Source organism: Bufo bufo, chromosome 2 (assembly GCF_905171765.1).
Source record: "Bufo bufo chromosome 2, aBufBuf1.1, whole genome shotgun sequence".
In the NCBI taxonomy this organism is placed as follows: Eukaryota; Metazoa; Chordata; class Amphibia; order Anura; family Bufonidae; genus Bufo; species Bufo bufo.
Genome location: NC_053390.1, coordinates 681,207,866 through 681,352,044, shown reverse-complemented (window position 1 = coordinate 681,352,044; position 144,179 = coordinate 681,207,866). Strand labels below are relative to the sequence as shown.

The following is a 144,179-nucleotide window of genomic DNA, read 5'->3' as shown; positions in this document are numbered from 1 at the left end:
TTTTATACGTATCGTCCTATCTCCACCCCTTCTGGACAAATGCACTTGCTCAAGTACTCTAAATTTCAAATCACGCTCACAGTGTCCTGCCTCCTTAAAATGTTTGGCCACAGGTAAATCCAGCCTCTGTTTTCTTATAGTGTACCTATGTTGGTTTAGGCGTGTTTTAACATCCCAAGTTGTTTCCCCAACATACCACAGGTTACACGGACATGATAATAAATAGATCGCATATGCAGAATCACACGTGAGATATTGTTGAATTCTAATTATTTTACCAGAGGCTGGATTTACAAAAGAATCACCTCTAATCATATAGGGGCAGTTAACACAATTGCAGCACGGATAGCACCCCTTACGTGTAGAGCCAAAATACGTGCTGCAATCAATTCTAGAGGACCCAACATCAGCCCTGACTAATTTGTCGCCTAAGTTACGACTCCTAAGAAAGGAGCACAATGGGGGGACCCTGAACTCCTCTATATTGTCAAAACCACTGGCCAAAACCGACCAGTGTTTCCTGACAATAGAAGAAACCTGAGGACTGTTGATGCTATAATCAGTGACAAATGGAATCCTAGGCATCACAGTCTTAGACCTCCTTGGATCTCCATTCTTCATTCTAGTTTTAGTTTTACAGATACTGTCAGAGATGAGACTCTTTGGATAGCCTCTAGTCTGAAACTTAGTAGCCATCTCAGATAATCTAAGGTCCCTGACAGGGCCCTCATCGACTATCCTAGCTACCCGTAACATTTGGCTAAAAGGAAGAGACTTGATCATCGGTCGTGGGTGATGACTTTCAAACCTAACAAGGGTATTTTTGTCAGTGGGCTTCACATAAAGATCAGTGGCCAACTCGTGTCCCCTAATCGAAACCTCGATGTCAAGAAACTGTAGCTTGTCATGGGAGTGTACCAAAGTGAATTTGACACTCGGGTCAATGTCATTCAAAAAAGAGTGGAAAGCCATGAGGTCCTCTGTGGCACCCACCCATACCAAAAAAGTGTCATCATCTATATAGCGCCACCACCCCAGCACTTGGCTGAAGTGGTGGCACCCATAGTTATAAGACTCCTCAAGATGAGTCATATATATGTTTGCATAGGTGGGCGCCACATTGGACCCCATCGCAGCCCCCCTCAGCTGGACATAATACTCATCTTGGAATAGAAAATAATTCCTAGATAAAATAAATCTCAGCAATGTAAGTAGAAATTCCTTGCATTACTCTGTGTAATCAGTAGGCTGTAGGCATTGTTGAACCACCAGGAGGCCCAACTCATGTTCAATTGACGTGTATAAACTACACACGTCAAAAGAAGCCAGAATGGTGCCCCCGGGTACCCTCAAATCCTTGATTTCCAGGACGTCCTCCATGACAGCACCCATGGAGGACGTCCTTATTGGCTTCTGTAGGGATAGGAAGAGAGACAGTTTGAAAGGCCTCTCTCCAGTGTTCTTCCTGTCCCTACTGGGATAGGGGGAGTGAGACAAACTCTCTCCTAGCAAGTTAGGTAGGGAACGGGGCGAGTCTGGTCGGGGGGTGCTTACCTCTCCTCTTCAGACTCCTGCAGCCCCTTAACCAGCACCCCTCTGGGAAGAGGTCCCCTGGTTTAGTCCCCGATACCTTTCTGAAGCTTGGCTGCAAGGATCGGGGACGCCAAAGCCGCTTCTCCCTTCCGGAGCTCTGGGCTCTGCAGCGGCTCCTGCGCGCGCTAGGCCTGGATTGCCGAGCGCTCTCACGTGACCGGAAGCCAGCATGCATCACCGGAAGTGTCATGGCGGCGCGCATCGGCATGCTGTAGACCTTCCGAATCAGGAGGTCTCGCATGTCTAGGGGGTTGACTCTTCATTGGAATGAGTCCCCCCGTAAAGAGCAGGAGGAGGCGGAGCCAGGCGGCGACGGGCGGACCGGTAAGTAAAGACCTATTTAAATGTCTGATGGCAACCTGGTGAGGTTGCATCATGGAGGTCCAGGCGTCTAACAAGCAGGAGACTTGCTCAGACTCCCCCGTCCAGGCCCCTGTAAGTAGCAGCTTTTATGGCTTAGACAGGTTTTTTTTTATGGGAATCTTTGACTCTAAATGTAGTCTTTTATATGTTTTCCCTTAGACTACAAAAGAGTCACGGCACAAATCACATGGAGACCCTAAAAAGAAGGGAAGAAAGTGTGCGAACTGCCAAACAAGGCTTCTGGAGCCATATAAAAAACAATTATGCCCAGAATGCCTTTCCAAAATTCTTAAGGACGAGCGGTCATCTCTACTCTCGGATTTAAGAGCTATCGTAAGAGAAAATTCCTGGGAGTCTGGGGCGGCTGCAATTGACACTAACATTGCTGCCACTTCAGCTTCCAGAGCCTTAGTCCTATGGATAAATCAACTAGATAATCACCTCAGGGCTAAGACATCCAGGGAAGAGATCCTAGAGCCACTCCCTTTGCTAAAAATGGCCTCAAGTTTCCTGGCTGACGCTTCAGCGGAATCTATTAGATTTGCAGCTAAATCACAGTCTCAGACTAACGCTGCTAGACGTGCCCTCTGGCTCAAGTCCTGGTCCGGGGATGTAGCGTCTAAAGACAGACTCTGCTCCATACCATTCTCTGGTTCTTTCATGTTCTGCCCAGTCTTGGACTCTATCCTCCAAAACGCGGCTGATAACAAAGAAGGGTTTCCTGAAGAAAGACCTAAAAAACAGCAGCCCTTTCGTAGAGCCTCTGGCCAGAGTCAGGCCAAGTCTTATAGAGGGAAAGGTAAATCAGGCCGTTGGAGCTACCCCAAAGGGGGCAGGGGAAGGGGCTTCCTCTTCAACCCCAATACCAACACAGGGAAACCATGACGCCAGACCGGTAGGTGGGAGACTTCGTCACTTTTGGGAAAGTTGGAAGCGAGTCACCCACAATCAGTGGATCCTGGACTCCATCAGGGACGGCTGCAGGATAGATTTCAGAAATCCTCCTCAACAAACCTTCCAGCTGACTTACTTCGAGTCTCCTCTCCTTCAGCAACAGCTGCTGTCAGATGTACAAAGGCTTCTGGTTCTGGGAGCCATCACCCAGGTCCCTCCTCCCCAGCATTTCACAGGACACTATTCAAGACTATTTTTTGTGAAGAAGCCAGACGGGTCGGTAAGGACGATCATCAATTTAAAATTTCTAAACAGTTGGGTGACCTACTACAGGTTCAAGATGGAATCAATAAGGTCCACTACTCCTTTGATCCCACCAGGTGCTCACCTTTGCACATTGGACCTCAAGGATGCGTACTACCACATCCCCATACATCTTCAACATCAACAGTATCTAAGGTTTGCGGTCAAGTACAAGAAGGAGATTCTTCACTACCAATTTCAGTGCCTGCCGTTTGGGATTTCATCTGCCCCCCCGTCTCTTCACAAAGATAGTATCGGAAATTATGGCCTACCTTTGCCAGAGTTCGATTACAATTGTGCCCTACTTGGACGATTTTCTGCTCATAGCAGATTCAGTACAAAAGCTGGAGGGGGACATCCATCAGACTTTAGCCCTATTCAAAGATCTGGGGTGGATTGTGAACTATTAAAAATCGGACCTAGAACCAGACACGAGGAAAGAATTCCTGGGCACTCTCCTGGACACGAGGACACAGCACTCCTTTCTGCCGGATAGGAAACAAATCAATATAAGAGAAAAGATGGAGTCGTTCAAAAGAAAGAGAACCCACTCAATCACAGAAGCTATGCAGATCCTGGGACTGATGACCTCCTGTATTTCAATTATACCTTGGGCCCAGTTCCACTCCAGGACCCTCCAGGAGGCAGTATTGACAGCCTGGGACAGAGACCACCGCTCTCTGAACTCCAGGATAAAATTGCCAGACAGAGTTTTGAAATCCCTGTCCTGGTGGATAGAACCCGAGAATTTGGAGAAGGGGGTGCCGTGGAATATGACTCCAGCCATAACAGTTACCACGGACGCAAGAGGCATGTGTACCAACATCTCTTCCAAGGTTCTTGGGTGCTTCGGGACAGAATAAGGTCCTCAAATTACCGGGAACTGAAAGCAGTGCTGAAGACGCTGAGAGCAGCCAAGCACCTTCTCCAAGGTCAACATGTCAGGATATTATCAGACAATATAACGACAGTGTGACAAACTCCCCTCTTTTGAGGTTGCCACGAGTGCTTGGAGAGGACTACTTGCCAGCCTCTTACCATGTGATTATGGTCCCATGTTGAATGCACCGGTTTTGTGCAGAAAAGCCATGAGTACAGCCAGGCCAAAGAGACTTGTACTAACTTTTGAATTCCTGGTCTAATTCGTGCCATTTTGGGTTGTGTTAAATGTCTGTGTATTGTAAAGGGTGGGACATTGTATGTTTGAGTAAGTGATGTCTGTTCCATTGTCTCTCTGTGTGTATTGGCGATTGTCCTCTGTCCTGGAGACAACCGAGTTGTAATTCGATTGTACCGGGAAAAGGGGAACACAAACCCCTCTACACGGGCGCAGATGAGACCGCGGGCTCTGTGCCAGTCCTACAGGGATGCTGGACAGTCGGTCCAGATCCCCAGCCATCTCCGCAGGGATACCAGGAGGAGGAGGTAAGCGAGCCCTCCCCTTCCCAGCTACTTCCCAACCGAGTTCTGGGGGCAGGGGATGAGCCTGCAATACCCACTGATCCCTTCCCATCAGAAGAGCTGGCATCCGGGCAGAGCGCTGCTAGCCTCTGCTCCACCGACCCCCTTGTTACAGGGCTGGCTTGCACCCCCCTCACCCCAGCAGAAGAGCTGGCATCCGGGCAGAGCGCCGCTAGCCTCTGCTCCACCGACCCCCTTGTTACAGGGCTGGCTTGCACCCCCCTCACCCCAGCAGAAGAGCTGGCATCAGGGCAGAGCGCCGCTAGCCTCTGCTCCACCGACCCCCTTGTTACAGGACTGGCTTGCACCCCCCTCGCCCCAGCAGAAGTGCTGGCATCAGTGCAGAACACCGCTGGCCGCTGTTCCCCAAGTAGCCCCAGCGGTTTGCCTAGCTGCACCAGGGAGACTGAGGATGCGGAACTGTTTCACCACAACCTGGGACCTACAGACCAGTACAGTCCCTGGTGGGTGAGCTACCCTGTTAACTATTTACCGTGGGTGGGCAACTCTGCTAATGTATCTTTGTGGGTGGGCTTCCCGACTAATCTAGGTACTGACCGACAGGAGGTCAGATACCTGTTTAGTCTTAATCCCAAAGGGAAGATATGTGACAAACTCCCCTCTTTTGAGGTTGCCACGAGTGCTTGGAGAGGACTACTTGCCAGCCTCTTACCATGTGATTATGGTCCCATGTTGAATGCACCGGTTTTGTGCAGAAAAGCCATGAGTACAGCCAGGCCAAAGAGACTTGTACAAACTTTTGAATTCCTGGTCTAATTCGTGCCATTTTGGGTTGTGTTAAATGTCTATGTGTATTGTAAAGGGTGGGACATTGTATGTTTGAGTAAGTGATGTCTGTTCCATTATCTCTCTGTGTGTATTGGCGATTGTCCCCTGTCCTGGAGACAACCGAGTTGTAATTCGATTGTCTCTCAGGACAGAGGGCAATGTGTATTCTCCTGCCTGTGTTGATTATGTTAACCATGGTGTACCATGATTATATCACAAGCAGAGGGGAGGAGTCTATGTGGGTTGTAACCTTTGTGTTATGGGTTAATGTATGTTTGTTGTGGGTGTCTCCCTTGCATGGGAGCAGGGGATAAAAGCAATTGTATTTTTTCAATGTGAGGCCTTCTAGTAAAGTATTTCTAGCATTCAGCTTGGGCTAATGTATAGACTTATTTGGCGATACCGGCGATACCAGCGATACTAGCTATTTATTGCTCTGTGGATTACTTGGCGGTGCTATTTCAAGGGGAGAAGGGAATACTAGACGGTGACACGGATGATACAGTCACAACTGGTGGCAGCAGTGGGATATCGCAGGGAGAGGAGACAACCGGTCTCTCTCCCCAGCGGCAACCTGAGTTCCAGGGGGAGGAGATGCTGGGTCCCTCTGCCCTACAGCAACCAGAGTCCTGGGGAGGAGAGGCAATCGGCCTCACCTTCCAACAGCAGCCGGAGATACCGGGAAAAGGGGAACACAAACCCCTCTACACGGGCGCAGATGAGACCGTGGGCTCTGTGCCAGTCCTACAGGGATGCTGGACGGTCGGTCCAGATCCCCAGCCATCTCTGCAGGGATACCAGGAGGAGGAGGTAAGCGAGCCCTCCCCTTCCCAGCTACTTCCCAACCGAGTTCTGGGGGCAGGGGATGAGCCTGCGATACCCACTGATCCCTTCCCATCAGAAGAGCTGGCATCCGGGCAGAGCGCCGCTAGCCTCTGCTCCACCGACCCCCTTGTTACAGGGCTGGCTTGCACCCCCCTCACCCCAGCAGAAGAGCTGGCATCAGGGCAGAGCGCCGCTAGCCTCTGCTCCACCGACCCCCTTGTTACAGGGCTGGCTTGCACCCCCCTCACCCCAGCAGAAGAGCTGGCATCCGGGCAGAGCGCCGCTAGCCTCTGCTCCACCGACCCCCTTGTTACAAGGCTGGCTTGCACCCCCCTTTGTGTTATGGGTTAATGTATGTTTGTTGTGGGTGTCTCCCTTGCATGGGAGCAGGGGATAAAAGCAATTGTATTTTTTCAATGTGAGGCCTTCTAGTAAAGTATTTCTAGCATTCAGCTTGGGCTAATGTATAGACTTATTTGGCGATACCAGCGATTTATTGCTCTGTGGATTACTTAGCGGTGCTATTTCAAGGGGAGAAGGGAATACTAGACGGTGACACGGATGATACTGTCACAGACAGTATGTTATCTGAAGAGGCAGGGAGGGAAGTTCTGTCCATTTCAGCAACCCATTTAAAAGGGTCTCAGAACTTGAGATCAGACTTCCTAAGCCGTCACAGGATCGACGCGGGGGAATGGAGCCTGAACAAGCAAGTTTTCAAACAGATCTGCCAGGTATGGGGCCAACCAGAGATAGATATCTTCGCATTCAGGGAAAATTCACAGCTGGACTGTTTCTACTCTCTAAACCCCAGTGGAAATCCAGTGGCAGTAGACACCCTAGCCCAAAGATGGGACATGAAACTGGCATACGCCTTTCCTCCTTTGCTGAAACGAGTGAGCTGAAACGTTGCTGTTACCACATGGGTGATTAAAATACCCATTTTTTCACGGATATTTGAGTGCTGCCTTGGCCTTTTTTTCACACATATCTAATAGGACCGGGTCCGTGGTCTGCTTCAAGGAATTGCACCAGTTTGGATTTGTGTGCTGCTCTTCAACTTTTTTCTACATATTGTCTGGACCTGAGGAGCTTTGCACCACCATCATGGACACAATATTAGATGCTGCTAACCCTGATGTGTTTTCTTATACGAGAGAGGATGAGGAGAGAATTTTTAGAAACACGGTGAGAGATGTTTCTTTTTTATCCACCCCCTCTATTGTGGACACTAAAAAAAAGTTTGAAAATGAATCAAAATGCTCCATAAATCTGGAATTACATCTGCAAACGTTGAGTAAACATATCTAATAGGACCAGGTCCATAGTCTGCTTCAAGGAATTGCACCAGTTTGGATTTGTGTGCTGCTCTTTAACTTTTTTCTACATATAGAGAGAGAGATTTTATTTTTGGATCCAAAAATAGACAACACCCACACCTTGAATGATCATGATTATTTTCAGGAAAAAAGTAATCGTAACTGCCCTGGAAACCCATTTGACTATTGGCTGTTGTGTGCCCATTTGGGGATGTATTTTTCTAAAACTCTTTCTGCATTTCCCACATCTAGGACATCAAAGCCTTTGTCCAGGCTTTTAGCAAAGTATGTACTGTGCTTCTTAATTCCTTCTACTTTATCAAAGTCTCTACTTAGTCCCAACTTATGTATTAGTAGAGTACCATGCAGATGGCATAACCAATCTGAGATGCCTTTCACTTTGCTACTGACTAAGGGTTTCCTTGCACCCTTTTTTTTTCTCTTAACCACTTTTCTACTGCATAGTACTGGCTATTCTGTATTCAACTCATCTGTACTTGGTTTTGACACCAGGTAGTTTGTTTTTCCACTGTGGATATGATAATAACGATTCTCTTGGACCAATCGCTTGTCAGTAGTGTGATCACATGATTTTCATGGTACCAGCTTAGCTTCCTTGGAACTTCCTCAGATGTAATGCCAAAATGGTACCAGGTACTATCTGCAACTTTGGTTTAGTTCAAAAACTGAAAACCAGTGTAGAGTTAGTACAGTCAAGGCGGTACCATGTATCGGAAAAGGGGCTCTTTCTTTTTAAAGGGAAACTCTTTACAGAAACTTTTTTTGAGACCCCTGAAATGCCTCCCCATACGCCCGGGCCCCTCACAATGTACTTATATAACTCCCCGGCACCCACGTCGCTCGTGGTCCCCGCACGGTCTCCACTGCTTTTCCCCATGCACGTATGAAAACATCCAGTTTCGGATTGGGGGGGCAAGCCAATGGCAGATGAGGGTGAGCCTCCCTAGCACTGCCTGCTATTGGCTTCCTACCCCCCTCCCCCGACACTGAATGTTTTGATTCGCGCACGGGGAGAAGCAGAGGCAGCCGTGCGGGGACCGTGAGCAACATCAGTACTGGAAAGTGGGCTAAGCAGTGATGGCCAGTTCGCCGTGTTCGCCCGCGAACACATGCGGGCTGCCATCTTAAATCACAAGTCCGGCGAGGCACAGGTAAGTCCTTACCTGTGCCTGCGCCGCGAGCCGGTCTGAAACAAATGCGGTCACCGGGAGCAGGTAGTTCCGAGAACAGCCCGATGAAGGCCCCCGGCATATACGGGGACCCAGGCATATACAGGGCATTTCAGTAAATTAAGCATGCTAAACATTATTGGAATCTGGTTATATCCTCATTAGCTTGCTCTAATGTATAAACGGGAACTCGGTCTATGCCCTGTGCCTGACTTCCTGTAATCTACAGGATGACATCACCAATCAAATCCTTCCTAGCAGCTCTCATGGCTCTCCCCTCCTTCCATGTATATCTCTGTATTCTGTTGAATATATAATGCCTCCCCATCTAAAGGACCAGGACTGCAGATATACATTAGGTAAGGTATACAGTTATTAGCTGCAGTTATATAAACCTCCTGACTCACACTGCCTTTACTATCTGTGTGTACTGACTCGCCAGTGCAGTTCTATGAAATGTAGGTTCATACTGGTCTCCCTGCCTCCTGCATGTAAAATCTGACAGGGGATAGAGATGGCAAGGCAGAGGGGTAGATGGGTTCAAACTGCATCACACACGGGACCCCGCAGTGTGAAGGGACAGCAGTTCTGTGTCATTGCTGCCCTTACACAGCACTCAGTGCAGTGTGGTGAGAATCCAGCCACTTTGTCTTTGCAAAGCCAGGTATGTTGGGAAATGTAGGATTCATCAGAAAAACCTTATCTGAAAGAAAGAAGGAATCAAGGTGGCTGACAATCCACAAATTGCACATCAAATGAAACAGGCATACATCAGAGCCTCTATCTCATTCCTCAATAATGGCCTATCCTGCACTATATAGCCAAAGAAAATAAATCCTGGAGTGCTTCTTTAAACCAGATTGTGGAATATGAAATAAGATTCAGCACAAAGATCAGTAGTGGTCCAAGGGGGCCTCAGGCTAGCTGTAACTGAACCCAGCATTTGGCAGCGTGGTTTTGACCTTAAGGGGGCTTTTACTATTTTCTTTGGAATATTGTCCAGCGCTGATGCGGTGAGACCTACAACTAAGACTCATTCCCCAATAATAATGCTTACAAAAATGTAACAGAAGCAGTCACTGTCTGGTGAAATAGAGGAACCTGGTATGTATTTTCATCCCATTTTTGTGGGAATATTGAAGGAAAACATTGCTTAACCTCAGTATATATGGTCAATGGTGATTTATAATATGATAATACTCTTTAAAGGTCAAAATTATGTGTCAGATTACTGTAAACATTTTGCCTCTTAGCACAGCTAAAGCTTACAAAGGATAATTGTTTTATTTATAAGTGGTGACATTTTAGGACTGTTTCTATCAAGAATTGTATTGTTGTAGAGTATGTAAAGCATTATGTGTAGCTTTCTCTTGTTTCATTTTTGCTCACAGAACTTAAATTGGGAATAAAAGGCACAAATATTCCATGGAGAGAGCACGCAGCACATAATCAGTAATAACTTTCTAAAAATAAATATAGATTTTGAACCATAAACTCCATATTTTCAACAGCTTAACACAACCTGAACACAAGATGTACTAATATTTTACATTATTGCAAGAATGTATGAAAAAATGCAAAATGATCTTTGGCAAGCTACCTAACTCATTGCTAGAAGTGGTTAAAAGGGTTGTCCCATGGCTTTTGCCCCCCATTTTTATGGAGCAACATTAAAACATGGAGCCCCTGTTCATTTGACTAGCGGAAGCTCCAGTGGTCAGACCCCCGCAGATCAGATACTTATCTCCTATCCTGTGGATAAGTTGTCTTAATGGGACAACCCCTTTTTTTTTTTTTTTTTTATATATATATATATATATATATATAAAAATCTTTATTATTTTTTTACTTCATACAAACAAGTTATAACGATCTTTTTAATTACATATCATTGTATTTACTCTTTCTCGCTCTTCCTTGGGGGACACAGGAAACCTTGGGTATAGCTCATCTCCATAGGAGGCGTGACACTAAGTGAAAGACTGTTAAGCCTCTCCTCCAGCAGCTATACCCTCAGCCTGGAGCGAGAGACTACCAGTTATGTGCCCAAGTAGTTAAAACAAAGGCAAGGATCAATCAAATTAACACCAACAAATCAAAAAACACCCGTCAGGGCAACCAAAACAATGGGTGGATGCTGTGTCCCCCAAGGAAGAGCGAGAAAGAGATTTTACTGGTAAGTTATACAAAAATCTCGTTTTCTCGCCCAATTCCTTGGGGGGACACAGGAAACCTTGGGACGTTCAAAAGCAGTCCACAAATAGGGAGGGACCACAACCCAAGATGAATTAAAGCACCATAGGCATTAAGGCACCGCCGCCTGCAAGACCAGGCGGCCCAAAGCAGCATCCGCCGATGCATAAGTGTTCACCTTGTAGAACTTGGTGAAAGTGTGCAAAGAAGACCAGGTGGCCGCCTTACACAATTGTTCAGCCGAAGCTCGATTTCGCTGAGCCCAGGAAGCCCCGACCGCTCTGGTAGAATGAGCGGTAACACCAAAGGGCGGTTCCCTGCCCTTAGCACGGTAAGCCTCAGCAATAGCCATCTTGATGAAGCGGGCAATAACCACTTTAGATGCCGCCAGCCCCCTGTGCGGACCCTCCGGAACCACAAATGGAGAATTCGAGCGCCGAAAGGGTCTAGTTACATCCAAGTAGATCCTCAGAGCCCTAACAACATCCAGACGGTGAAGATCCCGTTCCCGAGGATGAGACTGGGACGGGCACAGAGAAGGAAGGACAATATCTTCATTCAGGTGAAAAGCGGACACCACCTTCGGAAGGAAATCCGGAACCGGGCGGAGAACCACCTTATCTTGGTGAAAAACCAAGAGGGGTTCTACGCAAGAAAGTGCCGCCAATTCAGACACACGCCGAAGAGACGTGATGGCAACGAGGAAAAAAACTTTGCAAGACAACAAGCGAAGGGAAACCCTGCGCAGAGGCTCGAAAGGAGAATATTGGAGAGCCGTCAGCACAACATTAAGATCCCAAGATGGAACGGAAGCGTGATACGGGGGAGCATAGTGAGCAACCCCCTGAAGAAAAGTCTTAACTGGACTGAGCGGAGCCAGAGGTCGCTGAAAGAGGATCGAAAGCGCTGAGATCTGACCCTTTAGGGTACTGAGACCCAAACCCAAGTCCAGACCAGACTGCAAGAAGAATAAAATCGTGGGGAGAGAAAACCGAAGGGGATGAACATCTAAGGTCTCGCAGAAAATCAAATAGGCCCGCCAGGTTCGGTAATAAATCCTGGACGATGCCGGTTTACGAGCACGAATCATGGTACGGACCACGTCAGCAGAAAACCCCCGCCGCGTTAGGACCGCGGTTTCAATAACCACGCCGCTAAACGTAGCGACCCTAAATGCTGGTGGAAGATCGGCCCTTGAGAGAGGAGGTCTTCTCTTAGAGGCAGAGGCAAGGGAGCGTCTGCCAGGAGCAACATAAGGTCGGCGTACCAAGGACGACGAGGCCAATCCGGGGCTATTAGGATCGCAGGCGTGCCTTCCGCCGCGATCTTCCGAAGGACTCGTGGAAGAAGAGGCAGGGGCGGAAAAACGTAGAGGAGAGAGAACTCCGTCCAGGGAAGGACGTCCGCGCCATAAGCGTCCGGATCCTTGGTTCTGGCCATGAAGGTGGGAAGCTTGTGGTTGAATCTGGAGGCCATGAGATCCACGTCCGGACGACCCCAACGGAGGCAAAGAGACTCGAAGACGTCGGGGTGCAGAGACCACTCGCCTGGGTCGATCGTCGTCCGGCTGAGGAAATCCGCCGCCCAATTGTCCACCCCGGGGATGTAAATGGCCGAAATGGCTGGAACATGAACTTCCGCCCAGCGAAGGATTAGAGACACCTCCCTCATCGCCGCCGCGCTGCGAGTGCCCCCCTGATGATTTATGTATGCCACAGCCGTGGCATTGTCCGATTGGACACGAACAGGGTGACCCTGAAGCAGCGAAGTCCAATGCCGGAGTGAGAGGAGAACCGCCCTCAGCTCCAGAACGTTGATCGGCAGTTTGGACTCCGATGGAGACCAAGTGCCTTGTACGGACCGAGGAGGAAACACCCCCCCCCAACCCCGCAGACTGGCATCGGTGGTAATCACCAACCAAGTTATCGGCAGGAAGGACTTCCCTTGGAGAGGGGTCCGTAACCACCAGAGGAGAGAGGAGCGAACCTGGGGGGGGAGGGGAAAGTGCCGATCCAGACTCTCCTGGGACTTGTCCCATGCGGACAGAATGGCAGTCTGAAAGGTGCGGGAGTGATACTGCGCGTAGGGGATTGCTTCGAAACAGGACACCATCTGTCCCAAGACCCGCATGCTGAACCGGAAGGAAGGATGGCGGTGGCTCAGAAGGCTCCGAACCGACCGATGAAGGAGCTGGCGCTTCTCTGACGGAAGCCGAACCTCCGCTGCATCTGTATCCAGCAGCATCCCCAGAAAGATCAGTTGCCTGGATGGAACAAGAGAGGATTTGGGAAGATTGATAATCCAACCGAACCGGCGTAAGGTTTGTAGCGAGAGGTCCACACTGGCGGATGTCAGTGACAGAGAGGGTGCCTTGATAAGGAGATCGTCCAAATATGGAAGAAGAAAAACTCCCCTGGAACGAAGTAAGGCGAGGACAGGGGCAAGGACCTTTGTTAAAACGCGAGGGGCCGTCGCCTGCCCGAAGGGGAGAGCAACGAACTGGTAGTGGTCGGACCCCACTGCAAAGCGCAGAAAGCACTGATGACACCGAGCGATTGGAATATGAAGGTAGGCGTCCTGGATGTCGATAGAGGCCAGGAACTCCCCTTTTTCCAGAGAGGCCACCACCGACCTGAGAGACTCCATCCGGAATCGCTGAAGACGAAGGAAACGGTTTAACCGTTTTAGATCCAGAATGGGACGAACCGAGCCTTCTTTTTTGGGGACCACAAAAAGGTTCGAATAGAACCCCTTGAATCTTTCTTCCATGGGAACCGAAGCGATGACCCCTTTGTCCAGAAGGGTGCGAGTGGCAGTAAAGAAATCGGCCGCTCCTTGGGGATCCCGGGGAACCCGGGAGCGAAAGAACCGAACTGGGGGGAGGGACGCAAACTCGAGTTTGTACCCGGAAGACACAACTTCGAGAGCCCAGGCGTCGGAGACGTGCGCCTGCCAGAAGTCCCTGAACAGGAGGAGACATCCCCCCACCCGGGTGGGTGGGGGCGCACCTTCAGGTAGTGTTCTGCTTGGTCGCGGGAGGGCGAGCAGGCTGTGACTTGCGCCAGGAGGGCTGGGTCCGAAAAAAAGGTTTCTTACGTCTGTCCTGGACAGAGTTAGGGGATGGACCTGAAGAGGTGCGAGGTGCGGGAGCCCTGCGGGAAGACCTGAAGCGAGAAAAGGTGGGACGGCCTCGAGTGGTGCTCCTAGTCCTAGATTGAGGAAGATGCGTACTCTTCCCCCCCGTGGCTTCGGATATGATTTCATCCAAGCGGGTCCCGAACAATCGAGAACCAGTAAAGGGAAGGCCAGTAAGAGACCGCTTTGACGTGGAGTCCGCCGTCCAAACCTTTAACCAAAGCTCCCTCCTAGCCGAAACGGCCAGGGCAGACGAACGGGCTATGAGAGCTCTCGCATCCAGGGATGCCTCACAGACGAATTTGCCGGCTTGAACGATAAGTTGGGCTAGAGCACGGAGGTCCTGAATAGGGACGTCGGATTCAAGCTCCTGATCCAGCTGAGAAGCCCACTCTGAAACCGCTTTTCCAGCCCAAGCGGAAGCAAAGACCGGCCGGAGGGCGGAACCGGAGGCTGCAAAGATACCTTTGGTAATGGCCTCTATACGGCGATCCTCAGTGGATTGTAAGGAAGAGCCATCAGCAACGGGAATAGCCGTGCTTTTGGCCAAACGGGCCACCGGGGGGTCGACTTTGGGTGGTGACGCCCAGTTTGTAATGCAATCCGCCGGAAATGGATAACAGATATCCAACTTCTTAGGCGGGGTAAAACGGGCATCAGGACGGGCCCAGGCCTTGGAAACCACCGACGAGAAGTCAGCGTGGAGGGGAAAAACCGCAGACGTCTGTTTTTGGAGAAAAAAGGAAACACTGTTTTTTCAGAATTAGGAGGATCATCGTGAATCTTAAAGGTATCACGAATATTGTTAATAAGATGGCCCACAGCAGAAGCCAGTTTTGAAGGCAAGGCCGAGTCCATATCACAATCTGAATCAACTAGTTCCCCTTCAGAGGGCATATCCTGTATTGAGGAAGGGCCCGACTGAGAGCGCACCCTTGGGGGTGATACTGAAGCATCCAAGGATGATAGACGCTCCGCTCTGGACCGCTTCTGGGGTTGACGGGCTCTGGAGGTGTCGCCTGGAGAGAGGGACTCAGACGGGTCAGCTAAGATAGCGGACCCGGAGGGCCCAGCAGGGGAAATATCCGGCTGCGATAAGGGCAATACCTCTGCAAGGCGGCCTACAACGTTAGAGAGACTGACCACAGCCTGGGAAAGGGATCTAGCCCAGTCAGGGGGATCCAATAGGCCAGGGGGTGACACAACAGATGGCGGACCCTGTAATGGGGCTTTGCAAGCCGAGCAATGCGGGTCAGGCTGCCCTTGAGGAAGGGGCGCCTTACATGCGGTGCAGGTATGATACCAAGGACCAGCCGGCGCTGAGGGGTCAGACATGTTGGCTGAAGTAAATAAAAATGCGTCCAGGCCAGAGGGCTGCAGTGCTAGAAGGGGTCAACAGTCCTACCAGGTCACAGTGGGAGCGGACGGCAACAGCAGCGACAACAGCAGCGGCAACAGCAGCGGCAACACCTGAGGTAAAAACGATCCTCTTCCCCCTTCCTGAGAGCAGGCTGGCACGAAGAAGAGGCGGGGCCAGCGAAGAGCGGGAAGAAAGACGTCCGCCCCCCGACTGAAGCCTAACATGCACTGGAGAAGCGGAACGAAGCTCCGCCCCCCGCTGGAACTTTCGCGCACGATTCAAACAAATATGCCGCCGAAGAGAATATTTGCCCCCCGTCCACCTCCATATAAACCGGAGGCGAACGACACACCGGTAGCCGGCAAGAGAAGTCAGCCGGCAGCTGAACATAGCGGCAGCACTGGCCGAGATAACAAAAGGCGGCCCCACATGGCCGCCGCACCTGAGGTAAATCTTGCGCAGTAAACCCTCCCCCACGAGCACCGCTCCGCTCTGCTCCACACACAAAGGGGGGAAGCCGACAGGAAGCCTTGTAAAGGTGACAAGGCTAGGCAGAGGGGACAGCAGAAGTTAGAGCCCTAACAAGGGGGGGGGGGGGGAACGGCTGCATAGCCACCTCACCAGTCGACGTTTTCACCCTCAGTCCATCCAGCAGGGACGCCCCTTCAGCCACTGGCACCGAAGTGGCAGGAAGCTGGAGAGGGGCTTGCAGGCGGGCGACCCTTGTGCTGGCGGGATGCAGGGGAGCTGGGCTGCCCTGGTCCTCCTTTTCTTCTGTGGGGGAGGCAGCAGTGCGGATAGCCGGCACTGGCGCAGCTCAACCCCGGGAAAACAGAGAGGTCTTTGCGACTCTGTTGTCCCTGTTGAAAAAAGGAAAAAAATTGAAAATAATAAAAAGAGAAAAAATAAAATCTTTAGCAAAGACAGCTCTGCAGTGCAGAGAGTGTCTTGCCTCCTTGACACTAAGCAAAAAACTGGTAGTCTCTCGCTCCAGGCTGAGGGTATAGCTGCTGGAGGAGGGGCTTAACAGTCTTTCACTTAGTGTCACGCCTCCTATGGAGATGAGCTATACCCAAGGTTTCCTGTGTCCCCCAAGGAATTGGGCGAGAAAAGGAGTTTGGCAGCAATTTCGCGATGTACTGAATTTTCCATTTTATCCATTACCCCCAGAATACATCTCAAATTGGCCGGGGACTTTAAAGCGATGGTATTGCTCTATTCTATCATTGACCTTATCCCAGAACTCTTGAATCTTTATACATGTCCAGAGTATATGAACATCGTCCACCCCTTCCTCCCCACATTTTAAACAGCTAAAAACTTTAGTCTTATAACATTTCATTAATATCTTCGGGGAGTAGTAAAGGCGGTATAGTATATTGAATTGAGTAATTCTTTGGGAAAAGTTTCTAGAAACCCTATTTTTTTCTTTTATGGCCAATTCCCAAAACTCTTCTTGTTGGGGGTTTATAGCATCTCTCCATTTATACATTAAGCTATTGACTGCTTTCTTGGTTTTTTGATGTACCAGACATTCATATATTTTAGAAATTAATTTCCCCCCTGCTTTTGCCTTGGAGATGTTCATTAATGGCTGCAGGAGGGTATCAATTTGTGTGCCTTTTCCTAACGACGTTCTCAGGACTTGTTTTAATTGCAAGTAAAGAGCCTTAGCTCTATATTGCCCAGGGCATACTCCTTTTTTAGATCTTTGTATACTATTATATCCCCCTGTCTCCATACCTGGCCCAGTTTGTAAATGCCCTGTTTCCACCAGATTTTCTGCTTAATTGACTTTAATTCTGCAAGGTGGGTATTATCCTACAGTAAGGTGTCGGCATGGGGTTCAGGCCGGGTCCACAACGCTCTAGCTTTCTTCCAAGCCCTATCCATCAGTTCAATTAGCGATATCTTACTACTTCCCTGTTGTGCCAATATCCCTGCTTCTATTAATTGGAAGATAGTACAGTTGTCTAACCTGTAATTTATCCCTGCAATCATGGACTTGTATCTTTGCGTATTACTCCACATTATCATATTTTTTATACGGCCAGCAATAAAATAAAGTTCCAGATCTGGGACGGATAATCCTCCCTCCCTCTCTTGGATATACAGTATTTGTGCTTTTATCCTTGGTTTTTTCCCTTGCCATATCAAATCCATTAAGAGGCTAGCTATTATTTTAAATGTTTTTTTGGGGATTATTACCGGATAATTCCAAAGTATATAATTCAGGGGGGGCAGTAGACACATTTTAACCAAGGGACAACCCCTTTAACCGCCTGTTTTTCTGGAGTCCAGCTTGGGGGAATGGGGGGCCTGCTTTAGCTGATGATATCTCCTGATTGGTAGTAGCTAGAGAAATCGAGTTCTTATCGAATAAATGCAGTAAAACCTGCTTTTACCTTCACTTTCGGCTACATCCAATGCATCCTGATATCTAACGGTGATCTCTTCCCATGTACTGAAGATAATGCTGTGATTCTGGTATTGTTTGAAAGGTTGGAATACCATATCTCTATCTGCTACCTATCCAAAGATATTAAAGCAGCTGCGCTCCCCCCATTCAGTCTGAAGGAGGAGAGGGAGCAGTTGTAGAGCTGACAGCCTGCAGGAAGAGAGAAAAAACTATAAAAATGTATAGAAATTTGTCATTAACATCATTGTAGTGACCAACAAAATAAAGTTATGTTATTTATACCACACCATAAATTATGTCCACAAAATAATGTAAAAATTGCAGGGTTTTTTTTATCTTTCCCCCTAAAAATAAATTAATAAAAGTTATTTATTACACTATATAAACACCAAAATGGATTCTAAAAAAAAAACTAAATCTAATACCGCAAAATAAAAATAAAAAATTCAAAAGTTATGACTGCTGGAACATGAAGGGGGAAAATGTTACTGGTCCTTAGGGCTAAAATTAATTATATCACTAAGGGGTTTACTTTAGTCACATATTAAAAATCTACAATAAAAAAAAGTTACATTTTTGGGAGGGTTTTTCCAATTTCAATGTGACTGTTAGGAGGTTAAAGTATTTTCCCACAAAAATGTTTGTTTACTGGAGTCCTCACTGTTGGGATCCCCACAGATTACTAGAATCCCGAGTCCCTCGTTTCTCACCTGCACAACCACAGTGAAGAGTTTGCTTGTTGGTCAGGCATATAGCTGCACTCACCTGTAAAGAGTTTCTGTTGGGCAGAAGCATGCATACAGAGAAGGACTGTGGAATGCCGACCATACACAGTAGCTGACTCTTCACAGGTGTGAGTATGACTAGTATAAAATGTAGAATAGACATTATGGATAGTCCCTACATATGTTTATGAGGGCACAGTAAGTGGTCAGTGTGTAAGGTTTAGAAGGAAAAAGATGAGAGTTGTGGTCCCTATATGGATATGAACCAAATGCACAGCCTTCCTGCACATACTACACATCAGCACCATCTACTGTACTTCCTCGTGTACAATGTGATACATATAATATATATAGATTTATACATGCCCACATCATGTTTAACATGAATATACATACACTTGGACAAAGTTATTGGTACCTTTCCGTTAATGAAAAATCCACAATGGTCAACTTGAAACTGACAAAAGTAATAATCGACCAATTGAAATCAGACATTGCATTTAAATTGTGGTTCAACAGAACAATAAAAAATAAAAAATAAATGAAACTGGCCTGGACAAAAGTAATGGTACCCCTAGAAAAGATTGAACATAATTTGACCACAGGGACATGTTAAGTAAGGTGTCTCCTGTAGTTATCATTACAGGTGTCTTCAAACTTGTAATCAGTCAGTTTGCCTATTTAATGGGTAAAAAGTAGTCACCGTGCTGCTGGTATCATGGTGGGTACCACACTGAATATGGACTAAAGAAAGCTAAGAGTTGTTTTAGGAGATTAGAAAGAAAATGATAGATAAACATGTTAAAGGTAAAGGCTATAAGACCATCTCCAAACAGCTTGATGTTCCTGTTACTACAGTTGCACATATTATTCAACAGTTCTACGTTCCTCCCTGGACATGGCCACAAGAGGAAAATTGATGACCACACGAATGGTAACTAGAGATGAGCGAATTTCCGGTTATGAAATTCGTTCACGCTTCGTTTGGTGGTAAAAGGTGAATTGTGTTATGGATTCCGTTACCACGGACCACAACGCAATTCTATGACGGAATGTATAAACTTCATAATAGAAGTCTATGGGCTGCAAAACGGATCCGTCTCGTTTCCGTTATGCAGGGGAGTCCTCTCCTGCATAACGGAAACGGAACGGATCCGTTATGCAGCCCATAGACTTCTATTATGATAGAATGAATAACGGAACGCCTCTAAAGGCATCCTGTCATAGAATTGCGTTATGGTCTGTGGTATGGGAATCCATAACGCAATTCACCTTTTACTAGTGAACGAATTTCATAACCAGAAATTTGCTCATCTCTAACGGTAACCAAAGAGCCCAGAACAACTTCCAAAAACATAATATGTGAACTCCAAGGTCAAGGTACATCAGTATCAGATCGCACCATCTGTCGTTGTCTTAGGCTACATTCACACTCGCGTTTGGTGCTGATCCGTCATGGATCTGCACAGACTGATCCGTTCACATAATACAACCGTTTGCATCTGTTAAGAACGGATCCGTTTGTATTATCTTTAACATAGCCAAGACGTCTTAAACACCATTGAAAGTCAATGGAGAACGGATCAGTTTTCTATTGTGTCCCAGAAAACGGATCCGCCCCTGTTGACTTACATTGTGTGTCAGAACGCTCAGTTTCGTCAGACGGACACCAAAACGCTGCACTCCCTGTATTTGGCAAGGGGTACCACCTTTATGTGGACAATTTCTACACAAATTGCCCCTCTTCAGGCATTTGTTTCTAGAACAGATTGGCTGCTGTGGCACCGCGCGACCTAGTCACCGGGGCTTCCCCCAACGGCTCAGTACCACCCGTCTTGCAAGGGGAGAGAGGGCTGCCTTGTGTAACGAAGAACTGCTCGCGGTGAAATGGAGAGACAAGCGTGACGTTTACATGCTCTCCTCCATTCACACAGACACGACAATCCAAATTGAACGAGCAACTGGAGTCATTGAAAAGCCCCTCTGTGTCCACAACTATAATTTGCTCATGGGAGGGGTGGACTTCAATGACCAGATGTTGGCTCCTTATTTACTCTCCCGCAGGACCAGACGCTGGTATAAGAAGGTGTCTGTATATTTAATTCAATTGGCTGTATATAATAGTTTTGTTCTCTACAGTAAGGCTGGGAGAACAAGATCCTTCCTCAAATTTCAGGAAGAGATCATCGAGAACCTCCTGTATCCAGGAGGTTCCGTGGCCCCATCCACCAGTGTAGTGAGCCGTCTACACGAGCGACATTTCCCCAATGTCGTTGCTGGTACCTCAAACCAAGTGCCACCCCAAAAAAGATGTTGTGTCTGTAGCAGGAGTGGAATAAGGCGTGACACCCGCTATTTCTGTCCTGACTGCCCTGACCACCCTGCCCTATGCTTAGGGGAGTGTTTCCGGAAGTACCACACACAGGTACACTTAGTATAGGGATTGCGTGACATAGGACAGGCACACAGGGGTCTTAGGGCCCTTTCAAACAGAGCTGCTGCAAACCTCTCCTTTCACCTGGGACAAAGTGCATAATGTACTTCACCACATCTCTGGGCGATCTGCGCTTTGCACATTGTCCCATGGGGAAGGAGAGGTTTGTCCTATAAAGGTAAAAAAAATTTAAAAAAAATCACAGGTAAGCAAAAAGGTTAATGTTCCAAAAGTTCAATAAAGTTTATAAAAGTTAATGTTCTGTTTCAAATGTTATATAAAGTTAATGTTAATAAATTGATTGCGTTGCGGCCTTTTTTTTTTTTTTGGTTTTGTTTTTTACCTTCTAGGTGGACCAACCGATGAACCAGCTGCAGCACTGATGTGCATTCTGATAGAAGCATTGCGCTGCTGTCAGATTACACAAAAGTCGATGTATGCGGCGCTGCAAGACGAGATTTCTCCTTGGTGTTCATATGCTTTGGCAAACACTTTGTATATAAAAAAAAAAAAAAAGAAATTCCGGCAATGATTTATTCATCCACATCGATTGATGTGAATGGAGAAATCGGGTTTGCCAGGGCATACGGGCTGAGTGGGTTTGGCTGTTGGGCGGAGCTCCTATGTCCTGGCAGACGCCTTTCCCCTCCTTTTTTTTTTTTTGCAAATTTTTTGGCAGAGATTTTTTCATCCACATTGATCGATGCGAATGAAGAAATCTGTGCCGTTCATTTTTTCTTTCAGCCCAGAGAACGAAAAAAAAATATCTCATTACCCATATGCTCAATATAAGGCCTATTGCACACGACCGTATGGCTTTTTCAGTGTTTTGGGGTCCGTTTTTCATGGATCCGTTGTTCCGTTTTTTGTTTCCGTTGTGTTTCCGTTTCTGTTCCGTTTTTCCGTTCCGTTTTTCCGTTTGGCATATACAGTATACAGTAATTACATAGATAAAATTGGGCTGGGCATAACATTTTCAATAGATGGTTCAGCAAAAAACGGAACGGAAACGGAAGACATACGGATGCATTTCCGTATGTGTTCCGATTTTTTTGCGGACCCATTGACTTGAATGGAGCCACGGAACGTGATTTGCGGGCAATAATAGGACATGTTCTATGTTAAAACGGAACGGAAATACGGAAACGGAATGCATACGGAGTACATTCCGTTTTTTTTAAAAGAATGGTTCCGTATACGGACCGTATACGGAACGCAAAAAACGGCCAGTAAACGGGGGAAAAAAACGGCCGTGTGCAGGAGGCCTAAGGAGAATAGCAGAAACTCCTAATGCTGGCCATACATGTAATGATTGTGGAGACCCTCAAATGCCAGGGCAGTACAAACACCCCACAAATGACGCCATTTTGGAAAGAAGACACCCCAAGGTATTTCGTGAGGGGCATGGCGAGTTCATGTAAAATTTTATTTTTTGTCACAAGTTAGTGGAATATGAGACTTTGTAAGAAAGAAAAAAAAAATAATAATGATAATAATTTTCCGCTAACTTGTGCCAAAAAAAAAAAAATACTCTAGGAACTCGCCATGCCCCTCACGGAATACCTTGGGGTGTCTTCTTTCCAAAATGGGGTCACGTGGGGTATTTATACTGCCCTGGCATTTTAGGGGCCCTAAAGCGTGAGAAGAAGTCTAGAATCCAAATGTCTAAAAATGCCCTCCTAAAAGGTACTCATTGGAATTTGGGCCCCTTTGCGCACCTAGGCTGCAAAAAAGTGTCACACATGTGGTATCGCCGTACTCAGGAGAAGTAGGGCAATGCGTTTTGGGGTGTATTTTTACATATACCCATGCTGGGTGAGAGAAATATCTCTGTAAAATGACAACTTTGTATAAAAAAATGGGAAAAGTTGTCTTTTAGGCCTCATGCACACGACCGTTGTGGGTGTCTGTTGTTCCGTTTTCCGTGATTTTCTGCGGACCCATTGACTTTCAATGGGTCCGTTGAAAACTCGGAACGTGCACCGTTGTTCATCGGCGTCCGTGATCCGTGTTTCCTGTCCGTCAAAAAAATAGGACCTGTCCTATTTTTTTAACGGACAGCGGTTCACGGACCCATTCAAGTCAATGGGTCAGTGAAAAAACACGGATGCACACAAGATTGTCATCCGCGTCCATGATCCGTGTCCGTATGCTACTTTCACACATACGGATCCGCAGATCCGTCTGCATAAAAGCTTTTTCAGATCTGAGTTTTCACTTCATGAAAACTCAGATCCGACAGTATATTCTAACACAGAGGCGTTCCCATAGTGATGGGGACGCTTCAAGTTAGAATATACTACGAACTGTGTACATGGTGCCGCACCTGAGGGGTTAACTGTGTGTATCATAGCCACCTGTAAGAGATCAGGTGCTGCCAGACAGGAGGGGGCAGACCCCCCTCCCTCCCTTGTATTACATTCATTGGTGGCCAGTGCGGCTCCCCCTCCCTCCCCTGTATTAAATTCATTGGTGGCCAGTGCGGCCCCCCTCCCCTGTATTACATTCATTGGTGGCCAGTGCGGCCCCCCTCCCTCCCTCCCCTGACATTCATTGGTGGCCAGTGCGGCCTCCCCCCCCCCCCTCCTAATTAAAATCCCCCCCACCCATCATTGGTGAGGGGTTAATTGTGCTGATCACAGCCCCCTGTAAGAGATCGGTGCTGCCAGGCAGCAGTCATGTACACAGTTCTTAGTATATTCCAACTTGAAGCGTCCCCATCACTATGGGAACGCCTCTGTGTTAGAATATACTGTCGGATCTGAGTTTTCACGATATAACTCAAATCCGATGGTATATTTTAACCACCTCAGGACCGCCGAACGCAGGATTGCGTCCTGGTGGCGGCAAGGTTATTCCTCCTGGACGCACCGATGCGTCCTCTCGCGAGACGCGAGATTTCGAGCATAGCCGGCCCGCACATGCGCAGTGCGGGCCGGGAAAAGGCGCAGGAGAAGTTCGTCACCAGCCTGCCAGCCAATGATCATCGCTGGCAGGTTGGTGACTTTTAACAAATCAAATCAGAAGCCATTTAACACATTATATTTATAAATATAATGTGTTAAATGGCTTCTGTGCTCTCTGCTGGTTCCTTTTCGTCGGTTGGTCCCAGCAGAGAGCACACATCACTGTGAGTACACCAAACACTATACATTTAGCCCCAGATCACCCCCCCCCCATCACCCCAATTAACCCCTTGATCACCCCTGTCAATCTTTAGTGAAAGGGGAAAAAGTGATCAGTGTAAACTGTCACTTTTTTTTTTTCACCAGTATTGACTGTTAGGTTTTAGGTTAGTTTAGGCCCCTTTGGTAGGTAGTTAGCGTCGGTTAGCGCCCAGCCCACCGCACCGCAGTCACTGATTAGCGTATCGCTAATCAGCATTGGTACTTTTATAGTATCTGTAAGTGATCAGAACTGATCACAGTCAGATCTATAATAGTATTAGTGTCACCTTAGCTCGCACTCCACCAAAAACGCAGTGTTTGCCCGATCAGGCCTGATCAGTCGCCCACCTGCATTCACCCACGCCCGCCCTGCTGCAGTGACAAAAATTATTATTTTTTTTTTATCACTGCACAATCACTTCACAAGCGCTGCGGCGATAAAAAAATCTGCTTTGATATGGGCTGGCGCTGTCGGATTAGGTGGTGAGGCATACACCAGCAGCGCAGCCCATCCTGGACCTAGTACCAGCACTGCCGTAGAACATGGTGAAGTGGCGAGCACCAGAAGGGCAGTTGAAGCTGGTACGGTGGCTCGTGCATTAGTTCCCCCGTCGCAGCCACCGCACAGACAGGCCCGTAGAGCCCCTAGAGTCCCTGAGGTGCTGGCAAACCGTGATTGGCAGCCCCCAACTTCAGCCGCACCAGTAGTTCCCCCTTTCACCGCCCAGTCTGGAGTTCGGGTTGAGACAGCTCAGATCGGATCGGCACTGGGGTTTTTTGAGTTGTTCTTGACTGCGGAGCTCTTGGACTTAGTCGTGGCAGAAACAAATCCGTATGCCACTCAATTTGGGTCCATGAACCCAATTCATCACATGCCCATGTTCTCTGCTGCCATGTCCAGGACACGATTTGAGACCATCCTGCGTTTCCTGCACTTTAGTGACAACAGCACCTCTCGTCCCAGAGGCCACCCAGCTTTTGACCGGCTCCACAAAATTCGGCCCCTCATAGACCACTTTAACACCAAATTTGCAGATTTGTATACCCCTGAGCAAAACATCTGCATAGACGAGTCCCTGATACATTTTACCGGGCGCCTTGGCTTCAATCAATACATCCCAAGCAAGCGCGCCCGGTATGGGGTCAAATTGTATAAGCTCTGTGAAAGGGCCACAGGCTATACGCACAAATTTCGAGTCTATGAGGGTAAAGATCAGACCCTGGAGCCGGTCGGTTGCCCTGACTACCTGAGGAGCAGTGGGAAGACAGTCTGGGATTTGGTGTCACCCTTATTTGGCAAGGGGTACCATGTTTATGTGGACAATTTCTACACAAGTGTGCCCCTCTTCAGGCATTTGTTTCTAGAACAGATTGGCTGCTGTGGCACCGCGCGACCTAGTCGCCGGGGCTTCCCCCAATGGCTCGTCACCACCTGTCTTGCAAGGGGGGAGAGGGCTGCCTTGTGTAAGGAAGAACTGCTCGCGGTGAAATGGAGAGACAAGCGTGACGTTTACATGCTCTCCTCCATTCACGCAGACACGACAATCGAAATTGAACGAGCAACTGGAGTCATTGAAAAGCCCCTCTGTGTCCACAACTATAATTCGCTCATGGGAGGGGTGGACTTCAATGACCAGATATTGGCTCCTTATTTACTTTCCCGCAGGACCAGACGCTGGTATAAGAAGGTGTCTGTATACCTAATTCAATTGGCTATGTACAATAGTTTTGTTCTCTACAGTAAGGCTGGGAGAACAAGATCCTTCCTCAAATTTCAGGAAGAGATCATCGAGAACCTCCTGTATCCAGGAGGTTCCGTGGCCCCAACCACCAGTGTAGTGAGCCGTCTACACGAGCGACATTTCCCCAATGTCGTTGCTGGTACCTCAACCCAAGCGCCACACCGAAAAAAATGTTGTATCTGTAGCAGGAGTGGAATAAGGCGTGACACCCGCTATTTCTATCCTGACTGCCCTGACCAGCCTGCCCTATGCATAGGGGAGTGTTTCCGGAAGTACCACACACAGGTACACTATTAGTATAGGGATTGTGTGACACAGGACAGGCACACAGGGGTCTTAGGGCATTTTCACTCACAGCTGCTGCAAACCTCTCCTTTCACCTGGGACAAAGTGCATAATGTACTTCGCCACATCTCTGGGCGATTTGCACTTTGCACATTGTCCCATGGGACAGGAGAGGTTTGTCTTATAAAAAGGTAAAAAAAAAAAAAATCACAGGTAAGCAAAAAAGTTAATGTTCCAAAAGTTCAATAAAGTTTATAAAAGTTAATGTTCTGTTTCAAATGTTATATAAAGTTAATGTTAATAAATTGATTGCGTTGCGGCCTGTTTTTTTTTCTCTGTTTTGTTTTTTTACCTTCTAGGTGGACCAACCGATCGACTAGCTGGAGCACTGATGTGCATTCTGACAGAAGCATTGCGCTGCTGTCAGATTACACAAAAGTCGGTGTATGCGGCGCTGCAAGACGAGATTTCTCCTCTGCAGTAAAAAAGATACGTTTGCCGATGCTTATGAGCTGAGGGGCGGTGTTCATTTGCTTTGGCAAACACTGTGTATATAAAAAATATAATAAAAATTCCGGCAATGATTTATTCATCCACATCGATTGATGTGAATGGAGAAATCGGGTTTGCCAGGGCATACGGGCTGAGTGGGTTTGGATGTTGGGCGGAGCTCCTATGTCCTGGCAGAAGCCTTTCCCCTCCTTTTTTTTAGCAGAGATTTTTTCATCCACATTGATCAATTTGAATGAAGAAATCTGTGCCGTTCATTTTTTCTTTCAGCCCAGAGGCTGAACGAAAAAAAAAAATCTCATTACCCGTATGCTCAATATAAGGCCTCATGCACACGACCGTTTTTTTTTTAAGGTACACAAAAACGGGGTCCATAGGTCCGTGATCCGTGTCCTTTTTTTATTCCGTGGGTCTTCCTTGATTTTTGGAGGATCCACGGACATGAAGAAAAAGTTGTTTTGGTGTCCGCCTGGACGTGCGGAGCCAAACGGATCGGTCCTGACTTACAATGCAAGTCAATGGGGACGGATCAGTTTGACGTTGACACAATATGGTGCAATTGCAAACGGATCCGTCCCCCATTGACTTTCAATGTAAAGTCAGGAGTCCCCATTATACCATCGGATCGGAGTTTTCTCCAATCCGATGGTATATTTTAACTTGAAGCGTCCCCATCACAATGGGAACGCCTCTATGTTAGAATATACCATTGGATTTGAGTTAGATCGTGAAAACTCATATCCGACAGTATATTCTAACACAGAGGCGTTCCCATAGTGATTGGGACGCTTCAAGTTAGAATATACTATGAACTGTGTACATGACTGCCCCCTGCTGCCTGGCAGCACCCGATCTCTTACAGGGGGCTGTGATCCGCACAATTAACCCCTCAGGTGCCGCACCTGAGGGGTTAATTGTGCGTATCATAGCCCCCTGTAAGAGATCAGGTGCTGCCAGGCAGGAGGGGGCACACCCCCCTCCCTCCCCAGTTTTAAATTCATTGGTGGCCAGTGTGCCCCCCCTCCCTCCCTCCCCTGTATTACTGTACATTCATTGGTGGCCAGTGCGGCCCCCCCTCCCTCCCCTGTATTACTGTACCTACATTGGTGGCCAGTGGGCCTCCCCTGTATTACTGTACATTCATTGGTGGCCAGTGCCGCCCCCCTCCCTGCCCTGTATTACTGTACCTTCATTGGCGGCCAGTGGGCCCCCCCTCCCTCCCCTGTATTACTGTACATTGGTGGCCAGTGCAGCCCCCCCCTCCCTCCCCTGTATTATTGTACATTGGTGGCCAGTGCACCCCTCCCTCCCTCCCCTGTATTACTGTACCTTCATTGGTGGCCAGTGGGCCCCCCCTCCCTCCCCTGTATTACTGTACATTCATTGGTGGCCAGTGGCCCCCCCCCTCCCTCCCCCTCCTAATTAAAATCCCCCCCATCATTGGTGGCAGCGGAGAGTTCCGATCGGAGTCCCAGTTTAATCGCTGGGACTCCGATCGGTAACAATGGCAACCAGGACGCTACTGCAGTCCTGGTTGCCATGGTTACTTAGCAATTTTAGAAGCATTATACTTACCTTCGCTGTCTGTGACCAGCCGGGCGCTCCTCCTACTGGTAAGTGAAAGGTCTGTGCGGCGCATTGCTTATAGCACAGACCTGTCACTTACCAGTAGGAGGAGCGCCCGGCCGGTCACAGACATCGCAGGTAAGTAAAATTTTTCTAAAAATTGCTAAGTAATCATGGCAACCAGGACTGCAGTAGCGTCCTGGTTGCCATGGCTACCGATCGGAGCCCCAGCGATTAAACTGGGACTCCGATCGGAACTCTCCGCTGCCACCAATGATAGGGGGGGATTTTAATTAGGAGGGGGAGGGAGGGGGGGCCGCACTGGCCACCAATGAATGTACAGTAATACAGGGGAGGGAGGGGGGCCCACTGGCCACCAATGAATGTACAGTAATACAGGGGAGGGAGGGGGGCCGCACTGGCCACCAATAAATGTAATACAGGGGAGGGGGGGCACACTGGCCACTAATTAATTTAAAACTGGAGAGGGAGGGGGGTGTGCCCCCTCCTGCCTGGCAGCACCTGATCTCTTACAGGGGGCTATGATACGCACAAATAACCCCTTAGGTGCGGCACCTGAGGGGTTAATTGTGCGGATCACATCCCCCTGTAAGAGATCGGGTGCTGCCAGGCAGCAGGGGGCAGTCATGTACACAGTTCTTAGGATATTCTAACTTGAAGCGTCCCCATCACTATGGGAACGCCTCTGTGTTAGAATAAACTGTCGGATCTGAGTTTTCACGAATGGAAAACTCAGCTCTGAAAAAGCTTTTATGCAGACGGATCTGTGATCCGTCTGTGTGAACGTAGCCTACGGCCACGGATCACGGACGCGGATGCCAATCTTGTGTGCATCCGTGTTTTTTCACTGACCCATTGACTTGAATGGGTCCGTGAACCGTTGTCCATCAAAAAAATAGGACAGGTCCTATTTTTTTGACGGACAGGAAACACGGCCGCGGATGAACAACGGTGCATTTCCCGAGTTTTCAACGCAGAAAATCACGGAAAACGGAACAACGGCCACGGATGCAACACAACGGTCGTGTGCATGAGGCCTAAGGAGAATAGCAGAAACTCCTAATGCTGGCCATACATGTAATGATTGCGGAGACCCTCAAATGCCAGGGCAGTACAAACACCCCACAAATGACCCCATTTTGGAAAGAAGACACCCCAAGGCATTCGCTGAGGGGCATATTAAGTCCATGAAAGATTGAACTTTTTGTCCCAAGTTAGCGGAAAGGGAGACTTTGTGAGAAAAAAAAAATATATCAATTTCCGCTAACTTGTGCCAAAAAAAAAATCTTCTATGAACTCGCCATGCCCCTCACGGAATACCTTGGGGTGTCTTCTTTCCAAAATGGGGTCACATGTGGGGTATTTATACTGCCCTGGCATTTTAGGGGCCCTAAAGCGTGAAAAGAAGTCTGGAATCCAAATGCCTAAAAATGCCCTCCTAAAAGATACTCATTGGAATTTGGGCCCCTTTGCACACCTAGGCTGCAAAAAAGTGTCACACATGTGGTATCGCCGTACTCAGGAGAAGTTGGCCAATGTGTTTTGGGGTGTCTTTTTACATATACCCATGCTGGGTGAGAGAAATATCTCTCTAAAATAACAACTTTGTATAAAAAAATTGGAAAAGTTGACTTTTACAGAGATGTTTCTCTCACCCACTTTTTTGCAGCCTAGTTGCGCAAAGGGGCCCAAATTCCAATGAGTATCTTTCCGATTTCACAGGGCATTTTTTACGCATTGGATTCCAAACTACTTCTCACGCTTTAGGTCCCCTAAAATGCCAGGGCAGTATAAAAACCCCACAAGTGACCCCATTTTGAAAAGAAGACACCCCAAGGTATTTCGTGAGGGGTATGGCGAGTTCATGTAAAATTTTATTTTTTGTCACAAGTTAGTGGAATATAAGACTTTGTAAGAAAAAAAAAAATAATAATAATAATAAAATAATCATTTTCCGCTAAATTGTGACAAAAAATAAAAACTTCCATGAATTCACTATGCCCATCACCGAATACCTTAGGGTGTCTACTTTCCGAAATTGGGTCATTTGTGGGGTGTTTCTACTGTCTGGGCATTGTAGAACCTCAGGAAACATGACCGGTGCTCAGAAAGTCAGAGCTGCTTCAAAATGCGGAAATTCACATTTTTGTACCATAGTTTGTAAACGCTATAACTTTTGCGCAAACCAATAAATATACACTTATTGCATTTTTTTTATCAAAGACATGTAGAACAATACATTTAGAGAAAAAAATATATAGAAATGTAGTTATATTTGAAAAATTTTACAACAGAAAGTGAAAAATTTCATTTTTTGGCAAAAATTTTGGTAAATTTTGATTAATATCAAAAAAAGTTAAAATGTCAGCAGCAATAAAATACCACCAAATGAAAGCTCTATTAGTGAGAAGAAAAGGAGGTAAAATTCATTTGGGTGGTAAGTTGTATGACCGAGCAATAAACCGTGAAAGTAGTGTAGTGCAGAAGTGTAAAAAGTGGTCTGGTCATTAAGGGGGTTTAAAGGGAATCTGTCACCTGCTTTTAGCATTTTAAAGGAAACCTGTCACCATGATTTTGCGCATAGAGCTGGGGACATGGGCTGCTAGATGGCCACTAGCTCATCTGCAGTACCCAGGTCCCATAGCTCTCTGCGCTTTTATTGTGTAAAAAAACGTTTTGAGTGATATGCAAATTACCTGATATGAGTCCTGTAGCCGGAGATGAGTCAAGCGGAAAGGAGCCCAGCACCGCCCCGCGTCCTCCGAATCTCCTCCTTGCCGGCTGACGTCACAGAGCTGGAGCGCCGAAATCTCGCGATGCGCGAGCTAGCGCATGCGTAGTTCGTTCCCTGTGCTGATGCCAGCACAGGGAATGAACATGATGCCGACACTGCGCATGCGCTAGCTCGCGCATCGCGAGATTTCGGCGCTCCAGCTCTGTGACGTCCGCCGGCAAGGAGGAGATTCGGAGGACGCGGGGCGGTGCTGGGCTCCTTTCCGCTTGACTCATCTCCGGCTACAGGACTCATATCAGGTAATTTGTATATCACTCAAAACGGTTTTTTAACACAATAAAAGCGCAGAGAGCTATGGGACCTGGGTACTGCAGATGAGCTAGTGGCCATCTAGCAGCCCATGTCCCCAGCTCTATGCGCAAAATCATGGTGACAGGTTTCCTTTAAGCTGTCACCATCGCTATGTTCACTAAAGTACCTTATTTCCAGCAGTCTTCTTTTTACTTTATTTCATTTTGTCCTTTTGATATAAAAGCGCTTTTTATGATATGCTAATGAGGGTCCAAGGTGCCCAGAGGGGCGTTTTTTTCCCTCCCCGGTGCCCACTGACGCCCCCCTGCAGTGCCCAAGAACGCCTCCTGATCCTGAAATAACCTCCCACAGCCCGGCAAATGGTTCCGCCCCCTCCCCACGTCATAGTCTACCTTCTAGAAATGCCCCGTCCTTCTTCCTGTCGGCGGCCAGAAAACTCGCGCAGGCGCAGTACCGCCTGCGGCCTGAGCGATCATCAACCTCCTGAGGGCAACAGCGCTCAGGTTACATCACTGGGCTCGGCGCATGCCCAGTGAGACTTTTGAGGCTGTTGCCCTCAGGAGGTTGATGATCGCGCAGGCCGCCCCCCCCCCCCAGCCTCCACTAATAGGAGAATAATGAGCAACAAACCTCTTTGTGGGGGGATTCCTTAGAACCCCCCCCCCCCCCCCAGGTATAGCTTAGGCTACCACATACCACAGCAAGCAGTAAAGTAAATATTCCTAAAGGCTCAGTCAGCATGTCCAGCCTCAGTCAGCAGTAAGTCTGTCATTACTGATAACTTATCTGCTGACTGAGGCTGGACAAGTGGACATGCTGACTGAACCTTTTGGAATATTTGCTTTACTGCTTGCTGTGCATTTCTTTTCCTCATCCACATGTATGTACATAGTATGTGGTTGCCTGAGGTATACTGGGGAGGAAAGGGGGTCTGAATTGCCCCACAAAGAGGTTTGTATTCTGTTGCTCATTATTCTCCTATTAGTGGGATGGAGGCTGGGGGGATCCCTCCCCAAAAACACCACACCATACATTAGTCAGTAGCCGCGGGGCCGCCCCCTCATAGTACTGGCACCTGTCTAATCTCCTGGTTTCTTCTTCGGCTCGGCTGCTATGCTGTGCTGTCTTCTGCAGCTGCACTGCTGATCAGCTCCGCTCCGCCCCTGCTGTGATCCGTGACCGCGGTACTCCAGTCCTCCTCCAATCTGTCTCGCAGGCCTGGAGATCCTGTGAGATGGCAGCAGTGCAGCAGCAGTAAAGTATGTCAAAATGTTTGGGACCGCGGAAACGAGTGGTCCCCCTAAGGAATAGTCGGCCCGGGTTTGCCAGGTGCTGACGCCGGCCCTGCTCATTAGCATATCATAAAAAGCGCTTTTATATCAAAAAGGACAAAACGAAATAAAGTAAAAAGAAGACTGCTGGAAATAAGGTACTTTAGTGAACATAGCAATGGTGACAGCTTAAAATGCTAAAAGCAGGTGACAGACTCCCTTTAACCACCTCAGCCCCTATAGCTTAAACACCCTTAATGACCAGGCCACTTTTTACACTTCTGACCTACCCTACTTTCACCGTTTATTGCTCGGTCATGCAACTTACCACCCAAATGAATTTTACCTCCTTTTCTTCTCACTAATAGAGCTTTCATTTGGTGGTATTTCATTGCTGCTGACATTTTTACTTTTTTTGTTATTAATCGAAATTTAACGATTTTTTTGCAAAAAAATGAAATTTTTCAATTTCAGTTGTAAAATTTTGCAAAAAAAACGACATCCATATATAAATTTTTCTCTAAATGTATTGTTCTACATTTCTTTGATAAAAAAAAAATGTTTGGGTAAAAAAAAAATGGTTTGGGTAAAAGTTATAGCGCTTACAAACTATGGTACAAAAATGTGAATTTCCGCTTTTTGAAGCAGCTCTGACTTTCTGAGCACCTGTCATGTTTCCTGAGGTTCTACAATGCCCAGACAGTAGAAACACCCCACAAATGACCCCATTTCGGAAAGTAGACACCCTAAGGTATTCGCTGATGGGCATAGTGAGTTCATGGAACTTTTTATTTTTTGTCACAAGTTTTGTTTTTTTCTTACAAAGTCTCATATTCCACTAACTTGTGACAAAAAATAAAAACTTCTATGAACTCACTATGCCCATCAGCGAATACCTTGGGGTGTCTTCTTTCCAAAATGGGGTCACTTGTGGGGTAGTTATACTGCCCTGGCATTCTAGGGGCCCAAATGTGTGGTAAGTAGTTTGAAATCAAAATGTGTAAAAAATGACCGGTGAAATCCGAAAGGTGCTCTTTGGAATGTGGGCCCCTTTGCCCACCTAGGCTGCAAAAAAGTGTCACACATGTGGTATCTCCGTACTCAGGAGAAGTTGGGCAATGTGTTTTGGGGTGTCCTTTTACATATACCCATGCTGGGTGAGATAAATATCTTGGTCAAATGCCAACTTTGTATAAAAAAATGGGAAAAGTTGTCTTTTGCCAAGATATTTCTCTCACCCAGCATGGGTATATGTAAAATGACACCCCAAAACACATTGCCCAACTTCTCCTGAGTACGGAGATACCAGATGTGTGACACTTTTTTGCAGCCTAGGTGGGCAAAGGGGCCCACATTCCAAAGAGCACCTTTCGGATTTCACCGGCCATTTTTTACACATTTTGATTTCAAACTACTTACCACACATTTGGGCCCCTAGAATGCCAGGGCAGTATAACTACCCCACAAGTGACCCCATTTTGGAAAGAAGACACCCCAAGGTATTCCGTGAGGGGCATGGAGAGTTCCTAGAATTTTATATTTTTAGTCACAAGTTAGCGGAAAATTATGTTGTTTTTTTTATTTCTTACAAAGTCTCATATTCCACTAACTTGTGACAAAAAATAAAAACTTCCATGAACTCACTATGCCCATCAGCGAATACCTTGGGGTGTCTTCTTTCCAAAATGGGGTCACTTGTGGGGTAGTTATACTGCCGTGGCATTCTAGGGGCCCAAATGTGTGGTAAGTAGTTTGAAATCAAAATCTGTAAAAAATGCCCGGTGGAATCCGAAAGGTGCTCTTTGGAATGTGGGCCCCTTTGCCCACCTAGGCTGCAAAAAAGTGTCACACATGTGGTATCGCTGTACTCAGGAGAAGTTGGGCAATGTGTTTTGGGGTGTCATTTTACATATACCCATGCTGGGTGAGATAAATATCTTGGCAAAAGACAACTTTTCCCATTTTTTTATACAAAGTTGGCATTTGACCAAGATATTTATCTCACCCAGCATGGGTATATGTAAAATGACACCCCAAAACACATTGCCCAACTTCTCCTGAGTACGGAGATACCACATGTGTGACACTTTTTTGCAGCCTAGGTGGGCAAAGGGGCCCACATTCCAAAGAGCACCTTTCGGATTTCACCGGCAATTTTTTTCAGATTTTGATTTCAAACTACTTACCACACATTTGGGCCCCTAGAATGCCAGGGCAGTATAACTACCCCACAAGTGACCCCATTTCGGAAAGAAGACACCCCAAGGTATTCGCTGATAGGCATAGTGAGTTCATAGAAGTTTTTATTTTTTGTCACAAGTTAGTGGAATATGAGACTTTGTAAGAAAAATAAAAAATAAAAAAATCATCATTTTCCGCTAACTTGTGACAAAAAATATAAAATTCTAGGAACTCTCCATGCCCCTCACGGAATACCTTGGGGTGTCTTCTTTCCAAAATGGGGTCACTTGTGGGGTAGTTATACTGCCCTGGCATTTTCCAGGGGCCCTAATGTGTGGTAAGTAGGTAAATGACCTGTGAAATCCTAAAGGTGCTCTTTGGAATGTGGGCCCCTTTGCCCACCTAGGCTGCAAAAAAGTGTCAGACATGTGGTATCGCCGTATTCAGGAGAAGTTGGGCAATGTGTTTTGGGGTGTCTTTTTACATATACTCATGCTGGGTGAGAGAAATATCTCGGCAAAAGACAACTTTTCCCATTTTTTATACAAAGTTGGCATTTGACCAAGATATTTATCTCACCCAGCATGGGTATATGAAAAATGACACCCCAAAACACATTGCCCAACTTCTCCTGAGTACGGCGATACCAGATGTGTGACACTTTTTTGCAGCCTAGATGTGCAAAGGGGCCCACATTCCTTTTATGAGGGCATTTTTAAACATTTGGATCCCAGACAAAATTTTTAGACATTTATATTCCAGACTTCTTCTCACGCTTTAGGGCCCCTAAAATGCCAGGGCAGTATAAATACCCCACATGTGACCCCATTTTGGAAAGAAGACACCCCAAGGTATTCAATGAGGGGCATGGCGAGTTCATCGAAATTTTTTTTTTTTGGCACAAGCGGAAATTGATTTTTATTTTTTTTTCTCACAAAGTCTCCCTTTCCGCTAACTTGGGACAAAAATTTCAATCTTTCATGGACTCAATATGCCCCTCACGGAATACCTGGGGGTGTCTTCTTTCCGAAATGGGGTCACATGTGGGGTATTTATACTGCCCTGGCATTCTAGGGGCCCTAAAGCGTGAGAAGAAGTCTGGAGTGATCAATGACGGGGGTGATCAGGGAGTCTATATGGTGTGATCACCCCAGTCATTGATCACCCCCCTGTAAGGCTCCATTCAGACGTCCGCATGATTTTTACGGATCCGATCCATGTATCAGTGGATCCGTAAAAATCATGCGGACGTCTGAATGGAGCCTTACAGGGGAGTGATCAATGGCAGGGGGGTGATCAATGACAGGGGGGTGATCAGGGAGTCTATATGGGGTGATCACCCCCGTCATTGATCACCCCCCTGTGAGGCTCCATTCAGACGTCCGCATGATTTTTACGGATCCGATCCATGTATCAGTGGATCCGTAAAAATCATGCGGACGTCTGAATGGAGCCTTACAGGGGAGTGATCAATGACGGGGGTGATCAGGGAGTCTATATGGGGTGATCACCCCCGTCATTGATCACCCCCCTGTAAGGCTCCATTCAGACGTCCGCATGATTTTTACGGATCCGATCCATGTATCAGTGGATCCGTAAAAATCATGCGGACATCTGAATGGAGCCTTACAGGGGAGTGATCAATGAAAGGGGGTGATCAGGGAGTCTCTATGGGGTGATCACCCCCGTCATTGATCACCCCTCTGTAAGGCTCCATTCAGACGTCCGCATGATTTTTACGGATCCGATCCATGTATCAGTGGATCCGTAAAAATCATGCGGACGTCTGAATGGAGCCTTACAGGGGAGTGATCAATGACAGGGGGGTGATCAGGGAGTCTACAGTATATGGGGTGATCACCCCCGTCATTGATCACCCCCCTGTAAGGCTCCATTCAGACGATCGCATGATTTTTACGGATCCGATCCATGTATCAGTGGATCCGTAAAAATCATGAGGACGTCTGAATGGAGCCTTACAGGGGAGTGATCAATGACGGGGGTGATCAGGGAGTCTATATGGTGTGATCACCCCCGTCATTGATCACCCCCCTGTAAGGCTCCATTCAGACGTCCGCATGATTTTTACGGATCCGATCCATGTATCAGTGGATCCGTAAAAATCATGCGGACGTCTGAATGGAGCCTTACAGGGGAGTGATCAATGACAGGGGGGTGATCAATGACAGGGGGGTGATCAGGGAGTCTATATGGGGTGATCACCCCCGTCATTGATCACCCCCCTGTAAGGCTCCATTCAGACGTCCGCATGATTTTTACGGATCCGATCCATGTATCAGTGGATCCGTAAAAATCATGCGGACGTCTGAATGGAGCCTTACAGGGGAGTGATCAATGGCAGGGGGGTGATCAGGGAGTCTATATGGGGTGATCAGGGGTGATCAGTGGTTCATAAGGGGTTAATAAGTGACAGGGGGGGTGTAGTGTAGTGTAGTGGTGTTTGGTGCTACTTTACTGAGCTACCTGTGTCCTCTGGTGGTCGATCCAAGCAAAAGGGACCACCAGAGGACCAGGTAGCAGGTATATTAGACGCTGTTATCAAAACAGCGTCTAATATACCTGTTAGGGGTTAAAAAAATCGCATCTCCAGCCTGCCAGCGAACGATCGCCACTGGCAGGCTGGAGATCCACTCTCTTACCTTCCGATCCTGTGAACGCGCGCGCCTGTGTGCGCGCGTTCACAGGAAATCTCGCGTCTCGCGAGATGACGCATATATGCGTGACTCTGCGCCAGGCTGCCGGAGGCGGTTAAAGGATAACTGTCACATTTAGACCCTAATTTCAATTTTCATATATGTAGTTACTAATAAGATGATATTCAAGAATCAGTTACTATTAGACTGACTTACCCCATATTTAATAAGATTCAGCCCTTAGCAACCAGTCTGCATAAAACTGCAATCTCTCTATTCAGTTAAGATGGCCGCCACTGCCCTCACCCTGAGGCTAATCCCGCCTGCCCTCACTAGCCAGTAACAATAGCCCCCCAAAAGTGTCAGTACCAGAGCCCTCCCCTCTAAAGGGTTAATCTCCTGCAGCACGAAGGGGTCCTCTTACCGCATGTTGCTTTCATTTATACACCGAGCAGACGGCAGATCTCCCTAGTCCCTTCCCTGGTCTGCGCTGCTTCGACTCTGCATTGTCCCAGTCTGCTGAGTGAGGGAGCGTCTGCCAAGCGCAGGGACAGGGAGAAGTGCACACAGCCCAGGCACTGTTATCAGCTGCTGGGGAGGGCCTGGCTTTAATCATTTAGCTACAGTCCCTGGCTGTCAGTAATCTGACCTTGCACAGTCCTCTGTCCTTCAACAGATAGACGGAACATACCAAAGTACTAGGCAGTACAGGAAACAAAACTGTGGAATTAAGGGGTAATTGAATAGACAGTGAAAAGTTGAAATAGGGCCACCAAGGAGATATTAATCACCACAATCCAATACTCCAAAAAATATATATATGACAGTTATACTTTAAGCTAGGGGAGCTGAGGTGGTTAACCTCCCCCTGCCTTTCTCCTCCCTCTCCCTTTCTCCTCCCCCTGCAAACCCAGTGGCCATTTTGGATCCCCAAGTTCAGCAACAGGTATGGACATGAAACTTCTGTCTCTCTGTTTCTCTATTTTTCTTTCTTTAAATTTTCTTATAATCTTTCTATCTATCATGGGGGCATATAATGGCACTTGCATGGGCATGTTTTAGCAGACGTCAGCGGAGTGGTGTGGCTGCAATGGCATGTCGGATGGTTTTGTTCATTGAGCATGGGTCTGAGAGATGTCAGGGGTCATATTCTAGAGCAGTGTTGCAGATGATGGGCTGGTTTTTTGTGTGTGTGTGGTTATTTTAGAAATTTAGCAGCGGTCATGTATAGGTGTCAGAATGTCACATGGCGAGGGGGATGTTTGGTCAGATGGTTCAGCGGTATTGATGAGGCAAATTCTGTGCGTGAAGTTATACGCACGTGGGTTTGGTCATTCTATAGGGGCGTTATTAATGAAAGTGTCTTGTGTAGCAAATATCGCAGTGCTAGTGGGCCTACAGACTACAGCTGTTGACGAGCGCATGAGTGTGATCAATTTTTCAATTATTGGAACGGCTGATGATTATTGCAAGTTTATGGAGTGTGGGGTCGTCTAGAGATATCTGGGATTTATGGTTGATGGAAAATGTGGGTGTGACCAAAGTACTTTGCCTATGGCATAGGTTGCAGATTATTGCATGTGTGTGGTGTGTCAAATCTCGCACAGAATGGTTGCAGATTGTATAGGTGGATGTAGATGGCAATGCAGGTGGGCAGACGTCACAGATTTTAAATATCAAAAATTTTATGTATATAATAGAATTTTTTTTTTTTTTTTTTTAGCAACTCCAATAATTTCTAAAAATATATCTGGGATATTGCAAATAAAAAAAAGTAAGTTAAAAGAATTTGGAATATATATGTCAATTATGTTATTTCACATTAATACAAATATTTGCAATATTTCTCTACAGATGTCTGAATCGCAAAAAGGGGCAAGAGCTCGCCCGCCAAGAAGGCGCCGGAGAATTGAAGAAGTGGTAAGTACATGCTAGTGTACCAGCGTGACAGCATGCAGTATCAATTTTTCTTTATAATGTAATCTATATAGTATAATGTCACCATGTGGGCCCCATGCCGTATAATGTCACCATGTGGGCCCCATGCCGTATAATGTCACCATCTTTTTGACCCTAGTCTTTTATAACTTCAAAATTTACATTTTTAACTATATATATTCTTATCGTGATAAATTTTCTAATATCGTTATCATCGATATTGGACAACCATACATAGTATACTCAGCAACTTGTATTTTCAAAGAACATTTATTATATATATAATATAATATATATATTTTTTTTTTTATTATTATTTTTTTTATATAGTCTTCATCATCGACAAGCTCAGCTGCTACAACCCCTAGGCCCTCACCAGCGAGGACCCCTTCTTCAGGGAATTCCCATTCTTCCAGGGGAGGTGGAGATGTTATGGACCTGGACCGGCATCAAGTAAGAATATTTCAATATATCTATATTAATTCCAAAATTTCATCTTTTAACCCAATATTTTTTTATGTTAAAGGGACCTTCAACACGATCCGCCAGACAGGATTCCCCAGTCCCCTCCAGAGGCCGTTTCAAGAGAGAATATAATATGGAAGTTCAGGCCCCCAAGCCCTACGCTCATAATGCAGCCCTGGTGTTCCTTCGTCCCACGCTGGGCCTTCGAAGGTAAATTATTATTATTTTTAGTTTATTATTTTAAAATGATTTGTCTTTATTGACCTCTTTTTAATAAAAGGTTTGTTTGAGACAAAGGATTCTCACACCTTTATCTCATTCAACATCGTCCAGTCAAAAGGGACAATAGACCTTGACTTCTGTCTGTAATAAGATTAGTGAGACAAAGGATTCAATGACAACTTTATCTCACTTGTCCCTATTATGGTCAAAAGTTACAATAGATCCAGAATTCTGTCTTGACAAGGTTGTGTGAGACAAATCAATCTCTGATTCAGTTATCTCATTTTTCCAGAAAAGGTCACAAGGGACAATAGATCAGGTCTGGCCAACCTGTGGATCTCCAGCTGGTGAAAAATTCCACATTGCGCTGCTGTATGATGGTAGCTTCAAGGAATGTATCAGCATGGTTTGAGATATAGTTCAGTGCTCCAGACTAAAAAAAATACCTAGTAGCCATTGGCTCCTGAACTGAAATTTTTAGTCTCCAAATCAAAACCGAATCAAAATTTTGGTATCGTGACAACGCTACGCCGATCAGATTGGCGTAGGGTTGTTTCGATACCAAAGTTTTGATTTGCTTTCGTCACCATAAAAAAGTATTGCGATACTCAATACCGTGCAAAAAAAAAAAAAAAACACCAAAAAAAGCAGCGTGCATTTCGCATTTTATGAAACGTTCGGCCCATAATAGAACAGTCCTATCCTATTTTTTGGAGTGACAAGGTGACTTAAAATGGCGAATGCTCACCGCATAGGAGAAATTTTTTAAAAATGTAATAGTTTGGACTTTTCGGACACAGCGCTATGTAATATGTTTATTTATTGTTTAGATATTTTATATGTAAAATTGGGAAAGGGGGGCTTTAAACTTAATATTTTAGGGTACTTTCACACTAGCATTTTTCATTTCCGGCATAGAGTTCCGTCACAGGGGCTCTATACCGTAAAAGATGTCTTCAGGTCAGTCTTTTTGACTGATCAGGCAAAAGATAAAACCGCAGCATTCTACGGTTTTATCTCTGGCAAAAAAAACTGAAGATTTGCCTGAATGCCGGATTCTGCATTTTTCCCCATAGGAATGTATTAGTGCCGTATCCGGCATTCAAAATGCCGGATCCATCCTTCCGGTTGAACTGTGCAATTTTTCACGCATGGTTGCTAGGGTGAAAGTCTATTCACTGTATTACTTTCCCTTATAACAACATGGTTATAAGGGAAAATAATAGCATTCTTTAATGCAGAATGCGTAGTAGAAGGTCAATATAATAAACATTGGTGGCGCAGTGCGCCCCCCCCCCCCAACACCCCAGTATAATAAACATTGGTGGCGCAGTGCGCCCCCCCCCCCCCAACACCCCAGTATAATAAACATATAAACATTGGTGGGAAGTGCCAATGAGGGTTAAAAAAATAAATAAAAATTAACTCACCTCCAATTGTAGCAGCCGATCTCCTGTTCTTTCTTCAGGACCTGTCAAAGGACCTGTGGTGACATCACTGTGCTCATCACATGATCCATCACCATGGTAATGGAGCTCAGTGACGTCACCACAGGTCCTGAAGAAAGAACAGGAGACCGGCAGCTGCGTGATCAATTGGAGAAGGTGAGTTAATTATTATATTTTTTTTAACCCTCATTGGCACTTCCCACTGCGCCACCAATGTTTATTATACTGGGGGGGCCGCACTCAATGTTTATTATACTGGGGGGGGGCGCACTCAATGTTTATTATACTGGGGGGGGGGGGGGCACTGCGCCACCAATGAAGATAATTGACCTGTTAATACAAATACAGGAGGCGGGTGACTGAATCAAATAGCCGGCACCCGACCTCTATGACAGGGAGCTGCGATCAGCGGCAGTTAACCCCTCAGGTGCCGCTCCCTGTCATAGAGGTCGGGTGCCACTATTTGATTCTGGCACCCGCCTCCTGTATTTGTATTAACAGGTCAGTTATCTTGGTGGCGCAGTGGCCACAGCCCCTCCCCCTGTCCCTCTTCTTATTGGCCGCGGCGGCAGCAGCATCGGGGGGAGAGATTCTTCCACTGTGCTGCTGATAAGAACATGATAGTTCAGCTTCTGTGCGCGCCGCTGTATTCAGAGCTGCGGCGCGGCTCTAGTCGCAAATGGCGACAAGACTAAAAAGTCTTGTCGCCATTTGTAAATTCTAAGTCGCATTGGCGACCATTTTGGTCGGCATCTGGAGCCCTGTAGTTTTGCATCAGCTGAAGAGCCACATGTTTGCCATCCTAGTATAGATCAGGAATTCCTTCTTTATAAAACGATTATTTCTAAAAATGAAGCAAGCTCTGACCTATAGTAGCATAGAATGTATTTGCCCTACCAAAATTTTTGGACCCATCTAGTCTGCCCAATATTCAGAATACTATGAATAGCCCCTGGCCCTATCTTATATGAAGGATGGCCTTATGCCTATCCCATGCATGCTTAAACTCCTTCACTGTATTTGCAGCTACCACTTCTGCAGGGAGGCTATTCCATGCATCCACTACTCTCTAAAAATTTTAATATTATATTTAAATATTTGTCTCTCATTTTAAACTATGTCCTCTTATAGCAGTTTATGTAAAATGTTCTCTCCTTTTCATTCTTTATTCCATTAATGTATTTTAAAGCTTCCATCATATCCCCTCTGTCTCGTCTTTTCTTCCAAAGTATACGTGTTGAGCTAGTTTATCATTTTTTAGTAATTATTTAATGAACTAGTTTAGTGGCTCTTCTCGGAACTATCTCCTAAGTATATGGACCTTTCTCTCAAGCAGCCATCTACATTATGAAGTAGACAATGTTATTAGATACTGTATTATTTACTAAAAGGCCTTATTTTATTTTATTTTCTCTGCAGAACTGCCAGCAGCACTCGGGAGCCTGAACCCTCTCTTGAAGCGGACCCCAAACCGGCCGCCACCACCAGCCCTCCTGTCCCTCATTCACCTGTTCAGGTCAATCCTGGTCCCCTACCGGGTCCCTCTTTTCAGCGTACGCTCTCTACATGGCGACAAAATGTGAGAGCTACGCTGAATAGCAGGAGATCTAGTAGGAGCCATCGGGAAGACTATGGGGACCTTGTAGAGATAGTTTCCGATGCTCTGGAAGGTTTTGCAGAAGAGATGCGTCGAGTTTTGGAAGACTTGGCACGCCGAGTGGAGGGGGCGGAGTCGGCACGTCAACTCTCTGAAAATGAGCATTCCCTGCTAACCTTGGTCTCCCGAATGGACCAAATGAATCCCGAACAGGTGCATGAGTTCCGAAATTTGATGGAGAACGAGTCGTGGGAAATCATGCACCGCCCCCCACCCACTACCTACCCCCCACCAACAACCTACCCCCCAACCCAAGCTTATCAACATGGGCAGCATCAACAACCTTCCCATTTCCAACATCCTTCCCTTTCCCAACCCCCCGAGCATGGGTACAATCTTCCATCTTTTTCTTTAACTCCCTCTCCTCCTCACTATCACGCTCCTACTTCTTTCCCTACTCATTCTTCGTCCCATGCTCGGGAACAAACAACTCCCGACCCTTCCACTCTCCACACCCCAAGAAGTAATCCTGCATCCTTTCCTACGGCCCGGCATTTTTAGTCCTCAACTGAAGACAGGGGGGCTACTGCTGCCGGTCCAGGAGTGTCCACACCGCAATGCTCCACCTCCTCTCATCGTTATTCAAATTTATAATTATTTTTTTTCTGTTCATAAATTATTTTATTTATTATTAATAAGTTAAAATTTATTATAAAATCATTATTTTTCTGAACAAACTTTGTTGGTTTTTATTGTATCTCATACACTATGTTCACTACAGCTGTGGGTAAACTAAAATTCTTAAATACAAAAATAAAATTAAAAAAATTGTTGTTAGAAAATTTATTTTGCCCACACCTGTATTACTAAAAGTATTAAATAAATTGAGAGAGTACAATCAATAACAGGCTTTCTAAAAGCTGTTTATTGATCATATTCTAGCTGATTGGCTCATGAAAAAGCTATGTTCATCAGCCAATCTTGTTCTAATCCACATGAACCCTTGTGGAACTCACGATACAAGTGAATCAGCATCAACCACTGTAGAATTTACTAGAGAGCAAAAATTATTTCATTTTGCTCTTTAGCAAAGATGATGCGGTCAAATAAATTATCATCATTACCACAAGGGACAGGAAATGAACATAATGTTGTCAGTCTTTGACCGGGTTCAGAGCCGATTAGTGAACTGCGCCCAGCCGAAGACATCAGCACTTTATGCTGGAATGCTCAACCTTGACATGCGTTTGTTCACGCATAGAAAGGGATGACCAAAACACACTGCATGGCTGAAAATTCAACTGTGTGTTTAAAATTGACTATTTATATATGCCATCATTAAAGGGCAATATATAGAGAAAAAATATACCGAGACATTTTTTTTTGTATTTTATTCATACAAATTTTCCACTATAATTATTATACTGATGGTCTATGGTGTCCCAATGCGACATGCGCAACAGTTGTTTAAAAATCCATCACAAATGGATTTTTTAAACAATGTTCCGTACCAGTTGAAGCATGTAGCAGTGCAACACCGTAGACTATCATAATAAAAATAGTTTAGCAAAATTGCTGTAACTATATGTCACGCGACAAATGTAGTCCACACATAGACAAATAGACTGTGGACGCCTAGCTGTAGCCATGCCATAACTATTTGAACTGCTATAGCAGGCACAATAGTGATGAAATGGACGTATGGTAGCAGTAAGGATGAACACAATATGTCTTAATCCATAATGACTAGACCTCTCTAGGTAAAGTAAATAAAAGATAACACCGGTTGTGATAAATTAAATTTTTATTTTTAGAAAAATGAAACATTAAAAACATTTACAATACATTATTTTGCCAAGCCACTCTACCTGCTTCAGAGACAAAGTAATCGGCAAAACCGTCCCTCATTCTAGCAATGGCGACGGTAGAGCGATATGACACATTTTGCATCCTAGTCGGTGTACAATCTACATCTTGCGGCTCTAGACGCAGTGGTTCCTCCGATAATAGATAATTATGTAGCACCACACAAGCCTTAACAACATCGTCAATAGTTTCTACTTTGAGGTTAATGGCTTTGTTTAGAATACGCCATTTTGCAACCAGAATCCCAAAGGCGCACTCCACCAGTCGTCTAGCTCTTGTGAGTCTATAATTAAAAATCTGTTTTGTTGAATTTAAGTCACAGCTGGAGTATAGCTTTATGAGGTTTTCACACATTTGGATCGCCTCGTCCCCTACTACAACAAATGGCATGGGAGGTCCATCTGTCCCTGGCAACGGTCTTGGAGGCGGTAATCCAAATTGCTTGGAATACAGGAGGCGTCCCATTTTTTGAAAGCCATGGAGTCATTTGTCTGTCCATATGCTCCAATATCCACAGCAACAAAACGATATTCTGCATCAGCAATCGCCATTAAAATAATGGAGAAATATTTTTTAAATTAAAAAAATTCAGATCCACTTCCTGACAGCTTAACAATCCTTATATGTTTGCCATCCACTGCTCCTACACAATTCGGGAATTGGCAGGTTTGCATAAACTTGTCTGCTATTTGAAGCCATCGTTCAGTTGTTGGATGCGGGATATAGTCTTCATGCAATAATGCCCACAATGCACGACAAGTATCCTTTACTATTCCACAGAGTGTCGAAATTCCAATACGATATTGGTAATGTAATGACGTAAGGCTTTCTCCAGTAGCAAGAAACCTTATAAACAAGAAAATAATAATTATAAAAAAAATAATTATATAACATATACAACAATATCAAAATTTAAATTAATTTTTACCTTATTGTCACCATTAGCCTCTCTGATGGTGAAATGGGCCTTCTTATTCGGGTATCCTGCCTTTCAATGGTTGAAGCAATGCGCTGCAGAAGCTGGTCATAACTCTCAACCGTCATGCGCATATAATTGTAAAATTTTTCAGGATTTGAACGCAACTCCAAATAAAGAACAGAAAAAACACCTCTGGTCATCCTTTTTGAACTTATAGGGTGTATCCAATACCGACGTCGTCTTCTTTCCAGGTCTTGTCTCATCCATCTAGCTTTCAGAATTTGAAACCTCAGTCGGAGACGCAAGTGTGCAGGCAACATGCTTCCAATATACAATGAGTCTGAATAGAGGTGTACCTGGTTGTAATACATTTTTAAAGTGGGAGGACTTTGTGAGGCACACCTACAATGAGCCTGAATAGAGATGTACCTGGTTGTAATACATTTCAAAGTAGGAGTACTTTGTGAGGCACACCTACAATGACCCTGAATAGAGGTGTACCTGCTTTTTTAATAAATTTTAAAAGTGGGAGGACCTTGTGAGGCACACCTTTACACCTTTAACCACCTCAGCCCCCCTAGCTTAAACACACTTAATGACCAGACCACTTTTTACAATTCTGCACTACACTACTTTCACAGTTTATTGCTCGGTCATGCAACTTACCACCCAAATGAATTTTACCTCCTTTTCTTCTCACTAATAGAGCTTTCATTTGGTGGTATTTCATTGCTGCTGACATTTTTACTTTTTTTATTAATCGAAATTTAACGATTTTTTTTGCAAAAAAATGACATTTTTCACTTTCAGTTGTAAATTTTTTTTAAAAAAATGACATTTCTATATAAATTTTTCTCAAAATTTATTGTTCTACATGTCTTTGATAAAAAAAATGTTTGGGTAAAAGTTATAGTGTTTATAAACTATGGTACAAAAATGTGAATTTCCGCATTTTGAAGCAACTCTGACTTTCTGAGCACCTGTCATGTTTCCTGAGGTTCTACAATGGCCAGACAGTACAAACACCCCACAAATGACCCCATTTCGGAAAGTAGACACCCTAAGGTATTCACTGATGGGCATAGTGAGTTCATAGAACTTTTTATTTTTTGTCACAAGTAAGCGGAAAATTATGATTTTTTTTTTTATTAATTTATTTCCTTACAAAGTCTCATATTCCACTAACTTGTGACAAAAAATAAAAACTTCCATGAACTCACTACGCCCATCACGAAATACCTTGGGGTGTCTTCTTTCCAAAATGGGGTCACTTGTGGGGTAGTTATACTGCCCTAGCATTTTAGGGGCCCTAATGCGTGAGAAGAAGTCTGGAATCCAAATGTGTAAAAAATGCCCTGTAAAATCCTAAAAGTACTCATTGGAATTTGAGCCCCTTTGCCCACCTAGGCTGCAAAAAAGTGTCACACATGTGGTATCGCCGTACTCAGAAGAAGTAGGGCAATGTGTTTTGGGGTGTATTTTTACATATACCCATGCTGGGTGAGAGAAATATCTCTCTAAAAGTCAACTTTTCCCATTATTTTATACAAAGTTGTCATTATAGAGAGATATTTCTCTCACCCAGCATGGGTATATGAAAAAAGACACCCCAAAACACATTGCCCAACCTCTCCTGAGTACAGCGATACCACATGTGTGACACTTTTTTGCAGCCTAGGTGCTCAAAGGGGCCCAAATTCCAATAAGTATCTTTTAGGAGGGCATTTGGATTCCAGACTTCTTCTCACGCTTTAGGGCCCCTAAAATGCCAGGGCAGTATAAATACCCCAAATGTGACCCCATTATGGAAAGAAGACACCCCAAGGTATTCCGGGAGGGGCATGGCGAGTTCATCGAAGTTTTTTTTTTTTTGGCACAAGTTAGCGGAAATTGATTGTTTTTTCTCACAAAGTCTCCCTTTCCGCTAACTTGTGACAAAAAATAAAATTTTACATGAACTCGCCATGCCCCTCACAAAATACCTTGAGGTGTCTTCTTTCCAAAATGGGGTCACATGTGGGGTATTTAAACTGCCCTGGCATTTTAGGGGCCCTAAAGCGTGAGAAGAAGTCTGGAATATAAATGTCTAAAATTTTTACGCATTTGGATTCCGTGAGGAGTATGGTGAGTTCATGTGAGATTTTATTTTTTGTCACAAGTTAGTGGAATATGAGACTTTGTAAGAAAAAACAAACAAAAAAATAAAAAAATATCAATTTCCGCTAACTTGTGCCAAGAAAATGTCTGAATGGAGCCTTACAGGGGGGTGATCAATGACAGGGGCGTGATCAGGGAGTCTATATGGGGTGATCACCACCCTGTCATTGATCACCCCCCTGTAAGGCTCCATTCAGAGGTCCGTATGTGTTTTGCGGATCCACGGATCGGATCCGCAAAACACATACGGACCTCTGAATGGAGCCTTACAGGGGGGTGATCAATGACAGGGGGGTGATCAGGGAGTCTATATGGGGTGATCACCCCCCTGTCATTGATCACCCCCCTGTAAGGCTCCATTCAGACGTCTGTATGTGTTTTGAGGATCCGATCCATGGATCTGTGGATCCACAAAACACATATGGACCTCTAAATGGAGCCAGCCTTACAAGGGGGTGGTCAATGACAGGGGGTGATCAGGGAGTCTATATGGGGTGATCACCTCCCTGTAAGGCTCCATTCAGACGTCCGTATGTGTTTTGCGGATCCGATCCATGGATCTGCAAAACACATACGGACGTCTGAATGGAGCCTTACAGGGGGGTGATCAATGACATAGCCCATATAGACTCCCTGATCACCCCCCTGTCATTGATCACCCCCCTGTAAGGCTGGCTCCATTAAGAGGTTCGTATGTGTTTTGCGGATCCACGGATCGGATCCGCAAAACACATACGGACGTCTGAATGGAGCCTTACAGGGGGGTGATCAATGACATATAGCCCATATAGACTCCCTGATCACCCCCGGTCATTGATCACCCCCTTGTAAGGCTGGCTCCATTCAGAGGTCCATATGTGTTTTGCGGATCCATGGATCGGATCCGCAAAACACATACGGACCTCTGAATGGAGCCTTACAGGGGGGTGATCAATGACAGGGGGGTGATCAGGGAGTCTATATGGGGTGATCACCCCCCTGTCATTGATCACCCCCCTGTAAGGCTCCATTCAGACGTCCTTATGTGTTTTGCGGATCTGATCCATGGATCCGCAAAACACATATGGACCTCTGAATGGAGCCAGCCTTACAAGGGGGTGATCAATGACAGGGGGTGATCAGGGAGTCTATATGGGGTGATCACCCCCCTGTAAGGCTCCATTCAGACGTCCGTATGTGTTTTGCGGATCCGATCCATGGATCCGCAAAACACATACGGACGTCTGAATGGAGCCTTACAGGGGGGTGATCAATGACATATAGCCCATATAGACTCCCTGATCATTGATCACCCCCCTGTAAGGCTGGCTACATTCAGAGGTCTGTATGTGTTTTGCGGATCCATGGATCGGGTCCGCAAAACACATACGGACGTCTAAATGGAGCCTTACAGGGGGGTGATCACCCCATATAGACTCCCTGATCACCCCCTTGTAAGGCTGGCTCCATTCAGAGGTCCATATGTGTTTTGCGGATCCATGGATCGGATCCGCAAAACACATACGGACCTCTGAATGGAGCCTTACAGGGGGGTGATCAGGGAGTCTATATGGGGTGATCACCCCCCTGTCATTGATTACCCCCCTTGTAAGGCTCCATTCAGACGTCCGTATGTGTTTTGCGGATCCGATCCATGGATCCGCAAAACACATATGGACCTCTGAATGGAGCCAGCCTTACAAGGGGGTGATCAATGACAGGGGGTGATCAGTGAGTCTATATGGGCTATATGTCATTGATCACCCCCCTGTAAGGCTCCATTCAGACGTCCGTATGTGTTTTGCGGATCCACGGATCGGATCCGCAAAACACATGCGGACGTCTGAATGGAGCCTTACAGGGGGGTGATCAGGGGTTAATAAGTGACAGGGGGGGTGTAGTGTAGTGGTGTTTGGTGCTACTTATTACAGAGCTGCCTGTGTCCTCTGGTGGTCGATCCAAGAGCAAAGGGACCACCAGAGGACCAGGTAGCAGGTATATTAGACGCTGTTATCAAAACAGCGTCTAATATACCTTTAAGGGGTTAGAAAAATCGCATCTACAGCCTGCCAGCGAACGATCGCCACTGGCAGGCTGCAGATCCACTCGTTTACCTTTGGTTCCTGTGTGCGCGCGTTCACAGGAAATCTCGCCTCTCGCGAGATGACGCGTCGGCGCGTCCAGGAGGAATGAATCGACCGCCTCCGGAACGCAATCCTGCGTTAGGCGGTCCGGAGGCGGTTAATAGAAAAACTGATCTGCTGAGCGGATGCAAAAACTGATGCAGACGCTACGAACGGATCAGTTTTACAAGCGGATACGTTCGAAGGGATCCGCATAAAAGATCAACGTTTGCAACCGTCTATCAAATCCTTCTAACGGATCCGTTTTAAACGCAAGTGTGAAAGTAGCCTTACATCCCCAAAAAATAAAATATAATTCCCAAAATGATCCAAACATGAAGTAGACATATGGGGAATTTAAAGTAATAACTATTTTTGGAGGTAATACTATGTATTATAGAAGTAGAGAAATTGAAACTTGGAAATTTGCAATTTTTTCAAGATTTTTTGTAAATTTGGTATTTTTTTTTATAAATAAATTTTTTTTTTTTTTTACTTCATTTTACCAGTGCCATAGTACAATATGACGAAAAAACAGAATGGCCTGGATAAGTCAAAGCGTTTTAAAGTTATCACCACTTAAAGTGACACTGGTCAGATTTGCAAAAAATGGCCTGGTCCTTAAGGTGAAATAAGGCTGTGTCCTTAAGCAGTTAAAAATGAACTGCCGCCAGAACCGCTAAATGCAGGGGAGGACTGGCCATAGAACCTACCGGGAAATTTGCCCTGGGGGCAACCAAAGGTCTCCTCATGGCTGCCAGCCAGGTCCATAAAGATCTGATGCTCTCAGTATTAATTCATTAGCATCAGGCACTTCTACACCAGGTCAGCAGCCGCAGGTGTCGTCCTAAATTCAACTGTATTTTCGTCCTTAGGACGATGACACCGTTTCATACAATGGCGCGGGTAACAGTATTTTGTTCTCCACTGTGATATCTGGTTCTGCTGAGGCAGTATATTGTGCTGCACTGTGGTATTTGGTTCTGCTGGGGCAGTATATTGTGCTGCACTGTGGTTTTCGGTGCTGCTAGGGCAGTATATTGTGCTGCACTGTGGTATTTGGTGCTTCTGGGGCAGTATATTGTGCTGCACTGTGGTATTTGGTTCTGTTGGGGCAGTATATTGTGCGGCACTGTGGTATTTGCTTCTGCTCAGGCAGTATATTGTTCTGCACTGTGGTATTTGTGCTGCTGGGGCAGTATATTGTGCGGCACTGTGGTATTTGGTTCTGCTGGGGCAGTATATTGTGCTGCACTGTGGTATTTGGTTCTGCTGGGGCAGTATATTGTGCTGCACTGTGGTTTTCGGTGCTGCTAGGGCAGTATATTGTGCTGCACTGTGGTATTTGGTGCTTCTGGGGCAGTATATTGTGCTGCACTGTGGTATTTGGTTCTGTTGGGGCAGTATATTGTGCGGCACTGTGGTATTTGCTTCTGCTCAGGCAGTATATTGTTCTGCACTGTGGTATTTGTGCTGCTGGGGCAGTATATTGTGCGGCACTGTGGTATTTGGTTCTGCTGGGGCAGTATATTGTGCTGCACTGTGGTATTTGGTTCTGTTGGGGCAGTATATTGTTCTACACTGAGGTAGTTGCTTCTGCCGAGGCAGTATATCATGCTGCACTATAGTATTTGTGCTGCTGGGGCAGTATATTGTGCTGCACTGTAATATTCGTGCTGCTGGGGCAGTATATTGTGCTGCACTGTAATATTCGTGCTGCTGGGGCAGTATATTGTGATGCACTGTGGTATTCATGCTGCTGGGGCAATATATTGTGCTGCACTGTGGTATTCGTGCTGCTGAGGCAGTATATTGTGATACACTGTGATGTTTGGTTGTATTGGGGCAGTAAAGTGTTCTGCATTGTGGTATTTGCTTCTGCTGAGCCAGTATATTGTTCTGCACTGTGGTATTTGGTTCTGTTGGGGCAGTATATTGTTCTGCACTGTGGTATTTGGTGCTGCTGAGGCAGTATATTGTTCTGCACTGTGGTATTTGGTTCTGCTGGGGCAGTATATTGTGCTGCACTGTGGTATTCGTGCTGATGGGGCAGTATATTGTGCTACACTGTGGTGTTTGGTTGTATTGGGGCAGTAAAGTGTTCTGCACTGTGGTATTTGCTTCTGCTGAGCCAGTATATTGTTCTGCACTGTGGTATTCGGTTCTGCTGGGGCAATAAATTGTGCTGCACTGTGGTATTCGTGCTGATGGGGCAGTATATTGTGATACACTGTGGTGTTTGGTTGTATTGGGGCAGTAAAGTGTTCTGCACTGTGGTATTTGCTTCTGCTGAGCCAGTATATTGTTCTGCGCTGTGGTATTTGATGCTTCTGGGGCAGTATATTGTGCTGCACTGTGGTATTTGGTTCTGTTGGGGCAGTATATTGTGCGGCACTGTGGTATATGACAATTACCTTCTTTGGTGTTGGAAGGGTTAATTCCTTTCCTTGTATTTCTGTGTGGGTGTGGCTACTTGGGCTATTTAGCCTCTGCTGGAAGCCTGTAGCTGAGGGGTACTCCAGGCATGTTATGCTGGAGTCATCCTCCTGGTATCCTGATGCCATCTATCCAGTGAGGGCCACCCTTGTGGTCATAAAACTAATGTATTGATGTTATGCTTATGTTTGTGTGGAGTCTCACCTTATTGCAGTTATGGATCTGGTTTCCTGTGTGAGTTATGTTGTGTGCTGTGTCCTTTTGTGTTTTGTGTGGATAACAGCTATTGAGCACGGGTTCCAGTCAGTGTGTCTGTGGCAGGTAGGTGTGGAAGTGGTTTCACTCGCCTGCCATATCCATATGCTGTTGATGTTCCCCTTTCCTTGCAGCTTGGCCAGGGAGACTCCTGTTCCTCCGTGTCTAGGAGGAACAGGCCGTCTTACCCTGCTCCTAGTCCAGGGATCTCTTGAGGGCTAGTAGGGACTCGAGGTTCCTGAGTATGAGCCCTCCTACCATCTGGGTTGGCCCATACAGTTAGGAGTCAGGGTCAGAGTTAGGGACGCTTTAGGAGGTTACCTGCTCCCTAATTCTGTTGTCCAGGCCTAGCAGCTTCCTTAACATCACACGGATGAGGGTTTCCCCCACTCTGGTCCGTGACAGCCGGAGTATTGAACGCCGTCTTCCATTCGTCTCCCTCCTTGATTCGGATTAGATTATATGCCCCTTTCAGGTCAATCTTAGAAAACCAGGTTGCCCCCAGAACCTGGTTAAATAAATCCGGAATCAATGGGAGTATCTATTCTGGATAGTGATCTTATTCAATTTCCGGTAATCGATACAAGGCCTAAGACCACCATCCTTCTTCTTAACGAAGAAAACCCCCGCTCCCATAGGAGAGACAAAAGGTCTAATGTGCCCCTTACCGAGGCTTTCCTTAATATAATCCTCCATGACCTTGCGTTCAGGCTTAAAGAGATTATAAATACGCCCCTTAGGAAACCTGGCACCTTCTACTAACTCTATGGCACAATCATAAGGTCTATAGGGTGGTAGAACCTCCAGGGTAGGTGATGAGAACACATCAGAATATTCCCTTATGACCGCGGGTAATATATCAGATTCTACTGAGACCCCAGCTTGTACCACAGACAAGCACGAGTCACACTTAGGTCCCCATTTCACCAACTCCCCCCTGGACCAATCGTTAGTGGGGTTGTGTAATCGGAGCCAAGGCAACCCTAGTACCACCTCAACCTAAAGCTGGCCGCTGAACCAGAGTCAATAAAGGCCTTACCCAGCCATTTATTAACCCCCAGAGATATTGTTCTAGGTACCAAAAGCTTACATTTCGTAATATCAGGGTGTACCTGGTCTTTAGGTTGCCTTGCCTTAGGAGACTTAACGGAGAGGGCTTTCTTAGGACACTGGATGATCCAATGGTCAGGATCTCCGCAGTAAAAACACACTCCACGTCTGCGGCGCAGATTCCCTTGAGTCATGCCAACCTGCATGGGTTCTTCGGTAGAGACCTCAGCGTTGTTTCTGGGATAGACCTCAGGCTGGACCACCATCTGAGAAGAGAACTGTCGTTCCTGTCGTCTCTCTCTAACCCGTCGGTCAAGTCGGACTACAAGGGTCATCATCTTCTCTAGAGTCTCTAGAAGCTGATAACTCACTAGAAAATCATTTAAGTTATCAGACAGACCTGACCTGAACTGACTCTTAAGTGCTGGTTCATTCGATCCTGAGGGAACACACCACCTTCTGAATTGGGTGCAATACTCCTCCGCAGGTAGTTCGCCCTGAACCAAAACCTTTAGAGCAGTCTCGGCTACCAGTGTCCTGTCTGGTTCATCATACAGGGTACCCAGGGCCTGAAAAAAAAACTCCACTGATGTTAAACAACTGGCGTCAGCAGGTAAAGAAAATGCCCAGTCCTGGGGATCACCCTGTAACCGGGAAATTACAATGCCCACGCGTTGACTCTCGGGGCCAGAGGATACGGGGCGCAAACGGAAAAAAAGTTTACAATTTTCTTTAAAGGAAAGAAACTTCTTCCGATCTCCAGAAAAGGGCTCAGGAAGCTTAATCTGGGGCTCTAAATGTGGACTGGAGGCCTGAGGGATGGAAGTACCTTGTCCTGCACCATCTGCGTCAGGTTAGAGACATGGTCAGTCAGGGTCACCAGAGGATTCATGATACAGTGGTTAGGTTACGGCCTGTTAATCTGTGATGGCCCTGCCTACTTGCCTCGCAAGTCCTAATGACAGGGGACAACTAGACGGCAGTCCCTAATTTCGGATACGAGCTGGGAAGACAGACAAGACAAATAACGAAATGTGAACGGACCGGGTTAGAACCAAGAGAGCTACGCAGTACAAAGGGTTAAGTAAAGAATGGTCAGGAGAAGCCGGGGTCAAATACCAGGAGAGTAGAGAAGTACCAGAGGAGTCCGCAAAGAGTAGTCAGGTGGGAGCCGAGGTCACAATACCAGGAGGGATGCGCAGTACAGGAGGAGCAGGCAAAGGATCGTCAGGGAACAGGATGAGGTGCGTAATCAGTAGTCCAACAAATAGAATTCCTAGAATTAACAGGCAACCTGTGGCCAGCAGGCTGCCTGTATTTATAGTGGGGTCTGAGGGTCATGTGACGTGGCCAGCGTCACATGACCGACAGACAGACAAGTCGAGCACCGAGTGATCAGCTCGGCGCTCAAGGCAGACCTAGGAGCAGGGAGCCTCCCAGCTAGCAAAGCCGCCCTGGGAACGAGGCCAAACAGATCCTCGCTCCCAAAGCTAAGCAGCAGGTCTGTGGCTGATGGGAGACCGAGTGCGCCTTTGGCGCCCCGTGATAGCTGCATTGTGGTATTTGGTTCTGTTGGGGCAGTATATTGTGCGGCACTGTGGTATTTGATTCTGTTGGGGCAGTATATTGTTCTGTATTGTGGTATTTGCTTCTGCTGGGGCAGTATATTGTGCCGCACTGTGGTATTTGGTTCTGCTGGGGCATTATATTGTGCTGCACTTTGGTGTTTGGTGTTGCTGGGGCAGTATATTGTGCTGCAAGGTGGTATTTGCTTCTGCTGGGGCAGTATATTGTTCTGCACTGTGGTATTTGGTTCTGTTGGGGCAGTATATTGTGCTGCACTGTGGTATTTGCTTTTGCTGAGGCAGTATATTGTGCTGCACTGTGGTATTTGCTTCTGCTGGGGCAGTATATTGTGCTGCACTGTGGTATTCGGTTCTGTTGGGGCAGTATATTGTGCTGCACGGTGGTATTCATTGCTACTGGGGCAGTACATTGGCTGCACTGTGGTATTTGGTTCTGTTGGGGCAGAATATTGTGCTGCACTGTGGTATTTGGTGCTGCTGCGGCAGTATATTGTTCTGCACTGTGGTATTTGGTTGTATTGGGGCAGTATATTGTGCAGCACTGTGGTATTTGCTTCTGCTGAGCCAGTATATTGTTCTGCACTGTGGTATTTGGTTCTGTTTGGGCAGTATATTGTTCTGCACTGTGGTATTCGGTGCTGCTGGGGCAGTACATTGGCTGCACTGTGGTATTTGGTTCTGTTGGGGCAGAATATTGTGCTGCACTGTGGTATTCGTGCTGTTGGGGTACTATATTGTGCTGCACTGTGGTATTTGGTGCTGCTGCGGCAGTATATTGTTCTGCACTGTGGTATTTGCTTCTGCTGAGGCAGTATATTGTGCTGCACTGTGGTGTTGCTGGGGCAGTATATTGTGCTGCACTGTGGTATTTGAATCTGCTGGGGCAGTATATTGTGCTGCACTGTGGTATTTGAATCTGCTGGGGCAGTATATTGTGGTGCTGCTAGGGCAGTATATTGTGCTGCACTGTGGTGTTTGGTGTTGCTGGGGCAGTATATTGTGCTGCACAGTGGTATTTGAATCTGCTGGGGCAGTATATTGTGCTGCACTGTGGTATTTGAATCTGCTGGGGCAGTATATTGTGGTGCTGCTAGGGCAGTATATTGTTCTGCATTGTGGTATTTGGTTCTGTTGGGGCAGTATATTGTGCTGCACTGTGGTGTTTTGTGCTGCTGGGGCAGTATATTGTGGTGCTGCTAGGGCAGTATATTGTTCTGCATTGTGGTATTTGGTTCTGTTGGGGCAGTATATTGTGCTGCACTGTGGTATTTGGTGCTGCTGGGGCATCATATTGTGCTGCACCCACATAGTAGTGTCCCTCACATTGCCATCCCTCCCATAATTTGCCCCCCACTGTGCCACACAGTATCCCACCATATCCCCCCCCACGTCCTCCTGTGTGCACCCCCCTTATGTCACCCGAAGTTGTCACATTATAAAATAAAATAATAATTTGCCCCCACACGTCCTCTGTGCACCCCGGCCCCCTCATGTCCCCCAAAGTTGGCACATAAAAGAAAAAGAAAACTAAAAGCTAAATACTTACCTGCGCTTGCTCGCAGAGTCCCAGCACTGTGCTGCTGAGTCCCGGCACAGGCGCGCGCGATGACGTCATCCCACGCGCCTGCGCCAGGATTTCACTACCGCATAGGCTTCAGGCCTACTAGGCCTGAAGCCTATGGCGGTGGGGCAGGGAACTATGCTCTCCGCTCCCTGCCCCGCCGCAGTATGCGGGACTGGGTCACGGGTGTCAGCGCTTCAGCAATCAGCCCTTTCATTTGTATTGATGGAAGCGCTCATTGCTTCTGGGCCTGCTGGCACCCCGGGCGCACTGCCCCCCCCCCCCCCCCTGGTCCACCCTACTTGTGTATTGCTACGCTGTCAGTTTGGACCCACCTACAGCATGGGGCCACTGTTAGGTATTTTTCCGGGGCCACTTTAAGTGCCTTGTCCCATCCTGTTTGACCGGCAGTGTGAACAGAGCCGAACACTGACACCATCACATGAGCAGAATAATAAATCCTAGCCCTCTGCTCCTCTGCGACATAACACACAATGTGCCGCTCACACCGTCCTGCACCCCCGGACATATGAGCGCTGCGCACGGCCGCAGTACGTTACCACAGGTACGCAGCTAGAACTGCGAAGTCACCAAGCGCCGCTATCAGTCATCAGCGCATGCGCCTTCACTCTCACTCTGCAGTGTATGCGCTTACAGATGAGATGGGCGTGGCCCGAGTAAGTGGGCGCGGAATTCTAACCGTGGGCGGGATTGCTACTCCAAAGACCATCCCTTGTAAATATGAGCGGCGTCAGAGAGCGCTGTGAGTGAAGCGCAGGCTTTTTCTAGGTTGTGTTTGTTTTTTTTAAATAGGCGGGGCTAATTAGAAACGTCCTTATGATTGGTGGTTTGCTGAATAGGCGTGACAAAGACTAGATGCTCATTGGTCAACAGTGGACGTTGTATTGCAAAGTCTTGGTGGGCGTTTAGATTGTAAAAATAAAGGCGTGGTATGCGGGTAATGGGCGTGTTTAGTGTCTTTTGTGGGCGGGTCGTAGTGTCAGCAGCTGTGGAGGCGGTGCAGTGTTCTGAGCGGAACGCAGCGTTGAAGCCGGGAGCTGAAGCTGAGAGCGGAGCCCGGCACAGTCACAGGTGAGGAGGGGACCCGCCGTCTGTCTGAGTCCGGTGACGGTCCCTCTACTTCTGGCAGCAGTTGTCGCTCTTATCTGTAATGATGGCATTTACTGCCCTGCTTATCTGGCGTGTCACCTCTAGGTGTTCTTATCTGTCCTCCCTGAGATAGGACTGTGGAGCCGTGCACATGATGTGGGATCCCCTGTCAGTCTGGAGGAGAGAGATCTCCTCCAGAAATGGAGACTTGTGGGGTGACCTCTACAAGGTATTGCTCCACGGAGGGGCTACCTGTATAATTCACCTTGGAGCTTGACCATCAAGAAAGTTTTTTCCTTGAAAATCGGAAAAGTGGTGCAAATCTTAAGAAATGCGGTGCACATGTCTGTAGCGCGCTTCACTTCATGCCTTTGCCCCATTGTGTGCATGGGACTTGACGTGTGTGATGGCCACTGTCATGTGACGTGCCTGTAAAGGGTTAAACCATTCACCGTCTGGAAATCCGAAGCTGTATGTGAGCCCTGTCAGTCATCTTATAGCTTTAGTGGCACTTACCTGAGGGTCACTTACTGTACCTGTACTCTGTACTTACTGTTTTATCAGGTTGTCTTATTATAGCTAAAGATATTCTGTCCGATTCGGTGCCAGGGTGGTGGATTGTGGCGACCCGCTGTCTTAATGGCTGCCCACATCACGTTTTACTTGTATGATGGGTAAAAAGGATGTAAAAGCATAGTACTGTAGCTTTTCCATCGAGTCCAGCAAAAAAAAAGTATATGTAATCGGATATGGGTTTTTATTTGATAGTAGAACCCTATGGTGATGGATGCCGCTGTATGGCGTCCCTCTGAGCCATCCGTTTAACGTATGTCATGGGCATTCCTTAGATATGGGACAACAATGTTCTTCATACATCCTGTATTGAGTTCTATGGATAGACACAGCGATAGATCCCCGAGACCTGAGGACTTGTAATAAGGAACCTGTCAGGAGCCTCAGTTCGCATAGTCTGAATATGAGCAGAGAGCTGGGCAGTCACATGGGTGTCCCACCGCCTTCTGCGCCTGGCTCAGTTTGATTGACAGATCCCGCTATATACAGAGAGAAGCCAGGGATAATCTGATGGGGAGCAGCCCGTGACTCTTCTCCCCGTGCCCCATTTGGTTTTAAACTGGGGTATTTGCAAAGCTAAAAGCTCCAGAATTCTGGCTCAACAAGAGCCCCCCAATAAACAGCGTATATGCTTTGCACCCCATTTATTATGTGCTTAGGTCATCAATATGAGATTGGCAGGGGTCCAACACCCAGCACCCCCACCAATAGCTGTTTGAGGAGGCTGTGGCACTCACCGCAGCTCCAGTGAGCGCAGCGGCCTCCTTGTGGCTTACCAAGCGTGGCACAGTGGATAGCGGATGTGCTTGGTGTGGGACTAAGCTATGTCTAGGTCATTTGACCAATGAACATGATGTGACATAGCATAGGAAGAGACCTAGGCGCTCACAGACGACCGCGACCTCTTCATACAGCTGATTAGCAGGGGTCCAAGGAGTCAGACCCCACCAATCTGCTATTGATGAGATATCCAAATCCCAGAGATCCCCTTTAAAGGGAATCTGTCACCAGCACCCTCCTTATGAAACTGTTTGCATAGACACATAGCTGAGGTTCATATGACTAAAACGCTGTTTTTCTTTAGTTGATCTGCGGCTCTGTTCCAGAGTTCTGACTCTTAATATGCAAATTAAGCCTTTGGTGCAATGAGGGTGTCCCCATTGCTCTTCTTGCACCTAAACTCCACTCATTTCTGCAGCGAGCCCATCCCTTACTGCTTTGCCACTGCCTAAGCCTGTCAATCAAAGCAGCGAGATAGGGTGCGGCCACAGAAATGAGAGGAGTTTGGGTGCAACAAGAACGATGGTGACGCCCTAATTGCACCAAAGACCTAATTTGTGTATTAAGAAAAGGTGTCATAACTTGGGAACGGAGCCTTGGATCAACAAAAGAAAAACGGCTTATTAACCAGATGAACCACAGCTATGTGTCTACAGCTGGATAGGGAGGTTGCTGGTGACAGATTCCTTTTAAGTTAGGGCTCATGCACACGAACGTATTTTCTTTCCGTGTCCGTTCCGTTTTTTTGTGGACCATATACGGAACCATTAATTTCAATGGGTCCACCACAAAAACCGAAGTTACTCTATGTGTATTCCGTATCCGTATTTCCATTTCGCAAAAAAATTAAATAGCACCCCTTCCGATCATCTTTTTGATGAGACCACAACACTCCAGTGATCACCGCAGCACAGTGCCGTCAATTGGATAGCGGGTGTCCTTGGAATCGCAGCTCAGCTCTATGCACTTGAATGGGACTAAGCTGCACCCCGGCCATGCTCCGAAAACCCCTTCAATAAATGAATATAACCCATTTAATCCTAATATATAAGTTATCTAATAATCATTTGTTCATGTATATGACAGTAACATTTCATATTATGAACAGTGCTTGCTTGTTGTACTTCACTGAAATAAGATAGACTAGAGGACGCGTGTTTTACTTGGCACCATCTTGTACCTTCTGCCTTGGCACCGGCCTGCATTTTCTACCTTGGCACCGGCCTGCATTTTCTACCTTGGCACCGGCCTGCATTTTCTACCTTGGCACCGGCCTGCATTTTCTACCTTGGCACCTGCCTGCATTTTCTACCTTGGCACCGGCCTGCATTTTCTACCTTGGCACCGGCCTGCATTTTCTACCTTGGCACCGGCCTGCATTTTCTACCTTGGCACGCTCGTTTACTTTGGCACCTTTCTGTACCTTCTATCTTGGCGCCCTCCTGTACCTTCTATCTTGGCGCCCTCCTGTACCTTCTACCTTGGCACCAGCCTGCACTTTCTACCTTGGCCCGGTCCTTTAATTTCTATCTTTGCACCCTCATTTACCTTGGCACCGTCCTGTACCTTCTACCTTGGCGCCCTCCTGTACCTTCTACCTTGGCGCCCTCCTGTACCTTCTACCTTGGCGCCCTCCTGTACCTCCTACCTTGGCACCGGCCTGTACCTCCTACCTTGGCACCGGCCTGTACCTCCTACCTTGGCACCGGCCTGTACCTCCTACCTTGGCACCGGCCTGTACCTCCTACCTTGGCACCCTCCTTTACCTTGGCACCGTCCAGTACCTTCTACCTTGACGACATTGTGTACCTTCTACCTTGGCACCGTTCTGTACTTCTCATGCTGCACTCTATAATACAGGACCTGGCTGAGGTTGTTTTCCTGTAGGACTCTCCTTGTCTGGTTGTCATGTAGCACTGACATGATGGGACTTGTGGCACCACCTTCTTTACTAAGCTTTTGATTTTTATTTTTTTTTCCCCAGGAAGTGTTTGGGTCTTATATTCACTATTCTCTATAAGTACATTCAAAGATTGTGGGAACTTATTATATGTGTGTGTAAATAATGTTTAGTAAAACAAGTAGAGTGGGTGTCTAGTGTGTGTACTATATCTGAAGGAGTCCTGTGGACACTCGTTAAAAATGAGTGCTGTCCCAGTAGCTGTAATTAGTCAGACTGGCTCAGTGCATCCTGTTTTACAGATTTTTTTAAAAAAACTTTATTATTTGAACAAACAGTTACACTATAGGTGACCACTCAAATTACTACTTCATGTATTTGTAAAGCAAATGCGTCTCCTGGAAACATCACTTTGTTGTTCAGGGAATGTTTACATTTTTAATGACTATCATTTGCCATGCAGATAGGGGAGCGGCAGTGCACCGGTGACACAAGAAAGGGCTCGGTCACATCTGTGTTCAGGGCTCTGGTCAGGCCTCCTTTGCAGATTCTGTCAAAAAGAGCAACAAAAAAGCAGACTCCCGAATAGAAACCAAACCCCCCCCCTTCCTCCCCATTATAGTCCATGTGCAGCTCTGCTTAATCTGGCACTTATTTTTTATTAGTTTTTGTTCTGTCCTCTTAATGACTAGCACTGGTGTGAACATGCCCTGGTACGGGGTTTAGTAGTCTTAGGTAGAGAAGACACTCTGGTTTACATAAATCTGTGGCCCACCTGGTTTCTTCCTACTGACTGATGCTGATTCCTGGACCCCTCTTGTCTCACCTAAGATTACCACCAGCTTCCCACACTACTGTCTGCAGGGGGGTTTACACAGCGCAGATTATCGAGGAAGAACGTTCCTACCAACACTCGTTTCCAATAATCTGGCAGTGTAAAGGTGCTCGTTAATTGGGTGAAACAGTCGTTCATGTGGACGCCTAAATTATTGTTTGTGGGCAGCAGATTGTGCGGTGTAAACAGCGATTTGCTGCCTAGAAAAATGCGGCTGTATGAGGACGAGAATTAGCAGTAGTGATCGCTCGTCCCCATACAGTGGAAGAGATCGCTGCCTGTAAATCCACTGACGAGCAGGCAATTATCTGAAAGGAGCACTTCTTTCCTGATAATTGTGTGCTTGATCGCTGCATGTAATTAAAGCATTAAGGCTGTATTACACTGGCCGATAATCGCTAACAAGCATAATTATCTTACAGTGTAATACTGCCACCGATTGCCCGATGAGCGAGAAAATCATTGGGCAATGTTTAAAAAAAAATCAGCGCTTGTGTCTAATGGCGATCTGCCACCAGCAAACCACGAGACAGTATGGGGATGAGTGATGGCTTAGCGATTGTTCCTCCGCATACTGCGCAGGAGATCGCTGCATGTAATAACTAGCAAGCAATTTCCTGGAGGGACTGTCTAACACCGGCTTTAGTCTCAGTACTTATCAGTGCCGGTACAGGGGAGTGTATAAAACAACCGCTGTACATTGTCCATAGGGTAGTCTGAGAAGAGGGGATCGGTGTGACAGTAACCCAGAAGGAGGAAACCAGGTACATTTACTGTGCAATCCTCAGCAAATGTCACATTCTTGTGTCAAAGGAGCGTCGCAGTAATACAGTAGGCACCACGTTTTTTAAGGGCGAAGCCTGAATTGGAAAAGACAGCTACACCTTCTCTAGTACGTCTGTCTACTATTTATATCACACCGCCTGACATGCGGCGGTGTGACCAGTTAGGTAGCCTCATCTTTGGTGCAACATTATTCATAGTGACCCCCAACCATCTAAGGTCCATGCATGCAGGCAAATGCTATTCTGTGGTCATAGGCAACAGTCGGCAGCAACTTCCACCACCCTCTGCATGCTCCAATCAAGTTCAGAGAAAGTGTGCATGCTGGGAGTTGTAGTTTATAAAGCTGGAGTGCTGACCCCTGGTTTGGGACATGCTAGCATGGCATCCTCTTCCCCCCGTAAGCCTCTGAAATGATATTTTGGTTATCAGACCCTGAAGCAGGCAGTGCACTTGTACCTGTTACCATTAGTTGCTGGATTGCTTTTCTAGCTGCTCTGCAGGCAGTATTGTGTTTGCACAAGTCTGGTGTCAGGACATTCCCTGGCATGCGTTCCTGGAGCTGTAACAAACTGCCTCGAAGTGTTTTATGGCGGAGAGCAATGCTCACGGTGCCACAGGTGTACTATATGTATAATGCAGCAGAGGCTGGGGTTATGGCGATTGGTCCATGTCAGCTACATGCTCAGTTAATGCTTTTAATGTATGTGTATTTCTCTTCTTGTTCCAATCATGTTTAGTAACAGGATCCTTCGTCTTGTAAGGAGATGAGTGTTCTGTAAGCTCCTTCTGTCACTTACACAAAGCATACTAACCCCATGTTGGATCTCAGCCAGAGGCATGCAGAAAATGTTCAGTGTGAAAAACCAGCCCTCTCATGGTAACCTCCAAACTGGACAACTTGCAATAGGAACAATGTGCATCAGATCTACCCCCCCTTAAAACCCCAACTGCAGACCAGTGCCTATCTTCATGGGCCTTTAAAGGGGTTATCCCATGATTTATGTAATAAGACCTCATATAGTACATGATCATATTCTAACAAAGCTAGACGCAGCCATGTACCTTGCTTGGATCCAGACCCCCCGCCAGTTATAGATCCAGCTGTTTTGCTAGATTTTCGTCAAGCTGGCAGCTTGGGATGGCGCTTTCTGCTACAGCTCTCCCTATCACATCTCAGGTAGGGTTTACTTTCTGCAGCAGCTCTCCCTATCACATCTCAGGTAGGGTTTACTTTCTGCAGCAGCTCTCCCTAGCATGTCCTTTCTGCAGCAGCTCTCCCTATCACATCTCGGGTAGGGTTTACTTTCTGCAGCAGCTCTCCCTATCACATCTCAGGTAGGGTTTACTTTCTGCAGCAGCTCTCCCTATCACATCTCAGGTAGGGTTTACTTTCTGCAGCAGCTCTCCCTAGCATGTCCTTTCTGCAGCAGCTCTCCCTATCACATCTCGGGTAGGGTTTACTTTCTGCAGCAGCTCTCCCTATCACATCTCAGGTAGGGTTTACTTTCTGCAGCAGCTCTCCCTAGCATGTCCTTTCTGCAGCAGCTCTCCCTATCACATCTCAGGTAGGGTTTACTTTCTGCAGCAGCTCTCCCTAGCATGTCCTTTCTGCAGCAGCTCTCCCTATCACATCTCAGGTAGGGTTTACTTTCTGCAGCAGCTCTCCCTAGCATGTCCTTTCTGCAGCAGCTCTCTCCTGTAACTGACACAGCTTAGGCTACTTTCACACTGGCGTTTTGGCTTTCCGTTTGTGAGATCAGTTCAGGGCTCTGACAAGCGGTCCAAAACGGATCAGTTTTGCCCTAATGCATTCTGAATGGAAAAGGATCTGCTCAGAATGCATCAGTTTGCCTCCGATCAGACTGCATTCTGCTTTGGAGCGTTTTGGTGTCCGTCTGACGAAACTGAGCCAAACGGATCCGTTCTGACACACAATGTAAGTCAATGGGAACGGATCCGTTTTCTATGACACAATCTGGCACGATAGAAAACTGATCTATCCTCTGTTTAATGGTGTTCAAGACGGATCCGTCGTGGCTATGTTAAAGATAATACAAACAGATCCATTCTGAATGGATGCAGACTGTTGTATTATCTGAACGGATCCGTCTGTGCAGATCCATGACGGATCCACACCAAACGCAAGTGTGAAAGTAGCCTTATAATAGCAGGTACACCTAGTGGTAGTTGAAAGATGGAACAGAGCATATGCAACCATGCTCACATATTCACATTACAATACAGTTTAAAGGGGTTATCCAAACCTGAAAATCCCACCCACACGTGACGCAAGGGTGAACAGTTCAGCCATGTGGCCTGCTATTGGCTATTATCTTTTCAAGCTGAACTGCATTGAAGAGGACCTTTCACAGGTCCTGACAATACAATATTAGTACCCGGCAGTATAGGGCATTACTAGTAGATGTCAGAGCCCTTTTTCTTTTTTTTTTTTCAGAATGGCTGCTCCGTTCCCCCACTGGTGCCCCCTGTTCACTTTTGCTGCCCTGTATGTTAATTAGCGGCATCGGTACAGGGAGGAGGAGATGGTCATGTTTCTCAAGGGCTGCCCAATCACAGCAGAGAGCATCACAGCATGTGACGACATGGTCATCAGTTTGACTTAAATGTACACTCACCTAAAGAATTATTAGGAACACCATACTAATACGGTGTTGGACCCCCTTTTGCCTTCAGAACTGCCTTAATTCTACGTGGCATTGATTCCACAAGGTGCTGATAGCATTCTTTAGAAATGTTGGCCCATATTGATAGGATAGCATCTTGCAGTTGATGGAGATTTGAGGGATGCACATCCAGGGCACGAAGCTCCCGTTCCACCACATCCCAAAGATGCTCTATTGGGTTGAGATCTGGTGACTGTGGGGGCCATTTTAGTACAGTGAACTCATTGTCATGTTCAAGAAACCATTTTTCCCCTCACCGATGACGGCACCCCATGCGACCAGGGACCTCCCATCCGGGACAGGAAACCTGAGAAGATAAAAGGTTCACAACCCCACCAAGCACCAGTTCAGGTTTCCTGTCCTCCGGATAGGAAGTCCCTGGGAAGCTCACGTTGGTCCTCACCTACAGCCGGGGGGAGGCCCAGGTTCTTATCCGGTGGGTGGCCTCCCCCAGGTGGCGTCATGCTCTCCGGGGCTGCTGCCTACAGTCTGGGCTTCTTCCCCCACATTCCGGTGCTGGCCTGAGGGAGCCGCTGTGGCCGTGTTCAGGCGGCTTCCCTCCTTGCTCCCGGGTTGCCCGTCTTCCTGTCGGCGTCGGTAGGGGCGTCTGCGCATGCGCGCGCCCCGACGCGGGGGGGGCGGGGCTTGACCCGGAAGTCGGGTTGAGCGCCGATGTGTGCCCTGGCGCGTCTTTTAAAATATAAATGGGGCAGAGGGGGGGAACCCAGCCGGCTGATGTGGCACACAGTGTGGTGCTGAAGAGGCTCTTTGTGGCAGCAAGATGTCAGAGCCGGCAGACGGACGCGCCGAACCCCTGGAACCCTCAAGGCCCGCGAGTCCGGTACCAGTCCTGAGGAGTGGGGGCTAAAAAAGGTGGTGAGATATATCCTTTTTTTATTAATGGGGTGTTATCTGCTTGATTTGTGTAGGTGGCAAAGCCCCCCAAAAAAGCGGCCTCAAAGACGAAGCATAAGGAGTATGCAGGATGTAAGGTCCCCCTAGCTTCCTCCTACTCTAAGCCGTTATGCTCCCCATGTATTGATAAATTGGTGGCGGAGGAGTCACGGAGCCTTTCCAGGAATATGCGATCTTTAATAAGATCTGAAGTGAAAACCTCCTTAAAGCGGTCAGAGCGACGATGCAGTTAGAAGAGGTAAAACAGGCTAAGTCGACAGCAGATGTTGCCTTTCAGGGGTTAGGTCCCAGAAGGCAGAGAGTTTTTTTTCCATTCATGAGAATGTGCAGGCATTAATTAAAAAGGAATGGAAGAATCCTGATAGGAAGATTTTTGTTCCAAGCTCTGTCAAAAGGAAATATCCCTTTGATGAGAAGGTAGCAGCCTGTTGGGACAAGGCCCCTATTGTTGATGCTCCGGTGGCGAAGATTGCCAAGAAGTCTGCTCTACCGTTCGATGACCTTGGTAACCTATCTGATCCTCTGGATAAAAAAGCGGATTTTTATTTGAAGAAGGCCTGGGAATCATCCTCTACCTGCTTGAGGCCGGCGGTTGCAGAGTCATGGGTCTCTAGGTCACTACATATCTGGCTGGAACAGTTAGAGCAGCATCTCAGTGAGAAGAAACCAAGAGAAGAAGTTTTGGCTTCTCTTCCCACCTTTTTTAAGGCTGTTGATTTTTTAGCCGATGCCTCCACAGATGTTGTTAGGTTCTCAGCCAGATCATCCGCCTTATCCAATGCAGCTAGAAGAGCTATTTGGCTAAGGTCCTGGAAGGCGGATCAGGGTTCTAAGGCTAAGTTATGCTCTATCCCCTGTGAGGGTGACAGGCTCTTTGGATCTTCCCTAGATTATATACTTGAAAAGGCCTCAGATAAGAAGAAGGGTTTTCCAGCTCCTCAACGCCCTCCCTTTTTTCGTAGATACCAAGGCAAAAGGGTAGGCAGTATGATAAAAGAGAAAAGGATAGATTTCCTAAGAAATCCGGAGGTTTCCTCTTTAAACCCCAAGATCAAAGGCCCAAAGATAAGCAATGACGCCGAATCCCAGGTAGGGGGAAGATTATCTCTCTTCCTCCCAGCCTGGAAGAACATAACCAAGAACGGCTGGATCCTGGGTGGGGTTGGAGAAGGGTTCCGGCTGGAGCTTCTGACCCGTCCCCAGGACTCGTTCAGGCTGACAGATTACCCCAAGGATCTAGTCAAGAGACAGGCCTTAGAATCAGAGGTCCTGCTGCTTCTGCGGAAAGGGGTGGTTGTCCCGGTTCCGCAGGCAGAGAGGGGCTTGGGTTTTTACTCTCCTCTTTTTTTAGTAAAAAAACCCAATGGCTCCTTCCGGGTAATCCTAAACCTGAAGAAATTAAACAGATTCCTCAGCTACAAAAAATTTCGCATGGAGACCATAAGGTCGGCCATAGATCTCCTATCAAAGAACTGCTGGATGGCGACTCTGGACTTAGAGGACGCGTACTACCACGTGCCAATTCATGTGTCCTCCCAAAAATATTTGAGGACTGCAGTCTGGGTTCAGGGGGAATGGCTACACCTGCAATACAGAGCCCTTCCCTTTGGGGTTTCTCAAGCCCCCAGAATCTTTACCAAGGTGATTGCGGAAGTAGCATCCTTCCTAAGGTTGTCAGGGGTTCCGTTGCTGCCATACTTGGACGACTTCCTGTTTGTTTCCCAGACCAAGGAAGGCTTGATTCAAAACATCGAGGTTTCCTGCGCCCTGTTAAAGAGCCTGGGCTGGAAAATAAATTGGAAAGTCTTGCCTAACACCATCCCAGAGTTGTGTATTTTTAGGCATCCTTTTAGACTCCCTAGTAGAAAAGTCCTTTCTCCCGCCCGCCAAGATATTTTCCATCAGGGAGCATGTTTTGGATCTTTTCAGATCCTACCTCTGCTCGTTCAGGAGGGCAATGGCAGTGCTAGGCCACCTGACAGCAACCTTTCCAGCGGTCCTATATGCACAGGCTCATACAAGGAAGCTACAGTCATGCATCCTGCGCCAATGGGACGGCTGCAAGCAGTCGTTGGACCGACCCTTCCACTTATCCGCAGAGGCGAGAGTGTCTCTTCTTTGGTGGACTGTGACAGAGAATCTCTCAGGAGGAGTACCATGGGCCTTTCGGGATCCGATGGTAATTACAACAGACGCCAGCCCGTGGGGTTGGGGGGCCCACTCGGAGAACAAGGGTTGGCAAGGGAGGTGGGATTTGAATACCAGGAAAGCCACCTCGAACTTCAAAGAACTGAAAGCAGTAGAGATGGCCTTAAAAGCGATAGCTCCAGACGTATCCTTCAGGAACATAGTCCTATACTCAGACAACTTGACTACAGTGGCATACATCAACCATCAAGGCGGAACAAGAGTACCTTCTCTGGCGATACTCTGTCACCAGATCTTTCAGCTAGCAGAGCAGAAACATCTATCCCTGTCGGCAGTCCACATAAAGGGGAAGGAGAACATAGTAGCCGATTTTCTGAGTCGCACCCAGCTAAAGCAGGGCGACTGGTGCCTAAACTCAGAGGTCTTCTCCCAGTTAACGCAGAAATTCGGCCTCCCTACGGTCGACCTATTTGCCTCCAGAAAAAACAGGAAAGTGGAAAGGTTCTTCTCCCTAAGTCGTCTGGACGATCCAACAGCCTTAGACGGACTAGCACAGAACTGGACTCAGGAGGAGGGTTATGCCTTCCCTCCGTTTTCCCTAATTCCGCGGGTCCTGAAAAAAGTCCAGAGGGAGAAAGCAACGATTACCCTAGTGGCCCCAGTGTGGCCGAAAAGGTCCTGGTACTCCTGCCTCCTAGACCTAGCAATAGCCCCCCCTTGGATTCTGCCCCCTCGGGAGGATCTATTATATCAGGGCCCGATCCTGCATCCCAATCCAGGAATTTTGCATCTGGCAGCATGGAGGCTGAGAGGGAGATTTGGTTAGTTCGGGGTTTGTCCCAATCTGTAGTTTCCACCATTTTGGGAAGTAGGAAAGCCACCACGGCCAGAAAATATAATAAAATCTGGGAAGTCTTTTCCTCCTTTTTAGGGATCAATCCTGACCCCTTCTCTCCTCCAAATGTCTCTAGGGTCCTAGATTTTTTACAAGCTGGCTTGGATAAGGGGCTTAGGGCTTCCACCGTAAGAGTACATGTGGCAGCCTTGAGTTACTTCTTCGATTCCCAGCTGGCCCTGCATCCTTGGGTTAAAAGGTTTCTGTCGGCAGCCTCCAGGATCCGCCCTTCGATAAGACCCTTGTCCCCTCCTTGGGACCTTAACACGGTCTTGACGGCTCTGTCACAGAAACCTTTTGAGCCCTTGTCAGACATACCCATAGATATGCTCTCTTTCAAGATGTCCTTTTTACTGGCCATTACTTCAGCTAGGAGGATCTCAGAAATTCAGGCCTTCTCGGCTTTTCCTCCTTATACTCAGGTCTTGGACGACAAAGTTATTATTAGGCCTCTCCCGTCCTTCCAGCCAAAGGTGGTTTCGGACTTCCATAGAAGTCAGGATGTGGTCCTTCCATCTTTTTGCCCTAATCCCTCTAATAGTTTAGAAAGGGAGTATCATTGCCTGGACGTCAAAAGATGTCTGCTTGCTTATTTAGAGTCTACCTCTGCCTGGAGGTTGGAAGAAAACCTCCTTATTCAATTTTGGGGTAGAAATAAGGGGCGGAAAGTGTCCACGGCAGTTATTGCTAGATGGGTTAAAAGGGCCATTTCCGAAGCCTATTTAGCGCAGGGTCTCTCGCCCCCTTCAGGGTTTGGAGCCCACTCCACCCGAGCGGTAGCCACGTCCTGGGCCGAGAAGGCGGATGCCTCCCTGGCCCAGATTTGTAGAGCAGCAACTTGGAGCTCTCAACATACCTTTTTAAAACATTACAGGCTCCAACTTCACGCGGATTCCGCCTTTGGTAGGAAGGTGCTTCAGGCGGTTGTCCCCCACCTAGTTTCTCATTAATAGTCTATCTCGCATGGGGTGCCGTCATGGGTGAGGGGAAAACAACATTGCTTACCGGTAATTGTTTTTCTCGATACCCATGACGGCACCCCCGAAATTTTCCCTTCCCTATAATAAAAGTATATTAAAAAAATAAAATAAAAACCTTTTTAGTTGTCCTTTATTAGGTTATATGCGGAGTAGCCCGCTACTTCCTTTTTGGTTTCTGAGAGTTTTCTCTCTTAAGTATTGAAGAGATATAATGTACCGTATTGGATCTCTCTCTCTCTCTCTCTCTCTCTCTTTTTCTTACGTGTATTCACCTCCGGAGTACTGTTTATTACTATCACTGGTGCTTGGTGGGGGTGTGAACCTTTTTATCTTCTCAGGTTTCCTGTCCCGGATGGGAGGTCCCTGGTCGCATGGGGTGCCGTCATGGGTATCGAGAAAAACAATTACCGGTAAGCAATGTTGTTTTCCAGTCTTCAACAGTCCAATTTTGGTGAGCTCGTGCAAATTGTAGCCTCTTTTTCCTATTTGTAGTGAAGATGAGTGGTACCCCGTGGGGTCTTCTGCTGTTGTAGCCCATCCGCCTCAAGGTTGTGCGTGTTGTGGCTTCACAAATGCTTTGCTGCATACCCCGGTTGTAACGAGTGGTTATTTCAGTCAACGTTGCACTTCTATCAGCTTGAATCAGTCGGCCCATTCTCCTCTGACCTCTAGCATCCACAAGGCATTTTCGCCCACAGGACTGCCGCATACTGGATGTTTTTCCCTTTTCACACCATCCTTTGTAAACCCTAGAAATGGTTGTGCGTGAAAATCCCAGTAACTGAGCAGATTGTGAAATACTCAGACCGGCCTGTCTGGCACCAACAACCATGCCACGCTCAAAATTGCTTAAATCACCTTTCTTTCCCATTCTGACATTCAGTTTGGAGTTCAGGAGATTGTCTTGACCAGGACCACACCCCTAAATGCATTGAAGCAACTGCCATGTGATTGGTTGACTAGATAATTGCATTAATGAGAAATAGAACAGGTGTTCCTAATAATTCTTTAGGTGAGTGTATATTGGTGTTGGATATGTGTAATTATGTTATACTGTGTAACTTGTTTTCAAAAGACTGTCAGCACCCCATTGTTATCTCCCATTGTACTCTGAAAGAGCTCAAGACAATGACATTTTGGCCAGGCTCCTGCTAGGGCTGTGTGGAGCTATTTTAGCAGGTGGACCCCTGTGGTGTGGTGCAGACAGAATGTCTGGGGAGGGGAAGGGGGATGTGATGGGATTACAGTTTCATCTGATCACTTTCTGTATATAAGTTTGTGCAGTTGCTCAATAAAGCAGACTTTATTTCACCTACACTGAGTCTCTACCAGTGACTGGGGAAAACTGGGAGCTAAAGATCAGTGGTTTGCAATATCCCCTGAACAAGGAAGAATACAGAGGCGGACATACTCATCCTGAGTACTGGGGGTCCATCACAACAGCCAGGGAGAAAAAAAGCTCACCTTCTCCCTGGCTGTGGCACTCTCCGCTCCCCCTCAGCCCCCTGAGAAACACTTCTGTCTCCTCCTCCCTGTAGCGATGCTACTCATTAGCATACAGGGCAGCAAAAGTGAACAGGGGGCACATCGGGGGAACGGAGCAGCCCTTCTGGAAAAAAAAATATAAAAAAATAAGTATGGCTGCACTCAATGCCATGATATATTTCATAATGAGTTTTAGTAGGTTGATTAATGTAGTCAATGACCTTAAAGGGACACTGACAGGCCAAAACAGCATATATAGTTAGATATATCACATTACAGGTCTTATACAGTCTTTTAAAAGCATATAAGTATCCCCCCTGTCCACCTTTATAAAGAGCGAAATATAAAGTTTTAAAACCTGCTTCTCCTGTCAGCAATCTGCCCAAGGGGCGGCGTTTCATGTGAAAATGCGCCCAGCCAGCCTTCCCAACTGCCGTTCTTAAGCCCCGCCAAGCTCATCATTATTCACTTCGCTGGGCGGCGGCTAGAACTCTCCCCAGTCCCGATCCTGCGCATGGGCAATTCAATACTCCGGGCATCGTTCATGCCCAATCTTCTGCGCCTGCGCCCCGCCGTGCCGTTAGATCGCGCCTGCGTACACACACCAGCCTGCGTCTTCGAGGCACGGCGGGGGGCAGGCGCAGAAGATTGGGCATGAACGATGCCCGGAGTATTGAATTGCGCAGGATCGGGACTGGGGAGAGTTCTAGCCGCCGCCCAGCGAAGTGAATAATGATGAGCTGGGCGGGGCTTAAGAACGGCAGTTGGGAAGGCTGGCTGGGCGCATTTTCACATGAAACGCCGCCCCTTGGGCAGATTGCTGACCGGAGAAGCAGGTTATAAAACTTTATATTTCGCTCTTTATAAGGTGGACAGGGGGGATACTTATATGCTTTTAAAAGACTGTATAAGACCTGTAATGTGATATATCTAACTATATATGCTGTTTTGGCCTGTCAGTGTCCCTTTAAAGGAAAATCTGTCACCTGGAACACACTGCCTGTGTAAGAACAGTATATTACATGGGTGCAAAGTGGTGCAATATTTGTGAGGGGAGACTTCCCCTCCAGCCGTTGGCTGGCCGATTTTATGTGTTGACCTATGCCTGTGACATGCTGGTGATGGATCACTGTTTGCTCAGCTTGTGGTATAATTTACTCCTGTTATCCCCTGTACATAAGAACTGCACTAATAATCTCACATCCTTTATCATAGCAGTCCCTAAGCAGAGATACCTAATGGTGCCAAGTGGAGGGCTTGTGAAGCCAGACAGTCTCAATAGAAATGATCACAGCACTCAATAAGTCATCTATCAGTAGGCTTGATTTACACTACTCACAAAACGTTAGGGATATTTGGCTTTTTGGTGAAATTTATGGAAAATGTAAAAAGTTCATGCTACAGTGATATTATATCATGAAAGTAGGGCATTTAAGTAGAAGCATGCAATGGTGATTTCCTCATCTCAAACAATTTATTGAAACAAAAGCCAACAACAGTGTTGGGTATACCCCCACAAACATGTCAATGTCTCAATAATTTCATGTGACTTCATAATGTCATGTGGCCTTGAGCATCAATTACAGCTTGACATTGACGTCTCATGCTGTTCACAAGTCGACTTATTGTCTGCTGAGGCACGGCATCCCACTCTTCTTGAAGGGCGGCCTTCAGGTCTTTGAGGTTCTGGGGTACAGAGTTATGAGCCTCTACACGGCGACTCAGCTGATCCCATAGGTTTTCAATAGGATTGAGGTCTGGAGAAAGTGCAGGCCACTCCATTTGATGTACCCCAGTCTCCAGCAGTCATTCCCTAATGATGTAACCTCGATGAGCTGGCGCATTGTTGTCCATGAAGATGAAATTAGGCCTGTGTTGTACATGTAGAGGCAGAATGACTGGATTCATGATGTTGTTCAATTAGTATGGGCTTGTCACTGTACCATTCACAAAGTGTATCGCAGTTCTGTATTGACTAGACACACCTGCCCACACTGTAACACCACCACCACCAAAGGCTTGTGTGGTGACAACAGTGGCTGATGCATAGCGCTCTCCTTGAGGTCTCCAACATTGTTGACCGCCATCATTTCTGCTCGGCGTGAATCAACTTTCATCAGTGAATAGCACTGAAGCCCACTGGTCCCTCGTCCAGCGTAGATGCTCTTTTGCCCATGCAAGACAATGACTCCTGTGGTCAGGTATCCTTGCAGGTCGTCTAGCACACAGACCACGCTGATTTAAATGGTTTTGGATGGTCTGACGTAACACTAGGGTGCCTCTCGCCTACCTTAAATGTGCATGGGGTTGTGTGGAATTCATCCTCCGGTTCCACAGAGCATTGTTCACCATGAAGCGGTAATCAGTGAGGGATGTGGCCAAAGGACGTCCACTTCTATGCCTTTCTGTGACTTCCAGTCTCTCTATCTCTGTTGCAACCTGCTGATGACACTCTAAGCTCAGCGGCCACTTCCATCTGAGAACATGCTGCTTGAAGCCTCACAATGGCGAGGTACTGTTGATCAAATGTTAGATGTCTTTCTGGTCTCATCATGTCAAAATGTGAACAGCATGATGAGGAGGACTGTTTTAAATAACAATTCTAATTGAATCAAAAAATGTATTGGGTGAGTCATGGATCAAACACCTATCGTGAATTGTGCTGTTAGGCTCCTTGTTAGAGAACAGCAAGTTGTGCAAAAAGTACTGAAACATTGAACAGTTGTACATGTTTATTCAAAAGTTTAGAGAAGGTCACATTAAAGGGGTTCTCCAGGAATTAAAAAATGAAAATACTTAAATATTATTTTAGATTAAATATATTAACAAATACCTTTTATTACTTAGAATGGCTTGTTTTGTCTAGGGAGCAATCATTAGGAGAAATAAAATGGCCACCGTCCTATCAGTACACCTAAAATCTGTCCTAATCACACAGGAGGACAAGTTACTTCACCACAATGAGCCATAGTGCTGCCTCATCCTCCTCTCTGTTCTGCTTGTCAGGAATCATGATCTTGAATACAGGTGAATCTCTGTGGGAATGGAGATGATGAGGAGACGTGAGAGGAGGGTGAAGTGTGACTAATGAGCTGCAGAACAGTCTGTCCTGTCCGTCCTCTCTGTACTTCGTCTCTTCATGAACTCCATTCCTAGAGAGATTCAGCTGAAAATCTTATCTGTATTCATGATTGTAATCCCTGACAAGTAGAGCAGAGAGGAGGATGAGGCAGCTCTTTACCTCAGTGTTGTGGAGTAACTTGTCCTCATGCGCGGTCAGGACAAGTTTTGTGTAAACTAATGGGACAGCAGCCATTTTGTTTCCCCTGATAACTGCTTCCCAGACAAAACGAGCCATTATAAATAATCAAAGGTATTTGGGAATATATTTATGATAAAGTAATACTTTAAAAAAAAAATATTTTCTTAATTCCCGGAGAACCCCTTTAGGTTACCTGTAAAGGTTAGTGTGCATTTCAGGCTCATCCTGAAATTTCACCCACAAGCCAAATATCCCTAACTTTTTGTGAGTGCTGTATTTTACATAAATCCAGTGATGTCCAGAACATTTCAAGTATTTATAGTGTATTTTTCTGTAAAATAAAGCAAACCTATTAATGCATAACTTTCACGCTGTAGTACGGTATCTACAGTGCTGCTTGACAGTTTATGAACCCTTCAGAATTTTCTATATTTCCGCATACATTTCTGACCTAAAGCTACATCATATTTTCACACAGTCCTAGAAGTAGATAAAGATAACCAAATCCACCAAAAGTCTCAAATATTAAATGGGGGTAATTTATTGAGGAAAATTATCCAGTATCACATGTCTGTGAGTGGAAAAAGCATGTGAATCTTTAGGATTAGCAGATATTGTGAAGGTGAAATTAGAGTCCGGTGTTTTCAATCAATGGAATGACAATCAGGTGTCAGTGGACAATGTGTTTTATTTAAAGAACCGGGATCTATCAAGGTCTGATCATGTTTGTGGAAGTGTATCATGACACAAACAAAGGACGTTTCTAAGAAGACTTGTTGATCAGGCTGGAGAGAGTTACAAAACCATCTGTAATCCACAGTCAGACACATTCCATACAAGTGGAGGAAATTTAAAACCATTATTGCCCTCCCAAGGAGTGGTCGACCAACAAAGGTGACTGCAAGAACGAGGAGTATAATAGTCCATGAGGTCACAAAGAAACCCAGGATGACCTTTAAGAAACTAAAGGTATTTTTTTACATTAGCTAATGTAATTTTCTGACCGTTTTATACTGAGGACCTATTCTCGGGATAGGTCATCAGTATCTGAACGGTTGGGGTCCAACACTCGGGACCCCCGCTCATAAGCTGTTTGAGGAGGCCGAGCACCGCAGCCTCCTCACAGTAAGGCCTCATGCACACGGCCGTTGTTTGGGTCTTCATCCAAGCCAACGTTTTGGCGGCTCGGATGCCGACCCAGGACCGCAAAAGATGCGGACAGCACTCCGTGTGGTGTCCGCATCCGTTGCTCTGTTCCGCTGCCCGGCTAAAAAAATATAGCATGTCCTATTCTTGTCCGCGCTTTGCGGACAAGAATAGGCATTTATATTGAAGGCTGTCCGTGCCGTTCCGCAAATTGCGGAACGTGCACGGACGCCATCCGTGTTTTGCGGATCCGCGATTTGCGGACCGCAAAACACACCGCGGTTGTGTGCATAAGGCCTAATAGTATTCTCTCTATCTAGTAATAGAAGCAGCAAGTAAAAGGAATGAGAGTGACCAGGGAAATCCTTCATAGAAGGCCTCATGCACACGACCGTATTTTTTGGCGGTCCGCAAAACGGGGTTCCGTTTTCCCGTGATCCGTGACCGTTTTTTCGTCCGTGGGTCTTCCTTGATTTTTGGAGGATCCACGGACATGAAAAAAAAGTCGTTTTGGTGTCCGCCTGGCCGTGCGGAGCCAAACGGATCCGTCCTGAATTACAATGCAAGTCAATGGGGACGGATCCGTTTGACGTTGACACAATATGGTGCCATTTCAAACGGATCCGTCCCCATTGACTTTCAATGTAAAGTCTGGAGTCCCTTTTATACCATCAGATCGGAGTTTTCTCCAATCCGATGGTATATTTTAACTTGAAGCGTCCCCATCACCATGGGAACGCCTCTATGTTAGAATATACTGTCGGATATGAGTGAGATCGTGAAACCTCATTTCCGACAGTATATTCTAACACAGAGGCGTTCCCATGGTGATGGGGACGCTTCTAGTTAGAATATACTACAAACTGTGTACATGACTGCCCCCTGCTGCCTAGCAGCATCCGATCTCTTACAGGGGGCCGTGATCAGCACAATTAACCCCTTAGGTGCCGCACCTGAAGGGGTTAATTGTACTATCATATCCCCCTGTAAGAGATCAGGGCTGCCAGGCAGCAGGGGGCAGACCCCCCCCCTCCCCAGTTTGAATATCATTGGCGGCCAGTGCGGCCCCCCCCCCCCCCCCCCCCCTTTTGTAATAATTCGTTGGTGGCACAGTGTGCCCCCCCCCCCCCCCTTCCTCCCTCTATTGTAATAAATCGTTGGTGGCACAGTGTGCGCCCCCCATTGGCCCCCCCTCCCTCTATAGCATTAACAACATTGGTGGCTAGTGTGCGGCCTCCCATCTCCCCCCCCCCCCCCCTCCCCCCCGATCATTGGTGGCAGCGGGTTACTAGCAATAGTACAATAGTAAAAGATTCATACTTTACCTGGGAGCTTGGGAGCTGCGAGGTTCGTGTCCGGCCGGGAGCTCCTCCTACTAGTAAGTGACAGTTCATTTAGCAATGCGCCGCACAGACCTGTCACTTACCAGTAGGTGGAGCTCCCGGCCGGACACGAACATCGCAGCAGCAGCCTGGAGCAGGTAAGTATGAATCTTCTACTATTGTACTATTGCTAAGTAACCATGGCAACCAGGACTGTAGTAGCGTCCCGGTTGCCATGGTTACCGATCGGAGCCCCAGCGATTAAACTGGGACTCCGATCGGAACTCCGCTGCCACCAATGATGGGGGGGGGAGGGGGGGAGAGATGGGAGGCCGCACACTGGCCACCAATGTTGTTAATGCTATAGAGGGAGGGGGGGCGCACACTGTGCCACCAACGAATTATTACAATAGCGGGAGGGAGGGGGGGCGGGCGCACACTGTGCCACCAACGATTTATTACAATAGAGGGAGGGGGGGCCGCACTGGCCACCAATGATATTCAAACTGGGGAGGGGGGGGGGAGGGTCTGCCCCCTGCTGCCTGGCAGCCCTGATCTCTTACAGGGGGCCGTGATCAGCACAATTAACCCCTTCAGGTGCCGCACCTGAAGGGGTTAATTGTGCTGATCACGGCCCCCTGTAAGAGATCGGGTGCTGCCAGGCAGCAGGGGGCAGTCTTGTACACAGTTTGTAGTGTATTCTAACTAGAAGCGTCCCCATCACCATGGGAACGCTTCTGTGTTAGAATATACTGTCGGTTCTGAGTTTTCACGAAGTGAAAACTCAGCTTTGAAAAAGCTTTTATGCAGACGGATCTTCGGATCCGTCTGTATAAAAACTAACCTACGGCCACGGATCACGGACACGGATGCCAATCTTGTGTGCATCCGTGTTCTTTCACGGACCCATTGACTTGAATGGGTCCGTGAACCGTTGGCCGTGAAAAAAATAGGACAGGTCATATTTTTTTCACGGCCAGGAAACACGGCTCACGGATGCGGCTGCCAAACGGTGCATTTTCCGTTTTTTCCACGGACCCATTGAAAGTCAATGGGTCCGCGAAAAAAAACGGAAAACGGCACAACGGCCACGGATGCACACAACGGTCGTGTGCATGAGGCCGAACACCTGGGCAGAGTTTCCCTTTTAAAAGGATTTTCTGACACCTTATATATTAGCAAGTGCTCCAAATGTAAAAAATAAGCATAAATATCATATTGTACTTTTCAGTTTTGCCACGGTTTCCACGCCGTCTGTATACCTGGATGCCGGCCGCTTTTTACAGCCCATTGCTAGCCATAGCAGTGAGGTCACTAGAATAACATAGTTGTATGTTCACTCTTTCCCAGCTCTTTGTAGCTTGTGACATCTTCCAATCCAGCCTGTCGCCTAATGTATCAAGTTTAATCTAGATTTATAGTCATCTCCAGTATAATACCAGTAATTGTAGCTGCATTGTTTATATATTGTGTCTGCTGTTTTACTGCCAGTAAATGTTGTTTTTACTATGCAAGGAACACGATAAATAAATAATAGTATAATGTGAATTATAAATAAGCTTTATGTAATTAACCCCTTCTACCGCAGGCCGGTTTTCATCTTCCTGCCCAGGCCATTTTTTGCAAATCTGACGTGTCACGTTATGTGGTAATAACTATGGAACGCTTTTACTTATCCAAGCCATTCTGATATTGTTTTCTCGTGACACATTGTACTTCATGATGGTCATAAATTTGAGTCAATATAGTTCACCTTTTATTTATGAAAAAATCCAAAATTTACCAAAAATTTAGAAAAATTCACAATTTTCTAAATTTCAATCTCTCTGCTTTTAAAACAGAAAGTGATACCTCATAAAATATTTATTACTTAACATTCCCCATATGTCTACTTTGTTTGCATCATTTTGTAAATATCATTTTATTTTTTGGGGACTTTTTAGAAGGCTTAGAATTTTTAGAAGCAATTCTAAAAAAAAATAAGAACATTTCCAAAACCCACTTTTTAAGGACCAGTTTAGGTCTGAAGTCACTTTGTGGGGCTTACATAGTGGAAACCCCCCATAAATGACCCCCATTGTAGAAACTACACCCCTCAAGTTACTCAAAACTGATTTGACAAACTTTGTTAACCCTTTAGGTGTTCCACAAGAATTAAAGGAAAATGGAGATAAAATGTCTAAATTTCACTTTTTTGGCAGATTTTCCATTTTAATCCTTTTTTTTTCTTTAACACATCGAGGGTTAACAGCCAAACAAAACTCAACTATTACCCTGATTCTGAGGTTTACAGAAACACCCCACATGTGATCGTAAACTGATGTAAGGGCACACTGCAGGGTGCAGAAGAAAAGGAGCGCCATATGGTTTTTCGAAGGCAGATTTTGCTGGACTGGTTTTTAGACACCATGTCCCATTTGAAGCCCCCCGATGCACCCCTACAGTAGAAACTCCCGAAAGTGACACCATTTTGGAAACTAGGATATTGTGATCGTTTTATTGGTACTATTTTGGGATAGATATGATTTTTAATCGCTCTAAATTATGTTTTTTGTGAGGCAAGGTAGCCAAAAAACAGCTGTTTTGGCACTTTTTTTTTTTTTACAACGTTCATCTGACAAGTTAGATGATGCACTATCTTTATAGAGCAGGTTGTTACGGATGCGGTGATATCAAATATGTCTACTTTCTTTGTTTGATTTTTTTTATATAATAAAGCATTTTTGAAAAAAAATGTTTTTGTGTCTCAATTTTCTCAACGCCATATTATTATTATTTTTTTCTGCCAATCGTCTTGTGCAGGGGTTCATTTTTTGCAGGAAGAGTTGACGTTTTTATTAGGGATCGACCGATTATCGGTTTGGCCGATATTATCGGCCGATATTGAGGATTTTAAACGTTATCGGTATCGGGATCAATTTTGCCGATATACCGATAACGTATGGGGAACACAGAACGCGCTGCTGACAGCACTCTCTGTGTTCCCTCCGCAGCACAGGGGAGAAGGAAGCAGTGTCTCCTCCCCCTGTGCTGCTGCTGCCGCCAATGAGGGGATAGAACATAAGAGGAGGGGAGGGGCTGTGGCCGCTGCGCCACCAATGAAGATAAGCCTTTCATTCATTCATATATACAGGAGGCGGGAGCTGGCTGCAGAATCACATAGCCGGCTCCCGACCTCTATGAGCAATAGCTGCGGTCCGCGGTAGTTAACTCCTCAGGTGCCGCGGATCGCAGCTACCGCTGATAGAGGTCGGGAGCCGGCTATGTGAATTTGCAGCCAGCTCCCGCCTCCTGTATATGAATGATCGATAGACTTATCTTCATTGGTGGCGCAGTGCGCCCCCCCAAGCCCCCCAGTATTAATCATTGGTGGCGCAGTGCGCCCCCCACCCCCATCCCAATCCCGGCCAATAGTAAAAACATTGGTGGCGCACGGTGTTCATCTGAGGAGTTAGGTCATGTGATATTCTTATAGAGCAGGTTGTTACGGACACGGCGATATCTAACATATCTACTTATTTATTTCACGTTAACACAATATTTGCATTTTTGAAACAAAAAAATGATGTTTTAGTGTCTATGTTCTGAGAGCTATAGTTTTTTTAATTTTTTGGGCGATTGTCTTAGGGTCTAATATTTTAAGGTAACGGTTTCATTGGTACCATTTTGGGGGGCATACGTCTTTTTGAATGCTTGGTGTTGCACTTTTTGTGATGTAAGGTAACAAAAATGACCTTTTTTTTTTAAACAGTTTTTATTTTATTTTTTTATGGTGTTTATCGGACTGGGTGGATCATGCGATATATTTATATAGCCGGTCGTTACGGACGCGGCTATACCTAATATGTGTGTGTGTCTTTCTTTTTTTTCTTTTTCAATTTTTTTTTATATAAAATCAGGGGAAAGCGGCTTTTTTTTTTTTTTTTTTTCTTGAAACTTTATTTTATTTTTAAAACAAAACTTTTTTTTACTTTTTTAAAATTTTATTTTGTCCCACTCTGGGACTTTACTTTTGGGGTCTGATCCCCTCTGCAGTGCATTACAATACATCTGTATTGTAATGCATTGACTGTTAGTGTATTACACTAAGTAATACACTAACAGGTTTCCTAGGAGACCCAGCTTGAGGCTGGATCTCCTGGGCACCCGTAGAACGCAGGTCCCGATGCCGTGCAGGGCATTGTGCAGCCTCTGCACGGCATCGTGCTGCCTTCTCACCCATCTGGTCCCCGCCACAACAGCACGGGGACTCGATGGGCTACCTCACCCGCCTCAAATCCCTTCTATGTCGCGGTCAGCGCTGATCGCGGCATAGAAGGGGTTAATCCAACAGCATCGGCTTGTACAGCGATGCCGGCGGATACAGCAGGGACCCGGCTATCGGGGACTGCCGGGCCCCTGCAGTGATCGGGCGCGCACCACTCTGGTGCCCGCCCCGATCACTATGACGTAATAGTACGTTAAAATGCAGGAACGCACCTGCCGCCATGACGTACTATTGCGTCATAAGTCGGGAAGGGGTTAAAGGGAATCTGTCAAAACTGCTTGCACCTCCCCAAAAATCTCAACAACTACCTGGCCGTTCTGCTCCTCGGCTTTCTGGAGGTGTTCTTTGTATCCCAAGCAGATGCTTCATTTTGCTATATGCAAATTAGCAAATCTATTTGAATGCAAGTCTATAATATACACAATAGCTAAGTAAATCTTGTACAACAATCGACTGCAAAAACGAGCTAGCTTTTCTGAATGACAGGGGTTGTATTATGAAGGCAACCTCGTTCCTGATGGATGTCGCCACGACAAGGGGAGCTTTTCATCTGCTGCTGTAGAGGACTGTAATATTGGCATTATATGCTGGTCATTCAAGTGAATGTAATATGTGGGCGACTCTTGGCCGCCAGATGAGAGGTGCTGTTTATTAGTGAGGGATCTAGAGGGTCAACCATCTCTGAAGCTAGGATGACAGAGCAAGATCCGCGTCTAAAAATCTGTATCCGATTAGTAGCTTAAAACGGGTAGCTTTTGATAGCCGCTTTTCGGGAGTTTTTAGAAGGGTTTTGTGGCTGCGGCTTTTGGAACAGTTTTTAGACGCGTATTTCCCAGTGTTTTTCTTGTCCAGCCCTTTAGTGGGATAATTCGGAAGTGTTTTCGGTAGCAGAAACGCTGCTAAAACGCTTTGTAAAAAATCTTTTACAACTGCTATCGTTTTCTGCTTCCCCATTGACTGCAAAAAAACACTCAGGGCTCATGCACCTGAACACGTGTGCTGCCCCTGCCATGCATTTGCGATCCTCAATGCATGGGCACCGTCTGTGTGGCCTTCGCTGACGGATGCAGACCCATTTAACTTGAATCCTCTCCGTATAGAGAATTTTTGTACTTATAATTGGAGCCGTAGTTCTATTGTTTGGGTACCATATATTGAATGATTATATGTGCTCATAAGGAGGGGGTTGCTGTACTAAAGGAGTAAGGCCTCATGTATTCTAGTAGATATTTTTGTCTCTGCTTTTGCTTGGATCAGTCTTTCAGCCACAAGCATGGATGCTTTGACACAAAATGACTTGAAGGCACCCATGATTGTAAAGTGCCAGGTGGGATTTTCACATTGTCCTCTGCCAACTTGCCATTGGTTTTGGTTGTAGCGTATGGTCCTTTTTAGCATATTGCAGTCTGGTTTTTTTTCTCTTGTGCCGGCTAACAGATGTTTATTTCTTATATTGAGCTGCTAGATTTGTGCCAGCTTTCTGACATAAAAGGGCATTGCATCTGCTGGGAGCAAGTGATCACTCAGGCATATGACAGGGCTTGCCTCGCCTGAATGGAGGCACACTGCGTGAAAATCGTTCACTAGTTTAGTGCATATGCTGAGTAAACTGTCTGCTCTCCCTGGCTATATTTCAGGCAACATCTAAAATATTTTATGGTAGCTTTTTTCCTCTTTTATTAATTTAAATACCGTATCTTTCGCCCTATAAGACGCACCGGCCCATAAGACGCACCTAGGTTTTTGGGGAGGAAAATAAGAAAAAAATATTTTTGACCAAAAGTTGTGCTTTTGGTGGGTTTGGAACTAATGGTGGTCTGTGGATGGCACTATTACTGGGGATCTGTGAAGGACACTGTTATGGGGGGATCTGTGGCTGGCACTGTTACAGGGGGGGATCTGTGGCTGGCACTGTTACAGGGGGGGTCTGTGGCTGGCACTGTTACAGGGGGGGGTCTGTGGCTGGCACTGTTACAGGGGGGGATCTGTGGCTGGCACTGTTACAGGGGGGGATCTGTGGCTGGCACTGTTACAGGGGGGGATCTGTGGCTGGCACTGTTACAGGGGGGGATCTGTGGCTGGCACTGTTATATATGTGCCATCCACAGACCCCCCACCCCATAACAGTGTCATCCACAGACCCCCCACCCCATAACAGTGTCATCCACAGACCCCCCACCCCATAACAGTGCCATCCACAGACCCCCAACCCATAACTGTGCCATCCACAGATGTTCCCCATAAAACTGTCATCCACAGATTTCCCCCCGCCGCTCCAGTGCTGCAGTATACAAATATAAAATGTATCATTCAATTAAAAGTGATTAAACATGCCCCCTCACTCCTAATATTACCGTACATCCTAACAGCTTCTGTACAATGCAGGCAGGCAGGCCGGGCGACAGGCGCGTCACTCACTGACATCACTTGCCTGCGCTGCTTGCTTCATTCATAAAGTAGGCGGCGCAGGCACGTGACATCAGGGAGTTACGCTGCCGCCCCCCCCCCCCCGTACCGTATCTTTCGCTCTATAAGACGCACCGGCCCATAAGACGCACCTAGGTTTTTGGGGAGGAAAATAAGAAAAAAATATTTTTGACCAAAAGGTGTGCTTTTGGTGGGTTTGGAACTAATGGTGGTCTGTGGATGGCACTATTACTGGGGATCTGTGAAGGACACTGTTATGGGGGGATCTGTGGCTGGCACTGTTACAGGGGGGGATCTGTGGCTGGCACTGTTACAGGGGGGGTCTGTGGCTGGCACTGTTACAGGGGGGGGTCTGTGGCTGGCACTGTTACAGGGGGGGATCTGTGGCTGGCACTGTTACAGGGGGGGATCTGTGGCTGGCACTGTTACAGGGGGGGATCTGTGGCTGGCACTGTTACAGGGGGGGATCTGTGGCTGGCACTGTTACAGGGGGGATCTGTGGCTGGCACTGTTATATATGTGCCATCCACAGACCCCCCACCCCATAACAGTGTCATCCACAGACCCCCCACCCCATAACAGTGTCATCCACAGACCCCCCACCCCATAACAGTGCCATCCACAGACCCCCAACCCATAACTGTGCCATCCACAGATGTTCCCCATAAAACTGTCATCCACAGATTTCCCCCCGCCGCTCCAGTATACAAATATAAAATGTATCATTCAATTAAAAGTGATTAAACATGCCCCCTCACTCCTAATATTACCGTACATCCTAACAGCTTCTGTACAATGCAGGCAGGCAGGCCGGGCGACAGGCGCGTCACTCACTGACATCACTTGCCTGCGCTGCTTGCTTCATTCATAAAGTAGGCGGCGCAGGCACGTGACATCAGGGAGTTACGCTGCCGCCCCCCCCCCCCCCCCCCCCGGCCTGCCTGCCTGCATTCTACAGAAGCTGTTAGGGTGTACGGTAATATTAAAAGTGGGGGGGGCATGTTTAATCACTATTGCCGGCCCCCAGCTCCTCCTCCCAGTCCCTCCCCGCTCGCATATACATCGCAGCCTGCGATGTAAAAAAGTCAGCATTCGCCCCTTAAGACGCAGGGGCATTTCCCCCCCATTTTGGGGGATGGGGGGAAAGTGCGTCTTATGGGGTGAAAAATACGGTACTTTACAATATTATTATCAGACATATCATGTGCTTAAAGGATAACTGTCACATTTGGACCCTAATTTCAATTTTCATATATGTAGTTACTGAATAACATGATATTCCAGAATCACTAACTATTAGACTTACTTACCCCATATTTTAGAAGATTCAGCTCTTAGCAACCAGTCTGCATAAAACTGCAATTTCACTATTCTGTTAAAATGGCTGTCACTGCCCTCACCTGAGGCTAATCCCGCCTGCCCTCACTACCCACAATGCATTGAGCTCCTCGTGCACTAGCTTCTGCACCTCAACCAATGGTTGCTCTCCACACTTAAACATGCCCTCCTCCTCCTCCTTCTATCACATACACTTTAGGAAGTGGCTGGATTGTGGAGCCTCAATTTAGCTTGGACATAGAAAACTAATGGTAATGGTCTCTATGAATGAAACCCAGGCTGCTGCATAGTATTTCCTATGGAGCCATAGCCTGTAATAAGCTGCATAGGAAATATGCGATTTTCTTATATATTCCAAAGCTATTGGTTGAAAAAAAAAAAATACAGTTCAAATCAGTTCAAAAATGAAAAAACAAACAAAAAAAAACATCATGGGTGTCACGAAAACACCCGTACTTTAAAAATATTCCCCATACGGTAAACATAAAAACCACATTCGCCATTTTTGGACACTTCATCTCTTCATAAAAATTTTTAATAAAAGGTGATCAAAAAGTCATACACACCCCTGAATAGTATTGATGAAATGATCAGATTGCGCCATACAGTGGCATCCACAGATACTCCCCCCCCCCCCCCCCCCCTAAACAGTGCCATCCACAGATTACCCCCTTAAACAGTGCCATCCACAGATTACCCCCCTAAACGGTGCCATCCACAGATTACCCCCCTAAACGGTGCCATCCACAGATTACCCCCCTAAACGGTGCCATCCACAGATTACCCCCCTAAACGGTGCCATCCACAGATTACCCCCCCCCCCCTAAACGGTGCCATCCACAGATTACCCCCCTAAACGGTGCCATCCACAGATTACCCCCCCTAAACGGTGCCATCCACAGATTACCCCCCTAAACGGTGCCATCCACAGATTACCCCCCTAAACGGTGCCATCCACAGATTACCCCCCCTAAACGGTGCCATCCACAGATTACCCCCCCTAAACGGTGCCATCCACAGATTACCCCCTTAAACGGTGCCATCCACAGATTACCCCCTTAAACGGTGCCATCCACAGATTACCCCCCTAAACGGTGCCATCCACAGATTACCCCCCTAAACGGTGCCATCCACAGATTACCCCCCTAAACGGTGCCATCCACAGATTACCCCCCTAAACGGTGCCATCCACAGATTACCCCCCCTAAACGGTGCCATCCACAGATTACCCCCCCCCCTAAACGGTGCCATCCACAGATTACCCCCCCCTAAACGGTGCCATCCACAGATTACCCCCCCTAAACGGTGCCATCCACAGATTACCCCCCTAAACGGTGCCATCCACAGATTACCCCCCCTAAACGGTGCCATCCACAGATTCCCCCCCCTAAACGGTGCCATCCACAGATTACCCCCCCTAAACGGTGCCATCCACAGATTACCCCCCCTAAACAGTGCCATCCACAGATTACCCCCCCTAAACAGTGCCATCCACAGATTACCCCCCCCCTAAACAGTGCCATCCACAGATTACCCCCCCCTAAACAGTGCCATCCACAGATCCCCCTCCCCGACGCTCACAGGAGTACATTTATAAACTGTAATCCGTAACATTAACTGTAATCATCGCTGATCTCTTTACTTGGATACCTTACTCTTAGCTCCGGTAACAGCAGGCACTGTGGGCGGCGCTCACTCACTGACGTCACGCACCTGCGCCGCCTAGTGGGAGGAGCAGGCAGGTGACATTAGTGAGTGAGCGCCGCCCGCACTGCCTGCTGTTACCGAAGCTGAGAGTAAGGTATCCTAGTAAAGAGATGAGCCATGATTACAGTTAAAGTTACGGATTACAGTTTATAAATGTACTCCTGTGGGCGACGTGGCCCTGTATATTCTAACCCCCAGGAAAGCGTTCCCGTCACCATGGGAACGCCTGGGGGTTAGAATATACCATCGGATCTCGGGCGGGACTCGGGGAGACTCGCTGTGCTTCGCTGTCAGTTCCGGCCAGCAGCATGAACACGCACGCAGGAGGACGGCCACCTTGTGCGTCCTTCGTCTTCCATCTGAGCACAATTGGAAGACGGATGAGTCATAGCAACCTGATTTTAATCTCGGGTAAGAATAGCATATACTGGGGACATAAATGTGGTTTTTAGGAGTTGTGGCGAAACCAACCTCGCCACTGGGTTTTGGAGGGGCCTGGGTACTAGCCTCTTGCCCCAGGATTATGGGCCCTCTCATCAGCCAGGCCTCATTTGTTCACAAAGGACTTGGACTAACTTGAACCCTGGTCTAATTCGTGCCATTTTGGGATGTTAAATGTCTATGTGTATTGAAAAGGGTTGTGACATTGTGTACGTTGAGTAGGGAGGTCTGTTCCATTGTCTCTCTGTGTGTATTGGCGATGTCCTTTGTCCTGAGAGATAATTGAATTACTTCTCGATTGTCTCCAGGACAGAGGATATTGTGTATTCGTCTGCCTATGATGATTGCATCAACCCAGTGTGAGGTAATTCTATCACGGACAGAGGGGAGGATTTTGTGTGGGAGTGTCTGAGTGTATTGTACGTGGTTATTGGCTGTTTTTACAAAACCCTGGGGTGGTAACTTTGTTGGAAGATGTGTATAAAATGCTTGTGTGTTAAAATAAAGAGTTCCTGTTTTATACCTTCTTGAAGTCTTGGCTCATGTTTGGGGGATGGAATAACTACACTCTTGGGGATTGCTATATCACAATACTCCCCTGAGTATAAGCTCTTGTAAGAGCTTGCTCCTGGTTCCTGTCTCTGGATTTAGGAGAGGTTCACCCACTGGAGCCTGGAGCCTTGTCGTAGGTCCAGGGTGGGTAGGAGCCGGCGAGACCTCCACCAAGCTTCGGCGGTTCGTGGGGTCTGCAGTGCTGACGGTGTCAAGTGGAGTGCTTGGAGTCGTCTGAAAGCACTAGGAGCAACTATCGACGGAGGTACCCGGTCGGGGTGCTAGGCGTTCCGTTACATTGGTGGCAAGCAGTGGGATGGCGTTCTAGTGTGAGGAGAAGCAGCTCGGAGACACCGTTCGTGGAGTATATTGAGGGCAACGCTAGTATCCGTACAGCGCCCCTGGCTACAGCAATATGGATGCCGTTGGTTCCTGCACATGGCATGCAGAGCGGAAAGGCGTATGGCACCAGGCCCTGGAGGACGTGCAGCGTCAGAGGGGTGAGAGTCTTCCCAGTGAGGAGCAGAGATTGCGAATGCGATTGGCGCTGCGACTACCTCTACTGGGAGAGCAACCATTGACGGAGTGGGTGTCAGAGCTTGAGACACTGGTATGGCAGGAAACCTGGCTGGATGACGCTTACCAAGCACTATGGTGGGACACAGTACGACAGTCTCCATGGATGGAGGAGTACGCCAAGCCCGAAGGTGAGGAATATAATTGCCCTGGGTTATTGTGGGAGTCTTTTGAAGACATTGACTTTGGGAGCAGATAAGAGTCTAGATTTTGGGACATTACTGACTACAGGTGGGACTTGCACAATTGGCCTACAACTAGTGGGGTGAGGGCAGATCTGACCTTTCTGGTCCAAAGGGAGTGGGAGCTGGAGCAAGATTATCAACAGTTGTTTCCCTCCATTCAAGCCCAGTGCAAGATACAAGACAGTTGGATACCAGGCCCAGACCTGCAGCCCTACCCCTGGCAAGTCACAGCTGAGGTATCCCCTACTTCCTCACCAACTGTGGAAGTAGGGGACTTCATAGACTGGTACTGGGAGGAACCCCAGTCGGCAGGTGGAGATGGGACCGTAGTCACTCCACCGTCCCAACAGGGTGGCTGGGCAGGCGGCCCAGATCCCCAACTGCCACTGGGAGTACAGGGAGAGGAGATTGTCGGTCCCTCATCTCTGCAACAACCAGAATCACTGATAGTGGAGACAGCCGGTCTCACTACCCAGCGGCAGTATACTCTACAGGGAGAGGAGACAGTTGGTCTCTCTCCCCAGCGGCAGATGGGGTATTCAGAGGAGGGGGTAAGTGATAGCCCCCCTCCACAGCTCTCTCCCAGCCCAATACTGAGTGTAGTGGGTAAGGCTTTAAACCCCACTGACCCCTCTCCAGCAGAAGAGCTGGCATCAGAGCAGAGCGCCGCTGGCCTCTGCCCTCCCCTATCCTCTTCTCCAGAGCCGGACTTCCCACAGGCTACCCCAGCGGAAGAGCTGGCATCTGGGCAGAGCGCAGTTGGCCTCTGCCCACCAAGTACCTACAGCTCCAAGCTAGAGAACCACAAGGGAGCAAGGAGTCACAGATGCCCACTCAACAGCTGGGGACATACAAAATTCAACAGGTCCAGTATTGGGTTGTGGTTGGACTGCCAGACTAACTCAGGTACTGACCGTGAGGTCAGGTATCTGGTTAGTCTTCCCTGGGAGGGGGAGATGTGTGGCAAAACACACCTCGCCACTGGGTTTTGGAGGGGCCTGGGTACTAGCCTCTTGCCCCAGGATTATGGGCCCTCTCATCAGCCAGGCCTCATTTGTTCACAAAGGACTTGGACTAACTTGAACCCTGGTCTAATTCGTGCCATTTTGGGATGTTAAATGTCTGTGTATTGAAAAGGTTTGTGACATGGTATACGTTGAGTAGGGAGGTCTGTTCCATTGTCTCTATGTGTGTATTGGCCATGTCACAAAGGACTTGGACTAACTTGAACCCTGGTCTAATTCGTGCCATTTTGGGATGTTAAATGTCTATGTGTATTGAAAAGGGTTGTGACATTGTGTACGTTGAGTAGGGAGGTCTGTTCCATTGTCTCTCTGTGTGTATTGGCGATGTCCTTTGTCCTGAGAGATAATTGAATTACTTCTCGATTGTCTCCAGGACAGAGGATATTGTGTATTCGTCTGCCTATGATGATTGCATCAACCCAGTGTGAGGTAATTCTATCACGGACAGAGGGGAGGATTTTGTGTGGGAGTGTCTGAGTGTATTGTACGTGGTTATTGGCTGTTTTTACAAAACCCTGGGGTGGTAACTTTGTTGGAAGATGTGTATAAAATGCTTGTGTGTTAAAATAAAGAGAGTTCCTGTTTTATACCTTCATGAAGTCTTGGCTCATGTTTGGGGGATGGAATAACTACACTCTTGGGGATTGTTATATCACAATACTCCCCTGAGTATAAGCTCTTGTAAGAGCTTGCTCCTGGTTCCTGTCTCTGGATTTAGGAGAGGTTCACCCACTGGAGCCTGGAGCCTTGTCGTAGGTCCAGGGTGGGTAGGAGACGGCGAGACCTCCACCAAGCATCGGCGATTCGTGGGGTCTGCAGTGCTGACGGTGTCAAGTGGAGTGCTTGGAGTCCTCTGGAAGCACTAGGAGCAACTATCGACGGAGGTACCCGGTCGGGGTGCTAGGCGTTCCGTTACAGGAGTTATTTACTAAAGAGCCAAAAGTTAAAACATGGCAAACAAGGTGATATTAATCACCAAAATCCAATATTGAAAAAAAAAAAAATGTGACAGTTATCCTTTAATATATAAGCAAAACTTCGTGGCACTATGCCATCCGTTTGCCGCTGGAAGTCGAGTTCCCACCCCGTTACAATAGAAATATAGAAAACTCCAGCAATTGCATTGCAAAAAGGAATTGTTTAATTGATATTTGCGGCTGTGTACAATTTTTGACGTTTCGGCCACACTTTGGCCTTTATCAGACTTCTGCCGCTTGTTATGGTAAGTCTGCATTCGAAATGCACTTATATCCCGACGCCCGCATCCTGCAGACTTACCATAACAAGCGGCAGAAGTCTGATGAAGGCCAAAGTGTGTCCGAAACGTCAAAAATTGTACACAGCCGCAAATATAAATTAAACAATTCCTTTTTGCAACGCAATTGCTGGAGTTTTCTATATTCCAAGTTATCCTTTAATATCATTTTCTCGACTGACCATGAAAACCCAGATACATAGGTGGAGATTTATCAACCTGGTATAAAGGAAAACTGGCTTAGTTGCCCCTAGCAACCGATCAGATTCCATCTTCCAAAGCAACGCTGAAAAATGAAAGGTGGAATCTGATTGGTTTCTAGGGGCAACTAAGCCAGTTCTACTTTACACCAGTTTTGATAAATCTCTCCCATCCTGTTTTAGTGTTCTAAAGATCCAGATTAAAAGAGCATTAAATGAACCAAACATTGGTACACGTCATTGAGATCCATTTGTTAGTAGCATGTAATTGGGGGATGTGGTACCGATAATAAACAAACTGTAAGGCCTCTTTCACACGAGCATGCCGGATTGGCTCCGGATGTGTTCAGGGTGCGTTCAGTGAAACTCGCACAATTTTGCAAGCAATTTGAGTCAGTTTTGCCTGCAATTGCGTTCAGTTTTTTCCACGCGCGTGCAATGCGTTTTGACGCGTGATAAAAAACTGAAGGTTTAGAAACAATATCTCTTAGCAACCATCAGTGAAAAACGCATCGCCTCCGCACTTGCTTGCAGATGCAATGCATTTTTCTATGGGCCAGGGCTGCGTGAAAAACGCAGAATTTAGAACATGCTGCGTTTTTTTTCACGCAATGCAGAACTGATGCATGAAAAAAAAGCTCATGTATTGAAATGAATGGGTCAGGATTCAGTGCGGATGCTATGCGTTCACGTCAGCACGGAAAACTCGCTCCTGTGAAAGGGGCCTAAGGAGACGAATAACTCAGGACCTTTAAAAGGGTATTTCAAGATTTTAATATTGATTCAGTCTTGCATCCTCGCCGCTAAGGTATTACAGACTATCGCTAGTGCCAGAACTACACCGCTCCGTCCATTGTGCAGTGGACAAAGCTGTTAAAAGGGATTGGCCACTTTCTGGTTACTGTTAACCAATGTGTATGTAAGATAATTATATGGCACTTACAAATATAGCCTTTATTGATAATCTGTACTGTTTGCTATATTTTTTTATAACCCATGTCACCTTGTTAGAAAAGATCTTTTGTGCTGTCCACATAAAGGTCCTGTCCATAAGATGGCCACTGATGGAGGGTCATGTGACCAGGCAAATCACCTCCATGTGATGTCTCCTGCATTCAAATCCACTGCATCTGCACTAAACGCCCAACAAACAAGTGCAAGTACAGATGGCAGGTACTGTATATTTGAACAGAGAAGACCTCATATGGAAGTGATTTGCCTGGTCACATGACCCTCCATCAGCAGCCATTTTATGGACAGACCATCTGTGTGGACAGTGCCGTACAGTCATCTTACAAACACATTGGTCAACTGTAACCAGAAAGTGGCCAACCCCTTTAACTTCAGCGCTGCTCCCATTGAAGTAAATGATAGCAGTGCACGTACCTGCTCCATCTACTGCACCACGGACCGAGCTATGTGGTTCCATAGCCGACTTCCAGTACCAGGGCTACTTGGGAAAATCTGATCATCAGGAGTGGGGGTTGTTGAACCTCCTCCCCCCCCACCCCCCTAATCTAATATTAAAGGCGTATCCTGAGGATAGGCCACCGGTTTAAAGGCCTGTGATCCTCCTCTGTTGCTCACTGAGCCCACTAATTTGGGTTTCCACACATCACATCACTACCCCCCTTTGTTTACAGTGCAATCAGTATTGATGATGATGATGTATAAGGGGTTAAAATAGATTAGGGGTGTCATACAGCTACATTCTGTCTGACTTGCTATAAACATGCCCAGTGCATAATGGGAATGGGTGTGTGTTTAGTGAACTGCAAGGCTAAGTTCTGCAATTCCGAGATTCTGTTCTGAAACAATTTAGCAGAATTGCTGGGTCAATCCAGGCGATGCCAAACACTGCTGGCGCCCATTGACTATAGTGGCCTCTATTGGGTTTACGGCATGAATACCGGCTGGACAAAATCCCGCTCCAAGTAGAGTATTTCAGCTTTTATTTTTTATTTTTTTTGCCAGAATCTCCTCAAAAAATGTACTCTAAGTATATTAGATAAGGCCCGCATCACATAATATATAGTATGTTTTCCACACCAGGTGTTACATGTAGGGGCGCAGTGGGATTTACACATAGTTGGTGGATCACTCATGCATTGGATTGGAACAAACCATACTGGCCTGTGTCCAGCGTAGGACAAAGATGTCTTTTCAGATCCTCTCAGTAGCTTGGAACAAAGAGGGGCTTCACCGAGCCTCTTAATTGTGGGAATACTCTTGTAAGCCAGAGGACATGGAAAGTTAGCAGTCTCTTCATGTGGGTAATTATACACTTTTAGAGTCCAAATAATTGGCTAGTTCCGTCTAAAATAAAAAAAAAATGCTTCTCGATATAGATATTTATGTATAAAGGTAAGTGATAATGGTACAGATCCTAGCGCTGCCGTCTAAATCGGAGGGGGGAGGAAATCAGCCGTACTATAAATGAGTTACAGTAAGGCGCGTCGCTGCTTAGTTCTGATGGGGGGATAATTGCCGAAAACCCCGATAGATAGAACAAACTATTAGAAGAACAGAATTGAACCCGCGCTGACTAAATGTCAAACTCCAACACCGCGGTGCATAAATAGTATTGGCACACGTGAGTTGGAGATATGCACTGACTGAAATTGTCATATGATGTAAAAGTCCCGGTGTATCAGTGTCTCCTAGAAATATGTGGAAGGTAAGATCCAATAAGTGAGGAGAAGATATAAAAAAGCCAGCAGTTACTTACTGGTGAACGTGCTTGTTGGTCGATATACTCATACTGCTGGATTCATTCCGTTTCATAAAGTCCTTCTCCTGCGGTTGTTAAATTCTTTCAGTATCTCTGCTGGCGGTGTCTTCTGCTTTCCTTGTGGCACGCGCGTAGCCCCGGCTGGTAACTCGTGCGCGCTCTCGGAAGCAATGTTTGGTAGTTGTCCTGGAAACCTAACGTGTGACGTCACACCTAAAACTACGGAAGCTTCTCTGGTCCACAATACCTCCGACCCGTTTCGGAATAATCGTATTCCTTCCTCAGGGATCCCTGCGCTTTTATCGACAATTACATGACATTTATGCAAAGAGTCAGTATTTGCAGTGTTGGCCCTTCTTTTTCAGGACCTCTGCAATTCGACTGGGCATGCTCTCAATCAACTTCTGGGCCAATTCCTGACTGATAGCATTTATTCATGGCTGTGTTTTTGGGCAAAATTGTGAGTGAGCCCACTCCCTTGGATGAGAAGCAACCCCACACATGAATGGTCTCAGGATGCTTTACTGTTGGCATGACACAGGACTGATGGTAGCGCTCACCTTTTCTTCTCCGGACAAACCTTTTTCCAGATGCCCCAAACAATCGGAAAGAGGCTTCATTGGAGAATACGACTTTGCCCCAGTCCTCAGCAGTCCATTTACCATACTTTCTGCAGAAGATCAATCTGTCCCTGATGTTTTTTTGGAGAGAAGTCGCTTCTTTGCTGCCCTTCTTGACACCAGGCCATCTTCCAAAAGTCTTCGCCTCACTGTGCGTGCAGATGCGCTCACACCTGCCTGCTGCCATTCCTGAGCAAGCTCTGCACTGGTGGCACTCCGATCCCGTAGCTGAATCCTCTTTAGGAGACGATCCTGGCGCTTGCTGGACTTTCTTGGATGCCCTGAAGCCTTCTTAACAAGAATTAAACCTCTTTCCTTGAAGTTCTTGATGATCCTATAAATTGTAGATTGAGGTGCAATCTTAGTAGCCACAATATCCTTGCCTGTGAAGCCATTTTTATGCAACGCAATGATTGCTGCACGCGTTTCTTTGCAGGTCACCATGGTTAACAATGGAAGAACAATGATTTCAAGCATTACCCTCCTTTTAACATGTCAAGTCTGCCATTTTAACCCAATCAGCCTGACCTAATGATCTCCAGCCTTGTGCTTGTCAACATTCTCACCTGAGTTAACAAGACGATTACTGAAATGATCTCAGCAGGTCCTTTAATGACAGCAATGAAATGCATGGAAAGTTTTTTTGGGGATTAAGTTAATTTTCATAGCAAAGAAGGACTATGCAATTCATCTGATCACGCATCATAACATTCTGGAGTATATGCAAATTGCTATTATAAAAACTTAAGCAGCAACTTTTCCAATTTCCAATATTTATGTAATTCTCAAAACTTTTGGCCACGACTGTAGAGTGGGTCTCTTTAAAGAGAGCCAGAACCCTGCACAAGCTAAGTATCCATGTGGAAGCCAAGGCATACAGAAGTACAATAGGTTCCCATAGATCACTAGGGGGAGCCTCAATATGACTCAATACAACTTAAATATAGCTCCATGCAACTTAGGACTTTAACTTACTAACTGGGATAATGTCCTGAAAAAAAAAATACTATAGTATTGGGCCCTATTGTCCTCAATATATTTATTAATGATCTTGTAGAAGGATTGCACAGTGAAATATCCATTTTTGCAGATGACACTAAACTGTGTAAAGTAATTAACACGGAAGAGGACAGTATACGGCTACAGATGGATCTGGATAGATTGGAGGCTTGGTAAGATAAGTGGCAGATGAGGTTTAACCCTGACAAATGTAAGGTTATGCACATGAGAAGGAATAATGCAAGTCACCCGTACATACTAAATGGTAAAACACTGGGTAGCGCTGACATGGAAAAGGAGTTAGGAATTCTAGTGGACAACAAACTTTACTGTAGAAACCAGTGTCAGGCAGCTGCTGCCAAGGCCAATAGGATAATGGGTTGCATCAAAAAGGGCATAGATGACCGTGATGAGAACATAGTGCTGCCACTACAAATTACTAGTCAGACCACACATGGAGTACTGTGTACAATTGTGGCCTCCTGTGAACAAGGCAGACATAGCAGAGCTGGAGAGGAGGACAACTAAAGTAATAACTAGAATGGGTGGACTACAGTACCCTGAAAGATTATCAAAATTAGGGTTATTCACTTTACAAAAAATATGAATTAGGGGAGATCTAATATAAATATATCAAGGGGCAGTACAGAGATCTCTCCCATGATGTATTTATACTCTGGACCGTGACTCACCCAGGAACCTTCCGATGGAGTCCAGGAGTCCCAGGGGTCAGGATATTGCAGGATATTTCAGTCTTGACACTGGGGCACCAGAGACTCGCACTCCCTCCTTCTTCATCCTTAGGGCGGGAAGTACTTGGTGGTGCCTCATTGTCTGTGGGTGGGTGGGTGGCTGACTAACTGAGCTGATTGGTGGGGGCAGCGGTGTAGCAGTTCCCGCCAGAGCTCTCCACCAATTGCCTCAACATAATGGGTGGCAGTGCAGAGGAGAGGAAGGAGAAGGAGAATCGCTCTCCTCGCTCCTCCTCCTCTGCCTTAGACCGTACCTCTGGCTGCAGACCACAGAACATGTGGGCTTGTGGCACAAAGCATTATTGACCGCTATGCCACCCTTCACTTCCTCCTAGAGGATGCCACCTAAGGTGATAGCCTTATATCACCTTGTTGGTGCTGCACCCCTGCATAGCCTCCTGCAATGTGCCAGCCATTTTTCTGCCCACAAATTTTGCTCTATTCTCTTTGTAAGGCACACTGACATTTCCCCCCACTTTTTTGGGGGGAAAATTTATCGGATAAAGCAAAAAAAAATATGGTACTCATTTATGATGGTAGCTGTAATTTTGTATTGTATTTCTTGTACCTTATTGCTTCTATCTTCTGTTTTGGGCTGTGGTCACATGACCATGTCCATGCAGATCGTTGTTATTTACTGTGATATGTCCATGAGCGTGTTAAAGCAGCAACAGGGGCAGTGATAGGGGAGTGTCTATGTAACTACCTGGGTGGGAGGAGCTATAAACTAGCTGGATATTGTTAGAGAGCTGGAGGTGTGGCAGAGAAAGGAGAAGTGCATCATGGGTTTGGTTGGATACAGCAACAGGAAGTGCTTCATACATGATGTAAACCAAAATGAGCTGTTTATATTGTGAAAATGAAGAAAGCATGAGGAAGATGTATACGAGGTAAGCAAGTGAATAGGTGAGGAAGCTGTAATTACACTGCACTGGCACTATAAGGTAGACGGCCGCAGCCTCTTCAAACAGTCAATCAGTGGGGGTACAGGAGTTGGAGCCCCGATGGTCTGATACTGCTGACCTATCCTGAGAATAGGTCATCAATTTCTGTAGCCCAGACAGCCCCTTTAAAGATCCTGGACAAGAAGTAGAATAAATATATCCAGAAAACCATCCACTCGTTTGTATAAAAAATAATTACATAGAATATTTAATGTATAGGTTGTTAATATGTGATGCAAAACTGCATGGAAATTCCTTTATTTCAGTAGCAAAATACTCCAAAGTCCCCTAGATATGTCCTATTTTCTGGTATTGAGTAGATGACTAGAGAGATCTGTCTGGTGAGAAAATTCTCTTCAAAGACTTCCATAAGTTCAATCCTAAATATACATTCTGGATCATACTGATGTCAGGTCCTCAAAGCTAGGTGGAAAGATTTGGTAGAAGTCAGTGTTGATTTTCAGCCGTACCTAAGCGCCTTTGTGCTTTTGCTGTACAGGGAATGTCTGTACATAATTGGTACTTGCATAAAGCACACCAGGCAATTTACTCATGTCTGCTGCCTGGTTACAGGCTTTTCAGATCTTTGCTTCCTTTTTACGAGCCTGGTTGTTGGCAACCGTGATGTTCTCTCTGTCTGAGGAGACCAGTGCACAGGTGGTAAGGAGACCGGCCATTTTATCCAATTACAGAATTAGACGCCAAACTAGCTGCTGCTCAAGCTGGCAACTTCATACTGCTTTGTTCCAATCTGCTTCTCAGCATTTTGAAATTGTAAATTAATATATCCCCTAGGACCAATATAATTGCATAATTGATATCCGCTTCAGTTGAATAAACATTTTTGCTTGCCACTTTGGTTTAGTAACTTAACTCTTGGAAAGTCCTCTTGGGGGTTTAGGGCCCTGAGCCCAATTTATATAATAATGTGCCAGTGGCCTTGTTGCTGTATTGCTGGGCAATGACCTAACAGACAAACCTTTAGGGGTTTTCTGGTAAAAATAATTTTTTTGACAAGTTCCTGCAGCGTGGCCCCTGAAACAGAAGATTCATACTTACCTGCTCAACACCCCTCCCGTGGCACACTGCGCCTCCACTGTCTCCATCTTCTGGCCCCGGCACTGTTTACATCCAGCCGCCTAAGGCCATGGTCACATGCACAGCTCCAGCCAATGACTGGATTCAGTGGCAATGTGACCACAAGCGGCACATCACTGCTGAAGCCACTTAAAGGCTGGAGCGATGCATGTGACCATGCCCATAATAAGCCGGATGTAAACCGTTCCGGGGCCGGAAGATGGAGACAGTGGAGGCCCAGAGGACCAGAGAGGTGCAGAGCGGGAGGGTATGAATCTTCCTTTTTCAGGGACCATGATGCAGGAATCATTTTTATCGTAAAACCCCTTTAAAAGCTTTAGGCTACATTCACACGTCCATGGTGTGTTGCGGACCCGCAAATTGCGGGTCCGGAACACACAAGCCCGTCACCCCGAGGGGCTGCGGACAAGAATAGGACATGCTTTATCTTTTTGCGGAGCTGCGGACCCAAAATCGGGGCCGCGCTCCGCAATTGCGGCTGCAGACAGCAGACTGTGTGCTGTCCGCATCCATTCCGTCCCCAAAGAGAATGAATGGGTCCGCACCCATTCCGCAAAATTGCGGAAAGGATGCGGACCCATTTTGCGGACGTGTGAATGGAGCCTTATTAGGAGTTTTTACCAGGCAGAAGTTGCTGGTAATAAAAAGAAAGTGGTCAGGTGAATTGAGAAGAATAGTTGTACAATAGGGTTGTCACGATACCAAAATTTTGATTCAATTTAGATACAGTAAAAAAGTATTGTGATACTCGATACCATTCAATACCACGCAAATAAAATAAAACACCAAAAAAAGCCACGTGCATTCCGCATTTTATGGAACGTCCGGCCGATAATAGAACAATCCTATACTATTTTTTTCAGGGACAAGGTGACAAAAAAATGGCAAATCGCGCAGTTTTAATTAATTTTATTTTTTTCTGTTACAGCGTTCACAGCATAGGAGAGATTTTTTTTATATTTTAATAGTTTGGACTTTTCGGATGTGGCGATATGTAATATGTTTATTTATTCTTTATATATTTTATATGTAAAATTGGGAAAAGGGGTGATTTATACTTAATATTTTGGTGTTTGTTTTTTTACTTTTTATTTAATAACTATTTCCCCCCTTAGGGGCTAGAACCTGTGATCTTTTGATCCCTTGTCCTATTCACCCTGATAGAGATCTATTAGGGTGAATAGGACTTTACACTCTCCCTGCTGCCCTGTGCTTTGTGCTAACCATGGCAGCCAGGGTTTCAGCAGCATCCTGGCTGCCATGGTAACCGATCTAAGCCCCGCAATTTCACTGCTGGGGCTCCAATCGGAAGCTGCCAGTGCCACCAATTAGGAGGAGGGGAGGGGACCCTGTGACCACTGCCATCATTGACTTTAATACTGGGGGGGCGCACTGCGCCACCAATGTTTTTAATACTGGGGTGTGGCAGTGGAGCTGCCAGAGGACCATTAACCCCTTTAACCCCGGGCCTGTTTTCTCCTTCCTGCCCAGGCCATTTTTTACAAATCTGACATGTCACTTTGTGGTAATAACTTTGGAACACTTTTACTTATCCAAGCCATTCTAAGATTGTTTTCTCGTGACACATTGTACTTCATGATAGTCATAAATTTGAGTCAATATATTTCACCTTTATTTGTGAATAAATCCCAAATTTACAAAAAACTTGAAAAATTCCCACATTTTCAAATTTCAATTTCTCTACTTTTATAATAGATAGTGATATCTCATGTAATAGTTATTACTTTACATTTCCCATATGTCTACTTCATGTTTGGATCATTTTGAAAATGATATAACATTTTTGGGGGACGTTAGAAGTTTGAAAGCAAATCTTGAAATTTTTAGGAAAATTTCCAAAACCCACTTTATAAAGACCAGTTCAGGTATGAAGTCACTTTGTGAGGCTTACATAATAGAAACCACCCAAAAATGACCCCATTGTAGAAACTACACCCCTCAAGGTATACAAAACTGATTTTACAAACTTTGTTAACCCTTTAGGTGTTCCACAAGAATTAATGGAAAATGGAGATGAAATTTCAGAATTTCACTTTTTTGGCATAGTTTACATTTTAATCCATTTTTTTTCCAGTAGCAAAGAAAGGGTTAACAGCCAAACAAAACTCAATATTTATTACCCTGATTCTGCGGTTTACAGAAAAACCCCACATGTGATCGTAAACTGCTGTACGGGCACACGGCATTGCGCAGAAGGAAAGGAACGCCATATGGTTTTTGGAAGGCAGATTTAGCTGAACTGGCTTTTAGATGCCATGTCCCATTTGAAGCCCCCGTGATGCACCCCTACAGTAGAAATTCAAAAAAAGTGACCACATTTTGGAAACTACGGGATAAGGTGCCAGTTTTATTGGTACTATTTTGGGGTGCATATGATTTTTAATTGCTCTATATTACGTTTTTTGTGAGGCAAGGTAACCAAAAAATGGCTGTTTTGGCAGTTTTTATTTTTTACAACGTTCATCTGACAGGTTAGATCATGCGCTATTTTTATAGAGCAGGTTATTACGGATGCGGTGATATCAAATATGTCTACTTTCTTTGTTTCAGTTTTACATAATAAAGCATTTTTGTCTCCATTTTCTGAACGCCCTATTTTATTTTTAATTTTTTTCTGCCGATCATCTTGTGCAGGGGCTCGTTTTTTTGCAGGAAGAGTTGATGTTTTTATTGGTACCATTTTTGGGTACATATGATTTTTTGATCATTCATTATTACACTTTATGGGGCAAGGTGACCAAAAAATTGGTTGTTTTGGTGCAGTTTTTATTTATTTATTTTACAGCATTTACCTGAGGGATTAGGTCATGTGACTTTTTTTATAGAGCAGATCGTTACGGACGTGGCAATACCTAATATGTCTACTTTTTCTTATTTATTTAAGTTTTACACAATAATAGCATTTTTGCAACCAAAATAATATTTTAGTGTATCCATACTCTGAGAGCCATAGCTTCTTTATTTTTTGACCAATTGTCTTAGGTAAGAACTCATTTTTTGTGGGATGAGGTGATGGTTTGATTGGTACTATTTGCAATTTGTGTTGCAATTTTTGTGATAGAAGGTGACAAAAATGGCGCTTTTTTTTTTTACAGTTTTTATTTTCTTTTTTTTACAGTGTTCACCTTAGGGGTTAGGTCATGTGATATTTTTATAGAGCTGGTTGTTACGGACATGGCGATACCTAATATGTATATATATTTTTTTAATGTATTTCACTTTAGCGCAATAATAGCAGTTTTGAAACAAAAAAATTATGTTTTAGTGTCTCCATGTTCTGAGAGCTATAGTTTTTATTTATTTTTTAGGCGATTGTCTTAGGTAGGGGCTCATTTTTTGTGGGATGAGGTGACGGTTTTATTGATACTATTTTGTGGGACATACACCTTTTTGATCGCTTGGTGTTGCACTTTTTGTGATGTAAGGTGACAAAAATGGCTTTTTTTTTTTACACCGTTTTAATTTTTTTTATGGTGTTCATCGGGCAGGGTGGATCATGTCATATATTTATAGAGCCGGTTATTACAGAAGCGATGATACCTAATATGTGTGTTTTTGTTTTGTTTTTTCTGTTGTTTTTTATTATAGAATAAGGGGAAAGGGGCGTTTTTTTTTTTTTTTTTAAATTTATTAATTTTATTACTTCATAAATTTTATTAAAAACACTTTTTTTTTAAACAAAAATTTTCTTTTCTTTACTTTATTTCTGATGTTCACTTTTGGGTGTCTGATCCCCTCTGCAATGCATTACAAAACATCTGTATTGTAATGCATTGCCTGTTTGTGTACTACAGTGAGTAGTACACAAACAGGTTGCCTAGGAGACCCAGCCTGAGGTTGGATCTCCTTGGCGCCAGTAGAAGGCAGGTCCCAATGCCGTGCAAGGCATTGGGCAGCCTCTGTATGGCATCGGGCTGCCTTCTGACACATCAAGTCCCTGCCACAGCAGTGCGGGGACTCGATGCGCTCCCTCACCCGACACAAACCCCTTCTATGTCGCGGTCAGCACGGACCGCGGCATAGAAGGGGTTAATCCGCCGACATCGGCTTTTACAGCGATGCCGACGGATACAGCAGGGGCCTGGCTACCAGAGACTCCAGTGCCCGCCCGATCACTATGACATTAAATTGCAGGAACGCAGTGGCTTCCATGACGTAGTAGTACGTCATGTGTTGGGAAGAGGTTAAATAGTGTTTTTTCCTTTGTCTGTAGCAGCCAGGCTGATAATAAAGATTATTAGCAGCCAGCTAAGGCTACTTTGACACTAGCGTTCGGGGCTCCGCTTGTGAGCTCCGTTTGAAGGGGCTCACAAGCGGCCCCGAACGCATCCGTCCAGCCCTAATGCATTCTGAGTGGATGCGGATCCGCTCAGAATGCATCAGTCTGGCGGCGTTCAGCCTCCGCTCCGCTCAGCAGGCGGACACCTGAACGCTGCTTGCAGCGTTCGGGTGTCCGTCTGGCCGTGCGGAGGCAAGCGGATCCGTCCAGACTTACAATGTAAGTCAATGGGGACGGATACGTTTGAAGATGACACTATATGGCTCAATCTTCAAACGGATCCGTCCCCCATTGACTTTCAATGTAAAGTCTGGACGGATCCGTTCAGGCTACTTTCACACTTAGAAATTTTTCTAAGTTATAATGCAGACGGATCCGTTCTGAACGGATACAAACGTCTGCATTATAGGAGCGGATCCGTCTGATGAAACATCAGACGGACCCGCTCTGAACGCTAGTGTGAAAGTAGCCTTAGAAGCTCAGGTAAATGTGGGCTGAGCTCCTTGATCAAGGCTCCCAGTCTGGGGAAGAAACAGGCCTGTGGAAGGACCCTCTAACCCTGGGTAGGGTAAGCACTGTGTTGTGTTTTGGGGAGATGGGTGGTAGTGCAACGGGCTGACTAGGGGCGCCCGGGAAATCCCTTTAGGAAGGAAATAGATGTTTTTGTTGTGACGCCAGTTGCATTTCAGCAATGAGGGACTAAGTCCCCCTATGTAGAAGGTGATGGTGGAACCCAGGTGTAGGAATGCCAGAGTGGTATGAGGGTGGCCTAAAATGTCCATCTAGGTGCGGCTGTGCACTTGTCACGGTGCTCCTACCTGGATATCCCGGAACCCCAGGCGTAGTCGTCCGAAGCAGTGAAAATAGGGTTAACAGTTGAGGGATTGGTAGAATAAATTGAGTCAAGACTTGTATTGAAGTTAAATCAGCTTTACTTGACAAACTTTCATCAGGGAACAATCTTCCAACTTTATCTTGGGTATCAGCAGGTTTTGGCATTAATTCTGGCAGGCAAACACATTCTGCTCTGCTACATCCGTCACTTTCTCTGCTGTGCTAACTGGATTAAATAGAAACTTTTCCTTTCTGCTGTAGGCTGCAACTTAGCTTTCTGTAGTCTGACTCTGTCTTATCTTTTTATCTCTGTCTTGGTATCTTTAGCTTTCTCTTTCTCTTTATCTCTGTATCTTTCTCCAAGGAATCTTTACTCCTGACTCTGGAAGCACTCAGCTCAGGCCTCTGGGCCCAGCTGAGCAGACAGGCTCTGCTTGCCGGCACACGGCTTTCCCCTTACAGGGGGTAAGCTCAACTAACTTCTGCAGGCTCGTCCAGCAGGCATGATGGCCTGCTCCTTCCCCAAGGAGGGGATCCTCTAGAGAGTCTAGACTGACTTTCACTAGCTAAACTCCTACCTCTCTAGAGAGGTCTAGAATGGCAAGAAGGTTCCACTGTAGGCAAACTAGCTCTGCCATAATTGCCGCCATCTGCTGGTGAACCAGGTACATTACATGTTAACATAACAATTGCAGGGAAATACAACTACACGTTATGCGGGATCTGAAATAAATACATAGGATGACACAGGATCAACATAGGAGATGGTAGAGGGGCACAAAGAGGTGGTAATGCCACTCTGGGGCCTTACAGTAGACCCAGATCCCGATAGAGAGGGAGAACTACTGTGTAGTCAGTGGCCAGACGGCCGAGGATTTGTGTTTATGATTTATGTTTGGTCTGCTGTTAAAGTGACAATAAAGCTGGTCGTGGCCAGTTTGCACCCAAGTCTGCAGTGTTGGAGTGGCTTCTTGAGGTGTGCCAACCATCTTAGGTGAGAAGACTGCAATCCTGGAGAGCGAAGTGACCCCAAGTTGTCACAGGAGTTGGGGGGGGGGACGGGACTCACTGCGCCACCAATGAGGATAACTAACCCATTAATACAAATACAGGCAGCGGGTGCCAGCTGCAGAATCACATAGCCGGCACCCGTCCTCTATGACAAGGCGCTGCAATCCGCGGCAGTTAACCCCCAATGAACCTGAGGGGTTCATTGCTGCGGATCGCAGCAGCCTGTCGTAGAGTTTGGGTGTCGGCTATGTGATTTTTCAGCCGGCACCCGCTGCCTGTATTTGTATTAATGGGTTAGTTATCTTCATTGGTGGCACAGTGGCCACAGCCCCTCCCCTCCTCCTCCCCTCTCTCCTGTCATTGGTAGCAACAGCACAGTGGGGAAGGAGAGACTCCTTCTCCACTGTGCTGCTGAGGAGAACATGGAATGCACTGAGCGAGCACTAAAAGTGTTATCCAAGTAGTAAGTGATATGGACCACACCTCTTAACGTTCATACATACCTCTTAGGCTACATGCACACGACCGTATGTGTTTTGCGGTCCACAAATTGCGGATCCGCAAAAAAAAGGATGACTTTCCATATAGCATCCGTTTTTTTTGCGGATCCGTTTTTTTTTGTGGATCCATTGTAATAATGCCTATCCTTGTCCGCAAACTAGAAAAAAATAGGACATGCACTATTTTTTTTGCGGGGCAACGGAACGGACATACTGATGCGGACAGCACACAGTGTGCTGTCCGCGTTTTTTGCGGACCCATTGAAATGAATGGGTCAGCATCCTATCCGCAAAAAAAACGGAACGGACACGGAAACAAAATACGATCGTGTGCATGAGGCCTTAGGCCTAAATTTACATGCACATCTTCGTAGAACACCACCATAATTAACAACCTGAAATGTACAAGTATAAGTAAGTGCACCCCCAAAACCCATATATTTTCTAAAAACAGAAAACCTAATGATTCCAGTTGCCTTGATGGCCTTTTGGCAGCCATATCCCCCTTCTGTAGCTTGGTACAAACAATAATTATTTAAAAAGAATGCATCAGAACATTGGCACCTAAAAGGCAGATCCAAGGAGAGATTTACACACATTAACAATGTAAGGGTCCATTCAGACGTCCGTAATTTGGGTCCGCATTCAATCTGCAATTTGCGGACCAATTCACTTTCAATGGGGCTGGAACGGATGCGCATCCGCATTTTCGGGATCCGTTTTTTCTGGATCCGCAATTCTGATCCGGAAAAAATAGAACATATAGTGTCTGTGATGTGCAGTCCGCAAATTGTGGATCGCACATTGCAGGTGTCCGTGTTGTGCGGATCCGCAATTTGCGGATCTGCAAAACACTTACGGACGTGTGAATGGACCCTTAATGTAATAAAAGTGTAACTGTCATATTTTTTTTATTTGCTAGTTTATTAGAGCTAGGCTTGTATACTGTCAATAATTGTCAAAAGATCTGTAATTACCTTTATAATAACAGCTTTCGTTAATGTCCCCTATCCCTTTCCATTGGTCCCTTTTAAAACAGAGTTGCTATGTCTTCTCTTATCTTCCCTTCAGTGTAAAGGGAAGGCAGAGAGACGGCCCTCCACGCTGCATGCCTGTGTGTAGATAGTATCGGGCTTCAGAGGGAGGAGGTGTGTCTCTCAGTAATCCAATCTGATTGGCTGTCAGGAAGCTGCTGGCTGCAGCAAGTGTGTATGGGAAGTGCAGGAAGGCAGTTTTGGCCTCAGAGAACTGGCAGAGGAGAAGAATCCCAAAATGAAGGTTTCAGAACAGCTGTAACTAATGGAAAAGCTCAAGGAAAACAGTGGTATGTGAAGAAACTAAAGATTACTTTATGTATAATGCTGCAGGAACAGTAACATATGCTAAAATAGATTATTATTATATATTTTATTTTTTTATAAAAACACGTCAATTACATTTTAAGATGTACGCAGAGCATATATTCCGCACATTATATTCCTCTCTCTGCTGTCAATAACAAATGTGTTCAAAATATATATTCCATGCGCTAACAGCTGCCATGTTACTAAAATGTACAACTTCTGACAGTGATCAGCATATCCTGTTTAAAAATACAGTGGACAGGTTGTCTCAGCTGAATGCAGCTTGATACAGAGCAGGATTTGCTGAGTAGATTGATATGTAGTTTTGTGGGAAAACATTTAGTAGGAATTTATCATTTATACACTTAAATTCCTGCTCATTCTAGGCTTTGAAGTCAAGGAGGCGGTCCTATCCGTGATTGACAGCCTTCCCTCTATGACTGTGTATACAGACATAGCTGTCATCACTGATAGGACCGACTCCTTGACTTCAAAGCCTAGAATGAGTAGGAATTTAAATGTATAGATTACAAGTTTTACTTCCCATGAAAATATATAGCAATCTGCTCAGCTCCTCCTGCTCTAGAACATGCCTCCTGTAGCTTATATTGCAGTTTTATGTGACAGGTTCTTTTTAATTTAATTTGCCCTAATCATGACCCCAGAATCTCAAAAAATCCAACCCTGGTGACTGAATCATTCTGGGAACCGATTCATATCTGTGGCCGTGGTGCTACAGTGTGATCCATGGTCGTTAAACATCCTTTTACACGGACTGATAATCAGGCCGATTATCGGAGATGAACGTTTATATAAACACTCATGCCCAATAATTGGCCGGTGTAAAGGTGGTGGTAATCACTCGATGAACGAACTTGTCATTCTGTCAGCACCAAAAATCATGGTTTCTGTGCAACAGATCTTCCCATCTAACAGTGACCTGAAAACTAGCGATCGCTTGTCCCCATACAGCACACATGATTGAGGAATGTAAATGTAGCCCTCATCTCTGCGGACAATCGGGCAATAATAAAGAATGTCTGCCTCGTTCCCAACGGTCCGTGTGAAAGCACCTTGCGAGGTGTGTCCCAGGACTTTTGTCTATAGAGGATTATAATCTATATAATTCAGTGCCCTCGGTGTCCGCATGGATTACATTTCCCCCATTTGCTCAGTTTTTTTCTTCCATGGTCAGAGTGGTATTTTGGATAATCGCACTAGTATGTTTATTTTTATGTATTTTTGGCAATTCTTTCTGTGAAAACTTTTACTCGGCTTCAGATTAGATGTAAAAAATGTTTTCTTTCATAAATGGTAGGAATTTTCGTTGGCTGAATGCTCTAGTCACGAGCTTTTCATAGCATAATGTGAAGGAAGATTCAAGTGATTAGCATTCTTGCAGAGAGTCTGGTTACAGTTTTAAACAGTGGAAAGTAATGTTACTCTTCATTATTTATTGGTGTCTTTGGCCCACACTGATTTTGTATAGAGACTGGCAGAGCTGATAAATATTTGAACCCTTGGGACATTGGGAACACGCGAGTCAAAACTATAGCATTAAAGTGTACTTTTTGAGAAGATGACTAGGTATAAAGGGGTTTATCTTGGAAACGGGGATGAATTAAAACATAAGGTGCTGTATATGGGTGCGTCCGACCCGAGTGTGGGATCTGCATGCAGAATACTGCTAATTGCAGAGATGCACCTGTACTATCCGCATGCAGATCTCGCAGCTGGGCTTCACTGAGAATGGACTTTCATTAGAAAGTCGCAGAGCTTTTTATCTATACAGTCATTAAAGGGAATCTGTCAGCAGTTTGGCCATGCTAAACTGCTGACCGCATTCTATAGAGGCTGAGGAGAGCAGTACAAACATACGTTTTGCAGAGCTTTTATTTTTGTATGAATATGAGCTATTATTCTGTCAGGTTCTGTTCCTGCAGCGCACTGGCAGTGGAGCGTGACTGTGACGTGCTGTCCACATGATCACTGCGACCCCTTCAAATGGCTGGGTGCTGGGGTGCCAAGAGTCGGACCCCAACCGTTCTAATATTGATGGCCCATCATAGGGATAGGCCATCAGTGTTGGAAAAACTGGATAAACCCTTTAACATTTCATAGCCAAGATATTATGGATGGTAGTGGAAAATAATTTCAATACTGGAAGGAGGGAAATTACAGAGGGTGCATAGTTTCTTGGATTCTCATATTTTAAAGACTATGTACAACTTGGGGGCAATTTTCTATTATTGTATTGTACTCCTTTTGCGCTAAAAATCATTTTTTCAATTGGTCTTTATTAGAAATTTTGAACCACTGTCTTTGTGCAGCCTTGAGTTTACCTAGTAGCAGGATCTGAATTTTCACTCTTCAGCTAACGGCTTCTTATGTCTGATCTCTGTCCTCCTAAACACTCATTAGAGCTCAATTCTTATCTTACTGAAAAACCTTATCTAACCCTTTGTGACAGAACGGCTAAATATTTTTAATAAACACCATTTGAAAAAAAAATCTAAAACTTTTTTGCCCAAAATGAGTAAAATGCGATCATAAAAACAAATTGCCCCTGAAGATGTACATAGCCTTCAAATGTCTGCAGCCCTGAGTCCTAATTATTGCAGTGCTACAAAATAAAATGTTTTTTGATGTTCCTGCTAAATATGACAATCCAATATCTATAAATGAATATTACAGTATAGTGCCAAATAATTAGCCATGCTTGGCTTGGTTAGTTATTGGCTTTATAGTGATATCCATGAGGTTTAGGGCAGAAAAGGAATTAATGTCTGCAACTCTGGTCTAGGGCAGAGAAGGGATTAATGTTGCACACCTAGTGTCCCGAGGGATCCTCAAGTGTTGTCCCTTTAGCAGGAAGACTAAGACAAGAATGGAAAGACATACTCCTACTTTGTTACACAGACTGCTCCCATGTTTGCCTTTTTATGCAGAATGCTCACCGTGCCCCCTTCTGTTACAGAGACTTCTCCCCATGCCCCGCTTCCCCTCTGTTACACAGACTGCCGCCATGGTTGCCCCCTCTGTTACACAGATTGCCAGGGGCAGATTGGGAACTTAAAGTGGACCTGGAAAAAAAACTAAGTGGCCCCATAATGTAGGCAAGTCCAAATTGACAGAAGGCAGGGCAACAGAAGTAGGTGGGGCCAGCAATACACTGCAGGACGAAGTACTGCCCTAGCAGAAAAAAATACCACAGTGCAGCTCAATATACTGCCACCTGTCCCACAGTATGAAACTGTATGGTGCCATATTCAACAATAAATACTTACATACTAAATAATAAACACACACTTCGTATGGATGAAAAGGCCGCGGTCTTTATTAAAATCTTGGGGGTTACATAAATCAACCAACTTTTAAAACCAATATAAATACCATTCTGAATAAATAATAAAGTCCATTACTGAAATAATTTAAGTCCACCCAGAATTCTGAGCGACTAACCCCCCCAAAATAAAACAAAGACCGCGACAAATTGCAGGGAGGGCGGGCGGGACAAGCTTCTTCTCTGCTCTTAACACGGTGACTGAACTCCGCAGGTAAGATACCTCAATAAATAGGTGAATTTCCCGCCACTCCTCTCTGCTAACCAATCCCGCAGCTAGTTAAAAATAGAAACAGACCCAGCAACCGGACAGCAGCAGAATTATCCAATAGCAACGCTGACCAGCGAACCAACTGACCAATCCTGAAGCTGACCAGAATAAGGCTACTTTCACACTAGCGTTCGAAGCGGATCCGTCTGATGTTTCATCAGACGGATCCGCTCCTATAATGCAGACGTTCGCATCCGTTCAGAACGGATCCGTCTGCATTATAACTTAGAAAATTTTCTAAGTCTGAAAGTAGCCTGAGCGGATCTGTCCAGACTTTACATTGAAAGTCAATGGGGGACGGATCCACTTGAAGATTGAGCCATATGGTGTCATCTTCAAGCGGATCCGTCCCTATTGACTTACATTGTAAGTCTGGACGGATCCGCTCGCCTCCGCACGGCCAGGCGGACACCCGAACGCTGCAAGCAGCGTTCAGGTGTCCGCCTGCTGAGCGGAGCGGAGGCTGAATGCCGCCAGACTGATGCACTCTGAGCGGATCCGCCTCCACTGAGAATGCATTAGGGCCAGACGGCTGCGTTCAGGACCGCTCGTGAGCTCCTTCAGGTGTGAAAGTAGCCTAACACAGGCTCACTTAATCTGAGGAGAAATAACAGGAGACAAAGAAGGGGGGGGGGGGGGGGTTAGAAACACCACAGACCAAAAAATATATGTTTCAATGGCACCATGAGGTGCAAAGCCCATTCAGGCCATGCCCCCATCATCATCATCCTGAGGCCAGGTGCCTAAGTACCTGATGCTCTTACATTAATTAATGCTGAGAGCCTCAGATCTTTATGTACCTTGCTGATGGCCAAGAGGAGAGATAAAGTGGGCTCCTGGGCATCGGCCCACCGGGAAATTTCTCTTTAGGGCTTATGGCCAATCCGCCCATGCAGATTGCTACTTACGTTCTCCCCCTTTTCTCGCACCACATTCCAGTGACTCCACTGTAGAACAAAGCAGTACACTGATTGTTCAGCATCCTGAATACAGAGATAGGGGATCGCGCGTGCTGCTGTAACTGTATAGTCACACATTTCTTCCTGTAGCTTTATCACTGCTATACTCGGTCTTTAAAGGGGTTGTCTGGCTTCTCTCATGATTTTATGTAGACCTTGGACAGTGCTGTACATAACATAAAAAGCCGCTCACGTGCTCCCAACTGCTCTATTCCAGCACCGAGGTTCCAGTTCTGAAGAAGCATGTGACCCAACAGTAATGTGCCACTTCACCGCTGAGGCCAATGAATGGCCACAGTGGAGCACATGACCCCGTCTGGAAGTTTACGCGCTCTGGACCAGAAAGACTAAAACTGGACCCTTGCACTGGAACAGCAGAGAGTTAGTGACTTTTTTGTATTATGTACTGCACTGTCTGGGGTCCACATAACATTGGGATAGAAGTTGGATAACCCTTTTAAGCGGAGGGCTCAGAGAGTCTCTGAGCCAGAGGGGTAGCCTTACAGCTTAAGGCTCCATTCAGACGTCCGTGTGTGTTTTGCAGATCCACAAAACACGGACACCGGCAATGTGCTTTCCGCATTTTGCGGACAGCACATCGCCTGCACTTAATAGAAAATGCCTATTCTAATAGGATTTTTTGGGGGGGGATCGGAATTGCGGACCCGGCAGTGCGGGTCCGCATTTCCGGATCCGGGCTGCACATCATGCGGTCCCCTAGAAATGAATGGGCAAAATGTGGAACGGAATTGCGGACGTGTGAATGGAGCCTAAAAGGAACAGTATAACTCGCAGTGCTTCTTTTATGCCCTTTAGTCTCTAGAACTTGGCATTGGTAGGCAGGGTTAATCTGTCTTGTTAGTCATTGTATTAGTATGACAACTTTATATTAAAGGGGTTGTCCAAGTTATATTTATTGATGCCTCCTCTTCATTGTTTATCTGCTCGCGTTGCATCTGCAGTGGTGAGCAGGTGTAATTACACCCCATTTCAATGGTCCGGATCACTTCTATACACTTGTGTACTCGGGTGCCGGGTGTCTGACCCCAGCCGATCTGATATTGATGACCTATGCTGAGGATAGGTCATCAATAAATATAACTTGGACAACCCCTTTAATTATGGCAATAGAATGTCACAATGATAATTACTATTATTATTGTATTTTATAATAATATCTGCACATTTGTTTGTTTTGCAGGTTTGACATCCTGATGGGGTATCCACGCTTCATCTTCTTAAGCTTGCTCAAACGTTCTTTCAAGGACACTATGAGGATCTCCAACTTCTTCTGGTGCCCAACATTAATTGTTTTCCTCCTGATGTCACTGACGACAGCAATAAACTCAGAGAAGACTGCTAATCACACTTCCAATGGTTCTGAAGCAGTATTGGAGTCATTACCTGTGATCACCTCTATGGTAGACCACATCATTGTGAAAGAAGGAAATGGCGCGGTCATTCACTGCAATATCGAGGGTCATCCTTATCCTCACTTCCAGTGGTATCATTCCAATGGGCACCTACTAAAGGAGGAGAATGGTAAATTGAAATGTAAAGATACCACAGATTTATGTTTATCCATCAAAAATGTTCATATTATCCTTTATTTGGCTCAGGCAGATATTAAATGTGAAGGTATTCTTGCAGTAGAGCTTTCTTTATCTTCTAATGTTATACACGGAGGCCGTCTTCTGTCCCTTCTCCGCTTCGCCCAAACAGTCTGTGGGCTCTTCTGCCCGCATCCGACCTGGTGTGTGCACTTCTTTTCCCATGCAGCTGAACAGCTAAAGGAGTGCACACATCCGGTCAGGACTTGGGCAGAAGAGTCCACCGCCTGTGTGAGTGCAGTGCATACAGTGGCATCGACGGAGCGGTAAGTATTAACCTAATGATCTTCCCTCCACAGGGCATTAAAGAAGTATTTTTATAAATAATCTAGAGGAATTTTTTTTAGGTCATAATTTTAGTAGTGTCTGTAATATTATTTTATTCCTGCAGATGAGTCCCTTTAAAGTTTTAAAAAATATAGTGATCATTAGATGGAAAGATCTAGCACTTTCTATTCTGTAGCTGAAATAGTCCTGTAACGCGAAAGCTGAATCTGATATCAAACACCCACTTATTAAGTGTAATTATTTTATCCTTACAATTCCGCTCGGTGTCTCTGGGCACATTATCTTGCCTGAGAACATTCAGGTAACATGAATGCTAAACATTATCTTTCTCCTTCTTTGCAATTTGCAGCGTCAGTCATTTTGGCTAATTAATGCTTTAAAGGGAACCTAAACAGGGGCCACTAAACCACTATTATGCAGTTGCCAGTTAGGGTATACCTTACTTCACTGCGCATGCACTGCACATCAGGTACATGCGCATTGAAGTGAGTTGTACTTTCTGAGGCTTCATCACCACAGTGCACATGCACCCCATGCTGCTGGAGAAGAGTCTCAAACCTTTTTCCTGCAAGTACAATTTTCATTGACTAGTGATGGGTTCACTATGGACAGGTGGACCTAACACCTAGGCTGCATAAAGGTATAACGGTGGTTTATTGTCCCCAAACCAGGTAACAGGTTCCATTCAAAACTTTACATGACCTTCTGATGCCAAAAAGGTGATGTTATTTTGCACACCTCCAGTTTCCACAAAAATAAAAAGGTGCAAATAGGGCTGCAGTAAACGATTTGATTTAGCAATCGAGTATTCTACTGGTAATTTTTATGATTTAATCGAGTAATCTAATAAAAAAAAAAAAAAATAATAGACTTTTTTCCTTTATAAAAACTCATAAGACCCCATGCCATCAGTCCCCAACACCCTGTGCGATCAGCCCAAGTGCATCAGTTCCCCCCCAGTGCCATCAGCTCCACTATCCCCCAGTGCCATCAGCTCTCCCCCACCCCAGTGCCCTCAGCTCTCCGCCACCCAGTGCCATCAGCTCCCCCTCCAATGCCACCAGCTCCCCCATGTCATAAGTTGCTCCCACTGCCATTAGCTCTCCCCCCACTGCCATCAGTTCCCACAAACGAATCATTGATTTGAGGATTTTTTTGTGAGAGAGCGCCTTAATCGGTGTGAGGAGACTTATAGGCCATACATGCTCCTCTGGAATTCTGAGAAGAAAGGGATTCAAATGAGCTCTTGACAAGTTCTGCCTCTAATGCCACCAGATGTAAAGCACCTAGCCTATAAGTCAGTGTTCAACCCTAAGCCAGCACCTCATCTACATACAGCTGTTTCGGGGTAATTGCCCCTCATCAGTACAGAGCAGAGAGTACTGACTAAACTGGGTGAGAGGCCTGTCAGGATTAGGGGAGTATTATCTTTCCTTGGGGAGAGAGTGCCTTAATCGGCGTGAGGAGACTTATCGACCATACATGCCATAAAGCCAGAATTGAAATACACACAAAAAAAAAAAATTAAATGTAACATAATGTTCTTATGTGCCTTTTATTTGCTCTTGTTTCACCAGATATCACAATTGTAGACCATTAAAAATAAACTAGAGAAGCAGTCGATTGTTCTCTCAGGCTGCAGCCATGTTTACTACCCCTCCTTCTCCCCCTCTCATGCTAGTGAACATAAGCCAGGAAGTGTGGATTTAGTCCCCCCTCCCCTTTCCTAAATAGTGCCACAGCTAGGCAGATTTGCCTTTCAGGCTCCTGGGAAGCTACCATGTGGAGCTGTAATAGACTACAGAATACTAAATCTACCAAGATAAATCCAATTCAAATACATACAAATATAACCCAGACAGTGGTTTGTAGTTATAGTCATTGAGAGTAATGCCTGTTCTGGTAGAATCCTTCCCCATCTGTCAGAAATCTATCAGATCTCCCTCTTTAGTGATAGTCAGTCATTATTCCTCAAAGTTGTAAAGCTGTGTCACTTCACATTTTTGTCCTACATTTAACATATACACATGGCATATATATGTTAAATGGCCGCTTCATATGGATGTCCTACAGTGGCATCTGAAAAATGGACCTTTGTTAGGCTCTGCTGGAGATGAAGAGTTTGGATGCTTATTGTTAAAAAAAAAAAAAAAAGAGAGAGAGAACAGAACTACAACTCCCAGCACGTACAGATTTTTACTGCAAAGCATCAGTGAACATTACATGGGGAGGGATATAGGAGGAAAAAAACCACAGCTCAGAGCATATTCAGACTGTTATAGGGCATCAGTGACAATAACATGAAGAGGGACATAAGAGAACAGAGCCTCCCAGCATGTCCAGACTTTTAATATGGAGCATCAATAGACATTATAGGGAGAGGAGTATAAGAGGGCAGAACTACAACTCCCAGCATGTCCAGACTTTTTTAATATGGAGCATCAATAGACGTTATAGGGAGAGGAGTATAAGGTGGCAGAATACAACTCCCAGCATGTCCAGATTGTTATTATGGGGAATCAGTGAAATATTAATCTCTCACATACAGCACTGGAGCTCCGCCCACATGGTGACATCGCTCAGGTCCTTCACCACTCCTCTGCACTGCTGAGCTCTGTTTCAGTGGGTAAATGTGGTGAAATGAAATTGGCTGGAATGTAATGAGCAAGTTGAAAAGGCTGGGAGGCAGACGATAGGTCTCAGGGAAGAGGGAGAGAAAGTGGCTGTGGGGACCAAGGGCAGAGACTCCTATAGCAGTGCAGGCGCATTGGTCTTCTGGCATTTCAGTTGGTGTGTTTAAGCCCTGTCCCTCTCCTGAACTTCCTGTTCAGTGTGTGTGTGACATAAGGTTCTTTGTCAGGGCTAGACAAAGAACATAGGGGCAGATTTATCAAACTGGTGTAAAGTAGAACAGGCTTAGTTGCCTGTAGTTGCAAAGGAGCTGTGAAAAATAAAAGGTGGAATCTGATTGGTTGCTATGGGCAACTAAGCCAGTTCTACTTTACACCAGTTTGATAAATCTCCCCCAGCATGCTTTCTCTGCACGATCTCTCCTAGACTGCTTATTACAGCAGTTTGGGACCACCTTGTAGATATAGCTGTGTGTGCACTGTGGATTAAATGTATTTGCATGATTTATGTTATTTCAGGATTAGTTCCCCTTTTATAAATAACCACATTTGAGTCCAGACAACAATTTTTTTTTTTAGTCCCCATTCACATCTATGGACTGTTCAGATGAGCGGTGATTTTCATGCATCACTTGTGCGTTGCATGAAAATCGCAATTTGTTCTATATTCAGCGTTTTTCACGCAACGCAGGCCTCATAGAAATGAAAGGGGATGCATGAAAATCGCATAACATCCGCAAGCAAGTGCGGATGCAATGCGATTTTCACGCATCATGGTTGCTAGGAGATGATGTTAGTAAATTGATAAAAGTCAATTTACTGTATTATTTTCCCTTATAACATGGTTATAAAGGGAAAATAATAGCATTCTTAATACAGAATGCTTAGTAAAATGTGGCTTAAGGGGTTAAAAAAATAAACTAAAACATTAACTCACCTCATCCTCTTGTTCGTGCAGCTGGCATGTCTTCTTTCTTCTTCTTTCAGGACCTGCAAGAGGACCTTTGATGACATCAGCGCAGGTCCTGCTGAATGAAAATAGAAGATTTCTATCTTCATTCAGCAGGACCTGTGCTGACGTCACGTGGTGAGCGCGATTACATCATCAAAGAAGAAAAAAGATGACGATGCTGGCTGCGCGAACAAGTCGATGAGGTGAGTTAATTTTTTTTTATTTTTTTAACCCCTCAAGCCACATTTTAGTAAGCATTCTGTATTAAGAATGCTATTATTTTCCCTTATAACCATGTTATAAAGTCCGGGTTCAGGTCTGGGCACCACATTCAGTTTCTTTTCACGCACGTTCAAAACGCATTGCACTCGCGCGGAAAAAAACTGTACATCGGAACGCAATCGCAGTCAAAACTGCCCGCAATTGCGTGCTTACTCACGCTGTTTTCCCGCAATCCGGAGCAAATCCAAAACGCCCGTGTGAAGGAGGCCTTAGAGTTTTCTATGTAATTTTCAGTGAGGTGTAAAATGAAATTGCCTTGATATTGCCATGCGTGTGATCTGTATTATGTGTAACGATACTGAGTTACCATAGTATGATGTTAGTAGCTAAACTAATAGCTGCAGTCTCCACAGCAGCTCCACTGTTATCTAGACTAAACGTTCGTACGACCTATTACTCCAGTGCTGGGTTATTTCCTGTTATTCAGATAGTGTTCTACCTAAGGAAATTGGCGCAGAGTTCCTGATTTCAGATCCAAGCACAGCAGATGCAGTCACCCAGCATGTTCTTCCGTGTATATAGCAGACCTAACCCGGTGTTGGTGACAAACTGTAGAAGAAAATAAAATCTGTTGAAGGCATAAAGCGGTATACTGGACTCCAGCTATTGATGACCTATCGTCAATAATATCAGATCAGTAGGGGTTGGACACTACGCACCCCCACTGACTAGCTGTTCCCTGCAGCCTCCAGCGCTATGAACGAGTGGAAGCACTGCTCTAGTCAAATTGTAGTGGCCATGCCGTGTTACTGCAGCCCAGCTCCCATTCATTCCTTGTTATCAGGTTCCTGAAAAGAAAACTAAGAATAATAATTGTTAAAAAGGTGTTTAATATCCATAATATTGGTTGTAATACACGGGGGTTTTCTGAGACTTTTATGCTGATGATGTATCCTCTGGATTAGGAATGAGCGAACTTGTGTTTTCAAGTTTGGCATACAAGGTCTGGGTTTTCTAAGAATTCCATTATGGATTCCGCCACCACGGACCATAACTTATGGTCCGTGGTAGCGGAGTCCATAACAGAATTCTTAAAGAGGACCTTTCACTAGAATAAAAAATGTAAACTAAGCATATAGACATGGAGAGCGGCGCCCAGGGATCGGAGGCTATACCGGGAGAACGGAGCGGCGCCCAGGGATAATAGTAAGTGCAGGGAGATCCCTGGGCGCCGCTCTCCATGTCTGTGTGCTTAGTTTTCATTTTTCATTCTAGTGAAAGGTCCTCTTTAAATAACCTGAACCTTGTGAAAACACAAGTTTGCTCAACACTACTCTGGATAGGTCATCAATATCTGATCGGTGGGAGTCTGACACCCAGGACCACACCATCACCTGTTTGCGAAGGCACTGGCACATGGATTAGCACTGCGGCCTTCTCTCAGCTCACTAAGCACAGTGCCTCACATTATACAGTGGCTATGCTTGGTATCGCAGCTCAACCCCCATTCACTTCAATGGCTGAGCTGCGCCTAAGCCATGTGACTGATGAACGTGACGTGACATGGCCTAGGCTAAGCTGCGCGAAGGCTGCAGCGCTACTCCGAGCATCAATGCCTTCTCAAACAGCTGATCGGCAGGGTACCCACTGATCAGATACTGTTGACCTATCTAGATGATAGGTCATCAGTATATTGGTCTCAGAAAACCTTTTAAATCTTCTTTACCCCTTCACCTCAATGTCTCCCACCTGTGGGCCCACCATGCAGAGGTTTTCATCTGCTTTAGACACTTCATGATGCCATCTGTGCCCACGCATACAGGCAGGCTGTGACAGGGTGCATGCAACTTGTTTTTAGGTGGTAATTTGAACAAAAAATAGCAATTTTGGCATTTTTATTTACATTGTTCACCATAGTTATGTTCATTTTATTGTATGGATCATTACAACCACACAATATTAATTATAATTTCTTTAAGTGAATAAAAGCAATTCCTGTTGTTTTTTTTTTTGTTTGTTTTTTTTCAAGCTTGTCCCAGTGTTGCAATATATTATGTCAGTTACAGTAAGGGTCCATTCACACGTCCGCAATTTTTTTCCGCATTTTGCGGAACGGAATTGCGGACCCATTTATCTCTATGATGCACAACGTGCTGCCCAGACACGGAATTGCGGACACGCAATTCCATTCTCGAAAAAAACAGAACATGTCCTATTCTTGTCCGCAATTGTGGACAAGAATAGGCATTTTCTATTAAGTGCGGCGATGTCCGTGTTTTGCGGATCCGCAAGACACACACGGACGTGTGAATGGACCCTAAAACTGACAGAATGCCTATTAAGAGCTGCCAAAGGCAGGGGCATATAGGCATCCGTACATGTCAGGCCTGAGGCCCCTGGCTACCGTGGCAACCTTTAAGCATCTTGTGAGTCCTCTCCTTCTCTCTAATCACTTAGATGGTTTGGTAAATGCTGACCACAGCATCTAAGGTAGGCATCCTCCAGCTGTTGCAAAACGACAACTCCCAGCATGCCCAAACAGCCTACAGGTATCCGCCTACAGCAGGGCATTGTGGGAGTTGTAGTTTTACAACAGCTGGAGGGCAGCAGTTTGAGGATGCCTGATCTAAGGGGTTAAACTACCTGCAGTGAGGGCATGGTGTCAGCTGTATAACACAACTGAAAACCGCAGGTGGTGCAGAAATATCTCCTGAGCCTATGCCATCACAGACCCATATTAGTTTAGTACTTTCCACAACGTACTATTCTGGTGCAAGGCAAGAAGAAGTTAAAGCTATTCTTTGCAAACAAGATCTTTGGATTTTCATTGAAAACGGATTCACATTTTTTTCTCAATTTTCCATAGTTTGGAACCCAAGGTTTGCTTGTACATTTGGTAAGAGACCTGCTTGCGTTGTCACGTCAGTTGCTATTAGGTGATGTAGTAGCAGCTATCAGGTGCTTCTGGCCATTAGACAAGCTCCGTGAAGTTGAGTCATCCCAGATGGTCAGCCGTGGATGCTTATTTTTTTCTTCAGATAATCATATCGTGCAGCTATTTTAGTCTCCTGCTAGGAAGCTGAATAAATTCTTATGCTACACCTTAGGCTCGGCATTATATTTAAAATCCTATTATAATCCATCGGTTAATTTTTCTGTGCTAATGTAGACAACATTTGTAAAACTGGTCATGTAATTGTCAAACGTATGTGTTTTTCATTTCAGAAGGAAAATTGTGGATTCTTGATAGTGGGCTTTTAAACATCACTACTGTGTCATTTGAAGACAGAGGAAAGTACACTTGTGTTGCTACAAACTCTCACGGCACTGTAAATAATACAGTTACCCTGCGGGTCATTTTTACCTCTGGGGACATGGGCATCTACTATATGATAGTCTGCCTGGTTGCTTTTACTATTGTGTTGGTGCTGAATATAACACGACTGTGCATGATGAGCAGCCATCTGAAGAAGACCGAGAAAGCCATTAATGATTTCTTTAGGACGGAGGGGCCAGAAAAATTGCAAAAGGCTTTTGAGATTGCAAAAAGAATACCTATTATCACTTCTGCCAAGACACTGGAGCTTGCCAAAGTTACTCAGTTTAAAACAATGGAATTTGCCCGATATATTGAGGAACTGGCCAGAAGTGTGCCCTTGCCACCACTTATTATGAATTGCAGGACCATAATGGAAGAGATTATGGAAGTGGTTCGCTTGGAAGAACAAGGTAATGCATTTCTACGACAAGGAGCTGTTGGTCAGGAGGTTTGTGATGTGGACGAGGTGTTCATCATTCCTAAAGCTTTACAACGGGGTGAGTCTCCAACAGCGGATTCGGATGCCTCTTCTCTCCATGAACCACCTCGGCAAATTGCCATTACGGTCTCTGTACATGCAATGGCAAAAAAACAGTGTCTAGATACAGATTCTCAGGACAGTATACATTCATGCACGAAAGAAGACTCTACATCAAAAGCATGTACGGACACTTCTGAACCAAGCGAACCTCCAGCTGAAAACACTACAACATGCATTATATACGAAAGCCATGTCTAGATAGAAAGTCTATGCATATTACTAATAGGACACACACAGCACCTTATAGAGAAGATGTAAAGAAGTATTGCCACTTAGCCTTAGTAAAATAAACCACCATTCTTGCTCAAATCATTTTGTGGCTAAATTTGCTCACTGAGTAGAGCTGTATGGTACTAAATTACTGCTGGTATCACTGGATTTTCACCCATACATTTACATTATAGTGCAGAGAAATCTCCTATTTCGGAAAAAGAAAATCCAGTAGAATCTAATGTATCAAGTATGTCTTTAATATTTTGTGGTTCATTGACATGTCTAATTCTTTACATGCTTTTGTCAGTTGAAATGTGTCCTGATACCTTGTGAGTATTGTTTCAGACTATGAGAAGCAAATGCTTGCCTAATGGCATCTCCCTTTCGACAAATAACGGAACTAGCCATTGATATGTGTTCCAGATGCATTAGAAAGCCCATGGGCCTTGTCACTAGACAATCTCGATTGCTGCTCTGTCTTCAGGTGTATGATCAATATATTGTGTCCTTCAAAACAGATTAGTGGCTTAAAAGGGTCAGATTAAGTGATCTGATTTTTTTTTCAAAAACAAAGTGAGCTCTTCTCTCTGTTGAGGGAGCGCTGATCTGGATTGAAATTCTGTAAAATAATAAAACAAAAAAAACACTGTGAGCTGAGCTCATGGAAGTGGCAGAAAACACCAAAGACCAGCGATTACATAGTTCCTTCCTAATGTAGTCTGCTGTACTGTGAGCGTTGGTGAATATATTCCTTGTCACACCCTGGGAAAAGGCAGCTGCCCAACTACAGACCTGTTTGCTGTTAGACAGGATCTGCCATCTTTATTTATAGTGTACAACTTGTTCATCAACCAAAAGTATTAAATCAGAGAAGTTAAAAAAAAAAATGTTCTCTATAAACCTTTTTATAATCCGTAGACACCGTTTTCTCTGCTGTTTTCCATTAGACATTAGGACATTAGTTTTGTAAGGCTAATCAAAAGTTATGTTTGCCAGGTCTAACTAATTTCAGCGAGATCAAGTCACAGTCCAATATTGGGTGAAGTTACTTTAAAGACCATCTGTCTGCAGGATCTTCTTAAACCATCCATAATGCCTGGTAGGAGTGACCCTGCTGATTTAAAATGATAGCCTTCTTCCCCCTGATCCATTGCTCCATTTAGGAGAAATAAGTGTTGTAAAAAATATGCAAATTAGGGTTTAAGTTCACTAATCGCTCCACTTCCAAGGACACTCGCCCCACCACCTGGACACCTGGCTAAGGTCCACCCATGGTACACTTAAGCCCTAATATGCTTTGTTTAAAAAAAAATTATAATCTTCCCCTAAATACAGCAACAGAAAAGGTATGTTTTGAAAACAGCAGGGTCAGCCCTACCAGGCCGTATGGCTGGCTTAATTGGCATCTGTCAGCAGATTTGTTCCTATGACACTGGCTGACCTGTTACATGTGCGCTTGGCAGCTGAAGACATCTGTGTTGGTCCCATGTTCATATGTGCCCATATTGCGGAGAAAAATTGTTTTACTATATGCAAATGAGCCTCTAGGAGCAACGTGGGCGTGGCCATTACTGCTAGAAGCTCTGCTCTCTCTGCAACTGCTACACCCACCCTCTGCACCTTGACTTTAGAAGAAGTCAGGGCTAGGTGTGAGGATGTTTTCACTGCCTGGCCCTGTCAAAGTGCAGAGGACACAGCAGTTGCAGAGAGAGCAGAGCCTCTAGGTGTAACGGCAATACCTCTGTTGCTCCTAGAGGCTCATTTGCATATATTAAGACATAATTTTTCTCAGCAATGTGGACACATATGAACATGGGACCAACACGTAGATGTTCAGTCAAGTTGAACATCTATGATAATGGGAAAACTGGACATATTAGCATTCAACATTTGTTATGTCACGCAAGCTATTATGCAAAGCCTATTGACAGGTGTGGCACTGTTCCTGGAAGAAAGCAGCCATGTTTGTGAAATACTGGACAGCTCCTTTTAAAGCAGAAGCTTTGGAAACTATATAGCAAAATATTTGCAAATAAAAAAGTAAGGGTTTTAGATTACAAGTCTCCGAATTGTACTGAAACCAGTGTTCTCACTCCTCCAGTTTTCTTAGACAGAGTGGGAATAGTCATGTTGTGTGCCAAGCTAATCATGGTCAGTCCAAGAGCAACAAGTGTATGCCCCAGACACAAGTGCCTCATGCCTCAGTTATTACTTCCCCTGTCCACTGGATAGGTGAGAACTGCTTGCTTAGTGAGAGTTCGAGAGCTGGGATCCTCACCCGAATTCTACTCCAGTGTCCCTCCATTCGAAATGGATTGGTGGTCAAGAATGCACACTGCTACTCCAAAGTCTGTGGGATTGATAAAGATTGCCTACACTTAGCTGTCTCAGTCAGTGCCATAAATTTTGAATGGAACAGCAGCACTAATGCTCAACCGCTGCTCTATTCAGATAGAGAACACAGGAACCCCGTTCTGGTAATTGGTGGGGGAGCCAGGTGTCAGACTCCCTCTTATCTATTATTTTTTACATATCCAGTGCACAGCTGATAATTGCTTATGACCGGGAAGGCTCCTTTCAGTTAGTTGTATACAATATATAATTGCCAGATGAAAGATCTCTGAACAATTAATATACCTGCTTTACCTAATGTAGTTCATGAGAGCAGACGTGTTGTGAGGGTTTGTCAGACCACACAGACCTAGACATTAGGTAATTCTTGACAGATCCTTCTGACAGCCTTCGAATGAATAGTTTTTGCAGTCACACATAAATAATTAGCACTCTTAAGAAGATGACCTTCATTATAAGAAGGTCACTGGCTTTAAGGGTTTTCCTGATTTGTAAGATATTGATGACCTATCTTCAGGATAGGTGATCAATACCTGAGTGGTGGGGGGCTGACTCTCGGCACTCCTGCCGTACAGCTGTTTGAAGAGCGATGCAGCCTCTTCCTAAGCCGGTGGCATCACGTTAATCTGTCACGTGACATAGGCACAGCTCAGTCCCATTCAAGTAAATTGGCCTGGGCTGGAATACCAAGCACAGTCCGTTTTCAAATAATAGTACTGTGCTTGGTATACTGTGAGGAGGACATAGCTCTCACAGCTGGTCGGTGGTGGTGGTGCTGGGTGTCTGAACCCCACCAAACAGATATTGACTTATCCTAGACTAGCCTCTTTAAAAATGAAAATTTTATTCTGTAAGCCATGGAGAAACTCAACTGATCATTTATAATACACACAGGGTGGCCACATGTGGCTTGCATGCTTCTCTTATGTATACTTGCCAACTTGTAAGGGTTGCTGCCCAGGAGAAGTGAGAATGTGGCTCGCACAGTGTGGCCCTAACATTTTATGACCCATTTACATGTCCCTTTTTAGAAGACCTCTTTTGTGATGCATCACACACCTTTTCATGACATGTCACATCATGCAAGCAAGCATGGGTGTTGGCTTTGGCTGATGACATAGCATCCCCTTGCCACATACAGTTAGAACATATAAAGGGCTGCAGCCTTCCATGCACTTCTTTGGGAAATGTACCAGCTCTTCCAAGAGGTTGGGAGGTTTCCCCTTTTTCCAAGAGCCTTACAGGCGTTCCATGAGGGTTGGCAAGTATGTGTTTTATGCAGCTTTGTAATGCACCACCGATGCCAAATAAGAATCCAGGATTCAGTGAGACAGAACCAGATTCCTAGCAAGGTCATTGATCCTTTTTGCAAGACTTGTCTTGTCCCGTGTTGATCTATGATTGCATGGATTGCCACTGGAGGAGATGGCTAGGCTCAAGTGACTGTTTCTTACATGAAAGTTCCAGACAGAGGAGTAGAGAGCTGTGAAGGATTAATCATGACTGAAATTATAGGTACTACTGCTTGCATGGCACAGATTTGGTCAATGTTTGTGTTTGCTCTACTATTAGACTTATCACTTCCGTGCAGTGACTTTTCATACTGAGGATCAGTGGCAGTCCAGAGGTTGAAGCCTCACCAATCATCAAAGCGTTGACATCCTAAAAGATGGGAAAACCCTTTTAAGAGAGTGGAGTGAGTAATAACAAAACTGCGAGATATGTTCCACTGTGCCAGTTTACCACTTGATTCGGTAAAGCTGGAGAATATGTAATCTGTGCCACATAAAGTACATTCTTCCTCATGTTCTTCATTTATTGATGCAGTAAATGAAGACAGGTTTCCAGAATTGTAGAAGCTGCTAAATCCAAAGTCCATATTGAGGATTATTCTTTATAAGTCCTTGTATTTCCTATAAGGTGTGTGTATTAGTGATTATCTTTGTGGAAAGCCCCTACAGGTTTTTAAGCCGATGTGTAACTGTATGATAGTTTGAGTTAGTCCATCATGGCAGGCCATGCATTTTTGTTATACTTTTTTCATAAATAGAGAGCTTTACCGGGGAGGATAGTTATCTCTGTATGTACAAATGTCCTTACCATCGACCACACTATTGCTCTTGTAACTGAAAGGAACGGTGATGCCAATATCATTCTGTGCCTATAAACACCTTGTATATTGACTGACCAAATTGCCAGTACAATGTGCAGTAACTGGCATGGCATTATGTATTTGTGGAACCTTTGATCTTTTCTTTGTCACTAAACAACCTGTAAAAGCTGTAAAACAGTCTACAAAGCAACATACAATAAAGAAGAAACTGCAATATGTCTTTGTATTTGTTCCCAAATGTCCTTAGGACATCCAGTGCCCGTGTGAAATGACGGAAGTCCTGTAGAAAAAATTATTAAAAAGTGGGGAAGACATTTAAAAAAACTGCTTTGGTAAGTTGGTCTACTTGTCCTATGCTGGGGTGAGATGTGCCACAATTATAATGGCAGCACATGTCGGGCAGCCTGTGCTCCAGGACCCAAATCTACTGGAGTAGATTTCAAGTGTAATGTGCACCAGTTTATTTGGTGAACATATTGTTAAATGTGGAGCTGAAAAGGCCCTGCCCATGGCCCATATCCATGCCTTGTCCACTTTTTACAAAAATGGCAAGAATGTTGGAAAGGGGTAGAGACATAAATTTTAAAGCAAACCTGGATTTGTGCCAAAATTTGCCAGAATTATGCCGGAAAACTGCCAAACAAGCTTAATAAATCTTCCCCAGTTTGTAAGAAAATTTGGACTTTTCTTATTTAGAAATTATTTCCACCAGAATAAATGTGGATATTGACTTAAGAAAATGTATATAAGCCATCTTATTTGATGTGCAGTGGCTGGTAATGCATATACAGGTGAAACTCGAAAAATTAGAATATCGTGCAAAGTTCATTTATTTCAGTAATGCAACTTAAAAGGTGAAACTAACATATGAGATAGACTCATTACATGCAAAGTGAGATATTTCAAGCCTTTATTTGTTATAATTTGGATGATTATGGCTTACAGCTTATGAAACCCCCAAATCACGATTTTGAGGTACCCTTTGCTCAGGGGCTATGGATTAATTAGCTGACTAGAGTGTGACACTTTGAGCCTAGAATATTGAACCTTTTCACAAAATTCTAATTTTAAGCTGCATTAATGCAATTCCTTTTAATTTGCATTACTGAAATAAATGGACTTTTGCACGATATTCTAATTTTTTAAGTTTCACCTGTATGTTCCCAGAGCTAGAGAAAACAGTTTATTAGCATGAGTGGAGCTGTTTCTGAACTATACAGTACATTAACCCTTTTTTTCTAATCCTAGACCTATGAGAACAGATTTATTAAGACTTGTGTTTCATGGTTGGAGTGAATTGCTCCAGAGTTATTAAAAGGTGCTTGCCTCTTAATACATTTAGTGAATTTTGATCTGTTTTAAAGTCAGAAAATGAAATGCATGCCTGCTGTGAAAAGAAAAGATTTTCACCTAAACTTGCACTATTTTCTGGCTTTTGTAGTAATAAGTCTGTCTAAATGTTTTAGGCCACAACTCCTCTGGTAAACCACGGCCAATTTCAAATTGCGTGCAAAATTTTATTTTATTTTTTTACATTTTTCTATTTTTTGCCATTTCAGACTTATTGCAAATTGCTAATTTTGAGTATTATTTTGATGGCGAACACTGGCATAAAGTGATTAATGAACGTAGCCTATAGTTATTCTGAACTAATTACTGCAGAGGAACAATATCACAAAGTGTAATTTGCTCAAACTCCCTTTTTTTTGTTGTTTTTTTTTAATTAGCACTACTATGAACATGAACATGCTGGCCAGCTTTCAGGATTCATTTAGATGATACTATTCAGCTTCCTGCAGGAAGTGGTATCTCCACAATCTATTCTAGTGATGGGATGAATTTCACCTTCATGCCCCACAGACTATACGGCAGCTGGCTGCTCAAAATATAAGGCTATTATTAGCGACGGAAGGGAACAAGCATCATTTGTCAGCTTCTGTCCTCGCAGACCTTCTTTCCAGTGTCTATAAAGCACACTCATTACATTCTGTAAAATGTAGCTCAATTTCCTTATCTGAACGTTGGCTATAGTCTGCAACAGCTGAGATGACAAGCCTTCACTTACATGTCCTTTCCATTCCAATACAAACGCATTATAGAAGAAGGAAGAGTAGTGGGATGGACTTTTGAGGGCTGGCAAAACGTCTGTTATTGTATGTTTTTGAACAAGTCATTTTGGAAGTATACATGCTATGGAGTGGAGCTAAATTATGTAATACTTAGGATGGAGGCTGGACAAGTGAGGAACTGCTAATGAATGAAAATATATTAGCAGTTCCTCCCCTGTCCAGCCTCCATCATAAGGAATACATAATTTAGCTCCGCTCCATAGACTCGTTCAGAAGTGAACTTTGACCCTATTTAACCTACAGAAACCATGAAAAGGGACATTTAACCTGTTATACGCTAATATTAAAAGGGTTTTCTGGGAGTAATATATTGATAACCTATCCTCGTATCTATCATGGGCACCCCCGCTCGTATCTATCCCAGCACCCCTGCTGAGCAATTGTTTTGAAGAGGCTGTTGTGAGCACTGTGGCCTCTTCCTAGGACAGTGACGTCACATGGCCTAGCCGTAGCTCTTTCGCATTCAAGTGAATGGGCTTGGGTTGTGTTACCAAGCTATATAATGAACGGCGCTGTGCTTGGTATGCTGTGAGGAGGCTTTAGACTCACCAGAGCGCCTTGGCCTCTTCAAACAACTGATCAGTGATGATACCAGGTGTCAGACTCCTGCCAATCAGATATTTATGACCTCTCCTGAGACTAGGTCATCCAACTCGTCGAAAACCTCTTTAATTCTGCTTCAAAAATTGAAACCAACACTGGTCGGTACTTTTAAATATTCTCTGTACATTTTTGATGCACTTATTCCTGCATGAGACAGTAAAAAGTGCATCTGTCACATTGAAAATGCAGTTCTATTTGCAGCTATAGAGCAGGAGTAGCTGAGCAGATTGACACATGGTTTTTTTCAGTGTTACTTGTATTTTTTTTCTTTAAATCTCCGCTCATACTATACACACACTCACCCACTCACATGACTACTGATCATAGAATGAATCCGCTCAACTGCTCCTGTGCTGAGCCATGTAGATAGAACTGCATTTCCAGTGTGATAGGTTCCCTATAAATATAATTTCATACTGCGTTTGGAGTAAATGTTCACTGTATAGGCTTGGATTTTCATATGCTCAATGCACACCAAAAAATTCCTTTTTGTAAACCTCAACCATTATGTTTCAGAGGGAATGAAGAAAACCGCAATTCATCATTGTTTGTGGGATTTGTTTCTACATTGTATTAACTTCTATAATACATTGCAGGACCTGTGTACTGCTCTGTATTAGTGTTGGGCGCGAATATTCGAATCGCAAATTTTAATTGTGAATATCGCCACTTCGAGAATTTGAGAAGATTTAGTGCTATATTCATATTCGAGAATATTCTAGATTTTTTTTTCATCTGAACCCATGATCCCTCCCTGCTTCTTGCTTGTGGGCCAATGAGAAGGCTGCAATGTCTTTGTCTGAGCTTAGAAACATTCCTAGCAACCAATAGGAAAGTTGCCTACCCCTTACTATATAAGAACCTCCCCAGCAGCCATTTCTGTAGTTTTATGGAGTTTTGAGAGAGACAGCATCTGTGCTTTACTGTTAGTTAATAAATATAAATATATATATATATATATATATATATATATATATATATATATATATATATATATATACTCACCTAAAGAATTATTAGGAACACCTGTTCTATTTCTCATTAATGCAATTATCTAGTCAACCAATCACATGGCAGTTGCTTCAATGCATTTAGGGGTGTGGTCCTGGTCAAGACAATCTCCTGAACTCCAAACTGAATGTCAGAATGGGAAAGAAAGGTGATTTAAGCCATTTTGAGCATGGCATGGTTGTTGGTGCCAGACGGGCCGGTCTGAGTATTTCACAATCTGCTCAGTTACTGGGATTTTCACGCACAACCATTTCTAGGGTTTACGAAGCTCCCGTTCCACCACATCCCAAAGATGCTCTATTGGGCTGAGATCTGGTGACTGTGGGTGCCATTAGTACAGTGAAATCATTGTCATGTTCAAGAAACCAATTAGAAATGATTCAAGCTTTATGACATGGTGCATTATCCTGCTGGAAGTAGCCATCAGAGGATGTATACATGTTCTCATTCTGTTTACGCCAAATTCGGACTCTACCATTTGAATGTCTCAACAGAAATCGAGACTCATCAGACCAGGCAACATTTTTTCAGTCTTCAACAGTCCAATTTTGGTGAGCTCGTGCAAATTTTAGCCTCTTTTTCCTATTTGTAGTGGAGATGAGTGGTACCCGGTGGGGTCTTCTGTTGTTGTAGCCCATCCGCCTCAAGGTTGTGCGTGTTGTGGCTTCACAAATGCTTTGCTGCATACCTCGGTTGTAACGAGTGGTTATTTCAGTCAACGTTGCTCTTCTATCAGCTTGAATCAGTTGGCCCATTCTCGTCTGACCTCTAGCATCCACAAGGCATTTTTGCCCACAGGACTGCCGCATACTGGATGTTTTTCCCTTTTCACACCATTCTTTGTAAACCCTAGAAATGGTTGTGCGTGAAAATCCCAGTAACTGAGCAGATTGTGAAATACTCAGACCGGCCCGTCTGGCACCAACAACCATGCCACGCTCAAAATTGCTTAAATCACCTTTCTTTCCCATTCTGACATTCAGTTTGGAGTTCAGAATTGGTTGACTAGATAATTGCATTAATGAGAAATAGAACAGGTGTTCCTAATAATTCTTTAGGTGAGTGTAGTGTAGCTGATAGGTTCTGCTGTCCATACATACATGCTACAGACATAGTGCTGTGATGTCACAGATTCACAACAATACTTAGTGCACCAATCAGTAATATGTAGTCAGACCTGATAAAATCCTCTTGGGGACATATGACGTACTGGTACGTCATGATGTCCTGGTACTTAAGGACACATGACGTACCGGTACGTCCTGTGTAGTTCCGATAACCGGCAGGCGGTGATCGGAACTGGGTGCCTGCTGAAATCAATCAGCAGGCAATCCTGTAAACCCCCCCGGACCCCCCCCCCCCTTTTCGGTTTGCGGCATTTACGGGTCATTCCGGCGGGGATCGGCGGTGCCATCGGGTCCCCGTGCTGCTGTAATGGGGACACAATGGCATGGAAGGCAGCGCGATGCCTTCCTTAGGCATCGGCGCTGCCTTCCGGTGAAGAGCCTGTGAGATTCAGCCCCCTGGATCTCACAGGCAGGGAGCTGTATGAGTAATACACACTGTATTACTCATACAGCCAATGCATTCCAATACAGAAGTATTGGAATTGCATTCTAAAGGGGATCAGACCCCCAAAAGTTAAAGTCCCAAAGTGGGACAAAAAATAAAGTTAAAAAATAAGTTAAAAAAATGACGTTTTCCCCCCAAAAAATAAGTTTCAAGTAAAAAAAAAAAAAGTCATTTTCCCCAAATAAAGTTAAAAAAAAATTGGAAAAAGATAGGGGGGGGAAAAAGTTTAACATATTAGGTATCGCCGCGTCCGTATCGACCGGCTCTATAAACATATCACATGACCTTAACCCCTCAGATGAACACTGTAAAAAATAAAAACTGTGCTAAATAAACAATTTTTTTTTGTCACTTTACATCACTAAAAGTACAACAGCAAGCGATCAAAAAGACGGATGCCCACCAAAATAGTACCAATCTAATAGTCACCTCGTCCCGCAAAAAATGAGCCCCTACCTAAGAATATCGCCCAAAAAAATAAAATAAACTATGGCTCAGAATATGACACTAAAAACCATAATTTTTTTTGTTTTAAAAAAGCTGTTATTGTGTAAAACTTTCAGTAAATAAAAAAAAGTATACATATTAGGTATAACCGCATCCGTAATAACCTGCTCTATAAAAATATCACATGACCTAACCCTTCAGGTGAATACCGTATAAAAATAAAAACTGTGTAAAAAAAGCCATTTTTTTGTCACCTTACATCACAAAAAGTGTAATAGCAAGCGATCAAAAAGTCATACGCACCCCAAAAATTGTGTCAGTCATCTCATCCCGCAAAAATCATACCCTACCCAAGATAATCGCCCAAAAACTATGGCTCTCAGACTGTGGAGACACTAAAACATGATTCATGAAATCATTGTGTAAAACTTACATAAATAAAAAAATAGTATACATATTGGGTATCGCCGCGTCCGTGACAACCTGCTCTATAAAAATACCACATGATCTAACCTGTCAGATGAATGTTGTAAATAACAAAAAATAAAAACGGTGCCAAAACCGCTATTTCTTGTTGCCTTGCCTCACAAAAAGTGTAATATAGAGCAACCAAAAATCATATGCACCCTAAAATAGTACCAACAAAACTGCCACCCTATCCTGTAGTTTCTAAAATAGGGTCACTTTTTTGGAGTTTCTACTCTAGGGGTGCATCGGGGGGGCTTCAAATGGGACATGGTGTCAAAAAAACAGTCCAGCAAAATCTGCCTTCCAAAAACCGTATGGCATTCCTTTCCTTCTGCGCCCTGCCGTGTGCCCGTACAGCAGTTTAAGACCACATATGGGGTGTTTCTGTAAACTACAGAATCGGGGCCATAAATATTGTTTGGTTTGGCTGTTAACCCTTGCTTTGTAACTGGCCAGCCTCTCATGTGCCCCCCCGCCTCTGATCAGCCTCTCCCTCCTATCAGCCCCCTCTGGTAACTCAAACCCACCCCCCCTCCCTCCCCAGTATTAATCATTGGTGGCAGTGGCCACAGGGTCCCCATCCTCCCCCCCCCCATCATTGGTGGCAGTGGGCATTCCGATCGGAGTCCCAGCAGTGTAATGCTGGGGCTCCGATCGGTTACCATGGCAGCCAGGACGCTACTGAAGTCCTGGCTGCGATGGTATGTTAGTGAGCAGCATTATACTCGCGTGCGCCGTGGCCGCCGGGCGCTCCTTCTTCTCATAGGTCTGTGCGGCACATTGCTAATGCTATAAGCATTAGCAATGCGCCGCACAGACAGAAGAAGGAGCGACCGGCGGCCACGGCGCACGTGAGTATAATGCTGCTCACTAACATACCATTGCAGCCAGGACTTCAGGAGCGTGACTCCTGGCTCCCATGGTAACCGATCAAAGCCCCAGCATTACACTGCTGGGACTCCGATCGGAACTGCCCACCGATGGGAACTGCCCAATGCAGAGACTGAAGAACATTCCCGGCACCCGCCCTCTGACAGGACGCTGTGATCCGCGTGATTAACCCCTCAACTGAGGGGTTAATCGCGCGGATCACAGCGTGCAGTCATAGGGGCCGGGATATGGCCGGCACATTGGTATTCATGCATTTATTGGTGGCGCAGTGGCCACAGTCCCTCCCCTCCTCCTTCTACTCTGTTCTTAGTGGCCAGCGGCAGCCGCGCACAGTGGGGAGGGAGGGACTCCCTCCTTCTCCACTGTGCCGGCTCAGGAAACCATGGTGCGCGCCGAGAGCGCGATCATATCGCGGTCCGGCGATATGCACAAAATCCATATCGTGGCACAAATTTATATCGCCCACCCCTAGTTTCTATTATGTAAAGCCTCACAAAGTGACTTCAGACCTGAACTGATCCTTTTAAAAAGTGTGTTTTTGAAAATTTCAGAAAAATTTAAAGATTTGCTTTTAAACTTCTAAGCCTTGTAACATCCCCAAAAAATAAAATGTCATTCCCAAAATGATACAAACATATGGGGAATGTAAAGTAATAACTATTTTTGTAGGTATTACTATGTATTATAGAAGTAGAGAAATTGAAACTTGGAAATTTGCAAATTTTTGGTAAATTTTGTATTTTTTTATAAATAAAGAATTTTTTTTACTCCATTTTACCAGTGTTATGAAGTACTATATGTGACGAAAAAACTATCTCAGAATGGCCGCGATAAGTCAAAGCGTTTTTAAAGCCATCACCACATAAAGTGACACTGGTTAGATTTGCAAAAAATGGCCTGGTCCTTAAGGTGAAAATAAGCCCGTTCCCTAAGGGGTTAATTGCCGATTTGCGCAATCGCGAACGTATTGGAGCACTCTATCTGCATATAAAACTATTGCAGTGTTCTGCCGTGCCAACCGTTTTCTCAGGAAACTTCTAGCAGCTTGAAAAATGTAGCAAAAGTGACCCACGACTGTATTGCACGCGCAATACGCGCATATTACATTGCTGATTTTCGCAATCAAGAAAATAATGGCAAATTCCTAAATTCGCTAATTTATGACGAATATTTGGGAAATAGCGCAAATTCGAATATTGCCCCTGCCGCTCATCACTACTACTATATTAGGCCTGTCAATGTTACACTGTAAGGTAGCCTATTAGGTCCCGCCTCAGGTTAGCATACATGGCAGACCTGGGGGATCAGCGTTAGGCCGTGGTGACAATGGCGAAGGGTGCTGATAGACTTACAGAAGGAGCTCCATCTCCTAACAAAATCTGTCATACCCATGTGCCTACCACACAGAGTTTTCTATAAAATGTTTTTTTTTTGTTTCAATAACTATTAATAAATGTAGCTTACCCCAGGATTTACCAATAATATGTGGTTTAGTGTATCACTTGTTGCAAGGTCTAGGGGGTTAGGTAGTCAAGAGTCACATGAATGAGGTTAGTAAGCATTTCCTAAAACACATAGTGGCTGTGCTTACTCAAATGTAGTTGTTTACTTTTAGGTATAATCTTAACAAACATGTTGAAAATATGAATTTTTTCAGACGTTCTGCACTGTTTTCTCATACTGTGATGCCATATCCCCTTGTTAGCAAAGCTTTCTTCTCAACTGCACTGCGCTGCAGTCCCAAAAATAGCAAGAGATGGAACGATATACAGTCCTGATCAAAAGTTTAAGACCACTTGAAAAATGGCAAAAAATCATATTTAGCATGGCTGGATCTTAACAAGGTTCCAAGTAGAGCTTCAACATGCAACAAGAAGAAATGGTAGTGAGACAAAACATTTTTTGAGCATTCAATTTAATGAAAACAACGAATAAACTGAAACAGGCTGTTTTTCAGCTGATCAAAAGTTTAGGACCACACCTCCAAAAAAAAACTAAACCCCCCCCCCCCAAAACAGAAATCCAACTTCCAAACATGAACTCAGTAATGAGTAGCTCCGCCGTTATTATTTATCACTTCAAAAATACGTTTCGGCATGCTTTATGCAAGCGTTTCCATGAGGTGAGTGGGAACATTTCTCCAAGTGGTGAAGACGGCCGCACGAAGGCCTACTACGGTCTGGAACTGTTGTCCATTTTTGTAAACTTCCCTTGCCATCTATCCCCAAAGGTTCTCAATTGGATTTAGATCAGGGGAACACGCAGGATGGGCCAAAAGAGTGATGTTATTCTCCTGGAAGAAGTCCTTTATCCTGCGGGCATTGTGTGCTGTAGCGTTGTCCTGTTGAAAAACCCAGTCGTTACCACACAGACGAGGGCCCTCAGTCATGAGGAATGCTCTCTGCAACATCTGGACATAGCCAGCGGCCGTTTGACGCCCCTGCACTTCCTGAAGCTCCATTGTTCCACTGAAGGAAAAAGCACCCCAGACCATTATGGCGCCCCCTCCACTGTGGCGCGTAGAAAACATCTCAGGTGGGATCTGCTTGTCATGCCAGTAACGTTGGAAACCATCAGGACCATCAAGGTTAAAAAAAAATTCTCATCAGAGAATAAAACTTTCTTCCACCTTTGAATGTCCCATGTTTGGTGCTCTCTTGCAAAGTCCAAACGAGCAGTTCTGTGGCGTTCAAGGAGACGAGGTCTTTGAAGACGTTTTTTTGTTTTTTGAAGCCCTTCAGTCTCAAATGCCATCTGATGGTTATGGGGCTGCAGTCAGCACCAGTAAGGGCCTTAATTTGGGTCGAGGATCGTCCAGTGTCTTGACGGACAGCCAATTGGATCCTCCGGCTCAGTGCTGATTAAATTTTTTTTGGGTCTTCCACTTGACTTTTTTGTTCCATAACCCTCAGGATCATTTAAGAAATTCTAAATGACTGTCTTACTGCGTCCCACCTCAGCAGCGATGGCGCGCTGTGAGAGACCCTGCTTATGCAGTTCAACAACCCGACCACGTTCAAAAAGGGAGAGTTTTTTTGCCTTTGCCATCACAACGTGTGACTACCTGACAGAAAATGACAATGAATCCACATCTTTGCACAGATTTGGCCTTTTTAAAGGCATGTGGTCCTAAACTTTTGATCAGCTGAAAAACAGCCTGTTTCAGTTTATTCGTTATTTTCAAATGTTTTGTCTCACTCTCATTTCTTCTTGTTGCATGTTGAAGCTCTACTTGGAACCTTGCTAAGATCCAACAATGTAAAAAATATGATTTTCTTGCCATTTTTCAAGTGGTCTTAAACTTTTGATCAGGACTGTTTGTCCAGACACGTCCATCAGTAACCTTCATTGAAACATTCTCCACATGCACCAGTTTCCTGGATGTCCAGGTCCTGCACAAGATCAGATGAAAGTATTAATTCAAGCCTTTATCTGCGGTCGTGCTGGTCCTGAGCACTCAGCAAATTGGCCCATGCTCAGTGTGGTTACTGTTGGATGTTTCAGGTCAAATGCCCCTTTCTCCTGCTACCCTATAGAAAGGACTGTGTGGTTAGGGAGAAGACTTTCCTACTAAGAGGGCATGGCATGAAAGTGAAATACCTATTACCAATACCCATATTTGACCCTTTTAGGTGGTTGGGTCAGAGGCGTTTCAGGAGATTGTGTTTTATACATCTCACTTGTTGGAACATGAGAATTTGCTTTTTTCCTATCTTTCCATCATTGTGCCCATCTGTGCTCATACTTAGGGATATTCTTTCTGAAACAATAGAGTTGTTACTAGAGGAAAGACAATCATTTCCTCACTAATCAGCCTTTCTTGTATTCAGCCCATATATTTATTCAAAGCAAATGTTGAAAAACACTGTATTCTTGACTACAGTTACTCAGTACAACTAAAACAGGCTGATGAGGTATTCTTCCCATAGCATGCCACAAGTAGGCTTGGAACGACCACTGCAGAATGAAGTGAATAACAATCAGCTGGTTGGGTGAATGCTTGAATTTTAAGAACCCTCAAGGGGATCCAGTCAATGCTTCCCTTGTGCTCTAATGCAAAGGGTCTACAGCATTTTGGCTCTGTGAGCGCTTGTAATCAGGAATACAAATTGTGTAAAAAAATAAAATAAAAAGTGTAACATAGTGGAATCAGAAGTGGGTGGGTTGCAATAAAATAGTTATCCAGATTTCTGTAACTAACATTGTGTGTTGCTTATAGGGATATCTGTTTTAAAATATACAAAGAATGTCATTTCTTTAGTTGTTTCAAATACAAAGGAAGGGAGGGGGACTCGTCAAGTCCTGTTGAACATTCTGATTTTAAAAAGTCACAAAATAGGGCTTTGTTAATTTTTGGGGTTACTTGTGCAAAACTTTTGCAACTTTTCAAGTTTTTATTCCACTCATTCCAGTTTTGAAATGTGGGTTAGCTATGTTTCACTCCAGATTTATCACTAACTTTTTTAAAGAAGTCACAATCTCACTTCTGCTAGATACCTCTGGCAGCATCTCATCTCCTAGCAGAACAAACTGATTGTGCATTAACCCTTTCTACCCAGAGGTTTTTTGTGTTTTCATTTTGTACTCTCTGCCTTCCCAGAGCCATAACTTTTTTTTATTTTTCTGTTCACATAGCCGTATGAGGGCTTGTTTTTTGCGGGACAACCTGTACTTTCCAACGCCGCCATTAAATATCACATATAATGTAGTGAGAAGCAGGAAAAAGGGGGGAATTGGAAAAAAATTCCGCTACAGTTTTACGGTTTTTTTTAATTTTATTTACGATGTTCGATGTGTGATAGATTATGTGTATAGTTTTCTTTTGCATTTTGATCATCTGTTGTGGTAGAATTCTGAGGCCCCTACTACATTAGAGGGGACACACACATGTGGTGAATAGGCTCTGGACAGACTAGGACCAGTGATGTCTAACCTCCGGCACTCCATCTGTGGTGAAACTACGACTCCCAGCATGCTTGATTCATTTCTATGGTGTTCTGAGAACAGCCAAGCAAGTGTGCAGCATGGGAGTTGTAGTTTTACCAGGCAGGTTAGCCATCACAAGACTAAGCAAACCACCAGGAGAGAGGATTGAATGAGCACTTCCCACAATTTTGTCCACCATCTAGACACAGGTGGCAAATTTATTACACCCCCCTGTCTCTGCCCAGACCATTTCTAGGCGCTTAGCAGAAGTAAATTTGGTGCCCATTATGTGTCCTGCCATTGACAGCCAGCTACCAACCTTTGTTTGCAGTGGAGTCGTGAATGTGAAACCTGGACTACCATGGACTGGAACTGTATCAGCTCAGGGATATGCACACGACATCCTGTGACCACATATGTTGCCTCTCATAACAGGGCTCCCAACTGGATTTTTCAGCGGGATAATGCTTGGCGATACAGAGCAAGGGTTTGCCAGGAATGTCTCTACCAGATTGCAACACTTCCTTGACCTGCCCAGTCACCAGGTTTATCGACAATTGAGCATTTATGGGACCAGCTGGGAATCCAATTTCCGCAACCTACAAGTGTGCAGGATTTATTGGCCCAGCTGCAACATCTGTGGGTAAAGGTGCTACAGTATAGCATATGGAACCTATATGGCCAACCATATTTAATCTTGTATCCAGGCTAGAGGCTGCCCAACAGGGTATTTGAGCCTCCTTTCAATCGTACAGTTTTCCCAAGTAAACTTATCCTTTCACTCTAATACTGTAATCACTTACAGGTACATATATCATCATTATATTCACACATATAAAGTTTCATTTAATTCCTTTCTGGTGCTTTTTTTTTTTTTGTCAATGAGTGTATATAGCAGGGATCGGCAACCTCCGGCACTCCAGAATCCTTCTCCTGTGGGAGATACTAGAACAGCCGAGTAAGTTTCCATGCTGGGAGTTGTAGTTTCACAGCAAAGGTTGCTAATCCCTGGTATATAGGGTTCCAGCTGTTTAATGAATTTCATAAGGTGCCAGCTGACATGGTTCTTAAGAAAGGTGTAATCTACTCATAGGTGGCTCAGAGCATGGGGAAGGACCGATGAGTTCAACCTGTGTGAGTCATGACCATTGGAATTGAATTGCAAGTTGTTTTAAGATGCTAAGCAGTAGACCTTCACCTGGATAGCTAATTATATAGTTAGTAACCAGTTGGCCTAGGATATTCTTTGGTGGTGTTAGTATGAATTTTCTTGCACGAGAAGCAAATAAAGCTTGTTGAGGCCAGTTTAAACGCACCTGATGCCATGAGCCTGTCTGTCTCAGGAGACATTGATCTCATTAGGAAGAACTAATTGAATGCTGGCTTCTTAGAAGCGTAACTTAAAGCTCCTGGGCCTGCCAGGTAGCTGTATTATGCAGACGATGTATGACTTTTTTTGTAAGATATGGTAGCATTATTTTATCATTGCTTAATTGTAGATCTCCAATCTCGTTATGTTTTAATAGGTCAGAGTTGTATGTAAAATGGTAGTTATATTAGAACCACGGTTTAAATGGTTTTTCTGAGATCCCTAAACATTTAGGTAGAGACAGGGAGGGCAAGAAAAAAACAAAAGAAGCCTTACTTATCTGTTGGATCATCCAGTAGTACAGAGGCACCACTGTGGTAGTCCCCACCGGTCTTCAGTTTCCAACACCACAGAAAAGATGTCTCCAACTACCCCACAAGACCACTGAGGACAGTAAGTGGATAGTTGGGAATATGAGACAGATGAATAAGGCTTCTTTTGTTTTTTTATAACAATCTCTGTATTTACCTAAATATTTGGAAACCCCCTATGATCTTTGACTTGTTAACATGATCCCTTTGAGCAGTCTGGAATGCTTTTGATCAGAAGCACTCAGTATCTTCCCATACACAGCCTAGTCCCTATGGAGGGACCGTATTTCTCCCTATGCACTGGAGGTCCAGTGCCTAAAGTGACCCTTATCTGGTGATGCACTAGGCATCAATGCCAAGTATAAATATGACTTTGAGCGGCATTTACATTTATCGATCAGGCTACCAATAACATTATTTTATTATGGCATTACATTGTTGATCTCCTTTGTTAATCTTGCCAAATTACCATTACGATTACTCATAAACAGGTGTCTACAGACTACTGGGAGACAGCAGAAGCAAAGTTCTTCTCTACCATCTGTCACCAAGGCTCAACCGACCACAGTGTAAACAGGTTAGAGGAACCCCCATCACAAACTTCACTATAAAACTCTAAGTAATCTCTAGTTATGCCTCTGGTGTGAATATGTAGTTCATGCAGAACATCTGATGAAACAAGGGCCACATTTCATAATATTGCAGACTATCGACACTATAGCTAACCTACAGTCACAGATCATCTCTGTGCTTTATTGAAGAAAAGCTAAAAAGCAGCCAACGCTGAAGAAAAGTAACAGCACGTAGGCATTACATAAAGCTGTCAACTGTATATTCACTTGTCCCATCCATATAACACCAATGTCCATAATAAATATTGAAGATGAAAACAATTTCATTTCAAACTTTTGTTGCACGTTCTGTCGTTTGTATGCCTATACCTTTTATACTAGCTAATACAAGGAGCATACCATTGACCGTCTTTCCTACATATGTGGTTTATATCTCTGATCAAAAGTGACAGTTTGATTCGCTTGATATACTTCATCTTTCAACTATCAAAGGTTTGACAAGTCACAGTGCAATATACATGACAGTTAGATATTAGACAATATACACGACAGAAAGAGTTGAGCCTGGTGGGATCTAAACACCTTTTAAATGTAAAAATCCGGTTTAGAATTTTCAAAAGAGCAAAAAAAAATGAAATGTTCAGATGCAGTATATGGCCATAATAACAGAAGAAAGTCACTGTGAATAATGCATTAAATGTATGAATGATCCCAGCTAAGTAAATCTGTTGCCTTAATGATAATTACTTTTGCCATCTTGCTGTGAGATAATTATACTGTACGATTAAAATTTAATTTCTGTACCTAAAAACCATAGAAGTAACTGTAAGTATCTGGAAACTTAGCTTTACAGCAGCTTCTGGCAAAAAATAAAAGCTAAAAATTGAAAAATAGACATGTACTTCAGATCCACAGTAGAAGCAGAACAGAACAATCCATTGCATGTGGAGAGCAATTATTATACTCTTATTGCTGCTCATGTTAGTTTTCTATAAGCCACTCATGAGTTTCAATCATTTTAACACTTCTTCATGGTGGCTACGTTTTAATAATTGTTATACAACTCACTTAAAAACGTCAAAATGATCTTCTGATATATCATAGATAAAGATGAGGATACTGGTATAAGAGAAATGAAGAAATCTGATTATGAAGTCACTGTAATTGATATGAAAAATCGAAAGTAACCGTTTTTCTTTAACCTTAGTTATAACGCTAACCAATGCATTTGTTGCATAAATGTCCACAATAAAATCTACTCCTATTTAACAATAAATTCTTATGGTAAATGGGAAAAAAATATATTTTGTGGCATAGATTCTTTTTTTCATATGGTAATAAAACAGACCTACATTTTTCATTTTGAATTTTGTATAATGAAAAATAGATAGAAAATTCCTATTTTTTTCTCTCTCTTCGTATTTGCTATGTAGCACATTTAAATAAACAAATGTATACAAAAAATAATCCTCTCACTCTCCTAAATAAAATATACTAACTAACATATATGTAACACTTAAGAGCAAATATTCCTATTTTGGGTCACCTGCCATTAGCTAGTATGTGCAGGGCTGGCGTTGGGGGGGATGGGCTAACTGGGCAATTACCAAGGGCCCCCATTGTCTAAGGAACCCACTGCTTCAGTGCTGCTGTTCAGCTGAACGTCCTTGGAAGCAAGTGGGCGAACAGCTGAAAAGCCGCACCATAAACTGCATAGTTGCCGCCAGCTGATTTAACGTGAGGGAGCCAGGATTCGGGCAAGCTGTGCAGGTTAGAGGGCCTGGCTGGTATTGCGCTTAGATTGCCGCTACCAGTATTATATTATTTTTTTTTCATCAGCTTCAATGGTTCCTCCGTCAGCCGCTTTACTGTGAATTGAGACTGAGGAAGTCGAAGGAACAGAGCACAGCGGGTGGCGGCATGGCAGCTGCTTAGGAGTCAGTGATCTGGCATTAGATATGACCTGGGAGTCCCTACTTTATGTCCAAATATGGAGTTAGTGCTTCTGGGAGTCCCTGGCTATGAAGATGAAAGGGGTATACTGACAATGCTTGGGGACACCCTCTGTATTTAAGTTTTATTTAGCCTCTATTATTTGAAATGTTTGTGCCGGATTCAAACTCAAAAAAATATACATTAAAGTCAAGAGCCTTAGGGTACTTTCACACTAGCGTTAAAGTTTTCCGGTATTAAGTTCCATCATAGGGGCTCAATACTGGAAAAAAACGCATCAGTTTTGTCCTAATGCATTCTGAATGGAAAGCAATCTATTCAGTATGCATCAGGATGTCTTCCGTTCCGTCTCTTTTATGGTATTTGGCCGGAGAAAATACCGCAGCATGCTGCGGTATTTTCTCCGGACAAAATTCCGGAACACTTGCCGGATTGCCAGATCCGGCATTAATTTCCATAATTTCCAAGTGTTCAGGAAATTGCCGCATTCACGGATATGTTGTTCCAGATGACACCGAAAAGACTGATCCGGTATTTCAATGCATTTGTCAGACGGATCCGGAAACAAATGATATCTGTTTGCATACGGATTTCCGGATACGGCAGGCAGTTCCAGCAACGGAACTGCCTGCCGGAATCCAACAACACTAGTGTTAAACTAGCCTTAACCACTTAATTTTTTGGGAATTACAAAAAAAAATGCAATTACAAAAAATATATTAAATGATACTTCTGATTTATATGAATATATAATACACAGGAAACTACTGAGATTTTTAGCCATACTAGTGAAAATATTGATTTGAGGGGAAAAAAAGAGCAAAACATAAAATATGATCATATAACACCCTTGTTAAGCCACGCCCCAAACCACGCCAACGTTTTTAACCTGTGTGAACTTGGCCAGTATTTTTTGTTGGGGAAGGTGGCAACCCTCACTGCACCCCCACTCAAGACCTCTATAAGCCTGCTCCCTGCAGCAAGCCCAGCCTCTTTCAGGGCTTATGGATGTTCTGTGAGGAGCACAAACCTGTTGCTGCTTCCTCCTTCTTCTTACCACACTGCTGCGCTAGGGTAGAAGTTAGAATGGATTTGTTAGAAGGAGGTTCGTGATGTCACTGGCCACATGCTCCTTAAAAGGGTTGTCCGGGATTGAGGACTTTTGTTCCATTAGTACAAGACAGACATACCTATAACATACATACATATCCTACCTTTTCCACATGTTTCTGAAGCCCTGTTTTCTTATAGGAAATTCTTCACTGGAAGTGAACTTTTCTTAGACTCTGTGACGTCACCGGCACTGATAGGCGGGCTTTAGCGCTGCTCTAGCCAGTAAAACGGCTAGGGCAGCGCTAAAGCCCGCCCATCAGAGCCGGTAACGACACTGAACACACTGCCCGGTTGAAGCCTCCGCCGGGCAGTGTGTTATTGTAAACAGAAGAGCCTTTTCACTGCGCGATTTAGCGCAGCGCAAAGGAGAGCATCGGAGAATGAACTGCTCCGATGCTCAAGTCAGGGGGACTGCCTGGGTGAAAATAGAGGTTTTTCCAGGTTCGGCTCTGAAACCAGACAACCCCTTTAATGGTCACATTACCAAATGTGTATGGGACAGGGCTTTCTGCACGGACTGCAGGAGCTTGTGGAGGTACTTTGGGAGAGAATAGTTGTGTATACCTGCAAGTGGCCATGTGAGGGAGAGTCTAGTGGTGTGCAGTCCTGGGGTACATGCTGTATGATGACCCTCTCCATTGCTGTAGCTTTTTGTGAGGGAGGGGAACTCATTCCTGTGAAGGGAAGGGACATGTGATGTATTCTGGAGGCTATGAGGATGCAGTAAGCCATTGTTTCTACCATGGACTACAATCTAATGATCCCATGTTCAAATCCCTAAGGGGGCTAAACACAAAGTGGAAAAAAAAGTTTAATATAAAAAGAATTAAAAATTCATATTCTCCCCTTGCTCTATTTTACAGTTAAATATAAATAACCACTGAGCCACTGTGCTATAGTTTATCACTGGTGCCTAGCAATTCTGGGGTCCTAGGTTCAAAACCGACCAAGGACGATAACTGCATGGGGTTTGTACGTTCTCCCCGTGTTTGTGTTCGTTTCCTCCGGGTACTCTGCTTTCCTCCCA

General features: G+C 45.2%; 1 protein-coding gene across 1 annotated transcript; it reads left to right on the top strand.

The window, feature by feature from the left end:
- The first annotated feature begins 58,058 nt into the window (after window positions 1–58,058).
- On the top strand, window positions 58,059–125,995 carry MFAP3L (microfibril associated protein 3 like). Its single transcript, XM_040418662.1, has 3 exons — window positions 58,059–58,140; window positions 112,749–113,089; window positions 120,475–125,995. The coding sequence occupies exons 2-3, from the start codon at window positions 112,762–112,764 to the stop codon at window positions 121,305–121,307; spliced, it is 1,161 nt and encodes a 386-aa protein (XP_040274596.1). The 5' UTR covers window positions 58,059–58,140; window positions 112,749–112,761; the 3' UTR covers window positions 121,308–125,995.
- The last annotated feature ends 18,184 nt before the right edge of the window (window positions 125,996–144,179 follow it).

Coding starts and splice junctions, on each gene's coding strand:
- MFAP3L (XM_040418662.1), top strand. CDS start 112,762: ATGGGGTATCCACGCTTCATCTTCTTAAGCTTGCTCAAACGTTCTTTC. Junction 113,090..120,474: donor CCTACTAAAGGAGGAGAATG/GTAAATTGAAAT, acceptor TTTTCATTTCAG/AAGGAAAATTGTGGATTCTT.